Source organism: Drosophila rhopaloa, unplaced genomic scaffold, assembly GCF_018152115.1.
Source record: "Drosophila rhopaloa isolate 14029-0021.01 unplaced genomic scaffold, ASM1815211v1 contig_2, whole genome shotgun sequence".
In the NCBI taxonomy this organism is placed as follows: domain Eukaryota; kingdom Metazoa; phylum Arthropoda; class Insecta; order Diptera; family Drosophilidae; genus Drosophila; species Drosophila rhopaloa.
This window is the reverse complement of record NW_025335083.1, coordinates 3,397,416-3,519,311: the sequence shown is the minus strand read 5'-3', so window position 1 is coordinate 3,519,311 and position 121,896 is coordinate 3,397,416. Positions and strand designations below refer to the sequence as shown.

The 121,896-nt window shown below is 38.5% G+C and overlaps 4 protein-coding genes across 6 annotated transcripts; 1 reads left to right on the top strand and 3 right to left on the bottom strand.

Moving 5' to 3' along the window:
- Positions 1-429: 429 nt before the first annotated feature.
- On the bottom strand, positions 430-33,891 carry LOC108052141 (cytohesin-1). 3 transcript variants are annotated; one of them, XM_044459463.1, is made up of 9 exons: positions 33,625-33,891; positions 33,034-33,107; positions 5,001-5,133; positions 2,514-2,612; positions 2,303-2,402; positions 2,060-2,234; positions 1,328-1,533; positions 1,046-1,259; positions 430-982 (listed from the first exon to the last, which is right to left on the bottom strand). In XM_044459463.1, exons 1-9 carry the CDS (start codon positions 33,701-33,703, stop codon positions 830-832), a joined length of 1,233 nt encoding a protein of 410 aa, XP_044315398.1. In that variant the 5' UTR covers positions 33,704-33,891; the 3' UTR covers positions 430-829. The 3 variants fall into 3 exon arrangements, with proteins under 3 accessions (XP_044315398.1, XP_016989955.1, XP_044315399.1); XM_017134466.2 differs by lacking the exons at positions 33,034-33,107; positions 33,625-33,891 and adding exons at positions 7,623-8,860; positions 26,022-26,578; XM_044459464.1 differs by lacking the exons at positions 33,034-33,107; positions 33,625-33,891 and adding an exon at positions 30,471-30,533.
- A 475-nt stretch (positions 33,892-34,366) lies between these two features.
- LOC108050647 (activator of 90 kDa heat shock protein ATPase homolog 1) lies at positions 34,367-37,240 on the top strand. The gene is made up of 4 exons (XM_044459552.1): positions 34,367-34,840; positions 34,911-35,547; positions 35,700-35,835; positions 36,635-37,240. The coding sequence occupies exons 1-4, from the start codon at positions 34,693-34,695 to the stop codon at positions 36,776-36,778; spliced, it is 1,065 nt and encodes a 354-aa protein (XP_044315487.1). The 5' UTR covers positions 34,367-34,692; the 3' UTR covers positions 36,779-37,240.
- A 55-nt stretch (positions 37,241-37,295) lies between these two features.
- Positions 37,296-98,426, bottom strand: LOC108050644 (zinc finger protein 546). Its single transcript, XM_044459551.1, has 5 exons — positions 98,249-98,426; positions 54,116-56,565; positions 43,368-43,565; positions 38,331-38,669; positions 37,296-37,339 (listed from the first exon to the last, which is right to left on the bottom strand). Exons 2-4 carry the CDS (start codon positions 56,557-56,559, stop codon positions 38,345-38,347), a joined length of 2,967 nt encoding a protein of 988 aa, XP_044315486.1. The 5' UTR covers positions 56,560-56,565; positions 98,249-98,426; the 3' UTR covers positions 37,296-37,339; positions 38,331-38,344.
- LOC108050645 lies at positions 65,472-67,523 on the bottom strand. Its single transcript, XM_017132419.2, has one exon. It carries the CDS (start codon positions 67,365-67,367, stop codon positions 65,472-65,474), a length of 1,896 nt encoding a protein of 631 aa, XP_016987908.1. The 5' UTR covers positions 67,368-67,523.
- Positions 98,427-121,896: the final 23,470 nt, after the last annotated feature.

Genomic DNA, 121,896 nt, shown 5'->3' with positions numbered 1-121,896 from the left:
TATTTTTTAAAATATGGGAAATTGGCATTTTGTATTAATAGTTTAAATCCGATCTTTGGTTAACTATAAACTTAGTTTGGTTTTTCAAATGCATTTATGTATTGGATCTGTTAATTCGACAGTTATACTTGTTACACATTTCATTCGTTGTTAGAATGAGCTTTATGATCTTAAAAAGGTTGTTGTTTAGCTTGCACAAATTTTATTCAATTGGCTCCACAATAATTGCCACGCAAAATTTGAATGCTATTTCATTTGCATCAAAAAACCATATACAAAAACTTCAGCGCTCCAACAGCTTTTGGCGGTTGGGATATGTTTCATAGCACTAACGAATTCTATAATGAGGGTGGTGGGACAACTTAGGTGGTAAACGCTAATTTGGAGACATATTCGTATAGTTACGTCTATAATGAAACTATATAAAAATTTGAACTAATGAAAATGTGTATAAATTTGTATTTCTTATTGATGCAATTTTCAGTTATTTTTCATCTTTTTCATATCATTCATATTGTTAATGCTTAATGTAAATAAATTATATCACAACAATAGAGACAAAGTTTGTGGTTCGAAGTGCGTCAGCGTGTAATGGCTTGTTTCGAGTCAACCAAACAGAATACAAGGACATAATCGGGCACAGGGGCAAACCACAAAGTGAACAAATTACAGGCATTGGTTCAACATGGAAACTGTCACACGCACACAAAGTTTAAGTTATATAATCTAGGATTTGAATATGCACTTGTTTAAATAGGGGGAGAGAGCAGCCACACACGCATAGCAGAATTTCACTGAGATCCAAGACAAAAGTTGCGCCGTGTTAATATTAACTCTTGCTGAGCGCCTTTTTCTTTCTTTGTACTAGGATGTTATGGAACGGATTGTCGCTAATGGACTGAGTCAGGCGCTTGATCCACTCCTGCTGATCTTCCTCCGTGGCAGCGGACATGCGGTACACCGTATGCTTGCCCTCCACCACCTAAAATAAGGAAAAAGAAATTAATTAGCTTTTAATCTAGACTTCTTAAAGCAAAGTACTCACCTTGCCCTCGGAGTCCGTCTTGCATGCCTTGATGATGTCAGCACCGCCAGTAGCGAACAGCTCAAAACAGTGCGGTTTGCTACGGTCGTGAATCTCGCGCACGGATATGTTTTCCAAGGGTATAATGCCGCGCGGCTCCTTATCGGTAGTGTATTCAAAATAGTATAGGCAATTGTCGTTCAAAATGAACCAACGTCGTTTCCACGATTTGTATCTTCAGAAAAATAAAAGCAGTTCGTTAGTCAGGCAATAATCAACTAATGGCATTAGTTATCAACTCACCTGCCGCCTTGCTTCCACAGCCAGCCCTCCTTGTCGGGATTGAAGAAGGTGTGCATTAGATCATTGCCATCGTCCTGGGGTATTTTGAATGGCTCCGTTCGAATGGACTCGTAGAGGGACTCCAGCAGGCCTCGGGGCAAATCTCCGCCGTTGTTTATGCCACGATTCATCGAAATGAATTGCTCAACGGTGGGTTTGTCTTTGACCTGTCGATAACGAAGCGAAATCAAAGGTAAGCAAGAGAACTCACAGTAAAGTATTCGTGCCAAAACAAGAAAATAAGCAGCGTACGTATGAAAATCACAAAATCAGAAATTTAGAACTTTAAATTTCTCAATTCTCCCTATTTATAGCAATTAGCAATTGCTCTCAAGATCGGAGGACGCACACCCAGAGTCTCTGGGGCCACAGTAAATGCATTGGGAAAATGCGGAAGTAAATGGTTTCGTTCTCGAAAATAACGCGCTGACAGCCTGCAAAATTTGAAATTTAATTTCACAGTTGATGGGCCAATCCTAGGCACGCATCGTGAGTTGGAGAAGCTTCCTAACATCCGGTTTGCCAGAAAAATATTGGAGCACAAAAAGTGGGTGCCAAGAATTATAATTTTAGAATTCTAAACGTATTTTTTTAACGTATCTAAATTATCCATTCATTTTAAGTACCCGATGATCATCTCTATATTTTTAAGGTCATCTCTTTTTTAATTAACGTTTGTGTTTGTGTACTTACCGATGGATTGTGCAACGAAGTATTGAGCATTATAATGGCGAAGCTGAGCACATAGCAGGTATCCGTGTTGGTAAATATATCCGGATTCAGTTGGCAATAGCGTTGGGCAAAGGTCTCCATCATTCGATCGATCTTTTGTGCCTCGCCGGGCAAGCGAAACGACCACAGAAATTGTCTGTAAAAAGTGGAGGGGAAAATGCCATTAGCGAAAGTGGTAATTACAAGTGGGTGTTGGGGACCTACCTGAGGGCTTGCACCAAAATGAGATTGGTGAAATCGTGGAGTGCCACAAAGGCCTTCAGAACATCCTCATTAAAGTCGTTCTTTTCGCCAAGGTAATCGCCTGGAAAAGAGAAGGCCATTAAAATGTATTTCTTCAGTGCGTATAATTGATTTTTTCGCCTCTCGTTTTGGCTAACGCCACAAAATCAAGGTGAGTTTAAGTTTATCTTACCAATGGCCGTTTTATTTAGACCCTCGCCCTTGTATAGGAAATGCGCCACATCCTGAGCATCGTGACGCAGCAGTCTGTTCTCTACCAGATACTCAATGCCTGAAACAGAACAGAAAGGAATGTTATGAATAATTTTGATATGGCTTTTCCAACTGCAGTTGAGACTTTGTAATCACAAAGAATGTTCCCGGAAAAGCAAATTGCCAATCCCAACAAAGAACAAAAAGCAATCGAAATATAATATACCCATATATGAGTGCAGCCAGCGACCCGCAACATAAGCCACAGCAATCTCAATCAAGAAGAAACACGGAAAAATAAGGAAAGAATAAAGAGGGAGTGCCCCATAATAGCGATGTCATTATTTGCCAATCAATGAAGAAGCTCAACCACTTGCAATAAAAGCTCGCTAAACACACTAAAACAAATAAAAACCATCTATAATTATTGAATGTATACAAAAGTATTTCAAATTAAAGGTGGCGACAGTGCAGAGCAGGACGTCATCCAGAAATTGGATTTTCAATTAAAGTCATCTGTTACATCGGTATACTCCAGTCTCACAAATGGTGTCGATAATGACATATCAGCAGCAGGACTGTAACCGATATCTAAGCCGTGTTTAATTCAGGCCCTTAATAGCAAAAATGCGCTCCTGTCTTCCCCACAAGTTTCTCAATGTAGCTGTGCAGAAAGTTTTGCGTGACTTCGGAAGCTTCACGCGCGATTAACATCGCAAAGTTGGCAGCGCCCTCTCCACCCCCAACCACCCTAAAACCCCCAGTCAACACCCAACGGGCATCATTTCAGCGTATGGATATGGATGGCACATTTGTGTGCCATTAATTTGAGTGTCTGTGTGTGGATCTGTTTGCGTATATTGCTGATAATCGGCCGATAAAGAGACAAATAACGGTGACACCACCTCCACTCCTGCCACCCAGAGCACGTTTCGGTGTGGAAGTTTTTTAATAAGCGACGACAAAACATATCGCCTCCGACTGGGATTTGAGTCAACTCTTGTTATGCTGCCATCATGCCACATGCCACATGCACCTCCCATGCCTCCCACTTTGGATTACCATTTTTATTGTTCGCCCTATAGATACCCGGAACGCTGGGCAGGATGTGCTCTCTTTTGTTGAAGGCAACGTGGCCTAATTTTGACTTGTCGACGGTAATTTATGGCCAAGAAGTTGACGTAAATATTTGATTGGCTTTAAACGAGTGGGACCGAGAAATATGGCCGGGATGTTGGGGAATGCTACAAGATATGGCGGGGAAATCGAGATGTTCGAGACATGTTGACATGTGGGTCACCCAATGTAGGTGCTCTAAAGTGTTATTAAAATTTAAAGTAGCTTACAAAATGGAAAAATTGCTTCAAATTTTACTCTCTCTAAATTTGAAATAATTAAACCTCAAAAACTATATAAGTATATTTATATATAAATTATAAACTCTATTGTTACCAATCAAATGTACTCATTAAAGTGTTTAATTCTTGAAAAAATAATCTAATGGGCATGCACACATACAAAATAGAGATCTCTAAACGCTTTCACCCAATTTATGTCTTTATCTTGTAAATATACTTCGCACCCCGATTTACTCCATCCTTTTTCTGGTTTTGTCTTTCAGAACGATGCTCCGATGGCATCCTCCCTTGTCAAGTTCTTGGTAATATTGCGACATTGACATTTCCATTAAATTAAACACTTGAGCATTCACGGGGTTTTCCGGTTTTGGGGGAGAGGCGACCCACACGCACGTACTTCAGATGTCAACGAACTGTCGAATTTGTCAGTGTTTTAAGATAGTGAACGAACGCCTCTTCCCCACTTATACAATTTTCCTTTCCCTCAAGATCTTTTTCCGCAGCCTTCATATTGCACTCGCTGCATTTTTTTTTCGGACTCATTACGTTATTAAATTAACGTCGAAATTATCATTGGAAGAACGTGTTCGCGGGTCCCTCCTTTCAACCCCGATATAGCCAATTCTCACTCTTTGGCAATTTCGCATGGTAATTTCAGTTTATGGCGCCGGAGCACGCTCCATGGATTCGGGGAGATTCTGCTGTGAATATACCCTCTGCCACACCATGTTTGTGGTGTCGTCTGTTCTCCCCTCTCATCAGCTCAATTATAAAGCATTTTGTCTGACTTCATTGTCGTCTCTACGGGGTGACGCCCGTTGTCATTGGAAATTCATTTAAATCATCGCATCGGCAAAGTTTACATTTCACGACTTTGGGAGACACTCCCTTCCTGACTTCCAAATAAGCTGCTGTGAAGCAGGGAATCTCGACTGATTATATGGAGCGAACCCTTTCAATTGCACTGAGCTCTAAGGAAATTTTTATTTGCATATTGATTTGCACTTTGTCATCAGAATTACAGACGCAATCAAACAGTCGCTTTTAGAGGGAAACCCACAAGCCAAACCCCATTTAGGATCATTTTTAAATTTAACCCATTCACTCACCTTTTTTCGGATCCATATTGAACTTTTTGCGGCCAATGGACATCTGTTTATCCTTATTGGAATGCTTGCAGTCTTCGGGCACATCGAGCGCCTCCATTTCCATGACAACCTCGCCCAACTCATCTTTGATTTGCTACAATGACAGATTTATAAATAAAAGGGTAAGTAAAGTTTTTAAGTCTGCCGAGAATTTAAAAACAAGTTATGAAAGTTCCTGTAACTAAAAATACATATGCAAATACAGTTTGCACTCGACATTTCACAGTTAATGCAAAAGTTCAGTTCAAGTGACTAGACTGCTGTTTAAACTGCGTGTGATATTTTTAAAATCCCATAAATTTTAAACACGGACCCAGTTGAAAATCGAGAAATTTGCATTTCCTCAGAGCCGTGTCGCTTCCCGACTGGCGCCAAAATAAACAAAAAAGAAAGCAAACTGCGGAAAGCCGAAGTTTATATACCCTTGTAGTTATTATAAAACGACTACATTTCGATTTCTATGTCTATATTACTAAAAACAATGAAGCCATGTCGATTTTGCGCTGCATTTTACCATCGTTTCTATATCACCTATATGATATTGTTGTTTAATTCTAAAAAAAACTAAAACCGTAATTTTGATATACTAAATAATTACTATATCTCAAAGGAATATTTTCATCGGAAATGTCTCCTTCACTGCGTTGCAAACTTTTGACTAAAATTATTATACCCTCTGCAAGGGTATAACACTAACCGCCCCAACGACGACATCATCTCACTTGAAACTATTTTCAAAGTTTGTCCGTTCTAGAGCTAAAAATACAAGTGGGGGGAAATAGAGCAGAGCAATAAAACTCAATGCAAAGCGTATTTAATTGAATTAACGATCTACCTGACACTGAACCGGAGACATCGCTTATGGTTACTGTTCTTGGAGAAGTGGGCATGGGCGCTGGGCCTCTTTCTCAAGGGTCATTCCGAAATAAGAATGTCAATTTAATTTGGTGCTCAAAGAAGCGAAACAGCGAGGTTGCCCCGAAGCAAAGTGTGTGCGGTAAGTATCTTGTATCTGTGAGCTTCTACAGTGCTGAGTTGACGCATGAATGATAAGAGTCACGAGACCGGAACGTATCAATTAGGCCCTCTGAATGACCTCCTGATTCATGGCAGGGTTATGCCCAGTAGCTTTATATCCCACCGAAAAGGGGAAGAATTGTTTATTAAGCGCCATAAAATACAATTGACAAATTGTCCAAGAGCAGTAATTGACTACACGCACATGCATATGATTGTTTCTACATGCAGTTTCTAAGATCGTTGAGATTCACGATGAGATCATTGGGACCTTCACTCGCTTCTATCGAAATTGAAATTCTCATTGAATGCGGATTCGTTGAGTAAACTATTTATACCCCTGTCAGTGACTTGTCAGAATATAGATTTATATTTCATTGACTTTGAATGATTTTGAGGAATTTTAATTCTCGATGCGTGTCATAAAGAACAAGCTTGTGTTAAGCTCTAAGCGGTTTTATGTTATTTAATATATGCGATTCGAAAGTCAAGCATTCCTAGTATTAATAATATTTGAAAAATTTCTATGACTTAAAATTAACATTACTATTCACACGGTTTACTATTAAGTAATCGTTGGTGAATTCTAGTTAAATATATTGTTTTTCGGTATTAACTTAACGAATCTATTTTATTCGTTAACAGTTTATCATGGTTAAACTATGAATTTTCATTACCCACATACCACACCACTTCCGATGGCCATTTAGTTCCCATAAAACGCAGTTCATAAAAACAACACATTTTGAGAAGTAAATTATGTAAATTTTCGAATTTTCCAATCAACAAACTAATCGTATGGTAATAATGCAATAGGAAATGACATAAAACCAAGTAAAAACGTTAAGCGATAAACAGGTTCTTAATTCAATCGTCGGGTTCGAAAACGACAATGATTAAAAAGCCCAAGTGGATACGGCTTATTAATGAAAATGAGCAGCAGGTTGGGAGACAAAGATAATGAGCGCCAAACTTAAAAATAAACTCAACGCAAGGCTTGGTATCTTTCAGATACAGCGACAGGTAAGTGACTTGTCGATGCGTGTGAGAACAAGCAGCTTGGAAGTTCCACAGAAGCAGCCACAGGTGCTTCGAGGGGAGAAAACCGGTTACAGCCCGCTCAATGCAAATTCTTCGAATTCAAATAATGGGGAATCCAAGTGATTCGAAAACAAATTGATTGTGATACAAAATGGCAAAACAAGGTGCAAAAAAGCTAAGATTAAGAAATTCCAAAACTAATTTTTCGGAGAATTGACAACACGTTTGTCTAAAATATATTTTTTAAGCGGCGCAGAACTTTTTATCCGACATTATTATTTAACCCAAAAAACATTAATGCTTTAAAAATAAGATGTTGAGGAAAGTCATTTCGGGAATTCCATTGCGGTTACGACAATCTGCTTATTAATTTGTTTTCGTTTAGAATACAAAATACAATAATTCCACAACTATTATTGAAATCTTTCAACTTGGGAACGAGATAAGGTTTTATCTAATTCCAATGACTTTTTATTTAATGGTATTTCTGGAATGTTGTCCCCCGTTCCTGCCCACCCTGCATACCTTTCCTGGTCGCCTGAGGATTACTAGATTCCCACTCTCCTCCGCATTGCTGCGGTTTCGCTCGAGGATCGTGCGACAACTCTCGCAGAGATTCGATTGCTGGCTGCTCCGCTTGCTGCTGTTATCGCTGTTGTTGTTATTGTGGTTCACATTATTGTTGTTGTTGTTGTGACTGATCGAGTTCCGCTCGGATTCACTCTGTGAATTTGAGCTGTCGTCAATGAAGCGCAGATCACCGGCATCGGGTGTCAGCGGCGAACTGAGTCCCGAACTGGTATCCGTTTCCAGCTGCAATCCGGGATTGTCCATGCCCATTCCCATTCCCAATCCCGTCTCCGGTTCACTGTCCACATCCAGCATGCAACCAAAGGAGTTAGACCGCGTTTTGCGCGGGGATCGTCTCGAGATTATCTCTCCCTTTTCATTTAATAGCAGTTCCACGGGTCGCGAGACAATCAGGGTCCTTGTGGTCGTCATGGTGGTGGTGTGCTTGTACTCAGTTCGTTTGCTAAAGAGCCCCGTTGTGGGATCATCGCAGGGCAGACGTTGCACCTCTGTGACCTTGTGGGTCACATCGCTGCAGGTCACGGTTTCAGTGCTCAATGAGGGACTGGCGGGCGGTGGGCTGTCCGGCGAGAGGTTGGTAATGTTATATGTCGCCACGCTGGTGAAAGGCGCCATAGAAGGGGAGCGGGGTTTGACGGGCGGCTTCGGCGGGACCTTTGGGGCGGGTGTGGGCGTGGCCAGGGGCGTATTGTCTTTGTTTGGCTCGCTTTTCGCGAGCAGATTGCAAAAACAGCGAGTGCAAACGCTGCTCAAGCTACTCCCGCTGCTGCTACCCGTTTCCACCAGGCGGCGACGATCGTCCTTGACACCAGCGGAGGATGCATTCAGAGGGTTGATGTAAAACGTACTATTGCTTAGTCGACTTCCCGGCGATCCGGCCAGGGAAAATCCCACACCCACGCCCACATTCACAGCGCCACCCACTGCCGCCGTCGACGAAAGGTCAAAGCAGCTCCTCTGCAACTGCTGTTTGCTGCCAAAACTTCCGCTGCCTCCCAAACCGGAGGAGCTCTTCTTATTCTTGGGCTGACGTCGAAGCGAGGAGAACCAGTTGCTGATGCTGGGACGCTTCTGGTGCATCGAGGCCATCCTTCTCAGTCAATTGCTCACTTCCTGGGAAACGGGTTTCACTCGGTTTGTGGCACTCACACGTGCGCCTCCATTCTGGCTGACTGAAAATTGTAAAGGGTCTTAGTTTGGGGAGATCTTTAGGCTGCAACCTCTTGTGGCACGCAATTTACAAGTACAAAGTGGCGTCTTTTAGGGTATCTCCTCGTAACCCATAAATAAATTTGCTAATTGTGGCAGTCTTTGACTCTCAGTGTGTTGAAACCCTACAAGGCGCTGAGCAGGAAGTGTCGGGATGGCTAACCTCAGAATGGAATTTTGTCTGGCGTCGCAACATTTTTCGGGTTTCCCATGACACCAAGCAGAAAACCGAACGGAGACACAAAACGAATTACGCTAATGGCCTGCAGGTTAACAAGGTGATGGCGTCCCTAATCCCAGGACACGCAGACGCGACTACACTTCCGTGTGATTTGTCGACTTGCGTCTTAAAGCGTTGAATCAAAGGAGAACCCAGCCCACGACCTCTGTTCAGGATCAGGATCGGGATCTGGGAATGGGACCAAGTCTGCTGCCGACGCGCATCCATTCCTTTGTCTTGTGATTTATTGGGATTTCTTTCTGGTCCCTTTTGCACTTGGTGTCTAATGTTTGCAGTGTGCGTTATTTTCCTTTCGCCCAAACAGGAAGGAAGTCAGCACGATAAAGCTTGGGAATTGTTTTTGGGGACACAGGCGACCAAATTCTAATTGGGGTCGGTGGTCGGGGCTTTACCAAACAAGACAAAATCACTCAAGCGTATGCAAAAGCTTATCGAGACATTATTTCGGTCTTTAGAGTGAGCATTGCTGCTGACTATTTTGCAGAATAAAATACAATTTTATCCAGCAAAGAAAATCAATAACAAAGAAAACTTTCATTGAAATTTCGACTAAAAATAATTTATTTTTAACATTTTAAAGTGTCAGAGCAAATTCATGTCAAGTTAAAAATAATTTGTTGATTCAAGGGCTATGATAAATGAGAGGGGTTTTGTTTATCCCTCCCAAGAGGAAACTGATATTACGCCTAGATTAACCCTAAAACAACTTTATGCTCGCGTTATTTAACTCAATAATTTGCTTTGATTTTTAATAAATAGCCCGAAAAAGCCCTCCTGTTCACTACAAAACAACAAAGCCGCCCTCCAATAACAATATTTACTTTAATCAATGTCAAATTGTTCTATTCCCCGACCTGTGAACGCGGCGCACCGCTCTCTAATGTTTCGTCTGGGACTTGGTAACTGGGCAGGTCCCCAAGGAGAAGTTCTGCCACAGCAACAATTGCCTGAGTTTTGGCCTTGTCACGCCCGCACATTAGGCAGGCAAAATGAACTCTTTGAAAAGAGTTTTAGGCGTCCTTTTTACGGTGCCTACGTGATTGGATTGCACAAATGTGCGAACATTCAAATGGATTGCATTTAATATGGCTCTTGCTGGGTTCCTATGTAAATGTGGTACTTCAGAAACATTCATTATATAAAATAACCAAAGAAAGAAGGCAAACATTGCGAGGCGGCGACCACATAAAAGGCGCGGCCAGCTTCGATGACCAAGTTGAAAAACATTGAGGCAAAAGACAAACACTGGGAAGGCATAGGGAAGGCAGAGGTAGAACACACAGGTGAATGCCACAAGGCATTCGGAGAGAAGAAGAATAACAAGACCAAAGAAGGGAAATAAGTAAAATGAAATTAAATTTGTAAACAAACTATCAATCAAACTGAATGAAGCCGACACTCACACAGAGGTACGCAGTCAAATGAGTAGGGAACACAGACAGATAAAAGCAGATTCCACAGATATAGATACAGATACGAACACGGACAACTTGAAGTGGCCCATCAAAGCTGTGATTGTGATTGCTACCTGTGGGCAGGAAATGCGCTTTGACTATGGAAAAGTAATGGCGTGTAGGACTTAACCCCCTGTAAGTTTCCCAAAGTCTTAGCCAGTGAAAAATGGTTAAAAGAGCATAAAAGACTCCGACACACAGTAGCCACAAAAATGGGGCGTGTCTTGCGCCATTTATCTTGACAATTTAATCTACACTTTACACTTTGCAACCAAACAATTGAAAAACTGCTGGCGAACGCCTTTTTCTCGGACAACGCGCTCATTCAACCCTTTTGTCTGGGATTGGCGACTACGCTTTTGAACTCGACAAAAACCAATTAGAAAATCAGACACATAAACAATGCCCTAGACCGAAATACATACTCGTATAAGAAGAAGATAATACAGAAAGTGCCATCTGGGACTCGGATCCGTAAAAATGGAGTGTGGTGCGGAGGGAAACCTTTATTGTCGACTTTGTCTGGGTGGATCTGAGTTTTCCCATAAGTGACTTTTACTTTCCGCCAGCAAAATGCAATTAAAGGCAAGCTTTCCTCTCTCCAATTGCGACAGTTTTCCCTTTCTTTTTTGTCTCAGCATTAAATGTATCTAAGTAACTCGGCTCGGGTCAATGGCTTTCGTTGATGGAAAGTGTGAGCACTTTGTTATTGATTGTCTGTGTAAAATATGCTAAGAAGATTTTCCGCTTCAGAACAGCAGAAACAAAGAGTCTTAGCTCTGCCTGACCAGCAGAAAAAGTGAAATTTGAATAATATTTAAAGGATATGACATCACTTTCTGAACGAGATGGCAATTAAAGAGCGCGGAATTATCTCCTCGAAAAGGCACAGCAACTATTTCACTAATGACCAAAACTCATCAAAAGACTAAAAAAGAAATCTAAAAATTGCCATATAAAACAAAAAATACTTTACAATAGCCGATGCTGATGAGACCGGGGCTGCTGCTATGCATAAACTTGCCATATGTAGGATACATTTTTTGTAGTCTCGGTTTTCGTATAGTTGCGTCATTTAGCTAAATCGAGAAAGATGCAAATTCGTGCCTGCCATGTGAGAGACGGGGTAATAGTGCCCGCATTAGTTTCGTAGTTTTTGTTTTAGAAGGTTTTTAACAAATTTATAAATGACAGGCAGTCCGGAGGCAGCAGCAGAAATAAGGAGCATAGCATGAAGAGGAGCACAAACAATAACAAAACTAAACAAAATAAAGGCTAAACAAAAGACAATAACAAACAAACGCGTGTGGGCTGCCTTGGCATCCATAGAGGTAATGAGCAATATCCATTGAGATACAGATGGGTATATTCATATATGTATTACGTATAGGACTAGTCGTCCGCCCCTGTAGCAGCTGGACTTCCCATTTCAATATATTATTTATATTTGGCATTTGTTTATGATATGCAAAATGGCATTTGGTCATTTTTTATGCCCAAGACACAAATAGTGAAAGATTCCGTCTGCCCTTGCCTGACATGATTTATTTTGTTTCCATTGTGGTTTTCGTTTTGAAAAATCACATATTAAACCTAAAGCTACAACATCTGTAGACGTGTCGTTATACAAATGAAACGAAATCAAATATTAAATGGAGTTTTTCATAAATACTTTAGAAACTTTAAAAATAAATGCGGAGAATGGGTGTGCCTAAAATAAATCGAAAGATAAACCTAATATCAGCTGATTTTTAAGGCCCTGGGAACCAGCTAATAATCAAAACCACTTTAAACTAATAATACAGTCCTCTATGAATTTACGTTTATTTATTTTCTCCATAAATCTTATGCTCTCCGCTATATTTCTCTGCTCGGTGAACCATTAAGAACACAAGTTCGTTGGCCCACTTCGGCTGGCGCACAACAAACAACAAAGTCCGCCAACAGAATATCTAAAATAAATGTGTTTTTAATTAAATGCCTTTTGTTTCTAGTCAGCACACAGTAGGCAGCAGAAACCTGGACAAAAGGTAAGTCGAATACAAGCAGACATTGAGATGCAGGTACGACTATCAACAGTCGTGCAAAGATACCTGGATTTCCGTCACTCTTTTTACTCCCACAAAAACGACGTGCTGGCCCTTTTTTTGGTCAATTCTTATTTGGCAGACATTTCCCACAGCTCATTAGAATACCGCCTGAACAATCTAAAGAGTACTGTACAAAATGGTTGGCGACGCCAGCTTGGCGTTTAGAGAACAGCAGAAATTTACACTTTACTCACATATTTAGAAGGAATTTCAGCTGTTTACTGAAATGTTAGTTACACACGCTCTGCATACCAAACACTTTTGCCTGTCACACGAGTATCTGTGTGATACATTGTATCGCTTTCTGTGTATCCGCAAGGTAGCAACAGGTGCACCTCATTTTTTATGGCAGTCCCCAACAACAACGCTTTTAGTCAGCTCGGTTTGCTTGTGGCATCGTATTTTACTGATGTTTATTGATTGGGTTTTCCGCCTCTGTTTACTGGCGTCAATTTGCTAATTGTGCATTTCGCTTTCGGTCTGTTCTGCTAGCTAATTGTTGTAGCTGGTGGATACGTTCTAAATCTGCTCGGTTCGTTGGATCACTTTTACTTTTGCAATGCATTGCCATTTCGCACTGGTTTTGGGTCAAGGTGAGAGGGTTCGATGTCTATACATTAGAAATTCAATTTCTTCAATTGATGGACAGGTTTCTAGTTGAATATGAATTTGTTGGATTGATTGATTGACTGATGCGCACTGAATGACATGGCGAAACTTCAAAGCAAATTACCTGGAGCCATATAGAATTTAAGAAAAACGTTTCAGATTTATTCCGTTCGCCACCTCAATCACGGTGAACAGTTTTCAGATCTTCAAAATTCAACTGAAACTCGAAATGGAATTTTTAAGTTTCCCTCGTAAAGTTTATTTTCTTGCCCTTTTCAAACTTTCTGTAGTCCATGAAAAACTTTCTGTCAGCTGCCAACAAAACTAATTAGTAAATTAACTTTAAACAAAGACGAGTTCAACTAACTAAAACAGAAACCCACACACAAAACCTAGCCAAATCTTTATTTAGAGCACATGTAAACGCCATTATAGTTTATTTCATTAATTTTATCAACCGGTTCTCCGATTATTTCATTGAACCGGGTGTTAGCATTTAAAACCTGTTTATCACAATAAAAATTCAAAAATATAAACAAACTTAATATTTTTTTAAAGATTGTTTTGAAGAAATGGCATTGAAGCAGGCCTTAGAGGAAACGCAATTTCATTTGATTAACCATAGCCTAAAGTCCAAGGGCGATTTAATGCCCTTGTTTCCCTTATACTGAGTACAATATTGAAATAAACTTCCCTCCTATAGAGATAAGCTTTGCAAAGCACCAGCGGATGGATATGAGTTGTTTTGCGTTTTATCGAAGCTTAAACATTTACCAAAACACCCCAAGCTTATAACAAGTGACAAATAAATCACTGTACTTGTCCGACAAATGCGAAATAGGGGAATAACATGTGTAAGCATTGGTGAATTAAATTTCAAAATGAATTAAAATGGAAAAACAATCGTAATTTATAACAAGAAAGGAAACCAACTTCGGCAATGCGATTATATACCCTTGCAGTTATGCCTACATTACAAAAAAGAATGAAGCTTTGTAGATTTTGCACAGCATTTTGCCATCGTTTCTATGGCAGCTATATGAAATTGCTGTCCGATTTTGACAAAACTAAAAGAGTGATTCTGATATAGTAAATAATTGCTATATCTCAAAAGAATATTTATATTTTTTTTTTTTCTTATGTGTGCTATATGATATAAATGTCCGATTTTAATTTAATGAAAACCGTAATTCCATAGTATTTAAATATTGCCAAATCCCAAAAAACAACAAACTTATACTTTTTTAATTTTAATTTTCCGATTGTTCATATGGAAACTATATCCGTCTCGTTCCGACTTATATACTATTCTTGCTCTTTTATTTAAGGAATGAATAATAGGTACATATACCAGGCAAGCGTTATGTAAACGCCCAGCCCTTGCATAGCTCAAACCGCGCAAGTCGGAATTCCTGGGTAACAAAACAGAAAAAACGGAAGTACATGCGTTATTTTCGGGCAAACACTTTCCATTTTTACATTTGAAAGTGATGCCAAGACAAAGAGTCGAGACACGGCAAGGACCACATAATCGTAGTCTGGCCCGATTCCCCCGATCCCCCTGCCCTTCCTCTTAGCTGCCTTCCCCTTGCCATAGAGACGTGAGATGTCTGCGAATGCTGTTGGCCGACGTGATTTGAACGCGCAAAAGATATCCGCACTTGGTTTCTTTTACCCTGTCAGCAGCACTAGCTTTCCCTCTTTGTCGACATGTTTGAGGCGATGGCAAATTCTGTTTATTCTTGGTTCTTTTGTCTGACTCTCTGTCTGCTATTTCCTAAAAATGTTTTTTGGCTGCTGCTTGCTGAGATAGACACGCGTATATTTTGCTTACTTTTATTCTCGGCTTGTTTATAAATTGGAAATTTTATGGCTGCTGGGCTGGGCAAACCCAACATACGAAACTGAAAGTCCATTGCCTTTTTCAAAGTCAACATACATATGTGTGGACCGCAGGTCCTTGAAAATAGCTGTCGGCATGACTTCTGCTTGATTTTCTTCTTTGTGGCGTGTTAATAACTGAAATGCATTCATAGGTTGTTTTCGAAATTACGTCGCAGCTACTTTTGTATCTTTGTTTATGCATCCCAGGCACATCTCGGCTAGATTTCCCTCGATTTTCTAGGCAGAAGTTCCATTTTTGACAGCTCGTTACGAGTGCATTTGATGCTGTATACCCAGCCATTGCAGTTCAGTTTTGCCTTGCCTCGCCTCTTTATTTTTAAACACTTCGCTGACATATGTTTCGGATTCGAAAACTCATTTAGTGTGTCGGAGATTATAATGGCCTGTGAGAGACGGACAGGGGCAGCAGACCCGAGGGCCGAGTTTCCCTGTGGGAAATCACGTTAGAGTACGTTTTCGGCTGCCAGTTGGTCTGGCCATGTCCCTTAATAATCTTATCAAAGCGATAACAATACCGATTGGGGTATTCAAAGTACCTAGCATATGGATGCGCTTTCATGATGATCAGAGCCAATCCAGAAATAAATGCCTGAAGGCCATTCATATATTTCGCTCGGCAAAGTGCTACACTTGAAAAATTATCTAGCTAAATGCTTAAGAAATGACTCATGACACATTTTGCGTGAAGTGAAATTCCAATGCCTTGGCCCAGACATTGTTCAGCTCCTCTCTTAATTAATATTAATATTCTTAACCACAAACAGCAGACAGTCAGCTTTTTCTTTTTATACCCTTGCAGAGGGTATTATAATTTCAGTCAAAAGTTTGCAACGCAGTGAAGGAGACATTTCCGACCCTATAAAGTATATATATTCTTGATCAGCATCACCAGGAGAGTCGATCTAGCCATGTCCGTCTGTCCGTCTGTCCGTCCGTCTGTCCGTCCGTCTGTCCGTCTGTCCGTCTGTCAGTCTGTCCGTCTGTCCGTCCGTTTCTACGCAAACTAGTCCCTCAATTTTAAAGCTATCTGCTCGAAACTTTCCCAAAAGTTGTCTTTCTATTGCAGGTAGTATATAAGTCGGAACGAGCCGGATCGGGCGACTATATCATATAGCTGCCATATAACTGAACGATCGGAAAAGCCATAACTTTGGTGTTTTTAAAGATAAGAAGTTGGGACTTTCTATGGGTTTTATTTTTGGCCAATCAATCCGACATACCGAATTTCATAAGGATCGGCTGACTATATCTTATAGCTGCCATATAACTGATTGATCGGAAGTGCCATAACTTTGGTGTTTGTAAAGTTAAGAAGTTGGGATTTTCTATGGGTTTTATTTTTGGCCAATCAATCCGACATACCAAATTTCATAAGGATCGGCCGACTATATCTTATAGCTGCCATATAACTGAACGATTGGAAATGCCATAACTTTGGTGTTTTTAAAGTTAGGAAGTTGGGATTTTTTATGAGTATTAAGAATGCATCATATGAATAATTTTGGAGAATATAATTATAGAGTATTCTGCAAGGGTATATCAACTTCGGCTCCGCCCGAAGTTAGCTTTCCTTTCTTGTTATTAATTTCTTTTGATTTTCAAGAACACCACGAGTGGAAACATCGAAAATTTCTCTTTGACTTAATGAACATAAATATTGTTAATTTTTGTTCTGGTATGCTTTTCACACGAGATTTTGGCAAGCATTAGTTTTATATTTTCTTTTCCTTTTGTTCGTTTCTCTGCATCAGCGTTTGTTTATTTTTTTGACAAAAGCGAGCAAAACCCGAGTGCGCCGATCTCTCCATGTGAAGCAAATAAATAAATAAATATGATCTACTGCCGGTCTAAAATGTAGCAAAAACACTTACGTTCTATGTTCTTCGGCCTAAAATATGTCTTTAATTTGCTTACTTAGTTCGCCCACATATGAATAAACATTCCGAGATGGACTGATCATCGTTTAATGTAGATATAGTGCGCTTATGTTTTTTCAGATATTATTTGAATTTTAAAAGGTAAACATTTTTGTTATAATTAAAAAAATTAAATGGGGTAAGTTAAGTTTAAAGTTGACTTTACTGAATAATAACGACCATATTTATCTAAACCAAACTGCCTAGATACACGATCTAGCCACTTAAACCGCATGTAGAAATCAAGACTCAACAATGCAAGGTATATTGACTAAAGTAGGACAAATTAATTTGCGCTCAAATTTGTATCCCACCCACGAGCTTAGGTCGTTTTTAAATTTTTACCAGTTCTGGACAGTTTTTGCTACATTTGGGGGGTTGAGTTCGATGTGCCCCGTGGAACCCGCCTCGCATTTAGTGTGGCTAATTTATGTGTTTTACGTGAATGATTTTTTTGTTTGCATGCTTCCAGTTCTGCGGTTAGTGGAGGTGCTGATACTTAAGCGTCCACTGGATCAAGACTTTTTAAAGCTTCTGGGACATAAATAAAAACAGCCAACAAAAAATTTCTAGAAATCCTCTCGACATCACAAAAATATAACATTTCTTTAAATTGGATTTTATTAGCCCAGGTTGAGTCTATTTTTAAAAATGAAAAAAAAAACAAAGAGTGAGCATCTAAATAGAGATGCCTGGCCTGGCAGAGTTCTTGGTCCCAAACTATTTTCTCTCAAATTGGATTCTTATGCTCTATTTGTGTTTCAAATTGAGTTAGCTTTTACCTGCTTGGAAGTGTCTGTGTACCGAGCCAGGTTACCAGAGGTAAAAAGCATCTTGCAGTTGGCTCTTTTGTTATTATTTACATACCAAAATGCCAATTGTGTTTGGCAAGACAAAGTATAGTTGCAAAATATGTAAGCCGCATTACCGAGAAAATTGTAATTTAGCTAAGAAGAATTTGAAACTCTTACCTCGATTAATTCTAGGAATTTTAGAAAGATATTAAAATTAAAAGCTAAAACGAACCGTTTTCTAAGAAGTTCCTGTTTTTCCATGGCTAACAATTTATAATTGATCTGATGGTTTTATGCCTCTTTTAAAAAAAATAGTAGTTATCTTCTATTTTCTTAGCTTGCTTCGAACTCGCTTTAGTTCCTCAAGCACTTGTTCTTTCTTTCTTTTGCTTGATGGCAAACCTTTTACAGTAATACTTAAGAAATCGAGTACTTTTAGAATGAAAAGCGTAGCGTTTAGCGAGACGCTGAATATCCTTCAGAAAACCCTTGACACACAAAACCGCGATACAGAGAGGGTTCTGTAAAAGCCTCTTTCAACTGCTCCAGTTTCTTCTTCAACAGTCCCCTTGCAATACCAACGAGTTTCCTTTCTCTACAACACCGTTTTATTATTTTCCATTTGTATCGAAGCAACATTAGTCCGGGTGAATCAACAAATGGAGTGATTCATATGCGGAGCATTAATGAGAGACTCTATACGTGTTTGCAATGCCAAGAGATCAAGTCGAATATGTAACTTTAATGGAACTGTCGCAACTGTGTGCAGAAAAGTAACTACAAGACAATAGGCAATGGTAAAGGCGCGGCCAAACACCACATTTATATAATTGAGCAACGGGCGAGAGAACTGCACTATCGAGCGAAGGGGTCAACGAAATCGAGAAGAATGCCAGAGACTTTACGAGGGGGAAAACCAGTTTCATGTAAAAGCTAATTATGCGCCAGTCGAAAAGTTGTATCAAGCATCTACAGGAAACTTTTGTGCATAATTTCCATGCAAATGTCCGCAAGAAGCGAAGAACCCAGAAAGCTGCAAATGAGCAATTCAAACGCGAAAACATAGAAACATGTACAGTTAAACAAACAACTTGTTGCATTCCATGGTTGAGGGACAATTTGTCATCTCTATCGCTAGGCTGTGTCCCTTCGTTTTCCCAGATTGAGTACCCGTCATTGTCTTCGTGGCGTTGTGTGGCCCATTTGCATCTGCAGACTTCTGCCACTTCTCTGGCGCATTGCAGTTTAGATGAAATTGCCTAGATAGGCCTAGACAGGCCCAAGATACATTGCCCTCTCCTCCGCATTCGCAACTTACTCTCGTGACTCATGTTTTGTTTGCCCTCGTGTTTATTGCACACGCAGTCACTGGAACGGACCAAGACTCAACCCCCAATGCCCAGGGCCTGGCCACAGGAGCTCCAAGTGCCAAGGCAGCAGCAATCACAAAGTGCCTCGCCTTGTCTGCATAAATCAGAAAGTAGATAAAGAAAATGGCAACTACATTTTACGAACAGCAACTGCAACCCAAAGCGCACAAAACTCCCAATCCGGAGACGATAAGTGAACTGCACATAGAGATATTAGCGGTTCTTAAAGTGCCATAAAATGAACTACACAGTGTTTGTATGAGCACTTACAGCAGCGTAAGTAGATTACAACATGAGCGGAAGTTGACACACTGCGTTGTGGACGTCGTTTTAGTTTATAAATTCAAGATACCGAAAAATATACATTTCATTTTCATGGGAAATATTTTCAACATTTTGTTTTTATTGTATATATTATCTTGTTTTATTTTACTTTATTTTTTGGCTCACTCATTGTACTGAAAGTCTAAACAGAATAAATTTTAATTTATTTGAAAGAAAATAAAATTAAAATATTTCATCCACTGTTATAATAAAATACTTGTTTTCCATTTCATATGCCTATATGGTGACCTTTAATCGAATAGCTCGAATTGAAAAGCTCTTAATTGTTATTCCCCAACCTTAATTGCTGAATTCAATTTCTTCAATCCGTGTTCATGTTTCAACAAACACTTTTACATTAGTGGAATAAACAAGTAAATAAAATTAAGCAAAACAAGCGTAGAAAACGGCCGCAAAAAAGTGGCAAAGTGGCAGTAACAAATTCCACAATGAATTTAGTGTGTGTGTGTGTGCGCTGGTCAAACAAAAAACATGGGACAAACACAACCGGAAAAATTGCAATAAATTAATTTAATGGCAACGAAAACAAGCGGCTGCAGTAGGGACAACACCAAGAAAGAACAACTGTCAACAACATGAGCAACAGAAGCTGCTTTAATTGTTTTCAATGGCGCAGGGACAAAGTTCCAGGCGTCTGTTTCAATTTCCACTGCCCAGAAAAAGTAAAGTGAATTGGCACTGGGGAAACTCACCCATTGATCTGCGTTCACTTGAGTTTACAAAGTCGTTGTGACACGCCCTAGAAAAGAGGTCCATCAAACGAAATGAAGACCTCAGAAGGGCCAAGCTTGTTTTGGCAATCTTTACGGTTAGGACAGCCTCTGCAAACATTTTTATTGGTTTTCGTTTTTATTTATTTTATAGTTTCAGCGCTTTCATATGCGCATTTGAAATGCGAACCCTGGCAAACAGCTTCTAGTGCCATATGCATGCAAGATACATTTTGTGGAATCCTCCTGGCCTTCTCCTTTTCGTGGCACGCGAAAGGAAGTTGAGTCGAATGTAATAAAATGGCTTTGCTATCGGTTTTTGGTATAATTAGCATTTTCCGGCGACCGCCAGCAGCTGTTCTCATGCGGGGGTCGAACTGGGAACTCTTAGCCCCATATGGTGGTTGCTGCCATTTGCAGTTTACTACCCGAAACCGATTGCACTGTGAGTTCGTTTCTGTTTTAGTAGTTATGGCAGCACTTGGGTAAAGGCATTTCGACTTTATCAAGCCAGTCGTCGGTGCGAAAATATTTATTAAATATTTTGATAAAAGCTTTCTCTGTTTTCGATTAGCTTGAAAAAGTTTTTATTTTCTCAAGCGGGTACGACTTCATCCATCGAAACCTTAAAAAGCGACTCTACAATCGAGTTTACACATTTTCATAGAGTGTAGCCAACCAAAGTGACTCATGCACATCCACTATATTTACAATATACCATCGATAGTGCTTCCCTCCTGTTATTACAATATTATATTTTCCAAATTGCAGTTGAATTTCCCCTGCAATAGTGCACCACCCACCTTTGCCCCTGTTTCGAATTCCACCCCGACTGGCGGCAGAAGCAATTAGCTTAGGTTAGGTTTTGCCGGCTGTTTTGAGGGGCTGCCTTAGAGTTCAGTCTTTAAGCACGCCCTGCCTTGTCCTTCAAAACTGGGAGAATATGGTTACATGGCGCAGCTTTTATTGTCTGGCAGATGCATACACGAAGTGTCTAAATATCAGGGCGTACTGTGGAAGTCATAGAGTGGGAGAAAATGGGAGAGAGTACTTGCACTTGGAGGTAAACAGAACGGGCTAGGTTACGTGTCCGTGTCCGTTTGCGGGACTATTAAATTAATTATGCCTGCTTTAATGGTTTGTTGGCTTATTCTATTTTATGGTTTTATGAAGAGAAGAGAAAATGGAGACCCTAGCATGGTTTTGTCTTTAATTGGTTTTAACACGAAGTGACCTAGGAGTGTGCAATTTTAATAGTCCTAGGCTAAGCGTTAAACTGGGAAATACTTCCTTTATTATCGCAATTATACGTTTAAAGAACTCTCCTAAACTTATAAAGGCATAAATCAACGAAGGTGTGTCGTAAAACTAAGAAGATGATGATGTTCTCGTTGGTTTTTTTTACTAGTTCCGGGTATAATAATTTTCACGTTTATTAATGGCTTTCGTTTTGTGAAGCGTGCAAGGCGAAAAATACTTTGTTTACAATCGAATGTTCGTGTTTGTTGCGCACTTTAGTTTCAATCGACACATTCTAAAAAAGTGCAATGATTGGGATCGCATTGCGGACGCTTTAATTGATTCGAAATGCGCAGTGTAAAGAAAAATCCGAAATATTTTAACGCCTCTTGCCGGCTCATCCACATCTTGATGTAAATTGGATGTTGTTTTGGTGCCAGTTTTAGCGCGACAGTCGGAAACTGCCGAGTTCAAAGTGACTCCGAAAATTGTGATGGGTTTTCATTTCAAAAAACTTCGATAGCTACCACTACACAAATCAAGGAAATCATTCATCTTACACACGTTGCCTTGCACGGGTCTCAGACTATCATATAAAATGTGTGACGTGACTTTTTTTAGGTAATTGAAAGCAGAAAATATTAAATTTCCTTTCAACGTAATTACATCTAACAAAAAATTTACTGGCTCGTGCAAAATTTATATCAAATTTTGGGAACACTTGCCCAAGGTTTTCTTTCGGTAGAAATTTGACGCGTCTCAACAGACAAAGTCTGTTTAAATTACATGTTATTGAGAAAGGTTTCGTGTTTATAAGGGCGTTGAAAGTTGTGTTGAAAGCAGAATTAGTCTATTTTTGGATTTGGAATACATAGTTGTTATTGCCTGTATAGAAACGATACAAGGGAGTCAACACTGGTGTATAGTTTCCGTTTGAAGTTGTTGTTTAAATGTTATAATAAGGGGAAGCAATATTTAATTCTAGACGGAGCTAATATGTTTATCAAATTAAATTGTTTACACCTCAAAAAAAAACAAAAGTTTAAATTAAATAGGCGTTGTGTTCTTCCTTGGCAGTATAAAGTTATAAGTAGTAATCAAATTCTTTATGTTCCCATTCGTTTAAAATGTGGTATTGTGTCTGCACAAAAGGGAGAGTTAAATTATTAATATTTTCGAAAGTACTGTAGTTTCCAATTTCTTAAAAAATAGTTTTAATATAGTTTTTAAATAAAAGTATAGCAAATATTAACTGTTTGAAACACATCGAAAATCAATGCAGATAAATATGTTTAACACGTCCTCATCAAACTTTAGTAAAAACGGTTTATTCGGCTTGGAAAATTTTGGTGCTACCAGGCGGTAATATCGTTAGTCTTTTCGCACCTGCAGTTGATTATATCCGCTGGGGTTGTTGTCTCCCCGTTCAAGTCCTTCTGAACGAACCGATTATAGTCAAACCACACGCGGCCAACCGTTTTCGAGCTGACTCGGCTAATGGACATTTTAGAATAACGTCCATGGGCGGGGTACTCTGACTGCGGCTGACTGCCGTGCATTTGCATTAAATGTTAATGGCAAAATGCAATTATTTTCGCACATGCAAGGCGCTCGGCGACCCGGGAATAAACATTAAACACGAGACGCACGGGGAGCACGCGTTGCGCATGTTTGTTGACAATTAATGCCCGGTTTTTCTTGCTACGGTTGCAGTTGCATATGCGGTGTCTGGTCTAAAAATGGGCAGCGCGGTACGAACCCAATTTCGCATTAATTTCCGCATAACTCGGACAGGCACACGAAACCAAATGCGAACGCTGGGGAAAAGATAGCCCGCCAAAACTATAAAATTCCGCGCCACTCGACCGATTCTTGGACGGCTGCCTGGTGACCCCTTGTTCCATAACTTAAACGAACGCATCCGCTGTGGCATGAACTGCTCTTCCCCATCGTTGACAACACAAAAAATATTCCAATCATGCATTTGCCCTCCGATGCACTGAACTCTTCTTTGGGCTGCTGTGGCTGCCAGTTCATCATCATTGCCATCGTTGTCGCTATCCAACTTCATTATTACTATGGGTGTACTCGCGGTTTGTCCGGGTGGCACTTTGATGTTGTTTTAGTGGCGTCTTTCCACTTCCCCTCCCCTCGTTGGCAGAGGTTATTATCCCCTGATTAACCGCAATCGCCCCTGCTTCTTTTTTTTATTTTACGTTTATCTCATCAAACTTGTTGCAATTTCTTGTGTCGTTGGTCGGCTTTTAGCTGACTGACTCCACAAAGTCGCCGCTCATCTGACTTGCAATTGGTTCAATCATTGAATTTTGTTTATTTTTCTAATAAGCTAAAGATTTACTAAGACACCAAATGGTAATTATGCTTTCTAAAGTTTTTTATACATTATTGTTTGCCCATTGTTTTTTTCTATCCCAGCTGTTTTAAACATGATCATTGTTTTTAACATAATAAATACCATGTATTAAACAATAAACTAGACTATTATATGATAACATTGCCAGTCAACTTCACTTTCCAAATGAAGCTTGCTTTATTCTAAAGTTTTATAGTACCTTCTAAACTAAGATTAAATTGGCTAAAACCCCCTTGTATTCCTTGGGAACCGCAAAGTTAAAGGAAATCCAATTCCAAGCCATCGTACTTCTAATCAAAAAGCATTTCGAGTACTCTCTAAAGCCACAAAAGCCACGAAAGTTGTCATTCAATACAGTTTTTTTGCAAGAGCGGAGTGTCGCAATAAAAGAGCAAACGCAACGTATAATTCCAGTGTCAACACAAGTGGCAACTATTGATTTTTTGTTCGCTTTTCATTCGGCAAAACTTAAAAATATATTCTCCGCACAATGCACAAACAGTCCCGGTCTTTTTGGGACAAGTGTGCTGCGGAACCGCAGGAATAGTGCAGAGTGACTACTGTACAGTGGCCCGAAACAGCGACGAACTACGCGATGCGATGGCAGCGCGCGCCATTTGCATTCTTGGCACCATCAGCGCGAGAAGAAGGAAAAATGTTGGCAACACTCGGGACCTTTCATGCCCCCCTTCCCCGTCCCCCAACCTGTAGTTTTGTGTGTTTTTGGCATGTTTCATTGGCAGGCGCGCTTAAAATATGCTAAAAAAGTCGAGCAGCAGGTGGACGGGGGGTGTGAACTGGTATGCAGTGGAGTCGAGTTAAGTGAGTTACTACACACCCATTTTTCAATTGCTTTGCTACGACAATTGTGGCTGTTGTGTTTATTGTTCGTTTGCCTGATAAAATACACAGCACCACCCGCCTCGAACAATGGGAACAGGAAGAGGAGTTAGATCGGGAGCAGAATTGTCAAACTACCGCAATGGCGTGCCAACGACTCGGAATCGGAATCCTTTCCCTAACTTTCCTTTACCCCGTTTCCCCATTTCAATTTGACGCAGTAAAGTTGGTTCAAATTTATTTCAGGAACAACTTTCAGCTGATACTTGGGGCTCGAAAACTGTTTAGTGGCTGCCACATCGGTCTGAAGGTTAGAATTGGTCGGACACTCTCTGTCTGAATGCTCAACGAGCTGTGTCTGTGCCGACCTTTTACTATAGAATGATTTGTTTCTGATTTTTCATCCTTTCCTTTTTTTTCTTTTGGCAAACACAACAGCGGAATGTTGCTGGGCTCGCTGGGCATAAAATGTATCTACTGGTCGATTTATTTAAAGTAAATAATCTAAAGCCTTTTTTAAATATATCCCAGTTCCATAGTTTTTCTAAAATCTTCAGGTTAAACACCGCAGAAAAATTATAAATTTCGCAATAGTAGGCTTTTAACGCTTATAAATAATTATGATATAATAAAATAATCATAATTAACAAGTTTAATTAAACTTATAGCTACATTGAAATTCAAAATTAAACAAATCAATCAGGAGAATCTCTCGATTGGCAGAAATCACGTTGTATCATCCCACAGCCCACACAGAAATACAGTCCAGTTAATTATTTTCTCAAAACAATTAAAAGTGGGCTCATAAAAATGTACTCCCCGACAAAATTGGCAACGTAGAAATGTTTATTACTCATATGAGAATTTTAACAAATAAAAAATCAGAAAAGAACGCGTCGGTAGGAGAAACCGGCTGGCGTCAGAGCAGCGAACAAAACAAACAGTACCTTTATATTGATAATTTAAGCAAAGTCTGACAATAATTGATAAAGGTAAATAAGTCACCAATACGACGATGACGTCACGGATTGCAGCTACTTTTTGTCAGCACATAGACGGCTATATTATTTATCGTTGACTTTCGTAACTGTTTGGTTGTTTGGAGGACACCTGAACATATCTATTAATAATTCCCATTATAAATAACTGAAGTGCAAATGACGCGTATTGTTTTGTACTTGTAAATTGCTTGGACAAGATATAGAGCGGGAAATGAACAATCATAAGGCATATTTACATGGAATATTCCGATGATTCAAATGGCTGATTTCCTCCCAACTTATTGCGCTTTGTTTCCACTTCGCAGCTTCTAGCAGAACCTAATTGTTTTTTGCAGTCTGATTAATTTTATTATTTATTTTTCTTTATTTTTGCACTATCGACACAAACACACTCACAAAGCGAATTGATAAGACGATACCTTATCAGTTATATTTTACTATCGTCGTCCAACTCTTTAATTTCGGCCAACTTAATTTTTGCACATGGCCAGCGAAAATAAACGATTTCTCAATAATTAACCGAAGTGTTTTTATAATTATTAATAACTTTCTCTTTGGATTTGTAATTACCAAAAATAATCCAAGCTGTGCGCGTACATTTTGATTTCATTCCACTTTTTGTATTTTTGTTTCATTACATTTTTGGCACTCGAAAAGCGGAAAAAAACGCATGAAAACGCGAAAAGAAATTCCTATTCAGTTTCAGCTTTGAAAGGCCGCGCACTCCGACGATTCCGTATCCGTATCCGTCACCTCAACATAGTGTGTGGGATCTACGACTCAGACTGAACGCTGGTGTCGCCCGACGGAGAGAGAAACCCGAATCCCGAGTGGCGCACAGCTGACTACCGCTCACAACAAGTGGCTTTAAGAGAGCGAAAGAGCACGCCAGGCATTCTCTTATGTACCAAAGTATCTCCCGGATACAATAGTATCTTTTAGATACAGCCCAGAGAGAACACTACAAACAATGAACTTATAAAATCAGACGATTTACTGTATTAAGAGCAGGCGTTCTCTTAGCCCTCCTGCTAACTGTTGATGTTAACAAAATCCAGTTAAGTATTAATAAATGTTTGTTGAAAGCTTGATATCAACGCGGTCAAGTGACTTCATCATTTTGCATAAATGCTCTTACTAACGTTCATTTTTAAGTTCAAGTCAAAATCATTTAAAGGATCTATATGATATTATTATCTTCTTATGAACTAATCTATATATTGTATAATCCTCTTCAAATAAATTATCTTTTAATTTAAAAGTTGTAGTGTACATTATTATTACAACACATATTTTGTCGTCGAAACTAGCATTTTAAATAAAAATAACAAACTCATACTCATGTATTCATTTTGAATTCATTTAATATCTTTAAAAATAACATTAAGGACTAATTAACTGTCACAATTATTAAACTTCCTACTGCCAGCAAATACTAATACTAAATGTTTAAATAAACATTTTTAACGATTGTCGCAACACACATATATATATACATATATTTATATAGCTGTCATAAATGAACCGCAAAAGTTGAAATGGGACTATGGCATGGGAGGAAGTCATTATCATTTAGCCTGCTCCTGATTTTGCATAAGCACATGAAATTGAAACACGTGAGAGCTAAGTGAAGCCATTTGCATGCAGACGTCATAAACTGCACTGGTTGTCCCTTCCACCATTCCCCGTTTCCCACCCACCGTTCCCCATTTGTGCCATTTCCATTTGTGTTTTGTTGGCTGAGTTCGATTAGTTTTCCAGCCATTGTTTGAAACGGAGCAAGCGGGGCACTACAAACAAGGGAGGGAAAGAAGGAGGGGAGCGTAGAGAACGGCCAGTGCAATGGCCATCGCTGCCACCCGTTCCCCGACCCCTCTCGTTCCGTTCCGTTCCTTTTATTTCAGAGTCGTCTCGTCCTGTTCGTCCATAACCTCAAAGCAGACATCATAAATCAAAGAACAAATTTGCACTTCAAGTGCGCTTTCAATAAGTTTGCCTCTTTGGACATTGTTGTAGTCGAAAGTTGTTGTTTTGCTTATCCTTGTTGTTGTCATAAATCATAATTTAAAGCTCGACTAAAGCTGTGGTGTAAGGCATTTCAAAGAACCTAAATGAGATAAAATTTATAACAAAAACTTTTCTATCAGCATTTAAAAATTGCAAAGAGAAAACCAAATCAAAAAGCAATTCAGTAAGAGAAACTCACGAGGAGAGAGTATTTGGCGCGACATTTGCGGATCAGATGACTAAACATCGGCGCAATCCCATGAAGCAAAATGGCAATAAACAGCAGCAAATTGAGATGAAAACAAGAGAGAACGCTATAGTCGGGTGCCCCGACTATCAGATACCCGTTACTCAGCTAAAGGGAGTGCGAGGGAGATGGAGATAGAAACTTTGATCACGCATAACTTTTTAACGAATGGTGCGATTTGAAAAATTTTAAATTTTTAAAATCGTATATAAGCGATTGTGGGCGTTAAAGGGGGCGTGGCACCTTTTTGAAACAAACTTGCGCTGCGTAGGAACTCCTAGAATCTGCATGCAAAATGCCAATCTTCTAGCTTTTATAGTTTCCGAGATCTCAGCGTTCATACGGACGGACAGACAGACGGACAGACAGACGGACAGACGGACATGGCTATATCGACTCGGCTAGTGACCCTGATCAAGAATATATATACTTTATAGGGTCGGAAACGCTTCCTTCTAGCTGTTACATACTTTTGCAGGAATACAATATACCCTTTTACTCTACGAGTAACGGGTATAAAGAGCCACAAGTAAGCTAAATAAAATGGCGAAAGTTCAACGGAACATTCTGATTGTGATTATGTGTTATCCCAAACTTGTGTATATGTATGAACAAAAACCACATTTTATCAACGCTCGAGCCCAGCTGCCCACTGTAGGAAAGCGTGATTAGCACCTAATCAGCACGTCTGGTAGTAAAGCAACTAGGAAATTAAATGCCAACTATTGCCCAGATATGCAGGCGCAACAAAAAAGCATCGATAAAGGCGAGTACGTCAGCCATGATTCACCCATATCAAACAAAAATATTAAATATTTGCGACGAGCAAGCCGGATGGTTAATTGTCGAGGTATGTACATACATATGTATATATAAAGCACTTCCGAGGAATTCTGGGGACTGAGCATTAGATCGGAAATATAATGGCAAAGGAATGCCAGATAACATAAGTCAGTATTTATGCCAAGGCGGAATGTTTAAATATGTTAGGTATAATTAATTAATAATTAATTGCAATATAAAAACCCGAATTTGAATGGCTACATTTTCGAATGTTTCATCAATTCATGTTATAAGTTTAATTGTCCATCAACTATCTGAAACAAATCCATGATCGATGTAAACTAAAAACAGTAAGAATTACAAACAATCGTACTATTTTTTTTTAGAATAAATGGCTTTAATACCCACTGTCAACAGAACAGAAACTGGCAGTCTTAAAAATTTTTAAACATACTTTCGGGCTGTAGGGGAGTAGCTAGTGTGATGCCAATTTGGCAATTTTTCCTCATTCTGTGTATTTTCAATTTTGAAATGGAACGACTATGAGGCCTGCTTCTTCGTCCCATGAACATAAAAATCGTATTTCCATTAATAGGAGATAACGAACTCAAATGTCCTTAGCTCAATAATAATCAAAACAGAAAAAGTAAAATATAGGGTGTTACAATTTGGTCAGATGTTTGTAACGAAAAGAATGAGAATTGTATGACTCTTTAAAGTATATACATATGTACAGGTATTCTTAATCAGAATCATCAGTAAAACGTTCGCAATCGTCTTCTTTTAAGTTTAGGCAGATCAAGTTTATAAACGTCCCTGATCGACGATATATGATAAAGCACACAGATGAACAATCAAATAACTAATTTATGCGCATATACTCCAAAATACATATGGTCCTTGGAAACCATTCCAGAAACAGGCTTAATAAAGATCAGAAAATCCTCTTGATCAAACTACTTTGGTAACAAGTATCTCTGCTGTTGTGAACACCCAAAACTGTCAATTTGTCTGGAATTTATTGCCGCTGCAAACAAAGCGAATTGAACTGCACAGCCACCAACTTAACCCGAAAGCTGAACTCAGCTAATTGCCGAAAAATTTAAACTAAAACCCGAAACCAGGGAGCAGGAGCGAAAAAACAGGGAACAGAGTTGGTAATTTATGCACTGCGGTAAAGGGCACCAGCAGTCCAGGTAACTAGGGAAGAGGAGAGGGGATAGGAAAAGGCCGAGGTGTCAATTGCCGCGCCAGGTAGGAATAATGAAGTGGAATAGGATAGAGCCAGGGAACCCAGCCAGAATGTGCAGGCCAAATTATTCGTAATTAGCCGTGGTGGAAATTTTGCTGAACCAGCTAAATTTTGTGGAAAATATAGCGAACTAGAAGATTGAATATTGTGCAGAGGATTAGTGGATGATTTTTGCTGACCTACGTCCTTTTCAGTAAATACTTTAAAACATAACTACTTTAATGGTTTTATGTTAACACAGACCTTATAAAACCTTACCAAATACTTTTCTAATAATTTATAGTATACTATGGCCTTCTTTTCATTTATAAATTAATTTCTAGTCTTTTAACACAGAACAATATATGAATATGTTGCTTAATACTGAGTAAATCACGAACTTGGTTTAACTCTCACCTTAGATTTAGTTTTCTTTAAAATCTTACGAAATAGAGTCTTGTACATAGCACTACTGAAACCACTATAAAAACTGTATATTAAACACTAAATAACAATTGGTTGGCTCTTTATCACGTTTTCTGCCACACACACGCACAAAACCAGAAATCAAGAAATATGCATAACAATTAACAATCACAGCACCCGTAAGAAACTTGAAAACGATCAGCGTGTGTTGGCGGGATGGACAATCGAGGAACGTAGGTTTCTTCTCCCCCGAAACGTCATTGATGACTAAGACACAGTCGCGGAGAATTATGAGCGGCATGAGTTATGAGAGCGAAACTCAAAAATCCTGGATGTGTTCAGAGCACAGGACCGTAATCAGGTAAGCCAGGCAGGCAAAATCATTTTAAGAGGTGACCAGACTTTGAATTTTTCATATGTGAAATTATGGAAATAAAAATATTAAAATTACTATCTGGCGCAGTAGTTCATAACAACTATTTGACAAATGTAAGTATAATTTATTATATTACAATATTTGTTCCTATAAATCTAATGATCAGTTTTGTGAATCAAAAGATTCAGCATTAACCATTTAAAGTAGTAACAAAACTAAGTTTAAGTATTAAACACAAGTAAATTACCACTTCAATCATCTTAAACATAATTTTTTAGACTGTGAATTTGTAAAACATGAAATATCGTACATTTATTGTATTGTATAAAGCATTAAAGTTTTAAATGTTTGTGCTAAAAACCTTTTTTGACAATTCCTCTTCTGTTATACAGTTTCTGTATACCCTTGCAGAGGGTATTATAATTTCAGTCAAAGTTTGCAACGCAGTAAAGGAGACATTTTCGACCCTATAAAGTATATATATTCTTGATTCGTGTCCATCTGCCTGTCCTTCCGTCCGTTTCTACTCAAACTAGTCCCTCAGTTTAAAAACTATCTGCTTGAAACAAAAGTTGTCTACTGCAGGTAGTAAATAAGTCGGAACGAGGCAGATCGGGCGAATATATTATATAGCTCCCATAGGAACAAGGGGAAACATTTTTTTTTTAAGTATAACTTTGTTGTTTTCTTCTTTGGGATTTGGTAATATTTAAATATTATGGAATTAGGGTTTAATTAAATCAAAAACTTTTATTTTGCTGTTTTTCTATATATCAGAATATTCCTTTGAGATATAGTAATATATCAGAATTACGCTTTTAGTTTTGTCAAAATCGGACAACAATATCTTATAGCTGCCATAAAAATGAAATTGTCATTGCTTCAATTTTTTGTAGTAGTCTAGGCATAGAATGCAAGGGCATACAAACTTCGGCTTGCCAAAGTTTGCTTCCTTTTTTGTTTAAATTTACAGCTACTTTTTTTGTCTCCCACAAAATTGTTTTTCTTCATTTTTTTTTGGCATGCCAAAAGACAAACACGAAAGTAGCAAACGGCGATTAAACAAATGTCAACCAGAGAAGTTCAAAAATGAGTTATGAACGACAACAAAAACTACGTAAAGTGTCCACACTCCACAATAACGGTACTTTTTATTACGTTGTTCATTAAGCATACTTTTGTTCGATTGTTGTTCGACCAGCGCCAATAGAAGAAAAAGAAGCGCCAAAAGTCATCAAAGGCAATCAAATAAATTTACAACAACAATCCGTGCTCTAAGCAAATTGGTCAAAGCGAAATGTGAGCAGACTAATTAGCCGCCAGAACAACGGCACAGCACAATGGAGTTGAAGAAAGAAGCTCTCGAAGATAAAGCTTTTACAGGTGCCCAGAGGTGAGCAGCCTGACATTAAGTTGGAAAAAGGTGAAGGCCTCTCGAACGAATAAGATGAATCAGCTTGGTACAAAGGTAGAGAGTACTTTTGCAGATATTGTACATACATATGTACCTATATACAGACTTATATAATACGGTTTTCTTAAATATTTCTGACATTTCTTACATAATGACCATATATATAGTCAATAAGCAAAGGATTTTACTAAAAGTTCCGACAAAACATTTAGTTTCTCTCTTTCACCTTCCTTTTATTCGACAATTTATTTTGAAATAAAGTAACAGGCAAAATCTAATTTTTATCATGTCTATCGGATGGGTTCCATTTTTTTAGGGTCCTGACTAAAATAATATCAATAAAAAAAACATTTTTTTACGAGAGTCTCTTTAAAAAGCCTATCAAACGCGAATCTAAGATTTAATTAATAATTTCCACAAAACATATTTTCGATGTATTTAAAGTGTTTCTTTTAAAGTTTAAACATTATTTTATATAAATGCTAGGGAGATAAAACCCAAGTTTATGTTGTTAATTAAATAAATCCTCTGGTCATATTTTTGATTCAATTAAAACAAAATAAAATCCGTTTGATATAAATAATAAAACTAATTTATTTTATGTTAAATATTGATCGTGTAAACAGTGTTTTCATTTTCGTTTATTGGCTTTGCTGGCTGTGATTACAATACAATTTTGTAAATTGATGTATGCATAATTTAAACTTTTTTATTGCGAGATGGTTATCTGTATTTTCACGCATCACTGTTCGCTGGTCACTCACCTGTATTTCGAGTAAAAGTTCCTGCTTCCTGCGGCGCAGCTCAATCAACAGCTTCTGCTGCTCTGGCGTTAATTCTGCAAAATGAGAGACGAAACAAAAATAATTGAACTATTTCTTTGTCAATTTGTATTTGGTTAATTGGAAAGCAGCAACAAAAACACCAACTATGGCAGCATTCCAGGCTTACGCATGTAAACACACCCACACACTTAGACTGTATGCGCAAGAGCGAGATGGCAGCTGCTTGTGACGTAGCCAGAAGCTTCGCCTAATCAATAAACAACTTAATGTTTACTAACGCTTCCTCGTCTTTCGCAAATCAAAAACACAATGGGTGGCTAATTGTGCAAATTGACTTATTAGCGTTAATTCGGCACTGCGGATTAAATTCGATTGAAGGCCAGCAAATGAGAGCACACACACACAGAGGAACACACGCACTGCACACCCATACACACAAACACATAGGTTGCTTGTTGCTTCGTTTGACTTTTTGTTTGGGACTCGCCCATTTGAGTATATAATGTATTAACTATATATACAGTAAATAATGATAGTTGCAATCGTTAGGTGATGCGGTCTGCTCTTTACCTGGCATCGAGAATTCACTGCGCCCCTTTGAAATGGCTCCGTACGATCTGTTGTCGAAATTGTCCATCGCGCTGATCATCGTGGCGCCACTGAACACACACACACACTCGCGGACACGGCACACACCTTAGTTGTACATTATTCGAAAGCAGTTGGCTTATTTCGAACGCTTTTCATTGAACAATTTAAGGAGAGCGAATAATAAACAAATCAACACCAAAAAATTCTATCGCCATTTTCTTTCAGGTCTCCACTAGGGATGTGTTAAATACCGATGCACGACAAACTATCGACAATTGCTGGATACCAGAAAAATACTGCGGTTAAGCTGACAGAAGCTTAGCGTTACAAGAGCAACTGAGTGGCCAGTCAGACTTTTAGTCAGTTTTCACTGCCACATAATTCCACTTTCTAATAATTTAAATAATTTTTATAATGGGACTAAAGTACTGAATAAATTTTCTAACTTCCCCAATGCTGCAATACTTTTCAATTCACTACACATTTTTGTTGTCTTTGGCAGTATTAGATAATTTATAACTGTTTTAAAACATTATTTCAAAAAATATGACTGAATGAGAATATCCTGTTAATTTTAAATTTGACAGAAAAATCTGTATAAAGGCTTTCTAAATTTATTTTTTTGCAACCAAAGTAGCTTGAAATATCATCGAGTGGCAGCGCTGCGAACAGATGATTAAAAGCCCAAACATTAAATACCAAAATGACATAAGTTAAAAAAACAACAACAGACTTTGGCCATAACTTCTTTCAGAAAACGTTGACCATAACTTCTTTCAGAAAACTGTCAGGAAGAGATAAAAAGTCACACAATTTCGGATACTCAACGGGTCTACAAATAATTACTAGGTGGCAACGCTTCCAACATATGTGTGCCCTGGCATCGATAATTTTACATCCCTATTTTGAACGCAGAATTCTAGAAAATTCGACTCGCAGGCCAACGTGAGACGACAGAATCAGCTAAAGAAAGCACTGCCGGATAGAAATCGCACCCACATCAACCAGCATTTCATACAACCACAGCCAGTTAGTCCGGATTTAGCGATGGCCAAGTGGGGAGAAGGAGATCCGCGCTGGATTGTGGAGGAGCGCCCCGACGCCACCAACGTGAACAACTGGCACTGGACGGAAAAGAACGCCACGCCATGGTCCAAGGACCGCTTGCACCAACTATTCCAAGACTTCAAAATAGGCAAGTACCACCGAGACGCTTGCGTCGCCAGTATAGCCATTCTAACCTAAAAGTAAACCCCGAAACGCAGGCCACAGCGACATCGAGTGTGTCGTCGACTCTGTGGACAAGTGCTCCGGCGAGGCGACCGTCAACAATCGCAAGGGCAAGCTCATCTTCTTCTACGAGTGGGAGCTGGTGCTCAAGTGGTCCGGCAAGCTGCTCAAGAACAGCATGCTCAGCCACAAGGGCAAGCTGACCATACCCAATCTCTCCGAGGAAAACGACCTCGCGGACGTGGAGATCACGGTGACCATCGACGAATCCAACGACGAGTCGGAGACCCTCAAGCAGTTCATGTACAACGTGGGCCGCGACCGCGTGCGCCAGCAGCTGGGCGCCTACATCCGCGAGCTGAAGGAGGAGTACTCCAAGAACCTGATTCTACCAAAGAAGGGCGAAGATGCTTCGGCGGTAAACGCAGTGGCGAATGCCAAGGATGCTAATAACGCTAGGAACGCCGCTCAGAAGGCCACATCGAACAGCTCGTTGGCGGCGCCCAAAGCGAACAACTCGAGCGTCGGCTGCAAGCTGGACGTACGGACCCTCTCCCTGACCGAAGAGTTCCACTGCAGCGCCAATGACCTGTACAACGCCCTCACAAAGCCGGACATGGTCACCGCTTTCACGCGGGCCCCCGCCAAAGTCGATGCCGTGCGCGGTGGCGAGTAAGTTTCCTTATTCTTAAGCACCTTGCCGCACTTCACCATCGATAAAAAATCCGGATCTAGAGCAATGATATCTAATGACTTGACTTTATTTAATTTTCTTTAACTTCAATGAATTCCTATTTGATCATTTAATTTTTACCCCATTTTAGATTCATTCTTTATGGAGGAAATGTGCTGGGAAAGTTCGAGGAGCTCGTGCCCGAAAAAAAGATCCAACAGAGCTGGCGTCTGAAAAACTGGTCTTCTGGTCACTACTCAAATGTTGTAATAGAGCTGGAGGAAACTGTAAGTAAGCCGGAAAACGGGAGCAGTGCTCCTGGCTTTATGAAAGCACACAATCGATAGATAAACAAGAAAGGAAAGCTAACTTCGGGCGGAGCCGAAGTTGATATACCCTTGCAGAATATTCTGTAAATTATATTCTCCAAAATTATTCATATAATACATTCTTATTACTCATAGAAAATCCCAACTTCCTAACTTTACAAACAGCAAAGTTATGGCATTTCCGATCAATCAGTTATATGGCAGCTATAGGATATAGTCGGCCGATCCCGGCCGAAGGGTGTGTGCAAAGTTTCAATTCGATATCTTTAAAACTGAGAGACTAGTTCGCGTAGAAACAGACAGACAGACGGACATACTTATATCAACTCAGGAGGTGATCCTGATCAAGAATATATATACTGTAGCACAAAAAGGGTACTAAAACTTAAACGACTTATTAAGGTTTCTTGCTGACTTTTAAGCTAACTGGGAGCCACCTTCGTCCGTTAATTTTTACATTATTTTATTAATGATGTGCCTAGACCTTTTGCACGTAGATGTTAACTTAAAATCCGATCGCAATCGTATTTATGGGTAAGTGCCGAGTACCGAGTTACTGGGTTGTCGTATGCTAACAGGTTTTACTCCACTTTAGGCTGTTGCTATACCCAAATACGAGCTTCACAAGAAACCACCCAAACATGGTACAGTTAGTTTCGATCAGCACTTTTAGAATTCGAAGATCTGTGTCCCTTACGATTTCGTTATACTACAATACTTTTTAATATATGTACTAATACTCGCTTCGTCCTTGCAGTCGTCCAGCACAATGATGTCGCTCAAGCAGACCGGGATTCCCGCCTCCGAATACGATGCGATGAAGACAAACTGGTACCGGTACTACTGGCACAGCATCAAGCAGACCTTCGGATTCGGTACCTCCATATCCGACTCCTTATAAGTGGACGCTTTTGGTCCGGAAAGCACGGGATTGATTGGGGATTTGGTGGCCGGTGGATCATTAAACGATTTCCAATTGTACTCTACCAATTGTGCTGCGAGAACTTCATTTCCACCCTTAGCTGTAATTTCTGTTAATTATGAAGGCTCTTTCAAAACCTCATCTGTAATGTTGAACCGAACAGCCAACGGCTCGTTTACAACAGCTACAGTAGAACCACATTACATACACTTAAACAAACACAATTCACGCTTCCGACATTGATTTCACACATTGCTGAGAAAAAAATAAACGAAAAATTAGAAAAATATTTTTTTTTGTAATTTTGGATTGTACATTAATATTAAATTTGTTACAAGTAATGGATTTAAACCTAAATATCTTGGGATAAGTATTGAAAAAATCATTGAAACAAACAAACAAGTATTACAATAAATTCGTGGTTCTTTCATTTGAAGTTTATTTTAATTTTTTTTATTTGAAAAATATGAATACAAGTGGAGATAGTATTGGGCCAGTAAGAAGCAGTGGTCTTTTATTAATCCGTTTGCCTGTTTGTATCTAAAATGAAAAAGGTATTTTATGAGGTTTAAAGGAAGGTAAATACGATTTTTTAGGCCTAGATTTGAGTTATATTTTTTGAGTTCTTATGAAAAAAATGTTTTTCATCCGACGTCTAAAATCTGGTACAACGAACAACTGTTATTGCGAAAAATCTGAACAAAAAATTTACGAATCAAAAATTGATATGAAAGTCCCGCTAGGACCTGTAATTTCTTAACAATATTTTTCTAGTATTCTTAAAGGACCAAATATTCTGTATACTCTTGCAGATGGTGGTACATTTCAGTCATAAGTTTTGCAACGCAATGAAGGATACTTTTTCGCTCATACAAATTATATATATCTATGATCAACATCACCAGGCGAGTCATTTAGCCGCGTTTCCATGAAAACTAGTTTCTTTGTTTTAAAGCTAATATTCTAAAACTTTCCCAAAAGTCTTCATTCCATTGGTATGTATTATTCGGTACGGGCCGGATCGAACAACTATATCAAAAAAATGCCTTGAAACATTCGAAAAATTAACTGAAAAAATATATTCAAGGGTTTTAAGCACATAGGCAAAAATAGTTGTAAAAAATTTAAATCATTTTATAAAAATCGGACGATTTTTTCATACAGCTGTATATCAAGTGTACGTATTGTTGATCAGCATTACCAGTTGTCTCTCCGTCTGTGCGTTTCTACACAATAGTCCCTCAGTTTTAAACTATGAATGAAACTTTGCAAAAAGTCTTAATTCTTTCTTTATGGGTGATAGATGGATAGTTACAGATAAAACGAACTTAAAAATGTTCAAAAGGTATTATTAGTATAGGCTTCAAATCATTTATATAAGCGTCTTAAAGTAATATTTCAAAAACACGTGCGAGATTTTGAAGAAGCAAATAAAGGAATTATAACCAAATTCGATATTCGTTGTTTCCAGTCGATGGAAAACATACTTTTACAAATGTTCAATAATTAATGATTATATTAACAAGCGTACCTTCAGTTTCTCCCTTAGCCCGCTTTGTGAGTGTCCAAGTGTTTCTGGTACTCCTTAAAGCTGTTGCTCCTGAAGATCTCGATGGCTGCCTGATCGGAGCACTTTCCGCACTCGTAGATGAATTTGCCGGGATGCTTGCCCGTCTTGATGATGTGCTTTCGCAGGTTGTCGATGGTGCTGCACTGGAAGTCGCAGTGGGGACACTGGTGGGGCTTCTGGCCCGAGTGACGCAGCGAGTGCCGGCGAAGATGGCCCTTGATGCGGGCCCTGAACTCACACTGATCGCAGGAGAACCACTCCGCGCCACTCTCCTCCCCGGGATGTGCGGACTTTGTGTGCCTGCGGAGAAACAAGTAGGAAGCTTGAGCGAAGCCATATTTAAAATCTCAACGCTTGATTAGGCGGTAAATTCCAGTGGCGGCTTGTTCCGCCACCGCAGTCAGAACTAATTGCTAATTTCGCATTCGAATCGCACGCTCGAAATCAAAATACGAGTAAGTTGGCAATTGCCAATTGCCTTTCGGCCAGCGGGAGAAGCAGCAGCAGGAGGAGGAGAAAAGGCAGGCTCAGCCAATCCGGGCATGGCTTAGATGGCGATCAGTTTTTGGGTTCGGAGAGGGACACCAATATTGGGTAATCGAACGGTCAGGTCTGCACGACTAACTAGTGAGCTACTTCTGGAGGAAATTGTAAAGTTCAGGATTGTTTTATTAAGGTTCTTGTGCTGTGCAATAACCACAGACCTACAACAAACATTTTAGGCATATTAACTATAAAACATTTAAAAGAGGACTTCCCTATCGAAATGATTTTAAACAAGAAAGGAAGCAAACTTCGGTAGTCGTGTGTTTATTCTGAACATATACCCATTTACTTCGGAATATAGTAATTTTAAACGAAATCTAAAATATTTAATTTAACTGCATGATAGTTGATAGAATGCCGAAGTTTAAAATACGCGTAATGAAATTGTCTATGGAGTGGACTAGAATTACATAGATAGCTCATAGATTGGATTTTTTATCTACAAAAAAATCGGTAAAAATTTTTAAAACGCCGCCATTTTGTTATTTTTTATTAAATTTCGATAAATGTAGCTCAGTCCATAATTACACTCATACTAAACCAGAAAATTTTTGAATTTTTGTTTCGATTTTTACGACCTGTAGAGGAGTCGCCAGCGGGGTTCCTGTTTTGCGCATTGTCCTCCGTCGCCCTATGTCAAGCTTCCAAAATGTTCCAAAATTTTTTAAATTTGTACAAAATGATCTTTAATATATCAGAAATATACATGAAAAGTTTTTCTTTCTTAAAAAAAAAAATTCCCAAAAATGGCCTATTTTTGGGAAAACTAACCTTAATTTAAAATTTAAAAATACGAACCTTTTTTTTTCTATAGAGATTATTAAAATTAATAAAATGAGTCTGATGTTTTAGAACCCATATGCTCCACCAGGAAGAGAGAGCTCACCTCACTCACACGATTTCAGTTACGCGCCTTCAATTATGCCCAATGCTCCTGGAGCTGGTCCCCCAAAAGTCAACTGAAGGAGTCTTTCGCGTCGGTGTGCCTGTGTGTGTTGTCCACTCCACTTATCAGCTACTGTCCAAACCGAAGAGTCGCAATTAATTGCCAATGTTTTTTTGTGAGCTCGGGCCGCCGGAATCGGAATCTGTGTGAAATCTCGAGCTCCGGCTGAATAACCTGAAGACTGAAGCCCGAAAGCCGAAAGCCGGGCGAATCAGACAGGCGCGGCTCATGCGCGGCTCGGTAGGCTTAATTAGCGGCAAGTAATGGAGCTTCAAGACCGACCCGCCGGTTGTAGGAGGCTCTCCACCCCCATTCCGCCCCGAACCCACCCCCTGTATCTCTGCGTGTCGAATGCCGACAAACTCGCGGATCGCGATTCGCGAATCGAGGCCGAGACTGCCAAGCGAACGCCTTTTTGGCTGCGCTTTGAAATTCCTGGATCAGCAGCGCTGCCTTTTGATAGCTAATTGAAGATCTCGGATGTGAGTTAAGTGCGTCACAACAGTTCTCGTTGCCTGTCTCGGAGCCTGGATTTCTGGGCAAGATTTATTCATGCCCCGATTTTTGGCTCAGGTCAACTTTGCGAATTTTTAATGAGGCGAAGGCTTTTGTTTTCCTCTTGATATACGTTGCCTTCGCTGAGTAGGTTCATTAAATTTAGAAGGAGGTTGCATTCAGGACTTCTAAAAAATGAGTGAGGATTTTAATCACAAGCCGTGATATGGAACATTTCTTAAAAGTGGTTAGATGTTAATAACTCACTTAGCCCAAAATATTTCTCTGTAAAGAACTATTACCAAGAGAGTTTCGTGGGTGGACGGAAAGGACTATTTTAAGAAAATAATATCCACATGAGCAGATAGCCTTTGGGACTTAGCTAAGTCTAATGCTAATGCATTAGACAAAGATACACTCTTTTGTATCAATTGTCGCGTTCACCAGAACAATATATACACTGATTGGTATCTAACAATCAATGATGGATCAATCTATTTTTCTTTTAAGTTACAGACATCTCTGCTATGTATATTAAAAATATTTTGTAATATGTATGAGGGCCTGTTTTCTATTCTTTCAGATACCCAATTAGTTATGCGTCAAAGAATACAGCTTGTAGAATTTTTTTTTAATTTTTGATTTTATATTTCTATGCGATTTTGACCATTAAAATTCCCCTAAGGTGGAGCAGTGGATTTTGAACTTGCGGTGCTTAGAGTTCTAAGACCACAACGCTACGGGGACATCAGTCCGGCCTATCCCACTGAGGAAGCAAAAAAAAATCATAGTTTCTATTCCTAAGAAAATATTTCTATATTATAGATAACATTTATATTTAGATTATATTGTATTATATAACATTATAACATATTATACAACATATTTCAAAATTATATAACATATTTCTTGGTTGTAGAAGAGATAACCATTTTTTTAAGGGTTTAAGTAAAAGCAAACTTTTATTTATGTAAATCTACATACAGTTTAGAAATGTTTGTAGACGATTTTAGTTTATATTATTCTCTATACGTAATAGGATTTTTCCTGATTTAACAAATATATTTTTTTTTTAAGTTTCCTGGTTTGTGAACCTTTTTTTGGATTTAGAAAAAAAAATTCGAATACGAATTCCTAAGCTTTGTGTTAATTTTATTTGTAGTGTAGCTTAGTCCTTAGTTACACTTCATAAATATAAAAAATATGTTTGGGAGCCGGTAACCTTACTCCTCCCAAGAAAACAAAAGACCCAGAGCCAAAGGTTAAGGTGATCTGGGGTATTAACCATTATCCATCCCACTGCTGCAACATTCAAATCAGCAACTCACAATCCAACCAACCAACGGCGGAGTACAAAAGAAGCCAAATGTCGTCCCCATCAAAGCGATCGAGAAATCGACGACGACGATCCTCCTCGTCCACGTCCACTTCCACGTCCAGGTCCACGTCCACATCCAATGCCACTTACAACCGAGTCTGCAACTCTTTTTCCTCTTATTTCTCTTTTCCTCCGTTCGCGGTGATCTCTGGGGCGGACAGCTGCACAGTGGCTGGCCAACAGTGGCACTACCATATTGCCGGCAATTTGGCCCTGAACTGATCGTCGGGATTCCCGGAGTGGGGGCGAGGGGAGCAGGGGATCGGAGGGGAGCCGTAGAAATATTACAAGAATTCAATGCGCATATCAAAGGCGATCGATAAGTCACGATTTTGTGGGGATCGAGCGGCGACTCCGGCGACTGTCCTCCTCCAACTTATCCCCACATTCCCCGTTTCCCCCAACGAAGTGGTTCTGTGCTTCTTGTTGTTTTCATCAATTTATGCAATTGCCGTTCAAAGTCTGCAATTATAGATGACATTTTTGCTCTTGTTGCTCTTTTTTATCCTCCACTTCTTCTTTTTTTTGCAAGAAATTCAAATTCGTGGAGAAAATGTCGCTCGTTTATTTTGTTGCCTGCAATTGTCTTGGCTTCGTCTTTTTTTGTTTTCTTTCTTTGTAAGTCCTGATTAGCATTTTCTAGATTAGTAATAGACCGAAAAAATGGTCAGGCACCTGGGAGACCTCGCCGACGTCGAATGCGTCCAGTATAGGAACTTCAGTGGCAATAATAAAATGCCAAATAACTGGCAACACGGTATAAATGAAGTTTTAATAAACTAATAGAAACATGGAATTAAAGTTTCAAAAAGTTCGCAAAGTTTCTATATAACTTATGGAAACGGTATACATAAATTAAAAACTGAAAGACTGAACACTACTCAGATAGTCCAAAAATTGGTAAATCAAGTTTACCCTTGACATAATAGTTCTTAAAAATAGTGTCAAGCTGAATTCTATAATTTACTTGAGAAGGCATTCCATTATATTTTGACAGGTTCAAAGTCCTTACTGAAATCTCTAACATTGATGTTAATTCAAGTAGGAAGGTTGTGATAAAACATGGGAAGATGCTGCCTTCTGCAGTGATGTATAAGTATAGCTAAGAATACGAAAATTCTATTTTTGGGGCCATAGTGAATTATGTAGCTTATATAATCTTAATAGACCACCGCATTATAAAAACCCCGCATTGAACCATCACCTTAGAATCTACAGTTTTTTGTATTTTTTAATTTCGGCATTAGGCATATTTAATTGAATTTTTAAAATTATTAAAGCCCCAGTTTTTGCGCTATTATTTACTTCTATTTTTCTCCAATTTGAATAAAGTAAATAAGAACAACAAAACTAACATTTCTTTTCATTATTTTAAAAAAGGTGGGTTGTAGAATTTGTTCACATATAAAGCTATAACGATTTTTTTCCAAAAACTTTGAAAATTTTTATAAAAACTGTATCCAAATTTAAGAGTTTTAGAAGTAAGTAAATATTTTCATAGACAATTCGTCAGTTAAGAAATGTTAGATAACTATTTTGAGCTTAGTTATTGGAAGTCAATAAAGTGGTTTCACAAAAGCCGGATAAAATTTAACAAATGTTTTTTAAAGTAAATATTTTGTAGTTCTCTCACCTCTTCAGGTGCAGCTCACTCTTTCCCACATAGCTGCAGCCGTCCCGCTTGCACTTGTGGCTGCCCTGGGCGTGGGAGATCAGGTGAGTTCTGAGGCTTTCCTGGGTCACACCTGCATATGAACAGTTCGCAAAATGGCAGCGAAAGCGTCGGTCCAGTGACTTCGTGTGACTCAGCTCGTGCAGTTTCAAGGAATACCTGGAAAAGTTTGAAGGGAAATTTAAATTTAAAGCATCTCGATATAGACCATGGCCAAAAGTCTGTCACTTTTTTAAAACCTTTCCCCGACTTTTTGTAGGAATTGGGAAATTTTTTAATTATATTAAATCAAGGCAAAAGTAATTCGCACCAAAGTCACGTTTTACGGACGGCAAAAAGACGAGGCACGTTCACATCCAAATCCAAGTCCAAGCACACCAGTTTCAGGCCATATCCACGTTTGTCCAGCCGCAGCTCAGTCAAAGGGACCCGTAAAATGCAAATGCAAACTCTCGTAAGCAAAACTTTTCTGCACATCAATTACAGATGCTAATTAATCGAAACAGCTGAGAGTTCCCCTCGCTTTTGGGCTATTTTCCGGGGAGCTCTTGGTAATGGAGCAACATTGGGATTTAAATGAGCCAGGACAGAATTAGTTGTCAATTGAAGTGGGTGTGCCTTTGATGTAGTCGGTACATTTTTTGGGGGCCCGAAGATTTCTTTAACTATACTGATTGATTTTTTAAGCCCTTTGCCCAGGTAACCTTTTTAAATAACACAAGAATTAAGACTTAGACTCTAAAGCATGGTAAATGCCTGTTGTTGGGCTGGTTATTTGTGTTATTTCTATCGACACACCAAAAATGTTTGAAAACAAACAATTATTTCAGAAGTTATTAAGATGTCATTAGGGTCAACGTATGTATTTGACGTTACAAAATGTGAATAGTGCATTCATGAAAAAAAATGTATTACAATCTAAAATTTATTTTGCTGTGTTTCTATTTATCAAAATATTCCTTTGAGATATAGTAATTATTTACTATATCAGAATTTCGCTTTTAGTTTTATAAAAATCGGAAAAAATGATCTCAAAATTCAGCGGAAAATCGACATAGCTTCATTGTTTTTGATAATATAGGCAAAGAAATCGAAATTGTTATTCAATTTTCTAGATTAAGAAACTTTGACTCATGAAAACTACATATGAATTTATTTTTAAATACAACTCTTTTGGAAGACCATATAGCATGTATTCTCTGAAATTCTTAAAACTTCACCTTTTTGAAATCCACAAAGCATGGGCAATTTGCTTAGCTTATTTGGAACTCAAGGGAAAAAAGATTTTTCTTAATAATGCGCGACATTAACAAAGTTTCAATCTTTAATCTAAATTCCGGTTGCAAGACAAACAGCGAAACAACAGTCTGCGAGTGGGGGATGTATTAAGGGCTATGGGGCGTGGCCAGTCGGGTGAATGGGGATAAGACAACATTGTCATGCATTTCTAATGATGCCATCGCGATGTCGAGGGGGGCAGGACGAGGTTCAACAGAAGGAGGCGTCGCTGATATGTGAAATGTCACTTTGTATGGAGTTTGAATAGCAACGACAATGACAACGACAGCGACCAAGCAGGATGACGAGAGGGGAAAAACTGGGAAAAAGACGGAAGTGGGTGGTAAAAGGAGGGGATGGGTGGGGCACAGCCACTCCTTGAAGGTTCTGCAGGACTTGACAAAAGGATGCCATTTTACCTGCAGGAGTTTGCCGTAAATTGTTCTTGTTTCTGTTGCTCCTGTTGCCCAGGATAATGGGAGCAACAACAACGGAATCGGGACAACAGGAACACCAACATAATGCTGAAAGAAAGCAAAGCGAATTAGATGCAGCAACAAAAGCAAACATACAGCGAACAACAAAATTATCTCTCGCTTGGTTCGTTTTCCCAGCTTCCAGTTGTATTTTCACCTCCAACATTAACTTTTATTTCCTCAAATGCATTTTCCAGACTTCGTCTTCTCCGGCAAGTTCTTGAGTTTCTTCAGCTATAACCGTCTGTCTCGCTAATACGGTTGTCCCTCCTCCCGGAAAAGGTAAATATGTTCATGGGTCCAAACCAGGCAACATTACTTCCCAAATTGAATTCCAGCAGGGCTGGGCTAGTTGTAGTTCTCCAAACAATTTCATTATAACACATATTTTTCCAAGTATCAGTGAAAAACAATTTTTTATTATGATCGATTTTCGTACACCTGCCGAGTGTACTATAATTTTGGTCAGAAGTTTGTAAGTTTATCCTTCTGTTTTATAGAAGTTGTTTTGTTTTCAGATATAATATCAAAATATCTTTACAAAAAGAATTTTTAAAGTAAAAGTAAAAATCAATATTTGAAATTTCTTTAGGGTAAAAATATTTTTGTAATAATAAAACTTTTCAAATTTCATTTATAATGAGACCCCAAAATCAACAGGTTTTTATGCATATTAGCTAGTTTACTTCATTTATGATCTCAGAAAATAGGCATTTAGTGATTTCGGTCATTTGCTTTTTTTTGAGGATCGATCAAAAACGAATAATGGAATAACTGATTTTGTAAACCAAAAATAAGTTTATTAAATATTATCTATTACAAAACGAACAAATATGTATACATTTATACATAAAGCTTTCGTATTTTAGAATAATTAGAATTTATATAATTATAACTTTTCCATTAAGCTTTCGTCTTTTAAAGTAATTCCTACATTAAATGGCAGCAGTTTACCAATACGGATACGAACCATATTTGGGAGTCCGTCACATAGCCAGGGTTAATTTCCAGAAGCTGTTGAAAAGTGAAACGCGCACAGAATTCACATGAATCCCTTCGGTGCGGGGAAGTTGTGATAGGATGGCATATCCTGGCGTCTCCAGGCAGCAGCTTCGTAGCCGATTAGTTGACGAAAACGCCTTGCGATGAAAACTTTGCCCTTTTCAACGTCGATCTGAGGTGTGGGATGTGGATGGGCAAGGGTTGAGCTGCCAGGAGAAGCTTTCCTGCGCAAGGAGAAGCCGGAGTGCAGCAGCTGCAGGCCAGGACGAAGCCGGAGCTGTTGCCTCAGTCCGGGTGTTGTGTCAACTTTTGCACGCCATCCATTAGAGGGATGCCCGTACCCTCAGCGGATGCCCCCTTCGTTCGCCACCGAAAACGCTGAGCAAACATGTCGCGGCTGTGGCAGGTGCAAAATGTATCCTGCTGCTCATTGTCAGCTGCACGAGGATGCAGGTGGAGTGGCGGGCGGTGGGTGGTGGGCGGTGCTTGGAGCTTGGTCCTGTCCCAGCCCCAAAGAAGGACTCCTGTCTGTGGCTGTCTTAGACAATCGCATGTGTAGTTTGGAGCAGCTGAATGTTTGCCCTGGTGCGCTCGCATTGTTGTTCCCCAAACTCGCATAAATATTTATGACAGCGTCTTTCTTGTCTTGTCTTGTCTTTTGGGCGCAAACTTCTGTGCCGCGGGGCGTTAGTCAAGTCAGCCCCCTTGCAGACGACTTCCGGTGTCAGTCACCAGGATGTGCCCACACACCAGGACCAGTGCTGAACATGTGGCCTTTTTCAGTAATGTGGCCAGTAGCCTAATCCGAATTAGTAACTAGAAAGGAACGTATTGAACAACAATGTTCCTATGGGAGCTATATTTTATAGTCGTCCGATCCGGCCGGTTCCGACTTTTTTACTACCTGCGATAGCAACAAGACTTTGGGAATGTTTTATCCGAATAGCCTTAAAACTAAGAAACTGGTTTGCGTAGAAATGACAGCCAGACATGACTAGCTCGTATGTCCTAGTGATGTTGATCAAGAACATATATACTTTAGTTCGAAACGGGAGTATTAAAAATGGTTATGATCTTATTATCCTCTTCTGTAGGCAATTGGGCGAAAGGACCAACAATATATTTCTGGGTTTTTTTTTTAAATAGGGCTAACAACAATGTCACTAACGGACTTCACATTTTAACAACAATGACACTGACGGTATTCACATTTTTAACATCTTAACCTGATTGTTCCTATTGTCAGCTATAGAATACAGGCGTCTTTTCTCCGCTGTTTTCAAACTTGATATGCGTACATTTAAAAAGCAAGAGTTTAAAAACTTGATTTAGAATCAAGAAATACATATACAAATGGTTTCCAATGGGAAATGAACAGTTTTTATTCCCGAAATGTTTTAAAGACGCACAACAAAAGTTTAACGAACAAATTAATCAATGTTTACCGAAAGCATATATATTTTTAAGCCGATCAATAAATATTGAATCGTTCCTTATTTTTCTGGATGTAGAGTACATTAGTGTCTTTAAAACCAACCGAAAATAGTCTTAAAATAAATTAACCAGTCACACAACATTTTAGAACCTTCTGTCTCGCCAGATCATAATTTTGATATCAATAAAGAAATGCTTAAAAACCTAAATAATATTTGTGGTCATTTAAATTTATAGATTGAGGAAAGGCTGCTAAAGAAATAGCAATTCAATATTGAAAGATCAGTTTTATTTGTATACCCTTGCAAAGGGTATTATAATTTTGGTCAAGAATGTGCAACGCAGTGAAGGAGACATCTCCGACCCTATAAAGTATATATATTCTTGATCAGGATCGCGTCCTGAGTTGATATAAGCATGTCCGTCTGTCCGTCGGAACGGCAGGGATCGGCCGACTATAGCTTTAATATAACTGAACGATTGGAAATGCCTTAACTTTGGTGTTTTTAAAGTTCGGAAGTTGGGATTTTTTATGAGTATTAAGAATATTAAGAATAATTTTGGATAATATAATTTACAGAATATTCTGCAAGGGTATATCAACTTCGGCTCCGCCCGAAGCTAGCTTTCCTTTCTTGTTATAATTCTTATAATTCGAAATATTTTTCACGGCATCACTGACTGGCTTCCGCCCACCACAACACTTGGTCCACCTCCATTGGCTGTGCTCATGTAATTGGTACGTAAGTCTTGTCTTGTCTTGCCTCTTGTCCTGGTTCACTGGAGCCGAGAGTTGTTCTTGGCGGAGCGACATTAGCCGGATTTTGATGCCTTGGCCCGTGCTGCATGTGAAATTAGTTGTTGCACCACACCAGCAATACGCCCACCTCCCGCCTCACCATCTAGATGGGGGCGTGGCAACATTTATATACCATGTGTAATTAGGGAAGTGTCAGGGATACCTTCCTTTCTATTCCCTCATTTGGACGACTCCTTGGCGCTTATCTGGAAAACTTGAGCGAAACAAAAAGCGTTGCAGGAAATTACCGTTAAATGTCACCCTTGCACTTGTCTCACAGAACACCCCCACCCCCTTTTAACCCCTTTTAGCGATACGTGTGTGTACTTTCTTGACTTTGTTTGGCTTTGGCGTTGTTATTAATGCCTGGTCGGGTCTTAACTTGAAGTTTTTAATGTTCAACTCTGCCCGTCTATTTGGATTAGCTTTATGGCACCGGCAATGGGATTTGAATGCGACATTCACGAATATGAAGGCAGGATTTCAGGGTGTCCTTCTGTGAACGTGCTCTTGTTTATTCATTAAATTTGCCTTAAGGGTTAGGTGTTAATGCACATTTTATTTTAAGAAAAAGTAAATGGCATTAACGTTTATCACTATTTGTAAAGACTTGCAATTGTTCTTTTTTAATAATGTTTATATTTATACATATGTATATGTAAGACTGTGTAGGAGAAATAGAGAATAATAACAGCAGAACAGCAGATCAGCAGAATAACAGCAGGAACAGTAGTAGTAACAGTAACAGAAGAACAGCAAATTAACAGGAGCATAGCCGCAGAAAGAGAGCGATACGACAGGAGGCATTCTTCCAACTTATACTTATAATCTATACTTAATATTAATAATAAAACTGAGGTGACTTAATAACCCACCTTACATATATTATATGCAAAAACTCAAACCAGCATCTGGCACCTACCAAAATCGAGTTAAGAAAAGTTCGAGCTATACAAGGAGATTTAACCTTCATTTGTGGGTATTCCTTTTAGACAATGCAAGTTATTAAAGTTTTATATTACATGTTTTTAGCATAATGGTACAGACTCATTGTTTAGTAGGCACATTTGCTTAGCTTAGGTTCGTGGCTTCTAACTAGTTGGTTACGCTAGCACCATATCTTCTATATTATACAGAAGAACTGAATACACCTTTTATACTTTCATTTTAATTGAATTACAAAAGTTATTAGTCGATAAAGGTTAAACAAAAGTTTAAAACTAAATAATGTGCTCATACTTATCACACTTCAGTTGCTTTCAAGACATACGAATTGATGTGGAGCTATGCATTGTGAAATAACGCTCATGAGATGAGGGCAGACAACCAGTTCGCCAAAATAACAATCCAAACCAGCCAGCTCAAAACACTTGCCAATGGCCATCAACAACGAGCCAGAATCCGCAGTGAGATGGGTGATTGGGTCTGAGCTATAAGAGCCAGGATTCGAACAACACGTTCCACTGCCAGCCGACCACAAACCGAACAATGTCCGACTCAATTTCGCAGATTCATAAAAATGAATGAATGCAATGTGGCAGCAGAATCCCTAAATCGTCCGATGGAGCGGGCCGGCGTCATTGGAAATGGAAAATCAAGTTTGTGAAATTGACTCTCAAGTGATGGAACTTGGGGGGCGGACAAGGATGGGGGCGTCGAGATCACTGGAGGACGACGACGACCATTAAAATGAATTGCACTGCACTTTGTGCCATCAACAGAATCAACTGCCGGCAAACGAATGATGCACCATAGGAATGACTTAAATACAAAATAAAATAGAGCGAAAGGAAAGGAAAAAGGCGAACGGACCGGGTGGGGCGGGGCAAGAAAAACAACAGCGCTCTTAGGGGAAAAGCGGCAGCGGGAAAATGCAGACGGATTGGATAGCCCAGTGGCCAGAGCAGGATGGCAAGATGGAGAGGCAGGAGATGAAACCGAATCCAAATCCGAATCCGACTCGCAGAGGCAGCCAACAGAACATTGCACGCCATTTCAATAAAAGTGAATTGCCCGACTCTGCGATGGCGACGACGTCGTCAGCGGATGCCTCAAACTTCAGCCGCTGCCTCCTGCAGGAGGAGGGCCCATCCCAACTCGTCCTCAGCGCTGGCGAAAGTATCCGCAAAGGATACAGCCGGCGATGGAAACGTGACACGGGCAAGTAGAAGAAGAAACAGATGATCCTATTTTTGAAACAGATTTATTTATCTATTGTGAAAACCTTTTTCTTCATAAATGAAATCTATACACTTCAAATTAAGTTCAAGTTCAATCATTCTGTGGCGTTTCACCTCTTTTTTATGAGAATTTAAGCCTCTTTTAACCGTTTTCACGTTTTTAAACCTGAATATTAAATATTTGTGATGCAAGCTAATAAAAAACTTTGTAATGTATAAATATTTTAAGCAACCAAAAGCTCGGAAATACACTTCGATTTATGTACAAGCACAAAACAAAAGTTTTTTTAACTAAAATAAATATTTTTTCACTGTTTCACTTTTTATGGCTAAGCCAGATAGCTCCTTTAGCCTAAAATACTCACAAGATCTCACTTAGATATCACTAGAAACTAATTCAAAATTAGTTGCTTTTACAAAACCCTTCAATTAAATAAAGCAATGCAAGGACCATTAAGGCATCAGTCAGTCCAACAATACCGTCAGTTACCCATCTCTAGCACTTCCATCTCCACGAGATGCCAGCTAAAAGAAGCGACCGTAAAAGTTGAGTTAGCTGAAGTCTGGCATTCCGGAAGCGTGTGTAGCGCTCCGCTGTTGACATGACTGACGATGTCGTCGTCCTCGTCGCCTCCTCCAGAGTCCTGGGATTGGGAGCACTGAAAGTTTGTCTGAGCCCGGGTACTCCACTCTCCGTCTCCGGCAGCTTTGCTGGCCACTTGGTCTCGTTAGTCGTAAAAGCAAAGTATCTACATCAAGCCAGCACAACAATAACTTCAAATGAGCATTTTAATAAATTTTTCAAATAATCACTTGAAAAGTGGAAAATTCTCTTCTCCAGCGACGAGTCTCAGTCCCCGTTTCCATCTCGGTCCCGATTGCAATTCAACTTAATGTTTGCTTAAGGAATTAGTTGGCAGCGGCGAACGTGAAGTGGAAAAAACTTCGCAAGTTATGAGTAGTTATGAGAAGCAACGGAATTGGACGATGCGATTTAGATCTGGCAGTGCTAATGGGATAATTCTTTGGGAAGATATGACTAGAGGGGAATATAAAATCAATCCATTGGGGTTGAATAATCTGTAAATTGAAGCTTTGATTAAGGCCGAAAACTGAAATTGTCAATGGAGTTGACTACACCGACTATTTCAACGTGACTTAAAACCATGTGTGGAAACTTTCTTAAAAGTGAAACGACTTTGAATTTTGACATCTTCAATTAGGTGCCACAGAAAAAGTGAAATTTTAAAAAGTAAAGCCGGGCCTAAAATGTCTTTAGCTTTTAGGATACGTTTTTCCTAACGTATTATTCCTAACGTATTATTCCTAACGTATTATTCCTAACGTATTATTCCTAACGTATTTTAAACGTATAACGTATCCTAATAGCTAAAGACGTTTTAGGTCCGGCTTTAGGACTTCTTTAGCTTATAGGATACGTTATTCCTAATGTATAACGTATCCTAAAAACACAACAACGTAACGTATTATTCCTAACGTATAACGTATCCTAAAAGCTAAACAACTTTTTTTAAAAGTGGATCGACTTTGAGTTTTGACATCTTCAATTGGGTGCCACAGAGTTTCGGCGGCAAAAGTTAAATTTTGAAAAGTAAAGCCGGACCTAAAATGTCTTTAGCTCTTATGATACGTATTATTAAGTGCGGCTCTACGACTTCTTTAGCTTTTAGGATACGTTATTCCAAACGTATTGTTCCTACGTAACGTATTATTCCTAACGTATAACGTAACCTAAAAGCTAAAGACATTTTAGGTCCGGCTTTAGGGGTACAAATCTGATTTTGTATCTTGGGTAACATACAATATTAGCAAACACTTATTAAAATTACTCGTTAGAAGTGAACATTCAAATAATGTTTTTGGTAGGAGTATGAAATCAGAACCGACTGTGGTCTTATCTGTTTGCGTCTTTGTTTGGCCGTAAAAATATTTATTTTCGGGAACGGGGAAATTGCAGTTTTCGGCGGAAAAGCCGCAGGCTTGATTTGCGAGTGCATTGCATACTTTGTGGTTGCAGTACACATTTGGGGGTGTCCTCGCGTTTTTTTGCCGGAATGCCCAGCACTTAATGAGTTATATTTTGTTGTATTCTTTCGGTTACTTATTCTCACATACTGCAGCTTGGAATTTTTAATTAATGCAACACACACGAGCTTGCATGGATTTCATTTGCAGGGATTCCCTAACCGCCCTTTTTTATACCCTTGCAGAGGGTATTATAATTTTGGTCAAAAGTGTGCAACGCAGTGAAGGAGACATCTCCGACCCTATAAAGTATATATATTCTTGATCAGGATCACCTCCTGAGTTGATATAGCCATGTCCGTCTGTCCGTCTGTCCGTCTGTCCGTCTGTCCGTCTGTCCGTCTGTCTGTCCGTCTGTCTGTTTCTACGCGAACTAGTCTCTCAGTTTTAAAGATATCGAATTGAAACTTTGCACACACCCTTCTTTCCTTTGCACGCAGTATATAAGTCGGAACGGCCGGGATCGGCCGACTATATCCTATAGCTGCCATATAACTGATTGATCGGAAATGCCATAACTCTGCTGTTTGTTAGGTTAGGAAGTTGGGACTTTCTATGGGTTTTATATTTGGCCAATCAATCCGACGTACCAAATTTCATAAGGATCGGCCGACTATATCTTATAGCTGCCATATAACTGATTGATCGGAAATGCCATAACTTTGGTGTTTGTAAAGTTAGGAAGTTGGGATTTTCTATGGGTTTTATATTTGGCCAATCAATCCGACGTACCAAATTTCATAAGGATCGGCCGACTATATCTTATAGCTGCCATATAACTGATTGATCGGAAATGCCATAACTTTGGTGTTTGTAAAGTTAGGAAGTTGGGATTTTCTATGGGTTTTATATTTGGCCAATCAATCAGACGTACCAAATTTCATAAGGATCGGCCGACTATATCTTATAGCTGCCATATAACTGATTGATCGGAAATGCCATAACTTTGGTGTTTGTTAAGTTAGGAAGTTGGGATTTTCTATGGGTTTTATTTTTGCCTAATCAATCCGACATATCAAATTTCATAAGGATCGGCCGACTATATTCTATAACTGCCATATAACTGAACGATTGGAAATGCCATAACTTTGGTGTTTTTAAAGTTAGGAAGTTGGGATTTTTTATGAGTATTAAGAATGCATTATGAATGATTTTGGAGAATATAATTTGCAGAATATTCTGCAAGGGTATTTCAACTTCGGCTCCACCCGAAGTTAGCTTTCCTTTCTTGTTTTGGCCTTCTTTTTGTTTATTTGAGACTTTTATAATGGCAAACTATTTGGGCGATTTTTGGGGACTACAATAAGTTGCATGACATTTTCATAAGGCAAACATTTCCGTTGCAGCCAGTCGAAAGCCTGGGGCTGTTCCAAGTTTCTAATTAGCGGTCTTTGTACGGATTCCCAAATTCCGAGGGTAGGGTAAAAAATTGGTGTGGGGTTTAAATATTTGACTGTACTGCGATTTAATTGAACATTAGGGTTCATTACTTACTTTTTGGCCAGTGTTTTTCCACAGGTTCCACACTGGTACTTGGGTTTGGCTTGATCGGAAGCTTTTTTCTTAGCCGGTTCGATGATGTCCTGACTTTCCTTTTTGGCATGCATGATGGCTATGTGGTTCTTGAGGTTGTGTCTTCTTGCAAATTTCTGAAGGCACTCTGTGCACCCAAAGATTTTCTCATCTGTATGATTTCTTAGATGGGCTCTAAGGGAATGCTTCTTAAAATTCTTGGGACACAGAGGGCACTGAAGAAGCTCGTTTTTTCCAATCGTTCCGGTGCGTGAGTGAAAAATGCGGTGATAAACCAGATCGGACTCGTATTGAGATTGAAAGCTACATTGGTCACAAGAGTAGGTGGGTTTCCTTGGCGCTAAGGATGGATCGACGGAGGATGAGGTGCTGGCCAGCGGCTGACAGCTGCGTGTGTGCCTTCCGAGTGCCTGTGCGGATTGAAAACTTGTGCCACAGCTCAAACACAAATGGTTATCCGCCGGATGAACTTCAGCTCGATGTTGGGCTAAACTCTGAGGTGAGTCAAATGTTTTCCGGCAAATTGAGCATTTTGCATTCGTAATCCTACTCCTTTTAGCGGGAGGATTGGGCGATGGCTCCTCTAGGACCTCCCTTAGCATGTGTTCTATTTCCTTTTCCGGCTGCGAGCTTGAGATTTTGGTTCTGGCTTTCAGTTTATGTTGCATCAAGCTCCGGTGTCGTCGCGCCTCTAAAGGGGTTTCAAATTCCAATCGACAGATGGCACAGTAATACCTCGCCAAGTGGTGTTTGTGCTTTTCATGACGCTGCAGAGACAAGCGTGATTTCTGTGGAGCACCACACAAGTCACACCGAAACCTACTCTGATACTCATCGGCTGCGGTTCCTGAAGGCGAAAGATCGGGATGTTCCGAGGCGAAGTGCCGCCGAAGTTGGAAGTTGTACAAAAAGCCCATTCCACAACTGGAGCACTGGAGGCGCCTTCTTTGGGCTATGCATATGGGAACTGATCTGTTGAGGGCCAAGAGCACTTCCTTGTGCGAGGGATGCAGCAAATGAAGCCACATGGAATCGTTGGTGGTGCATTCAAACTGGCAGAAGCCACACCAAAAAGAGCCGCCCAGCTTTTGCGTAAGTTCCAAGTGCTCCTGCGATTGCCAGTGGTGAAGAAATGCCTCTTCGGTGTTGGCGTAGAATCTGCAGGGCAGGCATTGAAACGGAGACTGCCTCACTATGCTGCCCATGTGGCTGAGTATGTCCTGCAGGCAGGTTTTCCTCCTCTGCCTGTTTTGCTGCTGCAGTCTTCTGTAATGATAATGGGAGATCAAGTGCTTGCCCATCAAATGCCTGGCCATCGTGTGACGGCAGAGATCGCATCGCAGAAGATTGGCTCGCCTTTGTCGTTTTGGGGTCTTCGGTTCCTGCTTCTCCTCACTAGTTTCCGCTGAATAATCCTTGCTCAGGGAGAGTGCGCTGCCCAGGGTAGCTTGCTCTAGTTGGCACTCTGCGTCGGCTCTTTTCACGTGGTAGCCACTCCTCAAATGCTGTTCGTAGTTCGAGCGGCTTTTCAACCGCCTGCAGCAGATGTTGCACCAAAAACTCGCTCTCAGTTGCTCCAGCCTGGTGAGATCGATGTTTTCGCGGTACTCCAACTGTTTGCTGCCTGGCACCCATTTGCCCTTTGTATGATCCGCTGGAGGATGGGTGTACGTCTCCTCCGGAGGCTCGTCCCAGCTGGGCGAGATGCGTTCAATGTGTGGATGCCGCAGCTGCGGACGGTGCTCGGGCTTCCACTTGCCACCTGTGTGGTTGGCGGGCACAGTGGGCGGTGAATGTCGCCGCACATCGTACTCCTCTTCATCATCCTCTGGTTCGAAATCATCGTGTTCTTCGTCATCCTCCTCTTCCTCACTCGCCTCTGGAGAATCGTGATCAAAATTGAGTGGCTTGAATACCGCCTCATCGTGTTCCCTCACTGCTTTCAGTAAAGGATCACCACTGGGCGCTGGCCAGGACTCATCTTTGCTTCTCTCCTGGCGAGCCACCGATCCTGTTTTTCCTCCTGTGGAGACGCTCTGCAGTTGAAGCGAGGAAAAGAACAGATCAGCACCAAGTTCATACGGCAGATCATAGGCCTCCGTCAAGGATTTGGATGTTTTTCCACCATGACTGGCTGAAGTCTTGCGGAGATAGCTACTTGGAGCCTCCGGTTCCGTGAAGTGAAAACCATCGTAGGAATGATCCAAGTTGCTGCTACTGATAATCGTCGGGGACACTTGAGTGGGTGTGGAGGTGGCTGCTGATCCATCTGTTGTTGGCGTCGCAATTTGCTTCTCTGTCATTAGACAGTTCCGTTTCCGGTGCTCGATGTACTTGGCGAGTCCGATTATCGTGGCATTGCACTTAATGCACAGATGTGTGTCCTCCAGATCGTCCGTGTTCATGGTGATCTACAAAAATTGCAGAAAGATCTTGTATTTAGTATTGTAAATCTTTCACTTTATGTACATAATATAACACTTAATATAAATTTAACGTAAACGAATTTAAGGCATTAGAATAACAAATTGATTTAAATATTTGGGTCGGGCTTATAATAGGTATTTTTCTGATCTTTATAGTGGCGTTTCTAACCCTAAGAAATTTTAATATGTTCCCCGCACTGCTTAAAAGCTAAGACCTTGAAAACTAATACAGAAACTTATAATTATAATATAGATGTGTTGTCTAGTTTAAACACATTTAAAACAAGAGAGAACGCTATAGTCGGGTGCCCCGACTATCAGATACCCGTTACTCAGGTAAAGGGAGTGCGAGGGAGATGGAGATAGAAACTTTGATCACGCATAACTTTTTAACGAATGGTCCGATTTGAAAAATTTCTTCTACATTTCGATAGGTATTGATAAACACAATAAAACTGAATTTTTACTTTTTCGAAATATTTAAATTTTTAAAATCGTATATTAGCGATTGTGGGCGTTAAAGGGGGCGTGGCACCTTTTTGAAACAAACTTGCGTAGGAACTCCTAGAATCTGCATGCAAAATGCCAATCTTCTAGCTTTTATAGTTTCCGAGATCTCAGCGTTCATACGGACAGACAGACGGACAGACGGACAGACAGACGGACAGACGGACAGACGGACATGGCTAGATCGACTCGGCTAGTGATCCTGAACAAGAATATATATACTTTATAGGGTCGGAAACGCTTCCTTCTACCTGTTACATACTTTTGCACGAATACAATATACCCTTTTACTCTACGAGTAACGGGTATAAAAATTTGTTTTTATATAAAACCATGTTGTCTTTAAGGGTTGTAACCTATCCACAAATTTCTGAATTTCAATGAATACGTAAAAAAAACTGGAACAATTTTTTATTCTTCAAAACGTTTTCAAAAATTTGGAGTGCTTTTAATGATTTTAAATGTTTCCTAATTTTAGAGGGCCTAATTCCACCTCCCCCTTTTTTTCAAAAGAGACAAATCAGCAATTATCTTCAAACTAAAGAAGAACCTTACTTACAAAATAAAACGATTTCAGATTTATGAGGTAATGGCAGAGTAAAAACAAATAATTATACTTCGCAAATTACATTAAACAATTTTACAAAACTAAAAAGGTTTAATATTTGAGCTTTGCTTTCCTTACTACAGATAGACAACTATAGCTTAGACAGGAACAGAATGATTTGTGGTGATCCAGTCTGGTGACTAAGTACCCCAACCACCGGCACTTCATGGGAGCTGCACAAAATGAACTGGCTCTCGAATCCGCCAGGGTAATATTTCAGGCCCGCTTTATTCATTAGCCGGAGATCCACACCCTCCCCCTCCCCCTTCCCAATACCCTTGCATCACAGCAACAGTCATGGCCACCGCAGCGTTGACATGGCCGTGTCCGTATTCGCTTGCCGTTTTCCGAGCTGCTCCGCATTACGTATCCGCCTGTTGGCCGGTCGGCGTATGTGTGTTGCGGCCTGTCAGAAATGAAGTTTATGGCGTCTGTGTTGGGTCCGTGTAAGCGCTCCATCGCTGTCTCTGTCTCCGTCCCTGTCCGCCTCTGAATCGCTGTCCCTTTCCGGCCCGTTCGCGATGCTAAATGTAAAAGTGTCATTTCCGCCATATGTGAGCGCGATGAACGATGCGTCGAAGTCGACGTTGACGCCAGCGACTCTGATGTTGCTGCTGTTGCCGCTGTGCCGTTCCTGTGTTGCTGCTGTGTTGTCGTCTCGGTTGTTAATAATTTCAGCGCACAATTGCAGCAACAACAATCGCTGGCAGCAGTTGGCGGGAATTTATACAAACGAGGCCCATGTCTGAGGTTAAATACGAAAAACATAACAATTCCAATGCAGAGCCCCCATTCCCATTCCCATTGCCGTTTCCATGCCCGGATGATATGGATCCGTGAGGGAATGCGGGATATGCGATAGGGCTTATATGGGCGATAGGCCATGCCAAACATCCGCGTTTGCCGCCTTCATCCGTCTAACGAACAAGGACAATATTGGCCACCCCCACCACCACCCCATTTGTTGTTTCTGTGAGTGATAAACGCACATTTGTTTAACAATTAACGTGCTGGCAGCAGCACATGCAGCGCCTTATTTATTTGTTTTGTGGCCCTGGCAATTTTTAGACTTCACCAGCAGTGACAATTTTTATGGTGCTAATTAAATTTAAAAGGGGTGACATTTTCGACGACAAAAACAAAGCTCGAATGTCTTCTCTTCTCGATTATTATTATTTGTTTCAACCGATTTATATAATATTTTTCCAAACACTTTAAATTGGGGTATTCCTAAGCCACACATTAATTGCATACTTTTTTAGACGGATAAAAATACAAATAAAATGAAATCGAAAAGATTTTTTACAATTTGTTTACGGGATATATGGAACATAGGCTGTGATAAAATCTTCTTCTTAATTTCCAGTATGGCTCTATTAAGGAATTAAATAATAAAAGCAGTTAGAGTCCTTCATGGCACAATTGTGCCATTATTTGCATTTGTGACAACGTACGACGGCGACGACGACGATCCAATCCCCACCCAAATCCCCTGCCCGAACCCAGTTTCAATCCCGATCCAAGGGAATCTACACCAGAGTCATCGTCAGGCTCTGCGTCATCAACAACAATAAAAGCAATGGGGTAATAGCAAAACAACAAATAACATGACAATGTTGTTGCTGTTGTTACGCCGAGGTTGTTGTTTGTGTTGTTTGAGGGCATCATCAGCAAACACTGTACAACACAATCGAGGAGGATGCCAATGGAGGCCACGAGAAATCCTCGTGGTTGTTTGATTCGAAAATTGAGTTTTAGCGAGACAAATAAAAATAAAACTTAGAACAACGGCAACAACAATAAGAACAACAGCAACAAGCCAGCCAGGCAAAAGCGCAGCCATTAAAAAGGAGTTATCACCCAATTTAGTACCACAAGCGCGAAATAACGCACACATATGCACAGAAGGATGGGGTCAAATGGGTGTGTGTGTGTGTGTGTGTTTGTGTGTACTGCCCGTCGACGTCAGTTAGAACAGCAAATAGACATACTGTACAACATGGCATTTAATGTCAAACCCAAACGGTCTGCATGTGAAAGGGCCATACAATGAGCTGGTAAAAATGCGCGGGATTACATGAAAAACCTTAAGAATTTCAACATATTTTATACCATCTGATTTAAAAAATATAAGATTTAAGTCATATATATAAAACACACAATAATTTTCGTTATTGTTAACGTAAGTTTTGGTTGATGAAATTAAACAATATTTTTCCGGTTTAAAAACAACTTAAAATATCAAATATATCAATATCAGGTTAATTAATTACTATAGGAAAGTAACAAAACAAGAAAATTGAAAAAGCATTTAATTTTTTAACTTTTTTGAAACTTTTTGCAATTAAAATTTTACAGTCATAATTTAAGGCGATTCTCCTCTGCCTCACTAAAATAATTTCTAAAAATAAACCAAAAAACAAAAACAGGTCAAATCGCCTTAAAATACTTAATTTGATGGAGCTTAAGTGGAGTGTCATAAATATATCGATTTAATGGTAAAAACTGCAAATATTCATTGCCATGCAGGAGAACCTGGCAGCTTGACAAACGTCATCAAAAAATTTAACGACTACTCTTTTATGAACGGACAAAATAAAAAAATTATATGCCACATAAACCTGATGGCCGTCCAGCGAATCGCGCAGCACTCAACAGGTAGAAGACGACCAACCCAGATCTCCGGCTCCAGATCCCGAGTCATCCTGAGTGGCATCTGCCGGCGACCATAAAACAGTGAGGGGGACATTCAATTGGGAATTAAAAATGCCTGGCAGCTGACGAGGAGAAATCAAGAGATGCCAATAATAATAAATTCGGCGTTGTAAATTATTGCGAATCGTAAACGCGAATATGCTAATCGATTGCATTAATACGACAATTATGGTAATTAGTTATTTGTTTCGCTCGAATAAGAATCTTTTGCTTTTACAAAAAGTTAATTAAAGATTGGTCCTGGCTTGGCAATAAAAAAAGGAAACTGGAGTACTTAAAATCCCTTTTAAAATTTATTTTTGGTAATAGAGATCATTAAATTTGTTTAAGCATATTTACAAATATGTAAAAATATAGAGTTAGAGAGGGAAAACAATTGTGTATGCCCTTAACAGAATATTTAACTTTATGCGAAAGTAATATAAACCGCGTTTCGAAACCCTACCTTGATCGACTAATCGAGCCATTAACATTCAAAATAAAGTCAATACCAGACAAACCATGAAATCGAACGGAAAACGTATGGCTGGAATTAACTGCGAATCGTTAACAATAATTCAGCGGGCAGTTCGGCAGTTCCACAGATCATTGGGACGGGGTTTTGAGGGGGATCAGACTAGTTTGCATTTAAGGCGAGGATGATCGTACATTTTAATGGGCATACTTCACGCCGCTCGTCGTTCGCTCCCAGCATCCAGAGTCCACTCTGATCGCCGCGGCCCACGACGAATTCATAAAGTATCTCGCACTTTTTAATGATTTCTGAGTTACAAGCTGGCCAAGTGGGATCTTTAACTCTGATTTCCCTGCATCTCGCAGCAGGTACAATGCAACAATTTGGCGGCAACTTATGACAGCGCAGCCATCGCAAATAAACTCAAATGGCACCACACTAAAAAACTGATCTGGGCAGCGAGAATTTATGCAGCTTTTTGTGGCCAACAAGCAAGGCGATGTGGACGAGGCGGCTTTCGTGCGCACTTAAATTATGAATATTACCAAATGGGTCAATTCGAAATAAATAAGCAACGGTCTTGGCCTGGTCAGGGAAGCCGGGCCTCTGTCGATTGGCCAAATAGAGTTGTCTCTGTCGCAATTTCTCATTGAGCTGTCGCCTATTGCCTGTTGCCCGTTGCCTGTTTCCGATGAGGACTCGTTTCCAGGGCAACACGCATCCGCGCTCCCTTCCTGGCCAGCTTTCCCGGGATTGGCATTGGGCGGCCTCGCCCGTTTGTATCGCTCATGCATCTGGTAATCTATGCGCAATTAGCGGCGTACATCAGATTTAGTATTCTGATTGCTTTTGCCCCTTCTCTATCTGTCCCGCTCTGCCCGGCCGATTATTGGCCGTAAATATGATATGGAATTTGTTGTTATTCTTTTCCTTAATCTGCTGGAGTGGTTCATCCGCTAGATGTTTAGGAGACAGCCAGAAAATGCATTTTATTTTACAGGCAATATATTTAGCAGGGCGGTGACTTCGAGTAGGCTTTTGATGGCAATAGTAACAACAACTTATTAATTGCGGTCATTTACAAAAAACTGTTGGTAAAATCATTTTTCAATTCAGTTAATTGCTTATATAATTCTTTTTTTAAATTTTGGGTCGACTATTAAATTAATTGAGTAGCAACTATTTTTAATGATCATTTTTGTTCTTTTTACTTTTTTATAAGAACTATTAAAAGCAAAAATATTGAAATTTAAACGTTGAAGTTTTCTTTCTTACTGTACTTTAATATTCATATATTTTTTTGTAATTTTTGGGTCGACTTTTAAATTAATTTAGTAGCAAACTATTAAACTATTAAAAACAAAAATATCAAATATTAAATTTCAATATTTGAACGTTGAATTTTTCTTTCTTACTGCACTTTAATATTCATCTAAACATATATGGGCATCTCGAAGGGTATATCATTGTTAATATAAATCCTAAACACTCATTTATTCCTTATAAAGCACTTACAATTTGTTTTTTAGATTTGATAATTTGTTTTTCTCTTACATTTCATAAGATGATCTTCTGCTGCCGCGTCCAGAGAACCCGTATCCATTTCAAAAGCGATAAAAAACCGCAAGAGCCTATCAATATATCCATCAATTAGAATAGATAGCCCCAGCCCAACCCTGCGAAGCAGGAATGAAAGTCCCACTCGGTGCATCCATCAGGCGGACTTCATCCGCTCGGCTCCTTATGACTTGGCGATCTTTATGGCACTTTGCTGATCTGTGGGCGGAGGTGATAAATCCCTGTTAAGTGGCTCCCATTAATGCATCGACTCGAGTGACTTTCCGTGATTCCCAAATGGCTGCGGCGCTTCCGTTTGCTTTGTTTCTGACGCGTGGGATCGACTCCTCCCTCCCATCCTTCCGATCGTAAATATCCCAATTTGTTGAGACCGCTCAGAGTTCACCTTCTACTTGTTTTGGGGGTTTTTTCGTTTTAAAGACGCTTAAATTGCCGAATGTCATAAATTTTGATTAGTATTATGCATCTGCATGGAGTGGGCGTCGTCCGAGTGGGTTTCAATCTAATTGTAAGTCAAGACAAATGATGAGGGAAGTTGCGGTATGACAGCGACTTTTTCACGCCCAGGAAAACATTTCCAGTTGGCGGCAAATCAGAAATGTATAATTAAATAAACAGACAGCCGTTCCGTTGAGGTCCTCCGCTGGTCATAGATTTTACGATGCGTTTTTAAGACGCTCGTAAAATGAAAGATTTTACGAGACTGCCATTATTTGACAGTAAACAGGGGTAAGCAACAGAAACGCCGGTCCAGGTGCTTTTCGACCCGCAAAATGGGCGTGACAGATTTGTCGACTTCGACGCTGACCCGCTCTTGTCAGTTGTCAAAAAATTTCCGATGATGATGGCCATTAAACTCTGTCGGGCAAACAAACCACCAAGTCGCGCCAAACCACAAAGGTCATCAAAGTGACTTTTATTGTTCTTTAATTGTTGAACTGTGTTCGGCCGACTTGGTACGCGTTATGTGTACATAAAATTTAATTTTATGTTTCGACAGCCAGCAAGAAAGAACCATTTGAAATAGTCAAGTCAAGTCAAGTCGAGTCAAAGTGACCCGCTGGTTTTTAGTGTGAAAATCACTTAAGCGCGTTTACCGAATTTACGACTCTAACGACATTTGGATGAGCGAGATGGGAAGCGTTTCCGCTTTTACGAGCTGCCAGCTTCGTACAAGCTTATTAAAATGATTTAGCGGCATTAGAATGGATATCATGTGGCGGGGGTGTCAGTTTTCTAATTATATGAATATAGTTATGCCTCTCTAATGTAATGCTGTAAGACCTAACGAAGAATATATACTTTATAGGGTCGGAAAAGTCTCCTTTACTGCGTTGCAAACTTTTGACTGAAATTGTAATACCCTATAAGGGTATTCTAATTAATATTTTATATTTTGACGATTTTCAATGGGTTGGTAAATATATTATTTTTTAGTCTTGTAACTTTGCATCCATTAATTTGAAGTCTTAAAAATATGGAAAAAAATTTAAAATTATTATTTTTTTTTTTTGTTATTGAACAAAAGCCGTTCTGTTCGGCGGCGCGTGGGATTTCAGCTCCCTGGAACATCTGAAACCAAAAACTACAACGGGATTAGGAAGAATACATGTATGACTATAGCAGGAACTAGGATTATTAAATTCGCACAAAAATGAACAAATATTTGAAAATTTTTTTTTTTTGAAAATCACCATAAATAGGCTATATCTTTAAAAGTTTTTGAAATTTTCATTTGAAATTTTAAAGGAACATTCTTGAATAGTTACAGGTTCGAATTAAATAAAAAAAATCGATTTTTTGAAACCGAGAATGGGGGGATTCAAGAAAACCTTCAATGTACCACCCACATTGGTCGTAACATGCCGAACAATGATCTGAGTTCATACATATATTACTTTTTATCATTTATTTCCTGCAGTTGTCAATCTGGCATAAATCACGTTCAGGACCAGATGGCAGGAAGGTTTGCAGAATTGGGCAGGAGGTCCATAAATCAGTCAGAGAAACACATTATAAAGAAACTATAAATATTTGTGTGATTGACGCCGGCAGCACATAAAAGGGGAATTAAAAAGACGTAACATTTTTACACATTTATGGCGACTCTGCACCCAAACACACACACACACACTGGGCCGATAAGGTCCTGGTCTGAATGTCACACACCCAGAGAAAAAGGGGTGTGAGTGCCATCATAAAAAGCATAATTACGGGCATTTGTGCTAATGTGACTGTTAGGCCGCAGGCGTTGGCGTTGGCAAAACATTTCTTATCATGGCGGCAGGATGTGATGCGAGCGAGGAAGTGGAAGTCGGGGTAAGGAATAATGCAGACTGGAGTTAGACGCCGAGGCAGGCTGAGCTCTCGCATAAATCACTCATTATGAGGCGTAATTAATGCGACTATATGGCAACCTACATTTTCTATAAATCATCAGATTAAACCCAACGCCAAGTATTCATCGCTCCTCCAAGGAACATATGATGTGGACTTGTCTGAATGTGTGTGGAAATAGATAGCCAGAAATCTATTGGCAGCTTGACTGAAGCTCCGCCCATGCTCATCCAGCTGGGCTAATGATGTCATCCGAAGGAACTGGCAAATGTTTATGCGGATAAATAAGCCACATCGGATGTGTCCCCCAAAGGATATAGGATTAAAATATATACACATTTATAATCCACTCTTAAACATTTTAAACTGTTTTAAATAGATCTTTAAAAATTTTTTTTTTTTCATTGTTGAACACGCCGCACAAGGATGACCTTGTTTTCGTGTATTGTCAAATTATTTCTAAAGATCCCAAAAAAAGCGGGTAGCGGGTGCTCCATTCTTGGGCAAATCAAGTGTGGTAGCTTAACAAAAAAAAAAAAAAAAAAAAAGTATATGGTTACTTTTTCATTTTATAGCTTTACAAAATAAGAAAGTAACCAGTATATAATAATTTCCATACTTTATTTGTAGGTACTTTAATATTAGCTAAGACGAAGCAGATTAACTATTATTCTCAAAATGAACACAGCTAGTTTAGGGACAAAAGCAATACATCTCAATCAGGTAGTTCTGAATGCAAAACGAGTCGTTTCCATAATCATTAACACGCCTTATGGGTCCATCTATGGCCAGCTTGCGGCCAGTATACCTCACGACTCCTTCGAACTGACCCCCACCAGGAGTGGCCAGCAGCCTGACCCGGAACTCCGACTGGTGCTCGTCTGCCATGCGTCGCCACTTGTCGGCGGTTAGTACCCGATCGAGGGACAGGCTACTGCACGGCGGAGTAAGGGTGTGGAGGATCTTATTGATGTTCCGGATGATAAGACGGGCGGCCCGCAGAACATATGTATCCGCGGTGGACGCATTTCTATGCTGCTGACACAGGCAATACTCCGTGGGTATGCTGGCCAAGGAGCAGTCTCTGTGGTCTGGTATGGGCATGAAGAGACTTATTCCTCGTGGAAGATTCCTCCCCAGGGCCTCCAAGTCCGCACTTCGCTGCTGCAGCTGCTCATCCTCCAGCGACGTCAGATTGGGCAAGTCCAGGAGAGTGGCATGAAGATCGAAGGCGGTGACCAGTCGGTGGTTGTTGGTCTTCAAGTTGCCGATGGCCTGGGGATATCGTTCTTCCAGCCACCTGGGATAGCAGAGCATGGCCAGGGGCAGACCCTCCTCCACTTTGCCTTGTACAGTGTTGTAGAATCGGCTCTTACTCAAACCGTGATTGGAAACCACCAATAGTAGTGTGTTCTTCAGCAGGCCACTGTCGGATATCCTTTTCAACATATTCAGAAACGGTTGATCTAATCTCCGGCCGTAGTTAAACAGGTGATCGATGCCCTGCGTCCACCAAAGGAACGTGAAAAACCTATGCGTGCTGTGATGGGGCAGAATCTTGTAGAGGAACTCCCTCAGCACCATTGCATAGCTATCCTTCTCGTTACAGTGGGTGCCATGTAATTGGTCAGTCCTCGTCTTTAGCCACATCTCGAGCAGCGCCGGCCTGAGATAAAAGTCCGTGGGCGGATCCTCGAATCCCTTCGCGAACATGCTCTTGTCTATGTTGTCCTCACCCAGAGCGGTTTCATAGCCGGCTTGCTGGAAAACCTTCCAGATAAAGGGGCAGCTGTCCAGACTCTTGAGGTTCAAAGAAAGGTCCTCCATCTCGGTACCACTAAGCCCACTCAACAGCGGCATCAGACTGTCGAGGGTGTTGTTTCCCATCCGATTGAAGCCCTTGAGTTCGACGTGCGGCAGGGAGAGCAGAAAGTTGGCTGTGCGAGCCATGCTTCGGGGGAAATGCATCTGCGATATGGAGTCCAGGCCCAGGATCAACACGGACAAGCTGCCGGCATCGGATGCCGACTTGAGGGGCGGGAGACCCTTGGTGTTGCGAAGCCATTCGTCGGGCGGATGGGCATAGAAGTGAACTCCGTTGTATACACTCGTGCCGTTGAGAAAGCACTCAGCTCTTATAATATCCGCATGGGGTTCAATCGTGTTATTACCATCCGTCAGAAGCGGGAATTGCCGGCTGTACAAATAACGATTGTCGAAATCGGTGAGCCGCTCCATGGCATGATACTGGCACTCAAAGCTCTCCAAACTTGTGATTTCATACCTCGGATAGACGAATTCGATGTCCACCTCCGTCCTCAGATAGTTGTCATCACAATTGCTGAAGGACGTCAAGTCCAGGTTGCTGGCACAAAAGTCCCTACGCAGACCGCGCCACAGGAACATCACGTCGTGTTCATTGGGCACCATGGTCAGCATCCGACAGCCATTGGTATTTACAAAGTAGCTTTCCACCAGGTGATGTTCCTCGAAGATTAACATGTCGACTGCCACATCGTTAAAGTAGTAAACGAATGAGAAGAATATCAAGCTGGAGAAGAAACAGCAACGTAAATTGCAGACGCACATTTTGCTTGTTTCTGTCACATACGAATTTCAGTTATCAAATATAAAATGGAGTACTTCAGTTAGGAGGTGCGAATTACATGAAGGAGAGCTAAAGGCAGAGAAGTGTTCGTCAAAGATATCATCATTTCACAAGTTTAACGCATTTTTTTCACTTAATCTTGGCAAAAATTAACAAACCTAAAAAAGCCGATGTGACTGAGTTTTTATAAGCTTAAAAATCGAAGCAGTTTTACTTCAACAGTAAATCTCCAAATTAAATCTCCAATTTTTAAACAAATAAATAATCTTAACACCAAAATTTAGAAATTCGCATTTTAGACTCTAAAGAATGCCGAAAATATAGCATTGAATTGATTAAGTAAAAGCTTAAGAATACCAATTTTATTAAAGCAAATTGTATCAAAGACTTTTAAATTGTTAATGAATTCATCAGCGTGGGCAATAAGTACAGACATTACAAGAACTTAGTACGTCCCTCTTGGTTAAGTTCTGGTCCACTTTTCGTAATTATTCGATTCAAGCTGAGCTCGTTTTTAGCCCTACTCCTCTTAAAAATAACAATAAACTAAAAGGTCCACTCGTGCATAAAGCATTCCCATTCGCGTCCGGAGTTCCAGTCCACTCCAATCCTAGCCAGAATCAAAAAAGATGGCTGGCAGAGACCGGGGGGCAGTGGCGTTAATTTATCACTTAACCTTCTTTAGCAGCCAAGTTTATAATTTCGATGGCGTCCATGGCCGACCCAAAGCGAGGATGACGACGAAGCTGGCAAGTGCGGCACTTGAACGACGACTGCCCATCAGTGAAATGCCGGACTCGGGAGGGGAGGGGGGTGCAATAGGGACACGGGTACCGTCACGGTGGAACGAGGGGAACTGCCACTGAGAGAAATGAGACTCTCAACCAATCGGGTTTCAAGATTTAATCATTTTGTATTATTCGACTTGTTAGAGTACCAAATCTGAATTAAAATCTGCATTTGTGGGCGTACCTTTTAATAAAACATATCAAAAATATATTTGTTTACTTGTATGAGGACTTATTAAGGACTTCAAAATTTAATTTTAAGGATTATATTTATAACCGTAAAAAAGGTATGGTGAAGAGTGTATAGAATAAAAGGGTATATTGTATGTATAGTATGTATATAGTATAGTATATAACTTGTCACCTTTAAGATATATATATTCTTGATTAGGGTTATAAATTGAGTCGACCTGTTCATGTCCGTCTATCTGTCCGTCCTTTCGAGATTTGCGATTTAAAATGCAGATTCTAGTTATGCGTAAGTTAATTAAAACCTTGGCAATCCTTTGTTTGAAGATAAAATATAGCCATCTGTTAAAGGCATATTTGTTTTGAAACCAGTTAACATAGTAACGGATATTTCTTCTTGTTTTTCAGTGCACTGACTGGGAGCTCAAATAAAATAAAATAACAAACGGCTGCCGGGGTATATATATTTTTTCCATTGTGCATTTAGCCAACTGCTTCACCCTGAGTCCGCTATTCGGACCCCCCTTAACCCCGCTTTTCCACAGTGACGTCGTCGTATTTCTTCAGCTTACGCATCAGCCCAAAATACCAAAGTCCCCCCACCTCCGTGGTAACTCCGCTCTGGTGTTGTCCTTTTTGTTGATGGTTTACGCTCTGGTCGGGCGCTCTTTGCAAAATGAAAATGCAAAAGGAATATTCATGAGGAGATTAGAATTATTTTTCGTGCTGTCATTTTCACTTCCACTCCGCCTTCTGCGTATTTTGTCTTGGAATGCCCTACACTTGGTTTTAATGGGGGTTTTGTTGTAAAAACTGGGGAGAACGCGCTACGCTATTAGATTTTATCGGATTTAAGAAAATTATCTATTTTTTTTAATGGTGATATATTAAAACTTACAAAATTTCGTGAGAACCAAATAAATGTAATTGCTTAGACTAACTTTGTCGATTGAATCAGATACCTAATCCTAAAAAATATAAATTATTTTTTACAGGTGATCCTTAATTCAATATTAAATATTGGGATGTTATTTAACTTAAATATAATAATATAATTTTTTGCACATCACTAATTTCAGTCACCACAACCTAAATCAAAAGATTTGGTTTTCTCCCCAATTCATTTTTTTTTTGTTTTAAGCATTTGTTTGTGTTTTTATTCCACTGAGCGCGAGGAAAAATATGATTTCTTTGTGCCAAAAGGGATTAAATTCGCGCTCGTTTGTCCTGTTTATGATGAGTGCTGCTTTCTGCTATATAAAATGATAAAATGGTGCTGCTGTTGTGCGTTTTCTTTCTTGCATAAAAGTTTAATGACACAAACACCCAGTCACTGACATGAATCACCCGATGGCAGGCGGCATCGCTTCCCAGAGAGAAAAACCTTAAAAAAGAAAACCACCCGACCAACGTCGCCATCGCATTTAAAATATTTTGTGAAATTATTATGAAAATGCGTAAAGGGATTTAATAAATAACTGTAACTGCTCCTTACTCACCCCCGAAGCATCCCCGCCAACCCCCTTTCGCTGCTGCTCATTTGCCTTTTCCCGCCAGTGTACCGTAATTCATAATGTTGTTGTTTTTTCGGCGCTTTCCATCCAGACTTTTCCTTTTTCTTGTGCATCTGTGTGGGTTCTTCCCTCTCTCTTCCGCCCCCTCTATCGCCCCTGTTGCTGTGCGGAATTATGTTTTATCCTGAATTATGGATTTTGTTTTGTTGTTTTCTGTCAAAATCATATTTTGTTCACCAACTGACTCCCATCCCCACCCACTCCCACACCCACTTGATAACCCAAGCCCGACTCATTTACATGCTGAAAATTCGCTTTGGGCACACTGAAAAAATCAACCATTTTGAGTTTTTTACAAGATCACATGTATCCTGTGGTATAGAACAATTATTTTTATTAATTATTTTTAATTTTGGTAATTGGTTCTCTAAAATGTACAATATTGAAACTACATTTCATTGCATTAGGTTAAATCAGTTGGCTGTTGCATTACATTGCCTTGAAAAATAAAATAAATATTCCTTATATTTATTTAATTATTTAATTATTTTGTTGTAAATAATCAGAAAACTGAGTTGTGAAATTACTTTAAGATTGTTAAAGTCTTTTTCGGTGTAGCATTTCTGGGTTAGCTCAGCTCAGAGCTCAGTTTCCAGCTACAGCCTTCTCTTGGCCATTAATGAGAATTTGTTTGTATCGACGTAAGTCGGTGGTCGAAGGGGGGCCAAGGGTTTCGGGGGTGGTCGGCAGGGGGATTCCTTTCCCGGTTCGGTTTTCCTTTGGCTCGGCTGCTCAGTTTAGTTGTACATTTACAACAACACGAAGTCGGAGCGAAAAGTTTTTCAAATAATTTCTACTTAATGTTTAGAATTATTTTTAGCCGGAAATTAGAAATTATGAAGAATATATCATATAGGACCAGAAGGACACAAACGCGGACCCCAAATGAATGAATCATGCATTTCTGGCTCTTGCCATACATATAATATAATTGCCAACAAACTAAACAAAGTCGTAAATCGTGCACTTTATGAATGAAATTTGTTTATTTATGTTGTTCTTAATTTCAGTTATAATAAATATTTTTAGTTTGGGTAAACAGTTGGGTAAAGTATACAATTTATTTTATATTCGTTTAGGAATTCTAGAGTTTGAAAAAGTTCAATTTTATTTGGTTTAGTTTTTGATAAGCCTAGCTCAAAAAAATATTTTAGAAAATAAATAAAAACTAGGCCCATCTGTGAGGTCACTATACCTAATTATAGGTTATTTTGACAATAGGTGTAAATATCGGTTGATATGCAAGATTCTCCTCTGTTTCTTAAGGCAGTAAACTTCGCCATCCTTCACGAGGAAACTCGCAAATCAAAGCATTTAATTGGATCAACCTATATGCCGTCGCTTCTATCCAGCTTAAGCAACAACAATTTTAAGGACCTCCATTCGATTGTTGGTCTGGGGCATAAACAAAATATCAGGTGAGCCCTTGTGGGTGACAAATTAATGAGAAGCTCATTAACGCAGTGAATGAGGATTACGGATTTGATTGAAGGTCCTCTGGGCATAAGTACGCCCACAGACGGAGCCAGGCAATATATAAACTGATAAGGCACACACACCGCCGCACACCATACACACGTACACGGGCAGACATATCTCGCCCCTATTCACAGTGCGCAACACCAACAGCAGAATGGGAATAGTCAGCGAAAAGTGTCATTATGTGTGCACTGTACACATAACGGGATCCGACTCCACCTTCAAGCCCCCCTCCGAAAATACGAATCCGAAAGCCAACAACGACAACGAAACGACGGCGCAAACAAGGAGAAAATGTGTACATAAAACAATCTCGTTATGTCGGCATTATCCTGAAGAATTCTGGTTCGTCCTCGTCACTCGCAGCGCCATAAATCACTCACACGCTTGGCACATTCCCCCCTCTGTTGCTCTGTCCCTTTCACCACGCCTATCTGTGTCTCTGTCTATCCCACTGTCGTTTGTTTTGTGTCGCTTTGTTTGTGTGTGCGGGGCGCGTGTCCTGCTCTGATGTTGTCCTGCTCACACATAGACATAGACCAGCGCCTTTGTTTTAGGGGAATCTTTTTTTGGAATTTTTTTCCAGTGACCCCAACTTTTAATACACTGAAAAGAAGGTTAAATCGATAGTAATTTAATAAATATTAGTACATATCACTCCGTCATCTTGGAACATGCGCTTTAACTAAAAAAATTAATATTTTGATTAACTTCTTGGTTGTGTTTTGATTGACTCAGTTCAGGGTGTATAATAATAAACACACATGTGTATAAGCTAGTCAGTAAAACTATTAAGATTTTTTTTTGTAACCCATTGAAGGAAAAACCTATTTACGTATTATGACAAAATAACAACAAATGAATACCCTGTTTTCAAGTAAAATTAAATTTGTTTGTTGCTATGCTTAATTTTAAGATTTTACATAATATATTAAGAATTCAAAAAAATTCATGAATATGATTTGTTAAATCACGGCAGTTAAGGTTTAGTTAAAACGTCCTTTTTAATGAAAACCACAATTATAAGATAAACAAGTACCTAAAATATCTAATAATTTAATTTTCATTGATATTTAATTTTAATTGAATCTTGAATATTTGTAGTTTTTATTATTATAAGAGTATTTCCTCGTAGAACTCTATTTTTTAGAAAACAAGTATTTTTCTGTTCAGCATTTTTCTCCCTTGGTTCGCTAGTAATTCACCCCGCGGTGACATTTTGGTGTGACAGACAAGACGTGTCCTTCGTCCTTTTCGCATTTTTCTCGGTGTGGTGTCTGTGTGTGTGGCAAGTTTATCGTTTTAAATGTTGATACAAGCCTGGGTCGTGGTTCGCTGCTTGTCCTCGTCCAAGTCCGCGTGGGGATAATAGGATGTTAAGTAAATATTTAAAAAAGCCCCTCGCCCGCTGACGAACACAGATACCCCTCTGGCAATTGAGAAATTGTAGGCGACCTCCAGAGTTAAGCAAAAAAAAAACTTTGCCGGCCATGTCCGCTCATTTGCGATGGGTGGAAAAGTTTAGGCGGGTGGGGAAACGAAATGAGCCGGCGCTGGCACTCTCTAATCCAGTTTTTTGGCCCCGACTCTTCGGCCAGGACACTTTCTGGCATAAATCATTTGCATACAAAATGAGACCAATGAGGGAAGCCTGCAAATGAGCGTCGAAGATGAATGCCGCAACAACAACAACAACAGCATCACCAAGAAGGGCCGGAAAAATCCTTTCAATTTTCGCACACATTCAATTTTATTAATTAAAACATTTTTTCTTCCCTTTCTCTTAGCTTCTTCTTCTGTTTGTGATTGGAGGAGCTTGGGCAATTAATTCCAAACATTCAGGACGCTTTTTCTTTGTTAAGTTTCGGTTTTTTTTCGTGGCTCTGTTTGTTTTGGGTGCGCAAATTATCCTTCGCTATCCTTGCGCGAAATAAAATATCACAAACAGTTTCAGCCCCCATAAATAATGGGAATTTATGCCAGTCACACACAAACGCACCCAAACAACCGCATATACCCGAAATACAAAAGGGCAGAAGCCAACTTTTCTCGCAGAAATTACCATTCAATCATTTTGTAATTGCCAGCTCCAGAGGTGGAGTGAAGTTGACTGTAGATACCCGCTTACCTCAACCTCAATTCAATTCGTTGCCAGGATGGGTTCATTTACTTTTCCCGGCTCTTAATTTCTGCAATCTATTCTAATAAGCCTTCTATTCTATTCTACTTTGCATTCAAATTGGATCCTTTTTCATTACGGGTTTGTGGGCTAGTGGAGGGTGACAAGGGACCTTATTAAAGTTGATTGACTTTATATTGAAATTTTCGTAATGGGTATGTTGGGATAACCAATGTTAAAGAAGATAAAGCTGAAGAGTTTACAGTTTTTACCTTAAAAACTTTATTACAACTTTTGTTTAAATTTAATAAAATAATTTGTAAACTTTAAATTCCTTTAAAATGTTACATTTTTAAAAATTTATTAAGAAAGGCTTTCTATAAATATTTAATATGGTAGGTCTGATTAAAATTTGAACCAATTTTACAATCAATAGCTATGTTTAAACCATCAAAGTGTGTCACTTACAGACATTTCGTTGATATCTGCCAGAGTTGACACCCCCAACGTTGGTCCCCAAATCCGATTTGGACAATTTTGCAATTTTAATCAGCTGTATCTTTAAGGGGGCTGAGCCCCAAGAGTCCAACTTCTCGTAAACGACCCCGCCAAGCCGCTTTCGGTTTGTTTTTGGATAACGCTTTGGCTGCTGTCTGTCATAAATCTATCAAGTTTAATGGCCGCCTCAGCGCTGCACATAATTTTATGTATTTTATGCTGCAAATTGTTAGCCGAAGCGCTCACAAGCACAAATCAGCAGGAGCAACCCTCGGATAGCGTACAACCACCCAGCCACCCACCCACTGGGCAGAGCCACCCTTAGAGAAAAGCAAGGGAAAGACGAAGACGAGAACACGAATTTCCACGCACATCTCCGAAGACTCACAAATTTCATAAAGTGGCAATTCAATCAATCAATTCTGACAGGGGTGGCCATTGGGGGTGGACTGCCCCAGCCTTGGCCATTTTAGTCGTTATGCTCACGTACACAATCACACAACTCAAACTGATTTTGCTACGGGTCTGGAGAAATGTGGGTGGAAAAGAAAAAACAAAAGGAATACCTCGGAGGGAAAAACAAAAGCAGGGACAGGCCAAGTTAAGGCGAGGAAAGTATGCATAAATTTCCTTTGGGCCCCTGTTTTAAGCCACGCCGCCCCTTCTTTGGGGCAGAAACTTTTCTTAGAAGGCGTCAGCCCAGTCAGTCAGTCAGAAACGGGTCCAAGACCCTTAACAGTTGGCAGTTTAAATATTTTTTAATTGCCTTCCGTGTGGCGCCCTCATCCACCCACCCAAAGCACCACCAACCAGCCCATCGACCCACCACCACCCCTTTTCGTAGGCATTTGTCGGCTTATTCTGCTTTGTACCTACGCTATTATCCTTATTTATTTGTGTTTCGCTTCTGTTTCATTGCCGTTTTTGCTTTTCGCTTTTCCTATTGCCATTGTCCCGGGCATTCGATAAGTTTTGAAAACAGAAAGGAACCCAAAGAAAATGCTAGACAAAAGCGTTGAAACAGAAAAATCTTTTGACGGGTTGGTTGAAGTGGAAGAAAGGGAATGAAGATTTCTGATTAATACTAGATAAATAATTCTTTACCTAAAAATTAATCTAAATCAAATTATTAAAATAATCAAATTAATCTAATTAAATTCTCACTAATTTTTTCATTTACATAACAAACTTATGTTCCTCGACCATATAAGTACCCATACCCATACATAATAAATAAAAAATATATATAAAGGAAAAGCTTAACATTCGCAACTCCATCGACAGTCCCATCTGTGAAATGAAAGCAAAGTATTCTTTTTTACTATCGGTCAATGGTCTCGTCTATCCATTTTGAGATTTTATTAAAAAGCAAACAATATCGTCCAATCCAATCAAATCAAAGTCCACCATTTCTAGCAAAACAAACCGGAGCCATCGTTGTTCCGTAAGTTCGTATGTATCTTCCCGATGCTGGCAAGAATCTTTCCCATGTGAGTGGGTATTCGCCCGACGTCTGTGCAACCCGATGGCCAGTGAGCGTGGCCAATCTGACAGGTGATTGATTGACACTCGCATGGGGCGCGTAGAGCGAGCGGGACAGGGAATAGCTGTTTGCTGTCTGTTGCGTTCACTTTGCCTCGCGAACCGGTCTTGCGCTGAAGGTTGCAAGAATTTCTGATACTCCCCGAAATAAAACAGAAAAAAGTCTCACAAACAGAATAATAAACATGAAAGGAAGAAAACTTCGGCAAGACCATTTTTTTTTAATTTGTATTTTTTTTAAATTTAAATCTTTTTTAATTTTTCGATTTTTTTATGGGAGCTATATAATATAGATATCCAATTTTAATTTAATTAAAACTGTAATTTCATAATATTTAAATATAACCAAGCCGCAAAGACCAAGAAAATTCGGCAAGCTCAACAACAAAGTTATATTTAAAATAATAAAATTTTCCGATTGTTCCTATGGCAGCCGTCAGACGAACATGGCTAGTTCGACTCTCCTGGTGATGCTGATCAAGAATATATATACTTTATAGGGTTGGAAATGTCTCCTTCACTGCGTTGCAAACTTTTGACTGAAATTATAATACCCTCTGCAAGGGTATAATAAACAAATAAATATAAGAAACTATTTTGTTAAACATTTAAGCAAATACTGATATGGAAAAAAAGAGAAAATTAAATAAATCGGGTAAAATTGTACTTAAATTATACTTTGCAGTTATTAAATCCCGATTATTATTTAAAGTTATATTTTGTATTGATTTCTTTTTTTAAACGTTTAATAATTAATTACGTTATACTATAATATACTATACTATACTATACATATATAAAACAAACAATACGGACACTTAAATTAAAATAAAATATATATTATTATATTATATATTATAACTAGCAAGGTAGCCCGCAGCTTCGCCTGCGGAAATTAAGATTAGCAATTTCCTAACTATATCGCTTAAAACTATACTTTTGATTAACTTTTTTATTTGCTACTTTATTTAAACTAAAACCATTCCACATTTCCACACCACCATAGAGGTAGAGGTTTTGGCGCGTTTTTTTTTTGTGGTTTCCCCATGAGGCCTATTCCACAGTGCATTTTAATTAGAAATGTTTAACATTTTTGCAAGACTTCTCTATAAACGATATTTTTTGATTTTCCTTCTGGCGCTAAAATAATTAAAGACTCAGAGGAGCTAACTCTTGAACAGGCCACATAAAACTGACCATGAGAGAAGCAATCGTCCCTTAAATCTAGTCCAGCTAGTTTTAAGGTCTGACCTTGCGATTTATTTATCGTTATTGCAAAGCAAACTTTTACAGGGAACTGAAGTCTTTTAAACTGAAACGGTAGATTTGATGGTATTAGGGGTATTCGTGGTATAAAAACAATTTCTCCTTTGGCACAGCCAGTAAAAACCACAGCTTCGATTAAATTGTTATGAAGAGCTTTTACTTGCAATCTTGTACCGTTACATAGTTTTGGAGGTCTTAAATTTCTCAACAGCATAATTGGTGCACCAATCTTAAGCTTTAGAATGTGTAAGGGAAGTCCAGGTGGATTTTGTTGGTTGAGAAATTCAACCGGAAAATGAACTGCTTCATCAACTTCAGTGACTGAATCAATAGACTTATACGTAACTTCAATACCATCAAATGATTTTAACAGTATGTTATTTATTACCACAGCTCTATCATTTCTAGCAGTTAATATTGCTCTCTCCGAAAACCAATCTAATGATTTGGTTGAGATTTTTGAAATTTCCGGAAATATATTTGATGTGAGCTCCTCAAGGGAAGTTACAACAGTTCCTAAACCTGAAGGAATAATTATTTTTCCTTCGACAGTTGGAAAAAGACCGTCTCCAATTCTCAATAATGTATGTGCAAAAATTCCAGCAGTTGTATCGCCTTTTAAATGCACACGCATGTTTTTTGTTAGGCACAATTTTTGAATAGTAGGCCAAAGAAATGATGATTTTAAGCAGGCTTGTATTTCATCTGCCCTTGTTCCTCGAGGAACTACAGGAAGCGTTTGACGAAAATCTCCAGATAATAAAACCGTCATACCTCCCATTAGAAAATCATTACCACGAATATCTTTCAACATTCTATCCAACGCTTCAAAAGCACTCTTATGAGCCATTGTGTATTCATCCCAAACAATAAGGCTACATTCTTGAAAAACCAATGCCATATTACACCGTTTAGATATTGAGCAACATGGTGTTTCTACATTTATTAAATCCAATGGGAGTTTAAACACAGAGTGGGCTGTGCAACAGCCAATGCTACATTATTATTATGTCGTAATTTTGCTAACAACAAATTCAATAAAAATGTCTTGCCTGTGCCACCGGGGGCATCCAAAAAAAATATTTCACCGTTTTCATTTTGAACACTTTGTAATATTTTTTGAAATACCATTCTTTGCTCATCGTTAAGGGAATTTTCGTCTTTACTTAATTCGAATTCATTAATATTGTAATTTATTTCGTTTAAATATTCCCTATTTTGAAGTGGTCTACTAACTCTAATCGGTTCGGGCAAACCATAGTCTAATAGACACGTACCTCCAATGGACAGTGTTATATCTTCGATTAAAATAAGACATTTATTAAACACTCTATCCAGTAGATCTTGATTGACTTCTGCCACTATTAGAGAAAACTCGTACAAAATGTATTCTGAAAAGCTTTCTTTATACATTTCCCAAAGATGTGCGGCATCAGCCATTTGACAATTTACTAACATCACCGCAAATAAATCACGTAATTGAATTGGCGATTTACATAAAGCTGCTTCCTTTAGGGTATATTCCCAGTGTGTGTCATCTTCTAGTAAGCCCAAAGCCTTACATGCCAATTGAAATGTAGCATACGTAATGTTATTAACTGTTTTAAGAAATTAGAATGAGGTTGGTCCCCGCACTTCATGAAGAAGTAGTCTTAGGTAATAGCATTCACTATTTTTAGGGTGTATGGTATACACTCGACCTAAAACATCATCCATTCTAATTCCAGGAAAACCAGGTACAATATTACCTCTCTTTCTCCTTTGGAACTTTTTATTGTTCCACGTGAAATAGGAAGGTACTTCAACATAAAGAAGGGTCCTTGCAAATGAATCCGTTTTACAAAGTTCGAAAAACCCAGTCAGTGTCGTTATTGAAGCGTTGGTTAACTGGTTAACTAATTGATTTTGATTATTAGGATCAAAATATATCCGTTGACCATTTTCCAAATGCACGGCCAAATGTACAATTGCCGGATACCTTTCATGTATGGGGAATGCAAGAATTCTCCACACTGCTTCAGAACTACTGATATATCGACCGCTTTGATATAGTTGAACCTCATTAGTAGGGCTTTCCACAGTAAATGTAGCTTGATCACTGCCCTTATTGATGTATTTGCAAACGTATTTAATGGATTTAATTGAACTACAGAGCTCTACATTAATATGAGCCTCAAAGGTCCGCAGGAGAACACAATTATAGGGCATACCCACCTATTGTCAATTATGTTTCCATTAATTTCCATGGTGAAGCCACCATCTTCAGGTGCTCTTCGCCTATATTTAGGGTAACCATCTTTTCCAGTAACAGTTTCATTAAGCAACGATCGCGGAAACTTTTTGGAACAATTACCCTCGTTCATACAGGGCGATTTTAGGTTTAAGCGGCCACATGGTCCATGAATCATATTAGCCTTAACAATCTCATATAGGAGAGGATCCTTTTCAGAATCTGGAATTTCTGCACATATAATTGAATCAATTTGTTGAGGCGTGATCTTAGACTTTAACCAAATCAGTATATGTGCATGTGGGAGACCACGTTTCTGCCACTCTATCGTATACATAAAGCATTGCACTTCCCCAAACAAACTATGACTATTAATTAAAGACATTATAGCTTTGACCTTTAAATGAAAGACTCGAGCAATGATATCATGCCGATCGTGAGGCTTCTGCCCTAAAAATAGTGCACTTTTAATTTCTTTCCATTTAGGATTACAGGTAAATGTAATAAAAAGATCAGGACGCCCATAATAACGAACATATGTCATGGCATCTTGAGTTTTTTCGTGCATGTACCGTGGCGAGCCAGTAAAGGATGAAGGTAAAATTACCATCTGTCCAAACTGTGCTAAATCTACATCATTCCTACCTATAGCATCTTGAAGATGTATGTAGCTTTCTGCTCTCAGCTTTTTTTGATTTAGCCGAATAAAATTAAGCCTTTCTGTTTCTATTTTAGCATACATATCAACCAAAAATTGACTAAAGAGAGCTCTAAAATAGTGCAGGTGATTCCATACATTTTCTCTAAGCATTATTCGGAAACTGTAAAAATCTAACGCTGAGACTGTTTTCTTAACGTTTTTTTTTTGAAACGGGGTCAATTTTGGGTATATCTATAGTGTAACCATCTTCTCCATGACAAAACATTAATGGATATTGTAGGGCGTCATAAGATCGGTGAAGTTCACTGATTCTTTTTAACTGATTATTATAACCCTCAATAATAATGTCCCTTTTTTCAAATTGTTGGTCAACTAATACCAAAGCGACCTCATTTGCTTGGGGTGCGTTATAACGACCTCTATGAGCCCTAACAGGCTTTTTATTGGCGTGAATAACCATTTTAAATTGGCTACAATTCTTCGAAACTCTTTTAAGAGCAGTTTTAAAATCCTTAACATATGGATTACTTTCATGCAGCATCAACTGTAGTGATTTAACTAAAGCATTTTTAACTCCAGGACTGTTTTTACACCTGAAATCGGCTTCTACATTGTCCTCACCAATAAAATAAATTTGGAGAAACTGAGCTTCTTCTTTAGAAGCTGGCAAAACGCTACCAACTAAGTGGTAAACTTGCCCCTGTACTTTAAATGTGGGCATATAACCTTCATTAAAAACTTTTGTCGCACCAAATGAAGTCATTTGAAAACAATTATTATATTTTCTGGTAAGCCCCATAAAATGTGTATGGTCTGGGTGATCACCATTTAAAAGACTTAAAAGAGGATCTGGTAATGTTTTAAGAGATGGAAGCTGGACTTTTCCCTCTTTGCAACACATACCTTTTGACTCTTCCTTCCATTTTAAGGCGCCACAAAATGAGCATCTCTTATTCATTATTCCAATATCAACTGATTTATCAGAATTGTATGCCAGATTTAAATCGTATAAAAAAGCGGAATTATGTTTTACTTTCCACGAATGTGCACTCTTTGTATTCTTTTGTTGTGTTTTTTTTTGCAGTTTGAATTTCCTCACGATGCCTAACATGATAGTTCTTATTTTCAATCTTTTTCTGTTTTTTTTCGAGAAAAATCAGTAAGTTGACCTCTTCTTTGAATGTTCTTTTTTTTCATAGAAGGAACTTCTAATATATTTTGAGTGGGAGAGCTTCTATCATTAAAGGTTTCAATAGGCTTGTAGACATCATAATGTCCACCAGATAAGCTTCCACTGAAACGAAATCTTTTTATGGTACTGCCCTCTGTACCAGCAACTGCAATGAGCGTTTGATTAAAGTAAACTTCAATATAAATAGGGTACAATTTAGCAGCAGCTTTTAGTTCAGCATACGAACCAAACGTGTGCGGTTTAATCATGTCATTTTCATAATCCACAGGATTGGCATAATTATCTCCGTTAAAATTACATGTGTCATCAACAAATGAACTAAATTGGGAAACTATTAATCGAACTATTGATTTTCGAATGACTTGAGCATAACTTTCATTGTCAAACAAAACGTAGGACACAGCCCGGAATAAGCAAGCTCCATCACCTGTTATAGGTATAACAGAGTGAGGTACCGGAGCACCATCTATATTTAAATACTCTACTTCCATTGTAAGCAGTAAATCTAGAAAAAAATCAATATTTCAAAATGCTATTAAAATATACTTGTAATTTAAATAGTTATTTATCTAACTTTTTAAATATATAAGTTTTTGCAATAGTAATATTGATGTTTATATATTGCAAAATATATTGCAAAATAATTTCACACTGCACAACAAAGATTTGCAGATATAAAGATATTAATTCAGTTAGTTAAGACTAAAAAGTTACATGCGTATCATATGTTATTTAAATAATTTTCATGCAAAACTAAATGTAACTTAATTTTGAAATTTTAATAAATTTCAAGTTTTTAAGAAGTCTGCCGATTACAGATAGATTGTTTAAGGCAACAGTTTTGAAAATTATATTTTTCAAAATGTATAACGCTTAAATTACAATCTAACAAACAAAAGTTTGTAATTTTGACCATTAAAGCTATAGAAGCAGCTATAGAGTTATTTTCTAAACTCAAGGTCTAACCGGTTTAATATAACTTTTTGTTGTTTAGCTTTTGTAATAGGTTTAATAGACGTTACTCAAATTATTTTGAGATTACAGAGTGTGTTATACAAACTTCGCCTTGGCAACCAAAAAGCTAACCAAATTAAAGCTATTTAGATTTTAAAATATTAGGAAATTTTAAGTTTAAAAATAATCTGCCGATTACAGATAGAATGCGTAAAGCAACAGTTTTGAAAATTATTTTTTTCAAAATGTTAACGCTTATTTTCACAATCCAACAAACAAAAGTTTGTTATTTTGACCATTAAAGCTATAGGGTTAGCTATAGAGTTATTTTCTAAACTCAAGGTCTAATCGGTTAAACAACTTATTTTTATATAGCTTTAATAAATAGTTGAATGGCACCACTGAAATTATTTTCAGTGTTAAGAGTATTGTTACACACTCTCCGCCTTGGCAACCAAATATCAACTTAATTTTAATTAGGAAAGATTCTGACTTACCACAAAATGGTTAACGTAAATAAAGTTTAAACAAAAATTTGCGTAATCACAATTTAACTTGTTTTAATGTATTAAAATTGATTACAACACGTTTTCTTCTTATCATCAAGAGAACTCAACGATAACTAATTGCCAAGAGAAAACTCTGAAACAAATTTGCAGACAAAGTAAAGAAATATGTTTTGCAAAGCATATTACTACACACTATATTTCTCTTAACTTCCTCCCTTAGGAAAGCAAATATTTATGTAAGAAAAATTAAGAAATATGCCAAAGGAAAAGTTAAATGCGTCCCCAATAATACAATTTCCTTTATTTTTATCTTGGTTAACAATTTTAAGAGGCTGTCCATCTATCACCTAATTACAGTTTTGGCGTTTTTGGGCCCCCAACCCCTCTTTACACACCTTCTTTCCACACATTAAAAAAAAAAAAACAATTGGCAAATAATGAAGTATTTGTACACGACCAACAGGTTATGTTTCACTTGAATTAATTACAGCAAACGGTCATTTAATGGGACGTAAAGAAGTATGCAAAAGAAAAAGATTATATTAATAATAAAGACAGGTGGGGGACGCCGTGAATCAAATTGTTTAAACATTTGCATTTGTTTAAACAATATGAGGCACGTGTAATAAAGAGCGTGAGAATCAATTGGTTTGAATATTTAATGTTCTTTTAATATTATCAATGCGATTTGAATTTTAAATGACAAAAATCGGTTACAAAATGTCTTAAATCTGTTGTGGAAATGTAAATTAAATATTCTTTTAGCAAAAGGATATCAGTATGAGTATATCTTGATTTTTTGGATATACATATTTCGTGCGTGTGTGTGTACATAGCAGAGCGAATCATTATTTATTTTTGTTTTTTACAAATCCAAAGTTTGTAGATAACTCAACATTTGAAAACAAATGAAAAGATTTGCGATATAATCGATTTTTTAACCGCGCATTTTAAATTTTTTGTGACTGGTATTTTCATTTTTTCCCCTGCGCGGTCACACTTAAAATGCTACATACACTCATTTACGACTTAATGCAAAGTGCGCCAGCAGAACATACATACAAACATATGTGGAGGCCGTGACGTCACGCATAAGAGAATTGGAAAATATTGGGGACTTGGTTAAGGAGGCTGAATTTCCAAAAAATTTAAATGCAGTTAGTTGCGGCTATGCCATAAGATTATGATCATAATTTTTTTAAACCATTTTAACAACATTTATAACAGAAAAATGGCAAAAGAAAGAATTTAAAAAAAAACGAATCGAATTTTGGGGCACTTTGGGGTCGTTTATTGTTTTAATTTGTACCTCACACACGTCTCCTAATTATTTCAGAATTATGCGGATTTTTCTAGATTTTTATGTCAATCCGCTCTGGTAGGAATTTACCACTGACCCATTTTTTATTCGAAGACTTTTATATAGTAGTTTAGATTATTATATATTATATATTACAATATTAAATTACATTTTCCTGAGTAGCTTTTATAATATGTTTTGGGCAATTGGAATTTGCAAATCAAATGAAAATTATTAAATAGAAATGAATCTCAAGCCTTTCATATTTGGGAGTCATGCGTCATTCTGTAAAGGGAGGATGAAGAAGCTTTGCCGGTTGTAAATGGGATCACCAATTAGCATACATTTCGGAATTCGGTGACAATGGTTGGATGGAATCGCTGTGGCTATAACAGCAGCCCAGCATAAATAAACTGGAAACCCTGGAGTGACATCTCCCATAGGGTATTATGAAAAGGTACCTTTCCCGTGTAATTTTACGACTCCCCCGATCGATGTTAAGATCCGGGTGTGATTTTTTTTAAGATTTAAAAGTATTTGCGAGCAAGTAGCTCAAGGATTTATAGAACACCAGAACATTAGCTCGTGTTGCAAGAACCGGCAACCCTGTTGCAGGTTTCATGCTACAAAGGGTATAAAGCTTTGTATTCCCACTAATTAGTTCCATATTTCAGTTTATTTCAGGAAAATAGCAGTACAATCTAGATATTTAACAAATTTAGGAAACTTTTTTTCTTGTTTTTTCATAAAGGTAAATTATTATTTATTTACAAAATAGACGCAAATGTCAGCAAATCAACCCTTTAGTCTCACAGTCATTTCAAACTCAAACATTTAAGATGAAAATAGACACAATAGATTTAATTCAAACATGGGGCAGCTGTTGCCAAACGATGGATGAAATCAACATGTAACGAATAATTAAAGGCGAACAATTCGGGTTGAGTTCGACAACCCCCAATCTAGCGATTCTCCATTCTTCGCAGATTCCAGCTAAGCACACAGATGAAGCTGACGTTAAGGGGATGCTCGGGTGGGATTTGGCTGCATTTTTGAGATGTTTTGAGTTTTTGGGTATAAAAGGGGCTTGGCGTAGACAGAATCGACATCAGTTTCGATTGAAGCCAAAGTCTGAGAATGCGTACCTACATTGCAATTACCCTTCTGGCCCTTGTGGCAGTGGTCGCGGTCCAAGGAAGTGCCGGAGGACTTGGAGGACTTGGAGGACTTGGAGGATGCGATGATGGTTTATTGACTTATGTCGTTACCGAAGTTGAAGAACTAATTGACCATGTCGTAGGCGGTGACGGCGATCTTGGTGGTCATGGCGATGGTAAAGGTGATGATGGGTGCACTGATATCCCGACTAAGGGTATCACAGTGTGGTGATCGTTCCACTGATAACTCTACCGACACCACCACCGATTCGGGAGAGATTTAAAGAGCAAATTTGTCGATTTGTAGAGCATTCAAAATTACCAAGAGATGGGTATTCAAAATAAATAAAATATAATAAATTTGGCACATTAAACCACTCTTTGTTTGAAGCGACTTTTTCTCAGATAATTAGTACTGAATGGTTATGATTTTAATTTATGTAATTAAATGTGATCGCTAGCCAAGATAATTTTGCAAATACTTAAGTAGTATTGTAGTGCGCTTGGTCTATCCTAAAAGTAAACCCTGTGTCAGGATAACTAAAAACATCAAAGTTATTGTCGGCCGATCCTTATGAAATTTGGTAGGTCGGATTGATTGGGCGATTTCGTTCCGGCCGTTCCGACTTTTATACTGCGTGCAAAGAAACGAAGGGTGAGTGCAAAGTTTCATTTCGATATCTTTAAAACTGAGAGATTAGTTCGCGTAGAAACAGACAGACGGACATGCCTATGTATATCAACTCAGGACGCGATCCTGATCAAGAATATATATACTTTATAGGGTTGGAGATGTCACCTTCACTGCGTGGCACACTTATGACCAAAATTAAATATAGGTACATTTTACACATTTTACCATGCCATAACTTTCGTGTTTGTTAAGTCAGGAAGTTGGGATTTTCCGTGGGTTTTATATGGGTTTTATGTATTCATAAGGATCGGCCGACTATATCCTACAGCTGCCATATAACTGAACGATTGGAAATGCCATAACTTTGGTGTTTTTAAAGATAGGAAGTTGGGATTTTTTATGAGCATTAAGAATGCATCATATGAATAGTTTTGGAGAATATATATGTATAACAGAATATTCTGCAAGGGTATATCAACTTCGGCTCCGCCGAAGTTAGCTTTTCGTTCTTGTTTTGATTACATTTAGTCTTTTAAAAAACTAAATTCGTTTAAAATACAAAATTATTGATTATATATTAGTTGTTATTTTAAAAAGAACAATGGCTTAAATTCCAAATACTGAATACTGTTAGTTTGTTGTTTTATTTAACCTTGGATTTTTAAAATTTTGTTTTTTATATATTTTATTTATTTATTTATTTTTTATCCGACAGAATAGACATTGAGATGATCTCGAGATCAATTCGGAATATATATATATTAAATATCGATTAAAATTCAAATTTAAACTACGTGTTTAGCGAATTGGTTTTATTCATTTTGCTTAAAAAAATTTGGTTAAGAATCAGGGACCGTAAATAATTCTTAATAAATTTTTTGAACTAAAAAACCAACACAAAACAATCTTGGTCACAGACAAATCCTAATAATAATCCATGTCTGTCAATATAACCAGCATGCATGAGAGATTCATAAAAGGTTTTTTTTTTAATATTTATGTTATACTTTTATATTAAACAATTTAATTAACGATTATTTGTCGGGACTTATTCTAAGCTAGCTAAATGACAATTTTAATATATTTATCATGACAAATAACTCTTTCTTTCAGCTTTTACTCTTATTGAAATTCAATAACTGTTTTTATTTGATCGCAGCAAATATTTAAAATTTTTAACGCAATTTTGTATCTTTAAATGTTAAAAGTGGTTTTAAATTATGAATGTATAAATGACTTTTTTAAACTAAAACAAGAAAGGAAGCACACTTCGGCAATCCGAAGTTTATATACCCTCGCAGTTATTACAAATCGACTACATTTCGATTTCTCTGCATATATTACTTAAAACAATAAAGCTATGTCGATTTTGCGCTGCATTTTGCCATCGTTTCTATGGTAGCTATGATATTGTTGTCCGATTTTAATTTAATTAAAACCGTAAATCTTATTAAATTAAAAACAACAAGGTTATAATTTTTTTGGAGCTATATGATATAGTCGCCCGATCCGGCTTGTTCCGATTTATATACTACCTGCAATAGAAAGACAACTTTTGGGAAGTTTATAAGCAGATAGCTTTAAAACTGAGGGACTAGTTTGCGTAGAAACGGACGAACAGACGGACGGACATGGCTAGATCGACTCTCCTGGTGATGCTGATCAAGAATATATATACTTTATAGGGTCGTAGGTACCGAGAGAAGGCAGATTGTGAACCGCACATTTTAAATTTATTGATAAGTCCAGACTTACAATCTGTCTTCTCTCGGTACCTACGGGCTCGGTCAAATTTTATCGTGCTTAACGCCCGGTGTTATAAAAGCTATTTGACTCGTTGTAGGGTCCAATTTTCACAAGATCCAAAACAGTTTTATAATTTTGTTAACACTAAGCGTAAATCAGCCTGTTACCCTGCATCGCTATCATTCGAAAACTCTACGGCAAAACTCTGAACAGGCAATTGCCGATCTATTTGTCCAGTCTTATTCAAATGCCATACCCAAGTCGAACTTGATTTTTTGTCCGAGGTTAAGCGAAAGCTCCCTTCTTTTGGATCTCCATAAAGTTAAGCCAGTCTATTCACCGGGTCCGGACGGAGTTCCAGGCTGCGTGCTTAAATACTGTGCTGAAACTCTGTGTAGACCTCTATACAAATTGTTTACCTTGTCTTTAAAAACATCTCATTTCCCACTTATTTGGAAGGAGTCATTAGTCATTCCCCTTCATAAGAAAGGAAATAAATGCAATACAAGTAATTACAGAGGCATATCCAAATTATCCGCCATCCCAAAGCTTTTCGAAAACACTATTACACCCCATTTGCAAAATCTTTGTAGATCGATTATATCTCCATGTCAACATGGATTTATAAGGCGAAGATCTACGACGACAAACCTCTTGGAGCTTACGTCTTTTGTAATAAATGGCTTTAGAAAGAACATGCAGACTGACGTAGTTTACACTGATTTTAGTAAAGCGTTTGATTCAGTAAATCACTCGCTTCTTGTATTAAAGCTAGACTTATTAGGGTTTCCATGTGATCTTCTAAAATGAATCTCAAGTTATCTGAGTGGTAGGACTCAACGAGTCCTCTTCAAAACTCGATCTCTGATTTGATCCGAGTTACTTCAGGCGTCCCACAAGAAAGCCACCTTGGCCCACTTCTTTTTACTTTATTTATAAACGATCTCCCTCTAGTCTTGACAAAGTCGCGTGTCCTTATGTACGCAGATGACGTTAAGTTATGCCTGCAATATAATGAAATTTCTAGCAGTTCAGACTTACAATCTGACCTAAATGCTTTTCAAACAAGGTGTTGTGAAAATCTTTTGGATTTAAATAGCGCTAAGTGCAAAGTAATGTCATTTTTTCGGGTGAACCCACAATATGCAACGTATACGCTGGGTGGTTGCGCGTTGTCTAGAATTACGCATGTTGATGACCTTGGCGTCCTCCTTGACCCAAAACTTAGGTTTTGTGACCATATTACTTCTATGGTGAATAAAGCCAGGGGAGTACTTGGATTTATTAAAAGGTGGTCAAATTAATTCGATGATCCCTATGTTACAAAGACTCTGTTCATTTCACTAGTCCGTCCAATCCTGGAGTACTGTTCTGCAGCTTGGAGTCCTCAGTATAGTGTACATATAGACCGGATAGAGTCTGTGCAAAAGAACTTTTTATTATTTGCTCTACGGTACCTTAACTGGAATGCAAGCCTTATTTTACCATCCTACTCTAGAAGACTTCTCCTAATTAATCTACCATCCTTAGTAAACCGTAGAACGATGCTTGGCACAACTTTTATCTATAAACTTATTCACGGGGATGTGGAGAGTCCCAAGTTACTGGGTCGCATAAGCTTCTCCGTGCCTAATAGAATTACCAGGAACTATGTTCCTCTTACATTAAATATTTGTAGATCTAACTTTGATATGCATGAACCGTTTAGAGTACTGTGTAATGACTATAATAGACTATACCACATTATTTCTACTGAATCAACGTCCGAAAGAACAAAAAAAAAAAAAAAATGTCTCCTTCACTGCGTTGCAAACTTTTGACTGAAATTATCATACCCTCTACAAGGGTATAATAAACAAATAAATATAAGAAACTAAGCAAATACTGATATGGAAAAAAAGAGAAAATTAAATAATTCGGGTAAAATTGTACTTAAATTATACTTTGCAGTTATTAAATCCCGATTATTATTTAAAGTTATATTTTGTATTGATTTCTTTTTTTAAACGTTTAATAATTAATTATGTTATACTATACATATATAAAACAAACAATACAGACATTTAAATTAAAATAAAATATATATTATTATATTATATATTATAATTATTATATATTATATATTACAATATTAAATTACATTTTCCTGAGTAGCTTTTATAATATGTTTTGGGCAATTGGAATTTGCAAATCAAATGAAAATTATTAAATAGAAATGAATCTCTAGCTTTTCATATTTGGGAGTCATGCGTCATTCTGTAAAGGGAGGATGAAGAAGCTTTGCCGGTTGTAAATGGGATCACCAATTACCATACATTTCGGAATTCGGTGACAATGGTTGGATGGAATTGATGTTGCTATAACACCAGCCCAGCATAAATAAACTGGAAACCCTGGAGTGACATCTCCCATAGGGTATTATGAAAAGGTACCTTTCCCGTGTAATTTTACGACTCCCCCGATCGATGTTAAGATCCGGGTGTGATTTTTTTAAGATTTAAAAGTATTTGCGAGCAAGTAGCTCAAGGACTCATAGAACCCCAGAACGCCCTTGAATACACACAACATTAGCTAATGTTGCAAGAACCGGCAACCTTGTTGCAGGTTTCATGCTACAAAGGGTATAAAGCTTTGTATTCCCACTAATTAGTTCCATATTCATTGGTAGTTTTGTTTCTGCTAAATTTTAAGAACGTTAAAAAAATATATAATAAATGTTCTGTTTTACTGCCAGTTTATTTCAGGAAAATAGCAGTACAATCTAGATATTTAAAAAATTTAGGAAACTTTTTTTCTTGTTTTTTCATAAAGGTAAATTATTATTTATTTACAAAATAGACGCAAATGTCAGCAAATCAACCCTTTAGTCTCACAGTCATTTCAAACTCAAACATTTAAGATGAAAATAGACACAATAGATTTAATTCAAACATGGGCCAGCTGTTGCCAAACGATGGATGAAAACAACATGTAACAAATAATTAGAGGCGAATAATTCGGGTTGAGTTCGACAACCCCCAATCTAGCGATTCTCCATTCTTCGCAGATTCCAGCTAAGCACACAGATGAAGCTGACGTTAAGGGGATGCTCGGGTGGGATTTGGCTGCATTTTTGTGATGTTTTGAGGTTTTGGGTATAAAAGGGGCTTGGCGTAGACAGAATCGACATCAGTTTCGATTGGAGCCAAAGTCTGAGAATGCGTACCTACATTGCAATTACCCTTCTGGCCCTTGTGGCAGTGGTCGCAGTCCAAGGAGGTGCCGGAGGACTTGGAGGACTTGGAGGACTTGGAGGACTTGGAGGATGCGATGATGGTTTATTGACTTATGTCGTTACCGAAGTTGAAGAATTAATTGACCATGTCGTAGGCGGTGACGGCGATCTTGGTGGTCATGGCGATGGTAAAGGTGATGATGGGTGCACTGATATCCCGACTAAGGGTATCACAGTGTGGTGATCGTTCCACTGATAACTCTACCGACACCACCACCGATTTGTCGATTTGTAGAGCATTCAAAATTACCAAGAAATGGGTATTCAAAATAAATAAAATATAATAAATTTGGCACATTAAACCACTCTTTGTTTGAAGCGACTTTTTCTCAGATAATTAGTACTGAATGGTTATGATTTTAATTTATGTAATTAAATGTGATCGCTAGCCAAGATAATTTTACAAATACTTAAGTGGTATTGTAGTGCGCTTGGTCTATCCTAAAAGTAAACCCTGTGTCAGGATAACTAAAAACATCAAAGTTATTGTCGGCCGATCCTTATGAAATTTGGTAGGTCGGATTGATTGGGCGATTTCGTTCCGGCCGTTCCGACTTTTATACTGCGTGCAAAGAAACGAAGGGTGAGTGCAAAGTTTCATTTCGATATCTTTAAAACTGAGAGATTAGTTCGCGTAGAAACAGACAGACGGACATGCCTATGTATATCAACTCAGGACGCGATCCTGATCAAGAATATATATACTTTATAGGGTTGGAGATGTCACCTTCACTGCGTGGCACACTTATGACCAAAATTAAATATAGGTACATTTTACACATTTTACCATGCCATAACTTTCGTGTTTGTTAAGTCAGGAAGTTGGGATTTTCCGTGGGTTCTATATGGGTTTTATGTATTCATAAGGATCGGCCGACTATATCCTACAGCTGCCATATAACTGAACGATTGGAATTGCCATAACTTTGGTGTTTTTAAAGATAGGAAGTTGGGATTTTTTATGAGCATTAAGAATGCATCATATGAATAGTTTTGGAGAATATATATGTATAACAGAATATTCTGCAAGGGTATATCAACTTCGGCTCCGCCGAAGTTAGCTTTTCGTTCTTGTTTTGATTACATTTAGTCTTTTAAAAAACTAAATTCGTTTAAAATACAAAATTATTGATTATATATTAGTTGTTATTTTAAAAAGAACAATGGCTTAAATTCCAAATACTGAATACTGTTAGTTTGTTGTTTTATTTAACCTTGGATTTTTAAAATTTTGTTTTTATATATTTTATTTATTTTTTTTTATCCGACAGAATAGACATTGAGATGATCTCGAGATCAATTCGGAATATATATATATTAAATATCGATTAAAATTCAAATTTAAACTACGTGTTTAGCGAATTGGTTTTATTCATTTTGCTTAAAAAAATTTGGTTAAGAATCAGGGACCGTAAATAATTCTTAATAAATTTTTTGAACTAAAAAACCAACACAAAACAATCTTGGTCACAGACAAATCCTAATAATAATCCATGTCTGTCAATGTAACCAGCATGCATGAGAGATTCATAAAATGTTTTTTTTTAATATTTATGTTATACTTTTATATTAAACAATTTAATTAACGATTATTTGTCGGGACTTATTCTAAGCTAGCTAAATGACAATTTTAATACATTTATCATGACAAATAACTCTTTCTTTCAGCATTTACTCTTATTGAAATGCAATAACTGTTTTTATTTGATCGCAGCAAATATTTAAAATTTTTAACGCAATTTTGTATCTTTAAATGTTAAAAGTGGTTTTAAATTATGAATGTATAAATGACTTTTTTAAACTAAAACAAGAAAGGAAGCACACTTCGGCAATCCGAAGTTTATATACCCTCGCAGTTATTACAAATCGACTACATTTCGATTTCTCTGCATATATTACTTAAAACAATAAAGCTATGTCGATTTTGCGCTGCATTTTGCCATCGTTTCTATGGTAGCTATATGATATTGTTGTCCGATTTTAATTTAATTAAAACCGTAAATCTTATTAAATTAAAAACAACAAGGTTATAATTTTTTTGGAGCTATATGATATAGTCGCCCGATCCGGCTCGTTCCGATTTATATACTACCTGCAATAGAAAGACAACTTTTGGGAAAGTTTCAAGCAGATAGCTTTAAAACTGAGGGACTAGTTTGCGTAGAAACGGACGAACGGACGAACAGACGGACGAACATGGCTAGATCGACTCTCCTGGTGATGCTGATCAAGAATATATATACTTTATAGGGTCGTAGGTACCGAGAGAAGGCAGATTGTGAACCGCACATTTTAAATTTATTGATAAGTCCAGATTTACAATCTGCCTTCTCTCGGTACCTACGGGCTCGGTCAAATTTTATCGTGCTTAACGCCCGGTGTTATAAAAGCTATTTGACTCGTTGTAGGGTCCAATTTTCACAAGATCCAAAACAGTTTTATAATTTTGTTAACACTAAGCGTAAATCAGCCTGTTACCCTGCATCGCTATCATTGGAAAACTCTACGGCAATACTCTGATCAGGCAATTGCCGATCTATTTGTCCAGTCTTATTCAAATGCCATACCCAAGTCGAACTTGATTTTTTGTCCGAGGTTAAGCGAAAGCTCCCTTCTTTTGGATCTCCATAAAGTTAAGCCAGTCTATTCACCGGGTCCGGACAGAGTTCCAGGCTGCGTGCTTAAATACTGTGCTGAAACTCTGTGTAGACCTCTGTACAAATTGTTTACCTTGTCTTTAAAAACATCTCATTTCCCACTTATTTGGAAGGAGTCATTAGTCATTCCCCTTCATAAGAAAGGAAATAAATGCAATACAAGTAATTACAGAGGCATATCCAAATTATCCGCCATCCCAAAGCTTTTCGAAAACACTATTACACCCCATTTGCAAAATCTTTGTAGATCGATTATATCTCCATGTCAACATGGATTTATAAGGCGAAGATCTACGACGACAAACCTCTTGGAGCTTACGTCTTTTGTAATAAATGGCTTTAGAAAGAACATGCAGACTGACGTAGTTTACACTGATTTTAGTAAAGCGTTTGATTCAGTAAATCACTCGCTTCTTGTATTAAAGCTAGACTTATTAGGGTTTCCATGTGATCTTCTAAAATGAATCTCAAGTTATCTGAGTGGTAGGACTCAACGAGTCCTCTTCAAAACTCGATCTCTGATTTGATCCGAGTTACTTCAGGCGTCCCACAAGAAAGCCACCTTGGCCCACTTCTTTTTACTTTATTTATAAACGATCTCCCTCTAGTCTTGACAAAGTCGCGTGTCCTTATGTACGCAGATGACGTTAAGTTATGCCTGCAATATAATGAAATTTCTAGCAGTTCAGACTTACAATCTGACCTAAATGCTTTTCAAACAAGGTGTTGTGAAAATCTTTTGGATTTAAATAGCGCTAAGTGCAAAGTAATGTCATTTTTTCGGGTGAACCCACAATATGCAACATATACGCTGGGTGGTTGCGCGTTGTCTAGAATTAAGCATGTTGATGACCTTGGCGTCCTCCTTGACCCAAAACTTATGTTTTGTGACCATATTACTTCTATGGTGAATAAAGCCAGGGGAGTACTTGGATTTATTAAAAGGTGGTCAAATTAATTCGATGATCCCTATGTTACAAAGACTCTGTTCATTTCACTAGTCCGTCCAATCCTGGAGTACTGTTCTGCAGCTTGGAGTCCTCAGTATAGTGTACATATAGACCGGATAGAGTCTGTGCAAAAGAACTTTTTATTATTTGCTCTACGGTACCTTAACTGGAATGCAAGCCTTATTTTACCATCCTACTCTAGAAGACTTCTCCTAATTAATCTACCATCCTTAGTAAACCGTAGAACGATGCTTGGCACAACTTTTATCTATAAACTTATTCACGGGGATGTGGAGAGTCCCAAGTTACTGGGTCGCATAAGCTTCTCCGTGCCTAATAGAATTACCAGGAACTATGTTCCTCTTACATTAAATATTTGTAGATCTAACTTTGATATGCATGAACCGTTTAGAGTACTGTGTAATGACTATAATAGACTATACCACATTATTTCTACTGAATCAACGTCCGAAAGAACAAAAAAAAAAAAAAATGTCTCCTTCACTGCGTTGCAAACTTTTGACTGAAATTATCATACCCTCTACAAGGGTATAATAAACAAATAAATATAAGAAACTAAGCAAATACTGATATGGAAAAAAAGAGAAAATTAAATAATTCGGGTAAAATTGTACTTAAATTATACTTTGCAGTTATTAAATCCCGATTATTATTTAAAGTTATATTTTGTATTGATTTCTTTTTTTAAACGTTTAATAATTAATTACGTTATACTATAATATACTATACTATACTATACATATATAAAACAAACAATACGGACACTTAAATTAAAATAAAATATATATTATTATATTATATATTATAATTATTATATATTATATATCATTAAATTACATTTTTCTGAGTAGCTTTTATAATATGTTTTGGGCAATTGGAATTTGCAAATCAAATGAAAATTATTAAATAGAAATGAATCTCTAGCTTTTCATATTTGGGAGTCATGCGTCATTCTGTAAAGGGAGGATGAAGAAGCTTTGCCGGTTGTAAATGGGATCACCAATTACCATACATTTCGGAATTCGGTGACAATGGTTGGATGGAATTGATGTTGCTATAACACCAGCCCAGCATAAATAAACTGGAAACCCTGGAGTGACATCTCCCATAGGGTATTATGAAAAGGTACCTTTCCCGTGTAATTTTACGACTCCCCCGATCGATGTTAAGATCCGGGTGTGATTTTTTTTAAGATTTAAAAGTATTTGCGGGCAAGTAGCTCAAGGACTCATAGAACCCCAGAACGCCCTTGAATACACACAACATTAGCTAATGTTGCAAGAACCGGCAACCTTGTTGCAGGTTTCATGCTACAAAGGGTATAAAGCTTTGTATTCCCACTAATTAGTTCCATATTCATTGGTAGTTTTGTTTCTGCTAAATTTTAAGAACGTTAAAAAAATATATAATAAATGTTCTGTTTTACTGCCAGTTTATTTCAGGAAAATAGCAGTACAATCTAGATATTTAAAAAATTTAGGAAACTTTTTTTCTTGTTTTTTCATAAAGGTAAATTATTATTTATTTACAAAATAGACGCAAATGTCAGCAAATCAACCCTTTAGTCTCACAGTCATTTCAAACTCAAACATTTAAGATGAAAATAGACACAATAGATTTAATTCAAACATGGGCCAGCTGTTGCCAAACGATGGATGAAAACAACATGTAACAAATAATTAGAGGCGAATAATTCGGGTTGAGTTCGACAACCCCCAATCTAGCGATTCTCCATTCTTCGCAGATTCCAGCTAAGCACACAGATGAAGCTGACGTTAAGGGGATGCTCGGGTGGGATTTGGCTGCATTTTTGTGATGTTTTGAGGTTTTGGGTATAAAAGGGGCTTGGCGTAGACAGAATCGACATCAGTTTCGATTGGAGCCAAAGTCTGAGAATGCGTACCTACATTGCAATTACCCTTCTGGCCCTTGTGGCAGTGGTCGCAGTCCAAGGAGGTGCCGGAGGACTTGGAGGACTTGGAGGACTTGGAGGATGCGATGATGGTTTATTGACTTATGTCGTTACCGAAGTTGAAGAATTAATTGACCATGTCGTAGGCGGTGACGGCGATCTTGGTGGTCATGGCGATGGTAAAGGTGATGATGGGTGCACTGATATCCCGACTAAGGGTATCACAGTGTGGTGATCGTTCCACTGATAACTCTACCGACACCACCACCGATTCGGGAGAGATTTAAAGAGCAAATTTGTCGATTTGTAGAGCATTCAAAATTACCAAGAAATGGGTATTCAAAATAAATAAAATATAATAAATTTGGCACATTAAACCACTCTTTGTTTGAAGCGACTTTTTCTCAGATAATTAGTACTGAATGGTTATGATTTTAATTTATGTAATTAAATGTGATCGCTAGCCAAGATAATTTTACAAATACTTAAGTGGTATTGTAGTGCGCTTGGTCTATCCTAAAAGTAAACCCTGTGTCAGGATAACTAAAAACATCAAAGTTATAGCATATGGCAGCTATAGGATATAGTCGGCCGATCCTTATGAAATTTGGTAGGTCGGATTGATTGGCCGATCCCGGCCGTTCCGGCTTTTATACTGCGTGCAAAGAAACGAAGGGTGAGTGCAAAGTTTCAATTCGATATCTTTAAAACTGAGAGATTAGTTCGCGTAAAAACAGACAGACGGATAGACGGACATGCTTATATCAACTCAGGACGCGATCCTGATCAAGAATATATATACTTTATAGGGTTGGAGATGTCACCTTCACTGCGTGGCACACTTTTGACCAAAATTATAATACCCTCTGCAAGGGTATAAATTAATGTGTGCACTCAAAGAAAATCAGGTATTTTTGTGCATCTGAACTATTAAATTATTGCAATTAGTACGATTTTAACTTCTATCAACTACTACGAATTGTTTTTAATTTAAGATCGAAAATAATTTAAAAAAAAATGTATTTCTTTTATTAATTTAAAAACTACCATTTCATTTATCGTTTACAAATTGTAAACCATCGTGTTGATGTAAAAAGTGTTTATCGTGTCAACTATGTACGTCTCCGACCCTCTAAACTAATCATCATAAAACTTGGCAAATCGTTGTTTTTTATGTGTACACTGATCATGTTAAAACATCTTATAGCTGCCGTAGGAGCGATCTGGTAAAACTAGCTAAACTTGGCATTAAGATTTAAGCTTGTCTAAGTAAGCTTTTGTTCTAGTTTTAACTTAAATTAAAATTTTAAAAAACAAGTTTTCTGCACACATGAATTTATTGTTATTAATGAAAGGTTGATTTTCAAAATTAAAAGGAATATAAATATTAGATCCAACACCTTAGATGCGACAGTTAGTTTTGCTCATACAAATAAGTCCAGCCTTAACATGTATAAATACATAGTTCTTAACACAACCTAAACTTTGGAAAAATCGAATTGATCTCAAGATATAACTAACAGCATTTAAAATCTTTAACGGTCGTGAATTCATTGACTCAATAGATTCGAATTTGTCTAACCAGCTTTCGAAATCACTCAACCGTTCCAGAGAGTAAACCGGTCTGGGCTCTCTTGCGCTCTCTTCAGTTTTCGATTTTCGAAAACACGCTGAGGACAGTGGCGTGTGGATGGAGGCTTTCGACTTTGGGTGGCTATTATCATAACTAATATTTTTTTTACATTATATACATAATTTACCGTTTAATTATTTTTTGTACAATATATACATTATTTAACCTAGAAATATTTTTTTACAATATATACATAATTTACGTTTTAAATATTTTTTTTACAGTATTTACATAATTTACCTTATAAATATTATTTTTACAATATATACAAAATTTGCCGTTTAAATATTTTTTTACAATATATACATAATTTACCGTTTGCTCCATACTTTAGTTGGGCGGGCAAATCGACATCAAATAAAATTTTTTCGACCCCCTTTCAGGCCTACGCTTCTGTCCGTAACAACAATCAAAACAGCTGTTTTCCATCGGCGTGCCAGCAGACTACAAAATCTCCTTTAATTTAAAAACTAAACGCAACCATTTAGTTATCAAACTAACCATTATTGTGACTGCATTGGTATTTAACATGTGGTGATAACATAAGTTAGAGGTAAAGATGTTTTTATTTGCTTACTTGTACAATAGGCGTTTATTGCAAATTACAAGGCAGGTCCCAAAGTACGATTTTTTTCTAGGTAACGTCTAGCCTGCGCACTTCTCAACACTCTTTATTATTTATATTAGGATAAACAAGCAAACATTAAATAATACTTTTTAATTCACAGCGCACTTTTCACCAGCAACCATACGGCAACACGACACGATGCTTCTCTCACACAGTTTCGAAATTCGAAGTCGTTTGTTCAAATGAGACAGTTCGACTATTTGAGCGTTTCTTGAGTTATTTTACACATTTCGGACGAGTTTGGTTGAGAGAAAATCTTTAAGGTAATGAAGCTAAGTCGAATTTGCGCTGCCTTTTGCCATCTTTTCTATGGCAGCTATTTGATATTGTTGTCCGATTTTGACAAAACTAAAAGCGTAATTCTGATTTACTAAATAATTACTATATCTCAAAGAAATATTTTGATAAATACAAAAACAGCAAAATTACAATTTTTTATTTTTTCAATATATGTAATAGATGCCCGATTTTAATGTAAATTCCGTAATTCCATGGTATTTAAATATTAATAAATCGCAACAAAATTCAATTTTTTAAAAATTTTTTTCCGATTATTCTTATGGGAGCTATATGATATAGTCGCCCCATCCGGGGATTCCGACTTATATACTACCTCCAAAAGAAAGACAACATTTGGGAAAGTTTCAAGCAGATTTATAAAGCTATAGCTTTAAAACTGAGGGACTAGTGACTGCAAGAATAATTACCTCTGCAAGGGTAAAAAAATAGACAAATTTTTCAACCGTTCAACAAAACCTATATTTTATTTTTGACCTTCTTAACGTGCAAAAAAAAAACAAGTTTTATTATATAATTTATAATTTTTAAATTGAATGAATACTTGTTGTTTTTTCTTACAAAAAACTTCTGTAATTATAAAGAATAAAACCCTTTTATTTAAATTGAATTAAGATTTTTATTTAGCTCACTAAAGGAGTCTTAACAAATATGTATGTCATCTTGAAAACTATTCTTTATTGATAACTTGCAATTTTATTAGCATATATTTTGTCGCCGAGTGCGGAATCGAAACTGGTTTTTGTAAATCTGTAATTATTGGGAAATTAATCTGACATAATTTCAATCTACGTACCCAACTATTTATGGACACGATCCCAGGGGCGTAATCTCGATAAGATTCCACACATTTCCTGCCATCGGTTTGAATCAGAACCACTCATTTTGTACAGCGAAATCAAAACAATTTCTCAGATGTCATTGGAATCATTTTTATTTCAGATTCTTCTTTCAATCTCCAGAGGTGAGTTTATGGCGGGAAGGGGGCAAAGACGGACACTGGAGGAGAACTAATTGCGTGTTCAGTGCAAAAATAGTTTCAATTTATCGCCTCAGGTTGATTTTATGCTTCACATACACACCACACACACACACTCGCCCATCCACATATTAATGAAGCCTCCCGAGGAGCGAAAGAGAAGGGGCGAAGGCTCAAGAGAGAAAGGGTGCGAGTGCCCGCTGATTTATACGCTTCAATCCCACATTTTTATTTCTTTGGCTGCCATTTAGCTAAAATATTTTATATCTGCACTGCATCGCCATCTCGAGTCTTCTTCGACTTCTTTTTGCTGCCAGGCAGAAGACTAGAGCGGGACAGACTGATGGCTGCGGGAAGAGCGAGAGCGAGAGGAAAGGGCAGGCAATGGACAGCCGCTGCCCCGTAATTATGCGATTTGTTATTCGAGATTTGAGGCGATTGTGACTGTGAATCATGTGGACGGAGCGGCCGAGGAAGGAGCAGCTCCACTGAGAGATGATTTAAAATGCGATTTCAATTCTGGCATTTCTGATTCGCCCGGTGTCTGCACTACAACCTCCTCCAAACCGCCCTCCCAAATCCGCCGTCCAACACTCGGGTATCGCATGCCGATTCCGTCCCGCCGAGAATCGAGAGTCCCAGGAGGCGATGCCGATGCCATTGCATGTGCACTGGACAGACGGACGGACTGAGTCCCGGACAAACGGACAAAAGGACAACATTCATTCTCTCGCATTCGCTGACTGACTGACGTACTTGGGGGCTGACTGATATGGGTGGAAGCAAAAGGCTGCAAAGAGCGGCGGACTTATACAATACATATGTATCTCTCTCGAAGCCTTGAAGCGGGTCTCAAAGTCAACAAAAAATATTAGTAGTACCAGTGCTTAAAAAAAAAAATTATTTTACAGCTTCGTATTCGGCCTTTAAACTATTTAATAATAAAGCTAAAGCAATATGTATGCTTTCGTAAATTCAAGCCGAAGAAAAGGAACATTTGGCCTTTGAATTTTGTAGGAGCTTTCGTAACAAATCAAGAGCATAATATTTGCTTCCAACATTTTAGATTTAGAATTTTACCAAGCTCAGTAAGCTTAACTACATTTTTGTTTCTTTTAATTAGAGCAGGCACCAAAAACATCAATATTTAAATATTTAATTTTATATATTTGTTTGATTTCTCACATCGACCCCAGTTTTACTTCAAAAATTGGCATACAAATTTAAGTTAAAATATGCCGACTACTAAGAATGTAGTACTAAAAATTTTAGTACGCATGTAAGTGTAACGGATACATTAGAGTTCACTATAAAGATAAAGTAACCACATGTACCATTCGGTTTTAGCAACAAATATATTTTACTGTGTTGGAAATATTTTTATATTTAATTATTGGTTTAATATTTTATTATCACCAAAACCAGTTATAAAGAATATCGCGAAATATGTTTGTTCAGCTTTAGGTTAATATGACTTCTGTCTTTTAGTAAACTATGTTAGGTCTTTCATTTAACGAGGCAGCGCTTCTCTAAAATGTAGTACTATTTGAACAATTGGTTTGTGAATTCTGAGTTATCAATTTAGTAGAAAAATTTGGCAATATAGGAAAATCAGTTTTTAATAAACAAAACAACTTACTATTTATAAAGGCAACATTTTGTTATTTAACCTACCGATGAACGCGTCACACAATGAACGATCAATTTAAAATCGAATACCAATATTTTTCCTTGAGTGCTTAACCCTATATGGGATCCTCTGCTGAATGTTGACCAGGCTTGGTTGCATTGGTCTTCGTCTTAGTCTTCATCTTGGTCTCTGTCTTCATCCCCAACACCGTCGTCATCACCGGCATCGTCCATCTTGGCAGGAACACTGTCAGTTGGGCCTGGGTTTTGGGCATGGGTTTGGGCATGGGTTTGGGTTTGGGTTTTGTTTGAGCCAGGGCCTGAGATTCGTTAGGTCTGGGAGCGGGGGTTTGCGAGCATAAATCACTCTCTCGGCTCGAGGATCGCAGATCGCAGATCGGGCGGGAAAGGGGCGGCAGTCTCCACCTCCTTCAGCTGCTTCTTCTTCAGAGCTGGCTCGGTTCACTCCGTTGATTAATAATTAATTTGCGTTGCCTGTTGCCAGTGATTGCCTGCGGTTGTCGGTCTCTCTCCCAGCTCACCTGACGACCTGACTCCTTTATAATGAACGGTTTGGGCATCGGTATGGGTGCATGTACATATATACGACTGTGTCAGGACATTCGTCGTACATCATCCCATCCCAAAAAGCGCGACCAATGTTCGATGTCCGATGCTCGCCCTGATTGCTTTGGCTCACAGGTTGCTCTGCTCCTCCACTGCATACATTCTTTGACTGCAAACAGGTATTTAAGGAAATACAAAAGAAACACATGAACTTCCCCGCTCAGACGGCAGCGGCATAAATTAAGCGAAAGGTGTTTATACACTCGACAATAAATCAATTAGCAAATTTGTAATTATTATGTTCATAAATCTTCGCAACTTCTTGGCAGCCTCAATGAACCGGCAACCACAAAAATCCACGATTAAAATATTTTGATAGCCTCGAACGGCACGAGAGCTTCACCAGTGATTGCCGATCAGTGGGAAACTCATCGCTGATCTTCACAAAAAGGGGAAGAACTGGTGGGCGTCGACCGGCTAGTTGGAATTCTTTCCATGTGAGCTTCAACTGAGGAATTTACTTTGCCATAGGTTAAGAAAAATTACAATGGAAAAATTATTATGGAAATCGGTTTTACTAGTTTGAAATTCAGAATAGGCAAGCCACTTCTCCAACTATACATAAATAAGTTCTACAAGTCAAATAAACATTACCCCCCGCACCAGGAAATATTGATATGGAATGAGGGTCAGCTTAATCCTTAATCCAAGTTCTTAAAAAAAAATGTTTATCTTTTAATTTTTTTGTATAAGTAGGTTTTAGATTTTTCTATCAAAATAAGAAATTTAACATCTGCCAAATCTTATCTTAAAAACATAGGAGCCTTAAGAGAGTGGTTTTATAATAAACGAGAGATTTGTATTTTTTAATATGGTTTGACATTTTGACAAAAGCATTTATCCCATTATTAATCTTGCTTAAATTAGTGCCAAATTGTTAAGAACAAGGTTTTTTTTTTGGGTGAAAATAAATTGTTGAATTAGTAAACTCACGGACTCTAATGCTCTTTTTCCCCAACGAATAACTTCTGTGTTGAGTGTATTAACAACAAATTTATTATATATATGTATATATAATCTCCTTCATTATAAAAAGCATGTGGCTAAAAATAAATCGTATCTAAGCTAATATATATAACAAAGCAAATAAACTTTGAACTGTCAAATTGGCCGATTTACATATGCTTTCTTAAATATTGTCATTATTATTTATTAACCAATTTTTAACGTTGCATATTAACGTTGTGCATATTTCATTCTCCTTCTGATTGTAATCAGATAATCAATCAACGTAAAATCCGCCATTTGCCATCACTCAGTAAAATAGCCACCGACAAAGCTTAATAACTTCACTTTCGGCCATCGCATCCGTCATTCAAATTTATCCAGGTGACGCCCACAATTTGGTGTGTTTATGCGCCATTATTAACACGTCATAACTTAGCACCAGCCACAGCAATAAAGTTATTCTGGGCTCGGAAACATCAGGCCACTTGGTCTTTGGCAAGCGCCAAAAGTTGCCATCAATCAACGCCGAAAGTCGGTCCAAAAGGATAAGCAAATGACGGGATGCAAGTGCGACCTCCAAAGGGTCCAAAGGTGCTACCCCACCTCATCACCCCATCATACACCGCTTATTTATGCACAACACGAGGCGAGGGCGAAGCCGCAAAGTGATTTTAAATGGGGACCACCACTGAAACTCACAGGAGCACAGGCCTTCAAAAGTCTGTTGATGAAGCCTGGCCAAAAGCGGGGTTCGGGGTGGGGGATCAGGGGTGCCGACGGACTCCAGTTAGCCGTTGTTACTGAACCATTAAAAAATTCTCGCCTGGAAAGCCAAACAAAAAATGCAGTGCAAATTGTTTGTTTTTTCAAGAGAAATGGGGTTCAGGTTTAATTGAATAGAATAGCAAGCAAAAGCCGGAGTAATACGATAAAGCTTCATCAACAAAAATGGTGAAGGTAAATAATATGATCAGGAAGTGGCCTTATAAATCTAATAAAATTTTATACAAAAAAAAAACTATTTTAGACTAAATTTGTGAAGATTAAAGACATTGTTTAATTCTGGTTTAATTTAATTTTATCAGAATGCGTTAACAGCCATCAAGGTAATACATTTCACTGAGTTTTTGAGACATATCCAGATGTATAAACTATATTAGACTAAATTTGTGAATATTAAAGATGGTTAAAGTGGAGATTTAATTCTGGCTTAATATAATTTTATTAGAATGCGTTAAAAGCCCAAAAAGATTATACATTTCACAGAGTTTTTGAGACCTATCCAAATGTATGGCTACCAACATTTTTTAAATTTCTTTAAATGTTGGCATCATCAAATAAATATGTTTATTTCGCAGTCTCAATTCCATTCTACATACTTAATAACTTTCTTTGATCAGCATTTGAACATCCTCAAAGGATGGCCCGCGGAAAGTAATTTCTTAATAACATATTACCAACTACTTATGCAATTTTCTCAGTCATGAGAACGAAAATAAGTGAAAAATTGAAATCAGAACATTACAAAGGACTTTTGCCGGCAAAATTAAACGATGTCTGTTTGGGTTTTCGCTAGCTGGCTTCAATTCAAATTCAATTTCGATGCACCCGGCAATTCCCCGCTGCAAAAGGGATCTTTTCCCGCTGCTATCCCTCTCCCTGAATATCCGGATACCATCGAGCAAACCAATCGAATTCAATTCGCAAATATTGCAACTATTCTGGGGACGAGGACGAAATTATGGTCAGAGCGTTTTGCAGTTGTTCCAGCTGCTCCATTTGGGTATTGCCCAGCCCCACCCCCCGCCTCCCAGATCTCTATATCCCCATCTTTTTCCACTGTCGTCCTGCGTTGCTCCATGAAATGCCGTAAAATGCTCCGTGGAGTAAATCTAATTTTGCTGGACAAGTGACTGTCATTGATTGCCGATATTTAGGAGTCCTGCAACGCAGCAGCAACACCGACCAGTCGAGTCCTACGCCAAACCCAACCCCATGTGTGCGGTGTGGCTCACAGGATTGTTCCAATCGTCAATCGTGTTGCGTGCTGGCCAGCATAAAAATGGTTCGGGTGCGTTGCACACAATTGGTGACTTTGCGTGGTCCACTGCAAATGTGGCACGGTGGATCCAGTTTTAGTTATATATCGCTTTATTATTTTATTTTTATTTTTGATCTTAGTTGCATAATACGATTAAGGAATATACTGACAGAAATACATTTTATTTTCTAATATCACATAAATCAGTAAAAGTTGGAATATCGTGGTAAAGGAAAAAAAAGAGTTTGTCTTAATTTGCTGAATTCTTATAGTTTTAAAATTTTAGAAACTAACTTCCAAATTGGACAATTATTTGTAGACGTATGCTTGTTTAGAACGTATGAAACCTATTAATCACTTTACAACTCTGTACTCTTTTGCAATGTCAACTTAAATTATATTAAATTTAATTTCTTTGAAACTGATATTTTTTCTTTTTGGTACCCTATCAACCGTTGATTATAAAATCAAATGTCTCTAATCGCATCCACTGTACCAATACCAAACCGACTTTCCCGATTAGTCGTCCCGGCCTAAAACGCATCATTTCATAGCCGATTGGACAACGGCGACGTTGGTCAACCCAACCCAACCCAGTCCAATCCAATCCAATCCGATTCGAACTCCCGCCAGGAAGGACCTTCTGATGTCTGGTATCCTGTGGGCGGCATGTGTTCGGGCCTGCGACTGCGTTGGAATGTGCGTCTGTGTTTTTAGAAAATAAAATTGCATTTTCATGAACCTTTTGGGCTTGGAATTTATCTGGCGCACAGATTTCACAACGGCAGTCGAATGGGCAGGGCACGCACGATGCATAAAGCGCATAAATAGCTGCACCCGGTACGGCCTGCCCCCGATTTGCCACCACTCCATGCCACTCGAGGTCCAGTCCCCCCCCCGAAAATCACCCAACCACCCACCGAACATGGGCCTGGACATGCGTGCATATTTACGAGTCGACTGTGGCGGCATCAGCTGCACCAAAAACTCGATTGCCCGGTCAAAAGGACTGGGCAGGACTAGTCCTGTAGGCCTGCCCGTTAGCCTCCCATTTGGCGTCACAAAATAATTACCAGAGCCAGGGGTTTGCCCACCCAAACCCGACTCCACGCCGGTGATTGAGTTGGTAAAACGTTGCACTCGATTTTGATTTTTTGGCCGGGGGTTGCGGGGCTGCGCAGGGAATTTATGCGTATGCCATTTGGGGGCTCCCAGGTTTCTGTCGGTTTTTAAGCTAATTTCGGCAGCATCCCGAACCCCTGGCCATGGAATGGAAAGCCAGACCGACCAGCACCGAAACACATTTGAGTGAGTGAGCAGGATTTAGTGGCACACATAAATGCCAAAAACGAAACGCTCCCCAACCAAATCACGGATGCACCAATGACACGCCCCATCTCGGTTTTGTGGGCAAGACTATGAAGGGTGTTTGTGTGGGTCTGCACTTTTTGGGAGCCGAGTGCAGACAGACCATTTGTTGAGGAGCAGGCCTGGCTTTTGAGCAAGTGCAGCAGGAAACCTCATGATTTTCCCATTAATGACACAGCAACAGGGATAAGGGAAGCTGCAAAGGAAAGAGGTTGGAAGCATTTTGATTGAGAAATGGTTAGACCAGCACAATAGTAAGCTAGCTGGATACTTGGGATGATTTTAGAGATACATTATCGGATGTCTTTTAATATTGTGAATAACGCAGAACATATATGTAAGACCTCATGCCAAAATTAGTAGACTACACTACAGGTAATGCTTTGAGAATGACAGGAAACACAACTTTCTTCATTTTGTTAGTTTTTAAAATGCCTACTTTTTAATGTTTTTTTTTATATTTATCAAATTTATTTATTAAAAAATTTGGGCTAGATGAAAATATGTATGTAAATATGTTTAACCAATGGGTAATATTCCGCTGGCTTTTGTTTGTTCGGGTAGAAACTTAGTTATTAACAAAGCAAGAATGTTAAATTTAAAACTGGGTTTCTCAATGAAAAAAATTTATTAACTGAAAAATTTGGTTAAGATTAAATGACTTATTTACTGCTCAATACAAGATACTTCTTATATATTTAACTTAATACAAAATATAAAACCCGAAAATGCATTACATTTTCTAAAACAATTATTTACCTGCTAGTTCCAACACAGATCAAAATGTAGAAAAAATAAAAATGAGAAGCGCTTGGCAAGAATATTTACACAATTGACAAGAACTGATGGAAATCAATCGATTTTTAAGGACAACTTCAAAAAGCTTTGGCATTTGTAAAAATTGATCATATTATTTGAGAAGGTGAAAGTACCCAAAAATTGATTGGCATACAAACATATGGGAATCCCTGGGAAAAGTCAACCAAGCCTCTTAAACTAAATCTTAAGGAAAAATCATTTTTGTATTTTACGAAATTGAAAATACATGACTTTAAATCAGGAGCAACACTTGTTGAATTTTCGTTTAATAGTATGCCCTTATTGGAATTCATAAGACCGAGCGAACGATCTCTTCTCCTAATTTGAACTATAGACTTTTAGATGCAAAGAAATCGACTTTGCTTTTAAAAATTTGTAAGTGTATCTTTTCACTTATGGGTAGTTTTAAAAATGCTTTTATACCTAAAGACAGATTAATATGAAAAAGTAACTTTTAAATTTTGCACTCAAATATATGAAAGCAAATATTTTTAAGATCGCGTACTTGCTTAATAGTGGAATTTCATTTCATATGTACAATAAATAAGCCTAATCCTTATTTTGTACCCAGATGTTCTTTTGATTGTTTTCTCAATATACAGGATAATGTCCTTGATTTTTAAAGTAATGTAGCTATGCCTTATTTACCGAAAATTGTTATATTTACCGAAGTGTACAAAAATACATATAAAATACATATTAGTTATGCTTCACCCTACATCCCTTTTCGTACACTAAAAGGTTAATGGTTAGCAGCAAGATTAGCTTGGTAAAAACAGTCTTTGAGTGCAACATGCTTTTTGTGCCAATAATGAAGTTAATCACTTAACGTAAATCACTTATCAGTCGCATTTGTCAGTTAACCAACCCACGATTTAGTGGTTGTTGATGTGTCACCATCAAACTGCCAGCCTTCATCGGTCGCGAATCAGTCATCGTGTTTGTTTCCGCCAGTTTCCCAGCCAATTGGCCAAGTGCATCCTGCAGCTGGTGCAGCATGTCATGTCTCCTGGTGATTTGGCTGCTCTTCCCTTCTCCGCCCGTTGATTTGTCACGCGTGGTCTTCCCACCGCATTGGCACCCCTTTTTCCATACTGCCATTGTCTTGTTGGACGGGGCTCGTTGGACTCCTCGAGTGACTTTGGGGGCTCCTCAGTCGACGATGCCAATAAATCAGTTTGATTTATTCACCTCGGCTGCTCGTTCATTTTTCGATTGTTGTCGTGGTTGTCGCTGCTTGTGGTTTCTCGGTTGTTGGTTGTTGGATTTTGGTTGTTGGATGTCTCTGGTTGTTTCTTCACGCGCCAACTTGCATCTTTTCTCCCATGCATCTCGGAATCTGCCATCTCGCGGAGCCAAAAGATCACCTGAATGCCTCTAATCCAATTTCGCCGCCAGTCTCTTCAGTTAGATACATATTGCCAATACCTATGTATATCGTGACTTTTGATTTCAAATTAAGATTATTCCCTATGGATTGCTTGGCCTAACCAGTCAGAGTCTTACATATGTGTTTGTTGAATGCAAATTTATGGTTAATTGTTTGGGTTCAGCACGAGCTATGAAATTTTAAATTTTTAGATCACCCATTTCGAACTTCAGTTTTTGGGTAGTTTGTGGTTGAAATAAGCTGTGAGCCACTGTAGCTGTTTTATTGAATTGTACATTTTTATACCATTTTTTTATACCACTCTTACCCAAAATCTTTTGTTTTCATCTACACAATATAAAAAACAAACTCTTAGTCATAACTCCCGCTCCCCGCATTTACAACCGCAGATTAGTGACATAATTAAAAAGTGTCAGTCTCGTCTAGGACTTCAATTATAGAGCAGGCCACTCGACCGATTCATGAATGAGAATACTCGACATAAGCATGCCCCCATCTCCAGTTTCGCCTTAATGAATTGCGAGCAACAAGAAGCGAGATGGGGAGAGTTCGCCAACTGGGTCACTGTCTATGCGTAAACATGCAAGGAAAGAGAGGGCAACAGAAGCGAGAGCTAGACGGAACGTGTGAGCTGGAAGGCTGGCGAGCAGAGACGAGCGGATTGAATGATTTATTTTTGACAGGTTTTTAACTTAAAATTAAAACGGTAAATCAACTTTTGACAGCGGAGGCTGCGACAAGGCTGCCAACAGCTCTTTTGCTAATGATGATGATGCTACCAGTATGTGTGCGACTGTGCTTTTTGAGTGGCGTTGACTGTACCCAAATCAAGAGACAACTTTTTGCAAGAGAGGGATGGAACGAGTGCGAGAGCGGGACGAATGCCAACAGTTGGCGACAGTCGTTGCCGAAAAAGAAGGAAAAAACTGTCGCGACAAAATGTTGCTGTCGCTAAATTGTGTCCTCGTGCTGTCTCTGTCTCCGCCATCGGGTAGCTCTTGTCCTTGTCGCACAAGATAGATCAGATCTTGACAGATATTCTCTATAACTGCTAAATAAATGAATTCACTCAGCGTTACGCGATTGATGGGACGGGGGAAAGAGTCGGCGTACTTGATATGCATATTTACATAAATGATTTTGTGCCCCCTCCCCCGCATTTTTGCCCGCTTAATACGCTGCAAACAAAGCCATAAATTGTCTGACGCTTAATTCTCTGTCGGCCGAACTGTAATAAATTAATATAAATTTCTTGTCAACCCGCAGCGAAAAAAGAATTGAGCAGAGAAGTGCCAAAGAACTGCATGAACCGTTCGAAATTATTTTCCTGACATCTGCACTGTTTGTATGCCCATTGGAAAAGTGACAGTTGACAGTTTTTAGCCTCTACGTTATGTCTGTGCTCAAATCTAGATTAATTTACCTCCTTTAGGTAAACGCATTTACCAACCGGGTTATCAAAAAAGGAGAGTTTGTAATGTATTGCACTTAACAAGGGAACTTGCGTTAAAATTTTGTATTTTTCAAATTCGAAAACAATTGTAAACACGTTTAGACTTTTTTCAGCTATTTACCATAGCCTAGTTAAACCCTTGTTTTAGTATGACAAAATTGAGTGCTGTAATTTTTAGGTTGATTAAGATCAATTACTTGGCTGAAACTTGGTATAACCTATTACACTCCAACCGGTTCAAGTATTTAATTTTTCTCGATACCTGTTCGAAAACCGAGTCCATCAATAGTGACAACTCGAATTCCGGAAGGGGGAAGTGGGAGCGGGGTGTAATGCAGCAGAATGTTCACACGGGTCCAGCTCGAAATGATAATTGATGCATTCAAATCGCGGCCCGAGTCGTGATTGATTATGACAGGTGTGCCCAGTCATGTGGAAGCAGCAGTCGATGCCGAAGTCGGAGCTGAAGCGAATTCCGATGTCCGCCAAAGTGATTGGACTTGATTGACAAGCAGGTCAAGTCAATCTGCGATCGGCATTAAGGCTTCCGATCCGCCATGGTCGAGGGGATACGGAAAGGTAGCGGGGAAGTACTGGCCCGACTGGCGACAAATTTACGCTCGGTGCGACAGGTTCATTAATTGATGTGCACACTGTCGCTCCACGAGCTCCACGGAGCTCCAGCTTCTTCGTTGCGTGCGGTGGCCGCTTTTGGTGGATTTCTTAATCGATATCGAAATGATTTACGTTTGCCCGCCTAATGAGTTCGCTCACACACTCACATTTGTGTACGATACAGACGGACAGATCGCGGCTTTTCCTTTCACGCAAGCGGGGCTTTCAAGCCTCCAGTCGTTGGCTACCGGCTATCAATCTCTGACATGATGCGGCAAAACGCAGCATTTTATATTTACAGTACGACTTGGCTAACTCGAATTAATTGCTTCCTGATTAGTACAAAATAATAAAAGCCCCAAATGACCCCTAGTCCGATTACCCTATATTTGTCGTGGATAGTAAAATCCGATTTTATAAATATTTATCTAAGTTAAAAATTTAAAAAATAAACAAATCGATCGAAATGTTTAAATAATTTTACTAATAATAACCAATGTCTTATAACTAATAAAACCGAAATATATTGAAAAAAAAAAATAAATAAATAAATAAAGATAAAAAAAATAAAAACCTTTCTTTTAGAAATTGTTTCAATTGTTGACCTCGAGCCGAAAAAACTCCAAAATAAAACAATCATCAAAAGTCGCTAACAAGAAAAATTAAAAAAAAATAATAATAATAAAATTGTATATAATAATGTTTTACTGTAGATTAATTTAGTTTCCTTTTTTGTATTTCGCATCCGCTTGATTGGCATTTCAATTAACGAATTGGTCATTTGCATGCGGCTCTTTGGATGCTTGATTGATTTTTATAAGAGTTTCCTGTGCTTTGGCCAGTAAAAAGAGAGTTGGGGGTTTCTATGAGAGTTTTCTGATTCTAAGGAGTTCACAGCATTCTCCATTTGCTTTTTAAAAGTCTGTAGTACTTTGATATACTTGGTTTCTTCCATTTTAAACAACATCTGAGTGGATGCTTTAATGACAGCAATCCATCATTTTGAAGGGGTAGTTTTCTCAGGTCGAGGGTTGATGCAACCCCTAAAAAGTGATTGATTGGTGTCTGAGTGGCAATGAAAATGTCTGACAGATAACTCCATTCAGATGATTCTCAGATGGAGACATTGTTTATGTATAGATTATACATATTTGTAGATTTTTTAAATTACTCAAATTTATATAAATAAACGTTGGTTTTAGGATAGCCGAAGGTATGGATTGTAGCACTTGCGCAATTATTCGGAATGTAACGTCGACCTCCATTATGGACCCAAATCCAAATTTATGAGGACCATATCGCCCCGCATCCAGTTCCTAATTACTGCACATGTGATCCGCCTCATCCCCAGCTCTGCCACTTATGCTTGGAAAGCTTTATAATTTGCCATTGCTTTCAGGACGCTCCTCTGTCGACTTTGCCCCACCCTAGGAAACACCTCCCCGCATCAACTGGCGATGGTCCAACCCTGAGACCCTGAAACCCCGAAACCCCGATGCTGCTCGGCATTTCAACGCATTTCTGGCTGGCACTCGTCTCATGTGCGGGTGCTGTGGACATATTTATGTCGCATTTGGGAACATTTCATCCTCATAAATATTATTCATGCTCTCGTTCGCTCTTTCGAGGGTTGTGCTCCGGCCAGCCCCCAACCAAGTCCTTTACAACCCAACACCCGACCAGTATTGCTGAGCTTTCAAAAGTGGGGGACACGAAAAGTTCGTTACTGTTGTCGACAGAACATGTGAGGGAAATATCAAGGAATCCATCAGATAAGTGAGAGTCAACTATACGGATGCCTTTCCCGCTTTTCGCCTCCACTCTCTCGAAATCTTGGCCAGTAAATTGTCAAAGTGACAGCTCCCAGGGAAAAAGCAGAAAAATAAATAAGAAACAAGGAGAATTCAGACCATCACCTTCCCGGTCTGTTGTTGTCTTTCGGGTTCGGCAATTCCTTGGGTTGATTCAATGTTGCGTGTGATATATCACGGTCCTGACGACATTTTGCTTTTATTTCACGCTTATCGAAGTTGGTCCTTCGGTCTGGATCGGGTTCCCTTTCTCTCAACCACTTTGCTCCATTTAATGTTTGGATTTTTTCTTATTCTTCGGATCAGATGGCGTCAGTCTGGCACTCAGTCAGCTCTGACACATCTTATTCACTCGGTATATGCCTCTTTCACTCTCACTCCACGTCCCTGCCTTTTGCCATCAACTTCAATTCATTTGCCGCAACCAATAAATCACTCATTTCATTGTGTACTGTGCTTTTTTTCTCCTACGCCAAGCTGAAAGTTTTGAAGGCACACTGGGGCAAGACGGAAAATTTGCGACTATTTCTGGGAACCTATAAATCCTTTTTAGCTTTAATCAAATACATAATTCTCTAAGACTTGTTTTCGGTTGTTAAAACGTGTGCTGATATCTGCTCTCTTATCTATCACACATTTTAAGTTGTTTTGCGTAGATAAGATAAAAATGTTTATCACAAAACAAAAGTTTAGCAAGTCGATATCGTTTGATTCAAATTGTCGAATTGCACGACCTAATTTTTTTTTCTAATATATCGTTATCTAAAATAATCAATTATTAGGAAAGGCATCCTAGATATATTTATATATAACACATTTATAATCCTATTAAATATAAATAAATAAAATAAAAAATAAAATATAATAAAAAAAAAATACTTTTATAATTTAAGCCACTGAGAGTTCTTTTTTTTTTAAAAGTATAAAGCCTGATATAAGCTGGTATATTTTGTTGGTTAACAACCGAACAGAACAATTTAATTCAGAAAATAAACAGTTTGTAGCTTGGGGATGCAATCTTACTGAAAGGACTATTATAGCAAGAGCAAAATACAACGTCTTCCACGTCACGAAAAGTATTCTCCTCAAGCAAGTCAAGTAGTATTTTCTAGTTCTCCCCAATGGGTTTTTACCCACTGTGGCCTGTCAAAGTCAGTCGCAGCAACAATGTCGGCCCAGTACGTCATTGGACTTCTTCGGCCCAGCTAGAGATTTGGATTAGGTTTGGGTTTCGTTCGGTCTCGGGTGGTTCGATTTGATTTCGACACTTTGGGGGCCTGTTTGGGGTGTCTCTTCTGTATCGAGTGCGCTGCTGGGCACAAGTTGAGCTTTAAATTGCAATGACGTCAAGTTGGCAGGCTTCATGATTATGTTCCTTTTGCCAATACCCTCCCAGAATGTATCACTGCTCCTCTACTGGGGTAATTCTTCGTTGTCGTCTTCGTTTCCTTTGGCTTGTTCGCTGGCCCGAGTTGATTGTGTAAAAGTGCGAAAACGAGACGAAACACTTCTTATCTGGCGGGGCCCATCGATAGATGTCATCTTGAGTGATTTACCGTCAATTGGGGATGTTGTCTTCAATGAATTTCTTCTATACCTCTCTTCGTGTGCTCCTACCCCTCTGATTTATGTTTATATTTGTTTACGCCACGTTCCGCTTGAGCTTGAGTATCTTTTCCATCACATACCGCGCCGAAAGCTATTAAGCGGAGTCAAGAGCTTGCCGCAAATTGCGAGAGCCACGAAAATGAATCAATATTAAATGTCTGACTTCGAATTAAACTGTGGAAATTTCGATTGAATCAACCCAAATGGTGGAATGGAGGTGCAGAAATTGTGATCGGCGAACGTCTGATTATCCGTAACTTACAGTGTTAAAGTCATTAATTATGAATTTATAGATATAACAATGGGATATCTTTTGCAAAATAATTATTTTAATTTTTTTAAAACCTAAAATTGAAATTGTTTTTTTTTTTTTTTTTTTAGATTCTTGGACCTTGTTTTGTATAGATGGACCTTGTTTTGGTTAGATGGACCTTGTTTTCGTGTATTGACAAATTATTTATAAAGAAAATGTTTAAATTGTCCACATAGCTACAAGCAAAGTCCTGTCTATAACTCCATCAAGTAACATGTTCGCCTCAGTAAAGGCAATTGCAGTTATTAGCTCAAGTGTCACTTGCCATTGACAGGCTTCATTATTAACAAGGCCGGGGGAAAAAAAGAGAAACCTGTTTGCGAATAATTTAGGACTTTGGCACTATGAGAAAATATGTGCAGCAACAGGGAACTAAAGTGACAAGTGAACCAGACGGCATTACATTGGCCAAGCCTACGCACAAAGGCACAACCCGACGATTGGGTTGGATTCGGAAAAGGAACCAGTTTGGAGACGACAACAAACCATAAATGTCACCAGACTGAATTTAGTTTATTGATGGATTATAAATGTTCAAACATACGCACACTCAAGAAGGAGATAAGTGAGGGCACGAGCCAGATGAAAACACTCCCAGACATAACCGTTTCAATTCCAGAGGCAATTTACATGATGATTATTAGCATTGACATTCCGCTCAACTGCAGTACGGGACCCCAGACAATTGCAAAACAGAATCAATTAGACGACTGTATGGTAGATATATAGCTACACAGTATAGAACACATGTTAGGGGGAGGCAATGCCCCCTATTAATATGAATATGCAATTATTCATATTTGCGCAGCCAAATTCATTTTGGGAGTCTATGGGGAAAGACAATGTATAGGGCATTAAAAACACTGTTAATTGATTAAAACGATTATTATATTATTAACTTAATATAAATAGCATTTTCAATTATATAAATAAAAGTTATTGTTGATAGTTATATACTATTTAAGACACCTTTAGGAAAAAGCTACCCTATATCAGTAAATTGATTAAAACGATTATTATATTATTAACTTAATATAAATAGCATTTTCAATTATATAAATAATAGTTATTGTTGATAGTTATATCACATTTAAGCCACCTATATCAGCGTAAAACTCCGCGCGAAAAAAAAAAAAAAACGATTATTATATTATAAACTTAATATAAAAAGCATTTTCAATAATAGCATCAGCTTCATAGTTATATCATCATTAAACCACCTTTAAGAAAAAGCTACCCTATATCAGTAAGAATAAAGAAGAGTTCTTAATATTAATGAAATAAAACTCAGCATTAGTTTACTTAATGATGTCGCTTTCTGACATGTTCCTCCAGCAATCAACATTGAAAGTTGATTGTGTTGTTGTTTTTCTGGGCTGCCATGATTTTTATGATGAACATGCAATTGCCGGACACTGATGGCTTCATGAGTTCCTCCGATCGGCCAGTTGGTTCCCTCAATTCAGTGCATATAAAGCTTGACAATTTATGGGCTATTCTCGGCTGGGTCAGTTGAAGTGCTTTGATTTTGTATTGGTCTTACTTTCGACGAGATTGGAAAATGTTGCATGTCTGTCGATTAGCCGCCAGCAGAAGAAATATCTTCAGTTCTTGCAGTTATTGCTCAGCGTCTGCGTTCGGGCAATTATTCACAATATCGTTTAAATTATTACCAAGCACATTGCCCGGGCTTTGCTGAACGTGTTGTTTCCTAGTTTGTGAGCTTGTAAATTTTTGTTCCCCTGCTGATGAGGTTGTTGTGGCTGTTGTTTTAGCTGTTGCAGTCTCAACCCAGAAGCGTTTTGCCATCAGAGAGTCCAGGATATTGCAGTGGAGGCCACCTCTCACATCATGGGCACGCAATCGCTGTGCCGCCATCTCCACATCATCCACAATTCAATGGCCAGCCGCTGAATGCACCACATGTGGGCACTTGGTTCGATCGCCGAAGATCAGTGGATGTGGATGCAGCCACATAAAATCATCAAAGGGACTCAGGCCCATCTAAGTTTTGTAATCTGTAAGAGATAGTCAAATATGATGTGAGGTTAATTTTTCGATAAACAAATCTTTATTTTTTACAAACCTTAATAGGAAATTGGGAAATCGGAACTTAGTGGGTTAACTTAAGCTACACTTACACAAATCGGTAAGAAAGTCAGACTGCCAAAGCGAAAAGAGAAAACAAGAAATATTGACTAAAATATTGACTTTAGTTTTCATCAGATAAACTCAAACCTTATGCTTAGATAGTAAATAACATTGGGATATCTGTGTTAACAAAATAAGTTTCAACTTTAAAATTAAAGTTCAGACTAACATAGCAAAATAAAAGGACATATTGGTAAATTTAAGAAGCGATTGTTACTAGGAACTCATACTTTCCCTTCTATATGATCAAAAATACATTTTAGGTTATTGGTAATTTGGTATTTCAAACTCAATATACCGAATAAAGAGCAAACCATACAGAACATGTCAAATTAATACTAACATCTCTAGTTTTAAAATGACGTAATAAAAATCTTTTATTGGTCTCGGCCAGCTGTCAAAATCAAACGGAAAACATGTTCTCATATTAAATATATGTGTGAAAAGCTGGACAATACACCTGACATCTTCCTCTCCAATTTCCGTCTGGAATATACTCCGCTGCGGCAAATTGTGGTTTAGAAAAGAGTCGAACAATTTGCCGAATGCTGTCAGTTTCAAAGCCAATTTAATGCAAAATGCGAAATGTATGCCATCTTTATACCCGTTACTCGTAGAGTAAAAGGGTATATTGTATTCGTGCAAAAGTATGTAACAGCTAGAAGGAAGCGTTTCCGACCCTATAAAGTATATATATTCTTGATCAGGATCACTAGCCGAGTCGATTTAGCCATGTCCGTCTGTCCGTCTGTCCGTCTGTCCGTCTGTCTGTCCGTCTGTCTGTCTGTCTGTCTGTCTGTCTGTCCGTATGAACGCTGAGATCTCGGAAACTATAAAAGCTAGAAGATTGGCATTTTGCATGTAGATTTTAGAAGTTCCTACGCAGCGCAAGTTTGTTTCAAAATGGTGCCACGCCCCCTTTAACGCCCACAATCGCTTATATACGATTTTAAAAATTTAAATATTTCGGAAAAGTAAAAATGCAGTTTTATTGTGTTTATTAATACCTATCGAAATGTAGAAGAAATTTTTCAAATCGGACCATTCGTTAAAAAGTTATGCGTGATCAAAGTTTCTATCTCCATCTCCCTCGCACTTCCTTTAGCTGAGTAACGGGTATCTGATAGTCGGGGCACCCGACTATAGCGTTCTCTCTTGTTTTTGATTAGCAATAAACTAATCCTTTCAACGTTGCTGCTGCTGCCGCTGCAGTTGTCGTTTTCCAGACAATTGGAGTGCGAGGGAAGCCACTCGGAACTCGGTGGATTCTCTATCACGAGTATGTGCATTTTTCAACCGAGAATCTCATCAATGGCAAGCTACAACAAAGGCAACAACGATGATTGCCCAGTGTGTGGTCAGTGGCCAGGACGAATCCCTCCTCCGCATTCGCTTTCAGAGGAAAAATATGTTTATTTAGAATATCAAAAACCGAAAGTAATCGATTTAATAAACTGTCACCAACATGTTACCCACCGAACTGGACTGGGCTGTTGTTGTATTGTGTGGCGGCTTGTCTGGCCCTCGCTCAGGCCATCTCAAGTCACGATAATTGCAAATGTATCTCAAAGATACACACAACCAAAGAGCACACACAGCTGACTGCATTGACGTCCAGTTTCGACAACATTTCATAAAGGATTTTCCCCGCGCCTCGACTCTTCATTCTTTTCGGTTCTGCTATACTAAGATATAAGTGGACTTAGCTTTCTTTACTATGGTAGAAAGATTGCCAAAAAAGAAGGTTTTCTAAGTCAGAAAAGGTTATCTTAAGAACGCTATAATCTTCTATCTCATTTTATTTTTCTGCCAAGTCATCTTTTACAAACAATAGAGATCTTGGTCATTGGGGTGTTAAACTACAATTTTTATTAATTTTTGGATAGTTGTTGATCGAATAAATTTTTTGACAATTAAATGTTTTACAGTTCTCCGACTTACATTAAATAGATAGTGTAAAAATCTCCAAACTCATTTCAGAATGTCTGAATTCCTTGGAACTTTATGGATTTTTCGGTTCACGACATAAAAAAGACTCATAATCTTATACATTAGTATTAATTATTCAAAGGATGCAAATTATTGCCATATTTTTCCATGCTAAATAAACCAATACCGATTTCACAATTTGCAATTTTCAAATTTGAGATTTCTAACCTATTAAGCTATAAGCTGAATAAGGAGCAAACGCTGAATATCTCACTTTTAGCTCCTTTCGAGCCACTGTGCATCTCAATTGAGCAGAGGGAGGTGGGTGGACATCGTCAATGATATCTACGTGGTATCTCGTTAAGCGTTTCCATGCTAGCATCAGCAGCAGAAAATTTCATATATGCTTGTGTGAAATCCTTTATGTTGATTACATTTCTGGGTTTATTTTATTAAAAAATACTCTTGCATCGCATCGCATCGCAATGCAATGCAAGGATAACACACACGCCCCACTCAAACGAACATATGAGCAGAAGAAAAAAGGGAACTGAAGCGAGAACTCTGGCTCAGTCAATATTGGCAGCGTCTGTGGCTGCCCCTTTCACGAATCCCGGCCCTCATCCTTTTCTGGATATTGTTCCGACTGCCAAATGCATGTTGCATGTTTGGCTGCAAAAATTTGCAATGCAACCCACCACCTGGCAGGTGGGCATCAATAAAAAGGCAGCCCACTCTCACTCCACCCGTCCACATCCACGGGTTGCACATATGATGAGTGCACTCGACAGCACAAAATGTTGCCTTGAACGGAGCAAGAAAAGTGCGAAAGTCGGCCATCGGAAAAGGTCTTGATAAGTTCAACGGAATTAATTTCCAGAGTAAATGCCAGCAACATGTGAAACATTTCTACTTTATCAGCGACTTGCTACATTAAATCATATACATAGTGTAGGCTTAAAACAATAGCTGGTGAAATTTAAAAACTTAGTTTTATGGTAAGAGTAGAGGTTGTAATATAGTAGATATTTGTGTTTAACTGGGAGGATTTTTCCTTTGAATATGGGAGCTAAATTGAGGAATATGACTTGCGTATTTTTCTAATTTTATCTCCACAAAGAAAATAAGACAATTACAATTGTTTTGTTAGCTACGTAAAAGAGTGAATCAGCAAAATATATTTATACCCGTTACTCGTAGAGTAAAAGGGTATATTGTATTCGTGCAAAAGTATGTAACAGGTAGAAGGAAGCGTTTCCGACCCTATAAAGTATATATATTCTTGATCAGGGTCACTAGCCTAGTCGATATAGCCATGTCCGTCTGTCCGTCTGTCCGTCTGTCTGTCCGTCTGTCTGTCCGTCTGTCTGTCCGTCTGTCTGTCCGTCCGTATGAACGCTGAGATCTCGGAAACTATAAAAGCTAGAAGATTGGCATTTTGCATGCAGATTCTAGGAGTTCCTACGCAGCGCAAGTTTATTTCAAAAAGGTGCCACGCCCCCTTTAACGCCCACAATCGCTTATATACGAATTTATAAATTTAAATATTTCGGAAAAGTAAAAATGCAGTTTTATTGTGTTTATCAATACCTATCGAAATGTAGAAGAAATTTTTCAAATCGGACCATTCGTTAAAAAGTTATGCGTGATCAAAGTTTCTATCTCCATCTCCCTCGCTCTCCCTTTACCTGAGTAACGGGTATCTGATAGTCGGGGCACCCGACTATAGCGTTCTCTCTTGTTTTTAACTAACAACAATAATATTTTCGATGTCATTTTGTTAATTTTATTCTCCACAAACGCATACACCCTCAAACGATAAATCAACCGAACTTTTTACGGCATGAACGGTTCACCTGGGATTAGCTGATGAAAATCAATTTGAATAAGGTTTTTCTTCTCCATTTTCGTCTAGTGGTTTTGCAAGCCTTCGAAAGTGTCAGCGGCGGAAAAAGGAAGAAGACGTGGCAGCTGCCACACACTCAACACTTTCCGCATCAATTACGTCATGTTAATCCAAGTGTCCACTGCATGTCCGCAAACTGACCGACCATACATCACCCACCGACCAAGGGTGGGTGGTTGGTGCAACACTGGCTCTGGTGCAATGTGCTCGAAAAAACCGAATGCCGACCAGCCGGCATTTCAACTGCTTTGATGTCCCCTCCCCGCTCCACAGTGCTGCAGTGCCAGCCAACATTTCAATCAAAGGGGCTGCGTTGGGGTTACGTGGCGCCCACTGTGGGGCATCTCAATGGCGCACATAAAACTCGCAGCGTCAGCGTTAAATGCGTTCGTGTCCGCATCCTGTCCGTGTCCCTGCCCATGTCCCTGTCCACTTCCCTGGCTGCCATCAGTTGCGATTCACTCACTCACTCACTTCACTTCACTTCATTTCAGTGCTGCCTCATTCGCATGCAAAGGCGATGTGCGAAATGAAGAGCAACCAGGGCAACGGCAGAAAGTGGAGCGTGGAAGGAGTAACAAAAGGAAAAACAAGCTCAAAAAACTCAATTCGATTTAATTAAAACCAATTTTCGAGTTTGAGCTCTCTTTGGCTATTCCTGGCTTATTGGAAGGCTTCAAAATACCCTTCTACATTTATTAAGGTCCAATACTTTATTCCATTTAACAAAATGCATGCGCTTAAACAAGTAAACAATTAATGGTAATGAAATAATACTTGAAAATATATATTTTGTAAACTTTGACTTTCAAAGTGTTAGTATTAAGAAGCATACTTGATTTCAGAAGAGAATTTTGTAACGCGATATACGGATGTTGAGCAAACTCTATAGATGTTCGGAAAATTTCAGTACCATAATATTGATTATGCTATCGATTATTTTGCCAATACTTCTATCGAAGAGACTTCACTAGTCGATGTCTCCTTCTGCTCAGTTTTCAACTTGCTAATAGAACCAACAGCAGTCAACAAAAAACAACTGCAGTCATGTTGGTCAGGTTGAGCACTGGGTGCGTCTGGGTGCAAGCTGTCGAATTTACATTTCGTTTTTTCACTGCGGGTAAAAGTAAAATGTTTCACACTCTGATGGAGGTTGATTTAACCAATTTTTGTGTGTGTTTGGTATGCAAAATAAGAAAAATAAGAAGCCAACGCATTTGTTAGTCAGCCTGATTAAGTCGATGAAACGTGTTTTGGAAGTTTGATCAAGTCAAGCTGCAACGATGAACGGTATGCTGACGTGCAAAAGAAAAAAATGGTAAAAAAAAACGAAGTTATATTTTAATTTCCCTTTTTTCCCGATTGTTCCTATAGGAGCTATATGATATTCAAATTAATATACTACCTGCAAAAGAAAAAGGACTTTTAGCAAAATTGCATTAAATTAGCTTAAAAACTAAGGGACTAGTTTGAATAGAAATTGACAGACGGACATGGCTAGATCGACTCGCCTGGTGATGCTGATCAAGAATATATATACTTTATAGGGTCGAAAGTGTCTTCTTCACTGCTTTGCAAACTTTTGACTGAAATTATAATTTTAATTGTTCCAACAGTTTGGTAATGGCGTGCAGAAGAAGTTATGTTTTGAATATTTAAATTCTTGCATAAATCTTCATTAATTGATTTTTTATATATTGTGTTCCCATGTCC

What these genes read in the sequence shown, in the direction of transcription:
- LOC108052141 (XM_017134466.2), bottom strand. Translation starts at nt 8,777, where the DNA reads ATGGCCTCGATGCACCAGAAGCGTCCCAGCATCAGCAACTGGTTCTCC. An exon ending in TCCTCAGGCGACCAGGAAAG is followed by an intron (nt 5,134 to 7,622) that starts GTATGCAGGGTG and finishes CTGTCATTGTAG; the next exon opens with CAAATCAAAGATGAGTTGGG. An exon ending in CTGTGGAAGCAAGGCGGCAG is followed by an intron (nt 1,260 to 1,327) that starts GTGAGTTGATAA and finishes ATTTTTCTGAAG; the next exon opens with ATACAAATCGTGGAAACGAC.
- LOC108050647 (XM_044459552.1), top strand. Translation starts at nt 34,693, where the DNA reads ATGGCCAAGTGGGGAGAAGGAGATCCGCGCTGGATTGTGGAGGAGCGC. An exon ending in GATGCCGTGCGCGGTGGCGA is followed by an intron (nt 35,548 to 35,699) that starts GTAAGTTTCCTT and finishes ACCCCATTTTAG; the next exon opens with ATTCATTCTTTATGGAGGAA. An exon ending in TAATAGAGCTGGAGGAAACT is followed by an intron (nt 35,836 to 36,634) that starts GTAAGTAAGCCG and finishes TCGTCCTTGCAG; the next exon opens with TCGTCCAGCACAATGATGTC.
- LOC108050644 (XM_044459551.1), bottom strand. Translation starts at nt 56,559, where the DNA reads ATGAACACGGACGATCTGGAGGACACACATCTGTGCATTAAGTGCAAT. An exon ending in GGAAAAACACTGGCCAAAAA is followed by an intron (nt 43,566 to 54,115) that starts GTAAGTAATGAA and finishes AAACTTTTCCAG; the next exon opens with GTATTCCTTGAAACTGCACG. An exon ending in AGTGAGCTGCACCTGAAGAG is followed by an intron (nt 38,670 to 43,367) that starts GTGAGAGAACTA and finishes GTTTCTCCGCAG; the next exon opens with GCACACAAAGTCCGCACATC.
- LOC108050645 (XM_017132419.2), bottom strand. Translation starts at nt 67,367, where the DNA reads ATGTGCGTCTGCAATTTACGTTGCTGTTTCTTCTCCAGCTTGATATTC.